This window comes from Armigeres subalbatus, chromosome 1 (assembly GCF_024139115.2).
Source record: "Armigeres subalbatus isolate Guangzhou_Male chromosome 1, GZ_Asu_2, whole genome shotgun sequence".
NCBI lineage: Eukaryota > Metazoa > Arthropoda > Insecta > Diptera > Culicidae > Armigeres > Armigeres subalbatus.
In genome coordinates this window covers 186,698,195-186,842,373 of record NC_085139.1, presented here as the reverse complement: position 1 = coordinate 186,842,373, position 144,179 = coordinate 186,698,195, and the positions used below count along the sequence as shown (strand labels likewise).

The window sequence follows — 144,179 nt, the reverse complement described above, 5'->3', positions numbered from 1 at the left end:
ATCAAAAAGGATAATTGCGAATTGCAAGGAGGATTTTGCAATTTGAAGGCTCGATATAACCGTATGAACCTTAGATTTATAATTGTGTTTGATAATAGAATCAACCTGCTTCAGATTCGTTCTGGTTGCAATGCTGTAAGTCAGGTTTTTGAAGTTATTACATGTTTTGCTCTGTCCTTTTGATATTTTAAATTTTGCTTCGAATGCAAAACAATTGATCAATGATCCGTTCATCAGAATAAGCTCTGGGTAATGCGACAAGTGGTGTATTTTGTTAATCGGGTTTGTATTCGGGAAGCAACTTCTGAATAACTGGTAAAATTGCTGAATAGCAAGCTCGAAACTGGGAATTTCATTTAAATGAAATTTGTTAGAAAATGAGAAATAATTTATTTGAAGTAGTACTCCAATTATTTTAACAAAATCGGGATTAACTGAAATGAACTTATGGAACATGTAAGGAAAAGCGCGCAACAGAAGCCAGCACTGCGAAGCTGATTGAGGAATTGAGTTAGTTCGCGAGTTGAGAATACGTAGTGAGAAGTTAGATGACGGCTTGTTCTCTACTTCACATACGCCATAATCGAATTCGTCTATCGATTGATTTATGAGCTCACATGATAGTATTTTTCTAACAGTTACCAAATTTCGCAATATAAGCTTAATAATCATCATGTTAACACCTTCACATAAATCGTGCATTGGGTCCATAGATTTATCCTTTCCATAGTTGAAATAGCCAATTTCATTTAAACAACATTCCTCAATCAGCCCACATTGTTGTTTTGTTTGGCTTAAGTCACGTATCGATTCCAAATCACTTTGAATAGATTCTGGTGTTCTATGTGGAAATACAGCTCCAAAATGTCCTCCTCTGAAATCATCACGTGAAATATAGCAAATTCGACAAAAAAGCTTGGATTGTGGACCCATAATGTTAAAAATTTCATGTAAGGCTGCGGTATCACCTACAACATTTACCAATACAGCTTGTAAATTGTAATGAAACTCTCCTATCACCATTGGAATACCTTTCTCTAGAGTTTTGAGGTCATTTAGCAGAGGCTGCAAAACTTTTGCATACCCATATTTCTTCAACACATTAGATGACACAGTGAGTGTTAAATATATACGGTCTAGAGTAGAGTTTACAATAGGATCAAAGTTTTGAACTTTTAGGCTAATGTTAGTCAGTTTCTTCTTGCCTTTCCTTGAGCCCAACGGATTAAGATATTCGACTTCATCAGAATGCAACAGTAGTCTCAAAATAGAAGGATTATTTTTGAAAATGGGTTGAGTTTTGAAAAGTGAACCATCTTTAAAACCACCTATCACCTCTGCTTGTTCCGTTTCAGCTTGTATACAAGCTCTCGCTTCCGGGTTTCGCATAACTAGTTCTAGGATCTTGTCCACCGGTATATAATGGGCTACATCCTTTATAGTCCGTGAATTACGCATCATTATTCTTCTCCCAAACTTCAAATGTGTTGAACGATGTGGAACCCGTTTAATAATCTTTCGGCTGCCTAAAACGATCTCTTGTACTGTTGGTACCGAACCATCAGACTTATAAGCCAAGTAAGACAAATTGATTCCAGGAGTTTTGACATCAACGAACGGGTCGTTGAGTTCCAATGAGTTCACAAGACTAACAAAATCTCCATTATTCTCGCAAATTCCCATCTTTGTGACAAATTGTTTAAGTTTGCCTAACACAAAAACTTGGTAGCTATTCAAAAGGTTCGTAGTTGCAGTCATCATATCCTTCAGTTTACTTTCCGGTAAGCTAACGTCGCAGCGCAATTTGGTGGCAAACTCAACTGCTTCATTTCTCAACGTTGTTAGATCTACTGCATCGCAGTAATACATGGGGTTGGTAATATCTTCGACCACGTTCTCTGAACCATCTGAATCCGGAGCGAAGTCAAACTGGACTGGACTAGATTGACGGTGGGATGGATCCGTTTCAGAGAGTCCTTCTGACATAACCTCATTCATCAATCTTGGCTCTTGGTGAACATCAAATATATGTTTTCGAAAATGCTTATAAAATCGAAATACGACCTGGCAATCCGCACAAGCAAGCGGTATGTTGTTCCGTTTGCTGCAGCGAACATCGTGATCCGATTTCAAATGTTTTTTATAAAGTTGTTCGTCACCAACGACAAACATTTGGCAGCCAGGAAGGCGGCACTTAATGCCTGAATAATGGAAATTCGATACGATTTCTTCAAAACTGGTATGAAAAATATACTTACCAACGAGTCGCTGATACACAGAGAAAAAAAAAGTTGGGATTCCAACATTTTCTAATTTCATTTCAAAAGGAGGGAAAAACTGGTATTTTCAAGTGTTAAATCTTTTTAATCAAATACAAAATTGATGTATTTGAAAGTTTTTTCTTAATATAAAACTATGATTTTCACAGTAGAAACTCTCAAATCAAAAATTGTAAAATAATTAACCAAACTTTAACATTTCACAATTTCGGCAACACTGTCAAGGATAAATAATAAAACTGGCAGCCCATGACTATCTGTCAGTGCGGCAGTTGTAAAAAATAAAGAAAATGTGAAAAATCATCTTTAATCGATGGCCACTTCGCAATTTCCGTAAATTTCTATAAAACCATCTGGAGGAATTCTGGAGGAATTGCTGCGTGAGCAAGTATAATACTCGTTGCCGAAAACGAAAACGGATCTGTTCCTGAGTTCGCGTGTTGTGAGTGTCGAGGGCCCAGTTTCCTTCGGACTTTTGAGCGCATCTACCTGAAACCGCTGTAAGGATTCATCGCCCAGCCCAACAGTGCCATGAGCCGATCCACAAGCAGTCATCAAAAGTCTACTTCCTGTGACCATTTCAGCTGCTTTGGGGTACATATCCTGCCGCTGGTATGTAATTTGTTATTTGTATTTTATTAGTGATGACAATATTTTGATTATAACTATTTTTCAGCACCAAAACAGAGGGGTACAATTCGGCCTCGAACTGCGGCGACATGGCGACATGATGTTGAGGCTGATGAAGGATTTAGTTCTGCGATTTGATCGCAACAGGATGACCTCGGAACCGGAACCCATGTGAGAACTTTAAGGTGCTATCGACGCCAAATAGTCTGATGTGATGAAATGATGCAATCATGATAGACATCGAAATAACGTCCGGTATTGAAGAAAATAACACTATTCTGTAGATGTTCGGTTGAGATTTGATGTTGAGGTAAACAGCAATGCCGTTTAAAAGGTGAGTTAATAATACTTTGTGTTTGTGATGAGCTCCTCGAATAATGGATGTTTTATTTCTATAATTAGATGCGGAATACACGAACGATTGGCCTGAAAAGAGGTATCATTGTACTGTTGAGCATATAATTCAACCAGCTGCCGGAAAATGAGTAAGATCTATCCGTTTTCGTCAGAACAAAAAAAGGTGCAGCATCGATAACAATGAATCCGGACTATGCCAACAAAACAAAACGAAAACCACAAAAACGTTCTCTTATTCTGTATGTATGATATGTATATATAATAAAAGAGCAATGCAAAATAAATAATGAAACAAAATAATAAATTTCGACCTCTTTGAAATTTTCTTTTGACAATTTTAAATGAAATTGAATATTTCAACGATTCTTATTTTGAAAGAATCACTAGTTGATTCGAATGCAAAAACACACATTTAGTTTTGAGAGGAAAATGTTGTTTTGAAAATATTTTCAATTGTTGAAGAAGTTCACATTTTGACAAGTTTTCACAAGTGACATTTTGACAATTGTAGATTTAACAAGTCTATACTTTCTACTGAAAATCACCAACTCATTTTCTTAATTTTACCAACGTTTCTTTTACTTTTGCCAACGATTTTTTTTTGTGTAACTTTCGCTATCCAAACAATTTCGTAGCTGCTCCATTTCCGCTGTATGTACTTTTAAGCTTATACGCACAAAAACCTTCACGTGCAAAATCAGAACATATGCGCCATTTTGAACTTGCGAAAATTTTCAAATTACCGTTTACTCAAATCTGGGTAGATTTTACTCGTCGAAGAAAAATTGATTTACCCAAATTTTGACAACTCCTCAGAGGTCGCAAAAATGAGAGAATTCTACCCAGTCACTGGGTAATCTCAGAATAGCGTGTATAATACTAAGGACACACCTGTGGTACTCGTACCATGGTACAAGAGGACAAGAAAATTATTCCAAGACTATCTTTAATAAAGACAATAATTGGTATGGTACTCATTTCAAGATTCTTGTACCATGCACGGAGAAACACGTTTACTCATTAATGGGTACTTTTTCTTTGCTATCTCTTTTCCTCTGCTGAAAAATTTACCCATTTTGGGAGAATAAGTGGATCTACTCATTTAAATGAGTAAATCTACTTATTCTCCCAAAATGGGTAAATTTTTCAGCAGAGAGAAAGAGATAGCTGAGAAAAAGTACCCATTCTCGCTTAACTTTTCAAAAGGTTCTAAGTAACATTTTTTTCATGAATTAATTTGAATAGCGCAATCAACAGAACAACATGAAAGCTTTTGATTGCAGTACTCAAATTAAAAAAAAAAAAAAAATCAGTTGTTGTTGTTCCGCTGAAACATCTGTTTGTCTCCTGTTTGCTTCCCCGGAATTCAGTTAATTTTCGTGTAAAACTACACACTTAACCAGCATTTCGATGTTCGGTATTTTGTTTACTGAGTTTCAACTGCAAAATTTCTTTTTTACTGAAATACTAGTTTTTTAATGGACTTCTAATGATTTTCAGTAATAAATTCCCGAGTTTCGGTAAAAAATTATGTTTATGACTCTGACGTTTGCTGATTTTTACTGAACAAATCATTAAATCCGTAAATTGCTGAACAGCACAAAAACTCGGTACAAATCAAAACAGCACCACCGGTGAAACATGAAAATTTACCGACTAGTCATTAGAAAAACACTAAACGCAATTGTAGAGCCCTTTGCTTTTGTTTATTTTGTTTTTTTACCACTTTGTAAAATATTTCGTCGGATGTAAGTCTTATTTTTCTAAAGTGCAAGACAATCGCTAACCAGTAAAAATAACTATAATTGCCATATTTTGCTTCGATTATAGTTTATGAGAGTCCTCTCGGCTGTGGTAGACAGCATCCGACGGGGATACGCAACTGGTCGCCATAAGCATCTCCATTCCATTGTTTGTCAGAGCATTATGGTACAGGGTGATTTTGAGCGCTTCCCACTCTGATTTGAAGGCGGCTTTGATATGTGGTATGGATACCGTTGATCCAGATATCTGGTGTTGCAAGGTTCCCCGTTAAACAGCGGTATTGTTCTCTCTTAGAACCTGTGTGTAGATGCTTCTCAGACCCTAGAATCTCAGACCGAAAACGTTCAAAAAGTATCACGACGCGGATGACCAATTCGATATCCAGCTGCAGCATTCGCGGCTTGAAGCGGAGTGTCAGCGGGAATGGAACCTTCGTCGTTACGAGCCCGGAAAATAACCAATTGATCCACCGATCACTATTATCGTTACCCTTGATCATGTCAGGACAGGGCGGATGTGTCTTGCCGTTTGTGTCTTGAAATAACCCGTACCCGTTTCCTCATTGTTGAAGTAATGCCGTCTCATAGCGAACGACTGCGGGGTGAGGTATTTGCCGTTCTCGCGGAGGAGCCGCGCGCGGATCATTATCTTACTGTCTTGAATCTGTGTCAATTCGACCTTTTTCTGGGCAGAGATCAATATTAAAAAATAATAGTGACAAATGATTCCGACCAGAAAAGTGATATTCAGGATCGACAGAAACAACCAACTCTGCAATGTCTGTAAAATCTAGCAGAGTTTATCACAAAATCCCTGAAATTTTCTCATAGTACTTATATATTTTATGTTGATTAGGCACATTGATAAGATAAATATACTGTCCAATCAGTAAAACATTTCCCAAAAAATAAATTCTCATTTACTGACTAACTCAGTTATGTTCACATAAACAAACTACCTTCATTACCGATTGTAATGTTTATTTGACATTTCTCGTTTATGCTGACAACTCAGTAATGCAAAATATTGCTGTTGAAATTACTGGGCGATCCGTAGTCCAAAAACTCAGTAAAATTTTACCGACTCCGGTAAAATAAAGTAGCTGTGTACGCAAAAAAATACTGTGCCGCCCGAAACGACACTTCTAATCATTTAATCGAACGTTAAAGGGCAATTGGCAATCTTTTTCAGTAGAAAACAATGCAGTGCAATAAGTGCTCTCACACCATCAGCCGCAACAGTGATCGAATCGTCATGTGTGAAGGGAAATGTGCAAAAAGGTATCACACCTCTTGTGTTGGATTATCAGAGCCGACTGTGTGCGCATTATCAACAAAAAAAGTTACATGGATGTGCGACGAATGCTTACTGGACTTCCGTACCAACCGCGATGCCTTGTACAATATTTCAACTGATAGTATCGAGCCGACTGTCATTGAATCCGTCTAGTCCGACGTTTTGGATTTAAAGTCGAAGATGGAGGAGATTTTGAAAGCACTACCGATTATGGTAACCCCAGCTCGATCCGAAATGCAGGCTAAAGTTGTACACTCGACTCCTGTTGCTGGATCGTCAACCCGAGGAAGTCTTTTGAATGGAACTAAAGTCTACCGTGCCGACAACGTGATGGATGAAGCTTCTACGAATCAAAGCAATTCAGAAGATATGTTCTCGTTGTTTATGTCGAATATTGAGCCTAATACTGCCGACAGTGAAATTGAATTATTGGTTCGAGAATGTCTTGAAATTCCTGTTTCGAGTATGATTAGTATTAGAAAACTAGTACCAAAAAGACAAATGTTTGAAAATTTAGATTATGTCTCGTTTAAAATTTCTGTTAGTAGCAATTACAAATTACAAGCTTTAAAGCCTGCAACGTGGCCGAAAGGTATAAAATTCAGAGCATTTGAAAATCAGAGTTTTGCCTGTAAACGTATTAATTAATATTATATTCCATGTACATTTAGTTGTTTTTTTTCTTGTTTGTTGTAATTATTTTTATATGTAATTATGTTGATATGTCTTGGTTCTAATTCACAATGTAAGAGAAGTTGCTGTTATTTGTTATCATTGCTTAAGTACAGTTGTATCTTGTAAATATTTAGTTCAATACCACCATCATTGGGGCTATACATAGTCTGATGATGAAGTTACCAATAAACAATAATTCATGAAAAAAATGTTACTTAGGACCTTTTGAAAAGTTAAGCGAGCATTAATGAGTAAACGATTTTTACCGGGTGGTACTTATACCACCAGTGTGTCATTAGTATAAGGTGTAAATGAGTAAATCCGCTTATTCTGCCAAAATGGGTACATTTTTCAGTACTGCCCATTCACAAATTACATAACGCTTTAGGGGGTGGGAGGATACCTATCAGAGCGTTACGGCTCATACAAATTTCAGAACCCTTTCTTACAAAAAACTATACGAGGGGGTGGGTGGGTATTGAAAATGGTCAATTTTTGCGTTATGTAATTTGTGACCTTACTTGACCATCAAGCCAAGTAAGGCTGTGAACCATTCCACCGATTCGTTTAACTTTTAGTTAAAATTTGACAGTTCGATGGTTATTTCGCCGTGGTTAAAAATAACCCTGCTCCGGAGCATGGTTAGATTTGACAGTTCGATAGTTAAACTTTGTTTGCGAGAAAATTGGCGCCAAATCCATTTCGTTCCGAATAACTATCAATCTGTCAAAACTCAAATGGGTCGGCTTCGGAGTAAAATTTTAACCACGATGGGAAAATAACCATCGAAGTGTCAAATTTTAACTAAAAGTTAAACGAATCTGTGGAATGGTTCACAGCCTAAGTAATTTTGTGACTGAACCCAGAGAGAAAGCAGTGAAAAAGTACCCATTAAAAAATGAGTAAACGATTTTTACCGGGCTTCACGCATTTCACATTCAGTTGGAGGGTTGAACAAAAATGCCAAAAATGCAAGTTGCCAACTGTTGCCAACATAGTTAACATGAGCATGATTCAAAATCAGTGTATAGCAGATAATCTTTGCGTCACTATTCAGAAACTTTGTAATTAGCTTTTTTTGCACTTAAGCTATCAGTACACTGTTTGTCATAATGACAAATATTTGTCAAGTCAGCCTGATATCCATGTCGATTTCTAATCGGTTTGATAGATGTCCGGATCAACTTGACAAATATTTGTCATTATGACAATCAGTGGACTGCGGGCTTTACACAAAAGTGAGTATTAGGGTCGTTTAGAAATTACGTCACCGGTTTTGGGGCAACGGGTCTATGATTTTGTGGCAGTGCATTTACTAGGTACAAGGGGGGGGGAGAAAGGGTCTAGAACCCGTAAAAAGTGGCAGAAGTCATAATTGAATCGTACCTTAAGTTAAAAACTAGAACGAGAGTAAACATTGTAAAAATGTCCCACCTCCAAAAAATAATGTTACTCACTTTTTGACATCTCGCTTAACTTTTCAAAAGGACCTAAGTAACATTTTTTTCATGAATTAATTTGAATAGCGCAATCAATAGCATTCATGTTGTTATGTTGATTGCGCTATTCAAATTGATTCATGAAAAAAATGTTACTTACACTGCCAAAAATATCTATATAAGATATATGTGTCGCCGTTATAAATTTTTGCAATAGCTTCACCCTAATATAATCGATATAGAACCACACATAAATTAAATAATTGCTAATTCGAGACCACACATAAAGTTTATTTGGATATATATTTTATTAGTAGTTCGCATGGAGAATGGTTATGTGTGCGCTGATATACATCATAAGTTAAATCTATGGATTTTTGCCAATAAATATGTGTCGATTTTTAGTAGTGTCCTTTTGAAAAGTTAAGCGAGACATCTTCTTCAATATGCTGAAGTGAGTCAGTTTTCACTTTTGAGTAGATTCATATGAGCGTGTATGAGCACCTCAAAGTTGTTGACCAATGTACACGGAAAAAAGATATTTTAGTTACTAGATAAAGATTGTCGCTACTGTTCCCTTTGTTCTGCTGTCCGAAACATGTGTGGTACATACCTGTCAAATCGCATGGATTTTCCTTCTTTGACATTTAGCTCCCCTATCCTCGCCAGCAAAAGATGTTCCGGACAGCGACGACAGCGACAATCTTTATCTAGTAACTAAAATATCTTTTACACGGAAGAATCAAAGTACCCAAAATTGAGTACAGTTCACCCAACTATACACGCTTACTTCAGTTCACCCAAAAATGGGTGAAGAGTACCTAAAATCACCAAAAAGTGCACATACCTAGATATGGGTGAATCCCCGTTTACCCATATTTGGGTGTTTCAGTATAGGAACAGTTTATAGGTGAATATTACCCAAATATAGGTACTTTTTTTAGCTTTTACCAGGGGGCCGTTTCCATTAAAGATTTGAAATTGCATTTTAAATATTCCGATTTCTTAATATCAAATGAAAACAATACCTTTAGAATAACGTGACAAAAATCATTTTTATTTATGTAAATTATGTAACAATGAACTACAAGGAATTAACATTTTCTGAAGCAGTATATTATTGCGCTTGTTGCTAACTACCTATACTGCTCAACTATATATGTTGCATCTTATTCCATGGCTAACCAACAGTTGATGATTTTTGACCGGTAGGACGTGGATATGTTGCCCACCGTGTTGGATATGTTGTAAAACATTTTAGTTTGAAATGAATAACATCCCTCGCTTCATTCTGGCAGTCGCTATAAATCCTCCTTCTACCGAATTTCCTGCATGATGAATTTACTCACAAGGTATACCTATAGATTTCATTACTGCCGACTGCAGTTTCCTAGTAGTCGATGTCCGGCCGGAAGCAAAATCTGAAATTACGGATGAAAATGTACGTGTAAAGTATAAATAAAATGCTTCTAGCCATTGTCATTACTTACCGAGTTGAATATTCACCAGTGAATAATAAAAACATCCTTAAATTAGTGTTTTCCAAATCATGGAATGAATTGTTAACACGACCGAGGAGCACACTGAATGTTGTCGACTGGGGAACGAAAATGTTTTATTTTTCATCCAAATATGGGTAAACTCATTTACCCATATATGGGTAAAGCATGCTTCACCAACATTATAAGTTAACTTTACTGATATTATTGGTATGTTTCACCCATAATTATGGTTTACCCAAATATGGGTGAATCAAGTACCCATAAATAGGTAGAGTGAACTAAGCGTGTAGAGTTCCGTACGGGAAGCCAAATTTGAGTATATGCTATAGAACTCAAATTTGAGTACCTGTAGCTAAAGTCTGTGGTGGGTAAATTTTACCTAATGCTACAAAACCTGTGCAAACCCAAAAATGAGTAGTTTTCAGTGCGGAAAATCAGAGAAATGTAAATAAAACCTTTAAAAATAAAAACTTCTTTTTCGTGATAATACAATAAAAAGCAATTTCGTTTAATTTTTTTTATTTCTGCTGTTTATAACAATAACGACAATAATATTATATTTCATGGTATTTTGCCATTCATTTATTCTCAGGAATATTATTTTGTATAATAATCTGTGATTCATCAATCAAATAATAAAAGTATGCAAACGATTTTGCATGGTTACCAAACTTACGTACACGAAAAGGTAAAACTTATTGCATGTATAAAACTTAACTATTAGAATTCAATATTTAAATCCGATTTACAATGATTGATTATCGATATAATCATCAGTGATACTCAATCAATCACATAAAGAAATAAAATTCGTCTGGAATCAGACGTAAATTGATGAGCGATGGATATTGTTTAGCGTGTTTCGTCTGTTCCTGCCCTTATTCCTTGAAGACGTCAATTTCCTCAAGCCTTTTTGCCAAGTTTTGGACGGTTTGGCTGCAAGCGTTCTGAACACTCTTAAAAATTCGAAAGCAAATCAAAGAGTGAACATTTCGTAGTAGAACGGGTACGGGGATTCCAAATACATCGAACATTTTAAAAAAAACGTCGACAGCTTGACAAGCCGAATCGCTACAGGGGATTACATATCCATGGCACTGAATATAATATGGACCATGTTGAAAACGTTCGGCAATGCATACAATATGTGGCAGCAAATCCCTTGTAGCATGCTTCCGCAGCGCCTCAACATCAGTATCGCCTTCATTGCACTGTGGAAAAGAAGAAACCAAATAAAACACGTGGAAAGGATTATATCATCATTGATAAAACAATTAAACAAACATAAAAAAATAAAACAAATTGTTCATTTTCTATTTGAAGGTATTAACACAGACAAACAGACGTAGTAGCTAGAGCAGTTTTCTGAAAATCCATCGCTAGCTCTACCACCATTTTGTGTGCATGCTGTATGAGAATTTCTTTAGTGTTACGTTAGTTTGTCTGTGCTATTAAGGTTTTCTTGTTTCTGTACGAAGGCTATCATCGATACCGTTTGCTATGAATATGTTTACATATGTGAGCTTATAAGCTAAAGTTACCTTAATCCATCTTATTAAGGGCAAAGCAATTTCCTCATCAGGCTGCATGAGTTGTTCTTCGGCCTTCCGTTTGATGCCCCTGTTTGTCAACGACTTGAAAATTCGAAGTAATCCTTTGACGTACGCTAAAATATAAAAAATATAGTTATGATTAAACTAAATAATGATGAAGAATGATTATGATGACATACGATCTTGCACGTTGTTCCAGTTATATTTGTCTAATATGATTCCTGTTCGTAGGAATTGCTCCAGTTCTTTGTCTTGATGGCGATTCGGCTTCAATTGATCGAATGTTTGCTGGACCTGAGAATACCAAAATTATCCGTATTAAATTATATATTAGTGTAAGCTTCAGACTCTTACCAAAAGACCATTATATGCCACTAAAAGTGGAAATGTTCTTAGTATTTCCTGCATTTTATTCTCCTTCAATGTTTCCAAAAGCCAATTATGCAGCGGAAAACATTGCCTCATGGTTTCGCAAATATGGCGAGCATTGTGTGGAGTAGGACTAACTGCTGAAATACCCAAAGCAAGGTCCTTTATTTGTTCGGGGACTTCAGTGCATTTTGTAGTCATCGTTCTACGGAATAATCTTTTTTCAGGGAGTACATCCTTTCTCATATTACCAACACGGGTCTCAATAATGCCGGTGTGACATCCAAATTGACTACCTCCATGCTTCCAGAAGAAGAATGACTGAAAATGTTAATTATGAAATGGTTAATTATTGCAGTTGCAAAACATAGGAAATACATTTTATATCTAAAAGCATAAAAGACGATAAAATGAAACAACAGATTTGTCAAGAAAGATCAGTTGTATCTTGGTCGCTCTAAAACTCTCTAAAATAAATACTTTTCTATTGTACCACGAATAGCGAAAAATTGTCTCCACTATTATACTAGGGAGCATCCATAAATTACGTAACGCTTATAGGGGAGAGAGGGGTTCCCCGAAGTGCGACAATCCATACAAAAGTTTTAGATGTTTCATACAAAAAGTGTGACTTAGAGGAAGGGGCGGTTGAAAATGGCCAATTTTGGCGTTACGTAAATTATGGATCTTCCCTAGGTGAATGTATTTGCTGTTTTCGTTAAAGAAATTGCTCTCATACCATAATATAAATACATACCTCAGCTGGAGCGTCTTCATTCATTCGCGTTGCATGCAGAAAAGGAAACTCCTGAAGTATTTTCTCTGCGAGTTGTTGCTTTTCTTGCCAGGACGGATATTTTGACTTCTTGATGATTCGGTCCTCGAAAAGTGTGTAGTGAGGATGCGATTCATATGAAGCAAGCTTTTATGATCAGGTATCAGCTCATAATCCAAGTAGCGGTGTATGATCTTTTGGAACTTGGGTTCCTTCTCAAGAATTGAACGTATTGTCTACAAAAAGAATGAACAGTTCATATTGTTAATAGACGATTTTTAATTAATTGAAATCTATTGATACTTACTAATTCCGAGTGTTCATCATTTGTTTGGTCTTCCTCTTCGTAATCATCTATCATTGCGATGTATTTTAGAATCATCTTTATAGGCCCTTTCTCAATAATTCCCATATCAGTTAAATCTTTTTCGTTCAGATCACGTAGAATTTCATCGCTGATTTTGGGATATGAGGGATATGATTTTGTTGGTTTGAAATAATATACACAAGGGTAATGGCACGTTTTTTCGACAGGGATTCAATTTCTGGCACAGGATCAATAGCAAAAGAAATTATTCAGTCAGATGTTAAACATAATCATGCTAGTAATTATCTAGGAGAAACAAAACTTAATTGTCAATTAAATGGGTTTTCGGCAGAGGAGTGTGTGGAAGCACGAAGTATCGGAAATACATGTTGTACCCTTTACATTGTGTTTTAACATTTTATTCTAAAATATTTTCATAAAAACTCCACTTCCTGGTATAAAGCTATTCGTCATTGTACTTGAGGCTTATATAATAGTGATCGTCGAATTTGTTACGAAACTGCCATAAACTGTATACTTTTCTCGTTAGCAACTTATTTATACAAATTCGTAGAATATTTTGTGTTACAACTACTTCGTATGCTAAACAATTATTATTCAACTCAATTATATTTAATTCTTGGATGACACATGAAATGTTACTATTAAAGTTCACTGTGTACAAAAGTATGCCATAGAAATATTTGGAACAGTTTTCATATTTTACAACAAAACCTGGACGGAACTCAGTGCTATTAATTTTAAATTGTGAGATCACTTTTATGTCATTGGGCATGTCAAACAACAAACCAGCAGTATCTATAGTAGACTTCTCAGTGGTTGCGGACGAAATAATGTTTATTTCATCAATATCATACTTATGATTAACGATCTTGTAAGCTTGCTTCAAGGCCACTCGTTTAGTTAAACTCAAAGTTAAATTTTGGAAATTTCCGCACGTTTTCGCTTGACCCTTTGATTCTTTGAACTTCGATTCAAATTGCATGCAGCTATAATAATAAATTGGACCATTCTCCTACAAGATTGTGGGTAGTGTGCTATGTGGTGAATTTTATTAATGGGCCTACTTTCCGGAAAGCAATGCTTGAAATAAATGTGGAATTTAGCAATTTCTTCTTCGAGTTCGTTTATCATTTCCAAAGAAATGTTGTTGGAAAAACAGATAAAACAAATTTTTAACAAAGAACCAATGATATTTGCAAAATCTACTTTTGTTGTCAAAATATCGTGGAAAATGAAGGGAAAGCTTCTCAACAACAACCAGCTTTGTGCAGCGGATTGACTTATTGTATTTCCTTTAGTCTTCAAATTTTTGATTGTGAAATTAGGCGATGGCTTATCACGAACTTCAGTTTCACCGTAATCAAATTCATCAAGCATGCGATTTACATCACTGACTGTTAGAGACTTGGAATCGTCGACAATAAACATGACAATTTTCTTAATCACCATTGGAAGAATCCCCTCTAAAATGTCATGCATAGGGTCGAAAACATGATTATTTGCCCATCGAAAATATCGTAGCTCGTGTAAAACACAATCTTGTTTTACGCCACATTGTGAGGCAGTTATCTCGTTGTTATTAACAGCTTCTAGGTCGTTTTTGACACTTTGTGCTGTTCGATGAGGAAAATTATCTCCAAAATTTCCATTTTGCAAATCAGCTCGTGTGATCATACAAGCTCTGCAGAAGTAATTGGCTGAAGGTCCCAATAGCCCATACAAGTCATGTATGGCAAGAGTGTCACCCAACACATTCACCAACGTTGCACGTAGTGTGTAAATACCTAAAATAGAAACAACTCATAAATAAACAAATCTTTTTTGTTTAACAGGGAGGTAATTATTTCATGTGCACATTAAAATATAATTATCTCCCTTGATTTTAGTGAAAATTCCAAGCAAAAACCTCAAAAGACCTCCGAGATACATTATTTTAACATTAAGAATTCGTCTCGGGTATTTAAATTTGAAAATACATATACTAACCTGAATCAAATTTAATCTGAACACCTTCTTTACTTTCCAGCTTCAACAGATCGCCAATTAATGGCTGAAACACTTTCTTGTATCCATATTTCTTCAGCACACTGGATTTTACCATTAGAACGACGTAAACACGCTCCAAAGACGAATTGAGACGAGAATCAATGTTTTGCAACTTTATGCAAACATTTGTTAATTTGTTGTTGCCTTTCCTGGATCCTAATGGATTTGCATACTCTCCTTCGTCTATATGAAATGATAGACGCAAAGCACAAGGGTGCTCATTGAGAAAAGTATTCAGCGAAAATTGACGACCATCCTGAAAAGTACGTATAGTCTCATCTTTCCGAGGAGCTTCGTTTTCAACCATGTCACGGGCCTCCGGATTACTCATTATCAAACGTATTGTATCTATCGGAGATATGTAGTGACAAACGTCTTTCTTAACCTTAACTTTTTGGCTAAATTGGTTTCGCTTGATCCTATTTTGAAATTTCTTGCCTCGGCTAGGGTGCAACAGTACGCGATGAATAATCTTTCTCTTTCCTAGAAGAATTTCTACGGGTTCCGGAATTAGGCATTTCGCTCTTGATCCGATGTATGCAATGTTGTCCTGATGAGTTTGTACATCAGCAGTAATATTAGGAATATGCAAATCATTGAGTAGTTTTATTGTATCAACATCATCCAGAGATAGTTGTTTTGTAGTGATAAATGTTTTAATCACGGACATTGAGTATCTTTGAGTCCAACTCAACAGCGAAGAAAGACTGTTTATAAACACCTAAACTTTTGTTTCTGGCAGTGCAAGGTCGCATCTTAGTTCAGTAATGAGGTCTGCCACTAATGAACTAATTGTGTGTATCGAAACTGGATCTTGAGAAAAATATGGATTACTAATTGTTGCATATCTGTCTACATCATCCATAACGACAGCTTCGTTTCCATCTTGCAAATTTATAGGTATTGCTTCAACCTCATTTTCACATGGTGTTTCAGAATGATTGTTCACAACATGTTTTTTAAAATCGGGAAAATACCAGTATAATGACCTGCACTCTGAACACTTGAAAGGAATATTAGCCTTTTGGCAGGTACTAATCTTATGCACATTCTTAAAATGAGATTTCATCTCATTTATGTCGTTGAAGTATTTATCGCATTGATAAACGTGACATTGCAGGTCTGTAAATGATAAGTTTGAATCAAAAAAGTTAACATTCTGAAATCAATAAAATACGGTAGACATCATTGAACTAATAATTACTGATGTTGGAGATATAAATAAGTAAACAATATTAGAATAACCACTTCGAATATAATATAACACACTGATTACAGGTTACCGATAGATCTGATAGGCTTGAAGGTACGAGAAAGATAATGACGTATTTTTAAAACCGGATATGGGACCCAGGTATATTTACCCGGTTTTAATTTATTAATCTACCGGTTACCTGAACTTTCACAGCTTTTTGAATAGCACCTGAGTATTCTTTGATTTTTCGTGGGTTTAACTCATGGATTCATGGGTGCTAAAGGTCTCAATCGACTAAAACAAAACCATATATAAAATATCTGAGGGACATTGAAATACTGGCCATAATTTACGAATAAAAGTGTAATTTATGAAACATTTAATAAAGCGTCATATCACTCTGCTCGCGGAATAGTTAATCCAATTTCCATTCGCATTGTGATTATCCGCAAATAATCACTGCCATCATACCTATATTTGTCCCATGTTTGCTGGGATGTCCTATGTATATGGGACAGTTATGCGTATAACGGCAGATCAAGTTTTCAAAAACTATTTTTCACTACAGTCGATTGTGCAACATTCTGATGGTAGGATAAAGACTGGTATTTCCGGCACAGGCTCAAACACCAAACGTAAGAATACTATTCTGCCACAAATCCACCGTGTGTGCTTATTAGAGCTGTTAACTGAATTAGAGCTAATTAACTGAAATTCGGTACAATTTCCGATTCGAAGAAAGTATTGAACCGTAATAACCTGCCGGAAACCCTTATGGTACCCTATGTCTGCAGGTCGATAGCGGCAGTTTTTTCTTGGTTCATCTTGTCCGCTACAATTTTGCGCTGGTAGTCAATTAGAGCATACCTAGTAATTAGTTTGATTACCTAGTAATTTTAGTAATTGAGTAATTTACGGAAACAGTCCAAGCCCAGAACCCAATAAAATGGAACGGCGACAGTAAAGGCTGGTTTACAGTTAAGAAAACGTGCCACGGAATTTGTTCCCTCATGTATTTTTTAAAAAAGGAGGGAAGCTTATTTTTCCGTTCCCAAAATCCCGTAATAAAATCCTTTAAAAATACATGGAGAACCAAATTCCGTGACACGTTTTTTCGAATTGTAAACCAGCCTTAATCCCATATTTTCTTTAAAACTCTGCCGTTACTTTCGTTGCTCTGCGCTATTGCGCTTGAGGCTTATCATTTAAGCAGTATGCGGCAACGAAACAATGTTAACTGTTGCGTTTACAAAACAACAATGTTGAGTTTACCATTAACCAGAACAATGTAGTAATTATAAGCAAAAAAATGTACTAACCGGTCAGTTTGGCGAAAATGTCGCCATCCACTTTTTTACGCAATCCCTCCATTTTTAGGCACACCAACGGTTCTAAGTTCCAACGATGGTTGATTTTTTTTCACTGGGAACAGGTAGAAAATTCTCCAGCTGTAACACAATCCTGCAGTCGTGAAAAGCGCTAATCTGAGGCCACCTGTCGGGAATGGTCGGGCAACACAGAATTGTACAGGCACGATTTCCCCCGGTGCAACCTATTCGCAACGGTTGTAAAATTTACTGTTCCAAAGCCGCCGGATTAACACGACGAGGATCCAAGTTCCAGCGACGCGAGCGACGGTTATATTTTCCGACTGATAACAGGCCGGGAAGCTCCCTGCAATTGTCGGGAATTCTCCAGCGCTAGCGCAAGTTGTGAAATCCGCCAATCTAAAACCGCCTGTCGGGAATTGTCCGGAGATTGTGAAAATTGGACACACGACTTTCTCCAGTGCAACCTTTATGCAACGATCACTGCTTCAAAGCCGCCGGATTAACACACCAAGAATCCAAGTTCTAACGACATTTGAATTTTCCAACTGGGAACAGGCCGGGAAGCTTCCAGCAATCGTCGGGAAATCTCCAGCGTCTGCGCAATCCTTCTGTCGTGAAAGCCGCTAATATAAACCCGCCTGTCGGGAATGCTCATGCAGCAGAGATAGCGAAAATAGACAGATCCGATGTCCCCCGGAGCAACTTTCTCGCAACGGATATAAAATTCACTGGGAACAGGCCGGGAAGCTTCCAGCAATCGTCGGGAAATCTCCAGCGTCTGCGCAATCCTTCTGTCGTGAAAGCCGCTAATATAAACCCGCCTGGCGGGAATGCTCATGCAGCAGAGATAGCGAAAATAGACAGATCCGATGTCCCCCGGAGCAACTTTCTCGCAACGGATATAAAATTCACTGTTCCAAAGCCGGCGAATTAACTCTCGCGATAGGAAACAAAATTTCAAATTATCACAATAGGACCGGAACAATTTCAAAACGCTTTAAAATTGCAACCTTCTATAACGCACTGCTTTTACCAAATGACAACCAATATGGCTGACAATATTTTTTCACCCAAAATTGAGTTAAAATAATTCAATTATCAGTACGCAGCCCACACGGAAGAAACAAAGTACTCAAAATTAAGTATTTTTTAACTCAAAATTAGGTAACTTTAGTCGAATTGAAGAGATGGGTAAATTTGATTCCATGGATTAGGTGAATTTCACTCAATGACCAATGTCGCGACCGAACCATTGAAGCTACGATTAGCAGTGAGCGATGTAGTACGCTACTTGCTATCGGAGCTAAGTCTGCTACCTCCGACGGCGATTCGATGGCGGAGCAAAATGCGGTGCTATCCGCTTGCTCGCCATCGAAGCCATCGGGAACCTCTGCTTCCTCCGGTGACATTTTTGACCAGCAGAGGGCGGTGCCACCCGCTTACTCACTGGCCTTATCATGTCACCGGGAATCGCTGCTACGTTGATCGAACCTACTCCTGTAGGTTCTGGTACCAGTTGGTGATGCCGGATGCCGGATGCCGATACGATGTGTCCTAACACATTCGCCAAAAATACTCGAAGTTTCTTAGTGCATTTATTCATATCTAAAGGTATATGACACATGTTCCGGTAGTGATGGATGGGTACGCTTATGTTCGATGTTTATACATTGTTGCCGTATTTCATTATCAAATTTCAAACCAAAGAATCGTAAGCGTTACGTTACGTTGCTTACTTTAAAGTTTATAGCCATGAATATCGAGCTTTTCAGGGAGTTACGCATATACACTGTATGTCACTTTTTCAAACCAGCTTGTTTTTTACCAAATTATTCATATGACTTGAATTTATATTATATGCTGTCAATTTATTCTACACACTCGGGCTAACACTCACAATCCCCTCTCCTCTACTCTCTGAATGCGTACTTAACTTCATTTAATTTTTATTTATATTCAACTGTACTGGAAGTTTGATATGCCAATTTACATATCAGCTTCCTCAGAGTTCTAGTTAGTTTGAATTTAATACTTCGAGAAACTACTCAACTACCTCATGTTCAACTTAATATGGTAACAGGAGCCATCACTTATTTTTTTTATAATTGGATAGAAATGTATATAAGTATGCAGTCTATTATTTTTAATTTTATTCTTTATTTTCATACAAATCAATTGGCAATCTGATTCCTAACCTGAACGTTCTAAATTTTAGCACATCTATACCGAATTAATTCCAATATAATTTAAATTCAACTCAAACCTCCTTATCCGATACAAATCTTAACCACGTTCAATCCTCGTTCAAACTCCAACCCCCAATACAATCAAATTATTTTATTTCATGTAAATTCTATCAAATCATCCATATATCAATCCACATCCAAAATAATTCAAACTCAATTCAAACCCAATAAATACTACTTCGTTTCAAATATTTTTCTTTTAAATTCTCCTGTCCACAGCACAGATTCAAATCATCGATCTAAATCTTTACATCAAATCTATATATAAAATCTCCAATTCAACTCCTTTTTGCGAAACTGTAAAAGCAAACTCATTCCATTATTTAATTTTTTTTTCAAATTTTCATTCCAATTGTAATCCAAATCCTCATTCATATATTCAATGTAATTTTGATAAAATGATGAAAACAAATCTACAACCCCATTTTAAATTCAAATCTACTTCAAGCATTACATCAGTTGTAGACATTTTCAGAGAATTTCTATGGCGGCCATTGTATGATTGTTCACCTTACATGGAAGCCCCAATGAATAAACTACACTCAACCATGATTGTCATGGCAGATTTCAATATAGTGTCATGTATTGATTCGTTGCTAGCTGGAGACATCTTCAATATAAATCTACGCTGATCTGTGTTTTCATAGAATTAATCTCAAATCAAATCAAATCACATTAAATCATCATTTTAAAGCTTCAAAGAAAAGTGCAATACAAATCAAATCTTCAAAATTGAATTATTTTGCCCACCATTGCATGAGTATGTATCTTGTGTCGCAAGTACAATAGATACACTATATGTCCTGGCAATCCAGAATGATTCCCATACGAAAACATCAAAGACCTGTCCGAGAACTCTCCATCTCCGGATTGGCCTTTGCTAGCAAGGCTAACTGGAGACCCGATCAAATTAAAAATTTTCTAATGTGATGTCTAGTCTAATATCAAATTCAATGTTTTTTCCAATTTTCAACACATTTGAAATTTTTAAATAAATTCAATAATGATTTAATTATAAATTAAATTCGAGTCCAATCAACACGCAGTACAAATCTGATCAAATTTTATAATACAACATTCAAACTCAAATGCTAATTTTCAATGAAATCTACAATCAGCATCATTCGTTCAAAGCTTTGTTGCAATTCTATAATATATACCCAATTCAAATCGTCAATCCAGATGTTCAATAGAAGTATAATCTTAATATTCAGATTCACATCTTCTTCTGAGACCATCATTACAAACATCTCCAAGCTTTACTTCACTAACGCAAATATTTAATCCATATTTGATGTATGTCTCTGATAATATATTGTTTTTCAAATTAAAAAAAAACAAACAAAATTGAGGAATAAAAATTATTATTACGAATAAGCGAATTTTTTTTTTTAAATTTATTTCGCTTTTCCTAATCGAACTTCATTTGAATTTTATTAAATTTAAAATTCCGTCTCAAATACCATCTGTAAAATTCCACCACTTTTAGGATCGCCACTTTGACCATATCTAATTAAAACGTAAATTGAAACTGCTTTCCAGAAACCTTGATTCAATTGCATTTCTTGCACCAAATAAAAATATAAATATTCAAAGCAAAATCAAATAAAATGAAATCCAATCTCTCACAAATACCTTTAGAAAATATCATAATCCTGCAATCTAATAAATATCAAATAAGCCAACTTTTTTTTTTTTTAACAGAAATCTCTAAGGGTCTGTCTCAATTGGAGAATTAAACTGAAATTAAACTTAAAAGTGACATTTCAATAATTATCAAATAACCCTGCTCGCAGAGCAAGATTACTTTTGACAGATATCGAATCATTTTGCATCGATGTCTTATTGGAATTGCTGGGCAGCACCAGCCATTCTTATGATTGGGTTATTCGCTAATTTTCGAACTGTCAAGGAAAAACACATGATTTACTTCTTCAAATGTATTTTTCCTTCAATAGTTGAATCTACATTTCCGATTCAATCTAATCAATTCTTGTATCAAATTCTTAACCATTACTCATCATTCCAATTGAATTATCAAATCTATATCTATCTCCGATACTTGGAACTAATTGGAATTGTACTTGGAGAAATTATAGCAACCCATAGGTTTGATTGGAATCTCCTTTCTAAACTTATATTTCAATCTCCTTTTTCATAGCTTCAATTTCCTTCTGCCTTCCAATTTTGACTGCCAAAATATCATTTATGTCTTCTGTATCTTCTAGATCCAACTCATGAAGACACTCTAAGAATAACGCTGCCGTTATTATACCTAAAATGCAAAAGGACACTTTAAAAAAATCTCATAAAAATCACCAGCTCAATAATAATACTGCCGCCTACAATTTAATAAATATTTTCATTTGCAATTCAATTCAAACCTTCTCAAATTTCTAAATACGAATCACGCGTCCGATCCGATCCGTCCTAACCAATTAGACTTGAAGTCTCCGAAAAACAAAAGCAATCCGAATGATTGGTTCATTACATGCATTATGTAACTTCTTTAAAAAAAATCGCCAAATTTTCTAACCAAATCGAAGCATCAGATCCAATGTTTCATACAAATTGCCAATTCAATCAGAAATTTTGTTTTTTTTTGTCCCCACAAACATTAATTATTCAACAAAGTGCATTTAAAATAATAGGTTATATCTAATCTGAATCAATATTCGGATTATCCACTATGCACCGAAGTCTGCATTCCAACTATTCAAAATATTTCTCTGATTTCTCCAGATTTCTGTAATATTGTACTCATTTTGAATCCAATTGTCTGATCGAACCTGCACTTGAAGTCAAACAATTTGTATATCGAATCTCTGATTCAAATTTCCAATCTGAATATCCTTTTTAAACTTATAACATTATCTTCTACAGCAAATTTTCAGTCTTAATTATCACTCTAATTATCCAATTTACCTCATTGATTTTATTATACACTTTCCATTCAATTCATATATCTACTCTGTATATTTGACTCCATTTTTTATCCAAATATCCCATACGAATCTTTGATTTGTGTACATTCTGAATATACACTTAAAATTTTGAACTTCTGTTTTCTTAAAGCTTTTGATAATTTATTTTCCAATTCAAAGTATCATTCCAGTTTGAACTCTTATTTTACTTATATAATATAAGAAAATAATTGATCTAGTTGATACTATTGATACAAAATCTACCGTTTCTAAATATTTAATATATATTTCTAGCCCATCTCATCATTCTGTAGTAAATTTCCCATCTTCAACACAAACTAATTAACACAATTTTATACACAAAATTTCTACAATAAATTTTCATTCCTTTCAATACTAATGATATTAAATATCAAAAGGAATCACCACAATCCAAAAACTAAATGATCAATTCTAAACTTCAGTGCAATTCTTCTTTCCAATATATATCTTAAATCTTTATTTCTATTCACCCCATTTTAAAACCAGATCTAAACCTAAATAAAAATTCTTAATGAAAGTCTTCATTGGTGAGGCATAAATTAAAATTGCCAACATAATGCGTTTAACAAATTTATCCGAATTTTAGTCGCATTTGTTACAAATGATCAGATCAAATCACCGCAGATAATCAATGAAATCTGCTAAGCGAATCTCCACTCTAATCAATCAAACGATATTATTACTTCAATGTCGCATCCAAATTCAAAGTTCAAAACTTCATATCGAATTTGTATTTCCAATACCCTAATTTCGACAGATTGAATTCCAATTTGCAATAAAAATTTCACATATCAACATCCTCGATTCATATTTTAAGTATGCACTCCAAACTATTTTCAAAACTTGCCACAAAATCTCTACTTCAAATATTCAATTCAAATATCTACTATCAGGTTTCCGTTACAGTTTCTGATACAAACCACTCATCCAAATTTACAATCTTCAATTCGTATTCATCGTCTTGAATATACATCTCCAGATGACTATTATGAAATTTTCCTTTTAAATCTGTTATCCCAATCTCAAATCACAATCTTCAATCCAATCCGATATTTCAAACAATTTTTTTTTTTTTATACATATTCACCTCATTAATTTTTTTTCATTTTTTTTTTTTTACTTTTTCATACACTAAGGTGTAATGATATGGTTTGACCTTCACTCCAACAAGTCTCTGATCTTATCCCGAAAATTTACTAAAAATATTCAATAAAATCTGCAATCTTCAAACAAAGTATCAATTTTAAATAATCTAATAGCAATTCACTGTTTTTTTTGTTCCAAAACGTCAATTAAACGTCACATTAGATTTCGGATTAAGTACCCAACTTCAATCGTTCATCATCCATGTTCAGTATTAAATCTCAAATATCCAATCTACATTAGAAGAATGTTCATTCAAAACCAGTCACATATTCGTTCTATATGTCTAGTTTATGCTTTTAATTCAACAAATAGCTCCATATAGATCAAATCAAATGTCAAATGTATACCTTAGAATAACATTTAGAATTAAAACAATTATTCCGATTTCTGTTCTGTTCTGAATCTGCAAATCATTACTTTTAGATGTACTCAACCAAGCTACTAAACCATATTCATATTTCGAGCTCCAAACTAAAATGAAGTGAAAATAGAACGTCTCTTAGAATCAAAATAAAAGTTCAATCTAGGTTTCTGCTCTAAATGTCCATCATTTTTTTAACAGTTCATCTTTTTTTTTATTTGATTCAGCCATTTTTTTACTTTTTTTTTTGCATTTTTTTTAGTACTTCGCCCATCTCCGTCGAAGTACGTCCAGCGCCATATATTTTTTTCACGCTGTCTTAAATTTAAGTACTTTGCCCATCTCCGTCAAAGTACCTTGCATTTTTTTTTCTTTATATGCATCTATTTTTTTTAGTACTCCGTCTATTTCCACCGGAGTATCTTTCATTATCTTTTATACTTCTACTTCGCCCATCTCCGTCGAAGTAGAATTTTTTTTTCCTTTCATTTATCTTTTTTTTTTTTTCTCTCTACATACCGTCTGCGCCATGTCGCGACCGAACCATTGAAGCTACGATTAGCAGTGAGCGATGTAGTACGCTACTTGCTATCGGAGCTAAGTCTGCTACCTCCGACGGCGATTCGATGGCGGAGCAAAATGCGGTGCTATCCGCTTGCTCGCCATCGAAGCCATCGGGAACCTCTGCTTCCTCCGGTGACATTTTTGACCAGCAGAGGGCGGTGCCACCCGCTTACTCACTGGCCTTATCATGTCACCGGGAATCGCTGCTACGTTGATCGAACCTACTCCTGTAGGTTCTGGTACCAGTTGGTGATGCCGGATGCCGGATGCCGATACGATGTGTCCTAACACATTCGCCAAAAATACTCGAAGTTTCTTAGTGCATTTATTCATATCTAAAGGTATATGACACATGTTCCGGTAGTGATGGATGGGTACGCTTATGTTCGATGTTTATACATTGTTGCCGTATTTCATTATCAAATTTCAAACCAAAGAATCGTAAGCGTTACGTTACGTTGCTTACTTTAAAGTTTATAGCCATGAATATCGAGCTTTTCAGGGAGTTACGCATATACACTGTATGTCACTTTTTCAAACCAGCTTGTTTTTTACCAAATTATTCATATGACTTGAATTTATATTATATGCTGTCAATTTATTCTACACACTCTCGGGCTAACACTACAACCAAGTACTTAATTGCCAACTTATTTTTGAGTAAAAGTGGACTTGCGTGTTTTTTAAAGTAATAAACGATCGTATATATTCTCATTTAATTTTACAATATATGACTGAATAATTCTCAAGTATAGAGTATTTCGTTCAAATGTTTTAATTTTTATCAGTCAATGATTAGGCACATGTTCTTCCACTCTCGCTTCCAATACTCAATAAACCCAAATTTACGTTTAAATCACTCAATCTGTTGCTATGGGCTGCGTACTGATAATTGAATTATTTTAACTCAATTTTGGGTGAAAAAATATTGTCAGCCATATTGGTTGTCATTTGGTAAAAGCAGTGCGTTATAGAAGGTTGCATTTTTAAAGCGTTTTGAAAATTGTTCCGGTCCTATTGTGATAATTTGAAATTTTGTTTCCTATCGCGAGAGTTAATTCGCCGGCTTTGGAACAGTGAATTTTATATCCGTTGCGAGAAAGTTGCTCCGGGGGACATCGGATCTGTCTATTTTCGCTATCTCTGCTGCATGAGCATTCCCGCCAGGCGGGTTTATATTAGCGGCTTTCACGACAGAAAGATTGCGCAGACGCTGGAGATTTCCGACGATTGCTGGAAGCTTCCTGGCCTGTTCCCAGTGAATTTTATATCCGTTGCGAGAAAGTTGCTCGGGGACATCGGATCTGTCTATTTTCGCTATCTCTGCTGCATGAGCATTCCCGACAGGCGGGTTTATATTAGCGGCTTTCACGACAGAAGGATTGCGCAGACGCTGGAGATTTCCCGACGATTGCTGGAAGCTTCCCGGCCTGTTCCCAGTTGGAAAATTCAAATGTCGTTAGAACTTGGATTCTTGGTGTGTTAATCCGGCGGCTTTGAAGCAGTGATCGTTGCATAAAGGTTGCACTGGAGAAAGTCGTGTGTCCAATTTTCACAATCTCCGGACAATTCCCGACAGGCGGTTTTAGATTGGCGGATTTCACAACTTGCGCTAGCGCTGGAGAATTCCCGACAATTGCAGGGAGCTTCCCGGCCTGTTATCAGTCGGAAAATATAACCGTCGCTCGCGTCGCTGGAACTTGGATCCTCGTCGTGTTAATCCGGCGGCTTTGGAACAGTAAATTTTACAACCGTTGCGAATAGGTTGCACCGGTGGAAATCGTGCCTGTACAATTCTGTGTTGCCCGACCATTCCCGACAGGTGGCCTCAGATTAGCGCTTTTCACGACTGCAGGATTGTGTTACAGCTGGAGAATTTTCTACCTGTTCCCAGTGAAAAAAAATCAACCATCGTTGGAACTTAGAACCGTTGGTGTGCCTAAAAATGGAGGGATTGCGTAAAAAAGTGGATGGCGACATTTTCGCCAAACTGACCGGTTAGTACATTTTTTTGCTTATAATTACTACATTGTTCTGGTTAATGGTAAACTCAACATTGTTGTTTTGTAAACGCAACAGTTAACATTGTTTCGTTGCCGCATACTGCTTAAATGATAAGCCTCAAGCGCAATAGCGCAGAGCAACGAAAGTAACGGCAGAGTTTTAAAGAAAATATGGGATTAAGGCTGGTTTACAATTCGAAAAAACGTGTCACGGAATTTGGTTCTCCATGTATTTTTAAAGGATTTTATTACGGGATTTTGGGAACGGAAAAATAAGCTTCCCTCTGTCGTATCCGCGAAAACACAAACGGAAAACAAATTTAATCCGCGTCAGTTCGCTCCAAAGATCGTTCACAGAATGACCAGGCAATTGAAGATTGTTATTCTTCAGCCCGGATCAAACTCATTCACTCACATACACACTCTCAAACGCAAGCTCTCGCTATTTTCGTTTTCCTCCTATCTCCTACTTTTAAACTCCATAATCCCCGGCAATCAACAGCTCGTTTTCTCTCCTTGACTCACTCATACCTACACGTGCAGTCTAAGTATTCTTTCTTCTTCGACACATAGATATTTCGGTGAAGCTTTTTGCAGCGCATCGTCATTGAGAACAGTTCGAATAATGCCTCATTGACAATCATTATTGGTCTGAGAAAATTGGGCGCTCATTCGAATAGATTATTCAGTAAAATAATTTCTACTTTATTTATCATATTTATTTTTGCAAACATTTACTTGCTCAGCGAATTAGTTTCTTGAATCCATTATATTCACTACATTCGTCCCCTTCTCTACAATTTGAATTAGGATAATGGAAAACTGTCCAAAAAACCATTATGATTTTTGTTTAATGGCGTGGAGAATGTGTTCAATGTAGCCTAGCGCCGAATCATGTTTTTCTTTATAAAAAACAATGTATTCCATCTCAAATCCAAAACAGAACCAATTCAAATCAAATTAACAATTTAAATCCAATAATGTAGTCAAATACAAGAAAAATCCTGCTCGAACAACATCCGAATCTGTTTTAAATTTCATTATAATAAAACACAAACATAGTTCCAACAAAATCATGATGCAATGGATGTTAGAACTAAGTCCTAATAGAATTCTAATCAAATCCAACACAAATCCAATCTCGAACCGATACAAATCCAATCAAAATTTAATCCAAATCTAATCCAAACCAAATCAAATCTTATTCAGTTTCAATCTAAATCCAATTTTACTCTAAGCTAAATTCAATCAAAACCCAATCATGCTTCTTCTTATTGGCATTTCATCCCCCACTGAAACATTGCCGATTCGCAGTTTGTGTGTTCATTAAGTAATTTCGCAGTTGTTACCTGTGATCCATTCGTATACCATGAAACTAATAAGATGTTACATCTATGATCAGGAATTTCGATCAAATTTCCTAGGCCGCACCAATAATTGAACCTTCAAATTGGTATTGTTTTGTAGAAACGCATCTTACCGCACGGCAAAGAAAGGCCCTCAAATACAATCCTAGTCCAATCCAATTCAAATACAATGCAAGTCCAATCGAAATTCCATTCAAATACAATCCTAGTCCAATCCAAATCCAGTCCAATCTTAATACAATCTGAATCCAATACAAATCATATCCAATCCAAATCCAATTTAACTCCAATCCATTTTTTCAAATGCTTTATTAAAGTGATTTTTCAAAAATAATTGAGAGTTCATCGTCGATCCAAATAAAATCCAATGCAAATTCAATAAAAATCCAAATCCAATCCTCATTCAATCAAAATTCAATCCAAATCCAATACAAATCCAATCAAATGCAAATCAAATCCAATATCAAACTTAATCTAATACAAATAAAATCCAATAAAAAACAATCCAAATTCAATCCAAGTCCAATTTAAATACATTCCAAATTGAATCCAAATCCAATATGAATCCAATCCAAATCAAATCAAAGTCCGATTCAAATTTAATCCAAATCCAAATTAAATTCAATCCACTCTAACCCAATCCTTATTTAATCTAAATCAATTTCACTTCAATTCAATAAAAATTCAATCCATATTCCCTCCAATCCAATTTAAATTCAACACAAATCCAATCCAAATGGAATCCAAATCCAATTCAAATACAATCTAAATTATATCCGAATTCATTCGAAATCCAATCCGAAGGCAATCCAAATCAATTTTAAATCCAGCCCAAGATCAATCAAAATCCAAATCTTAATCCAAACTAAATTGAACCCAATCCAATCGAGTCCAAATTTAATCAAAGTTCAATCACATACAAACAGACATAACATATTGAACATTCACTCATCAAATTCATCGTCATTTAAACACTAATGACATCTGTTGATTTCAGTTAATTGGGCAAATCACGAACCAGATGGCGGTAGTGAGCAAATGTCAAACTCAAGCAAATCCGATGCGCGCACCACTAGTGACCGATTGGCCAACTAATGATTCTTTAAATTGACCAGTAAATCAGTGAACGATGGAAATTTGACGAGTGTTATGTCTGTTTGTCTGTGGTTCAATGCAAATCCATTCCTAATCAAATCCAAAACCAATTCAAATATAATTTAACTCCAATCAATTTTTGTATGCTTTATTAAAGTGATTTTTCAAAAATAGTTGAGACTTCATCGTCGATCCAAACAGAATCACACTCAAATTTAATTAAAATCCAATTAAATTTAATTGAAATCCAATCTAAATTCAATAAAAATTCAACCCAAATCCAATATAATACAATACAAATCAAATCCAAAATCTTAATCTAATCCAAATCAAATCCAATTCAAGACCAATTCAAATTTAATCCAATCCACTTTAATCCAATCCAAATTCAATCCAAATCAAATCCAACTAAAATCCAATCAATCCAAATCCAATCCAAATTCGATCAAAATTCATTGCAAATCAAATCCAAATCGAAATAAAATCCAATCCAATCCTAATTCAATACAAATTTAATTTAAGTCCCTTTCAAATTTATTCCAATTCCACATAAATTCCAATCCACTCCAATCCAATCCAAATCAAATCCAACTAAATCCAAATTCAATCCAAATCCAATTCGAATTTAATCCAAATCCAATCTAAATCCAATCCAAATGAAATCCAAATCCAATCCAAATTCAATCCAAATCCAATCCAAATCCAGTCCAGATCCAATCCAAATCCAATCCAAATCCAATCCAAATCAAATCTAAATCCAATCCAAATCCAATCCAAATCCAATCCAAATCCAATCTAAATCCAATCCAAATCCAATCCAAATCCAATCCAAATCCAATCCAAATCCAATCCAAATCCAAATCCAATCCAAATCCAATCCAAATCCAATCCAATCCAAATCCAAATCCAATCCAAATCCAAATCCAATCCAAATCCAATCAAAATTCAATCCAAATCCAATTTAAGTTCCATTCAAATTTAATCCAAATCCAAATCAAAACCAACTAAAATCCAAGTCCATTCAAATACAATCCTAACCCAATTCGACTCCAATCCAAATTCAATCCAAATCAAATCTAAAACCAATATACCCCAACTTCGATCCAAATTCAATCTAAATCATTCCAAATCGAAATAAAATCCAATCCAATCCTAATTCAATCAAATTCAATCTAAATCCAATTCCAAATCCTATCCAAATCCAATCCAAACTAAATCCAAATCCAATTTATTTTCAATCAACCCAAAATCCAAATCTGAATTCAATCCAAATCCAATTTAATCGAATCCAATACACCTCCAAGTCCAAATCATATCCAATAAAAATTCAATCCCAATTTAGTCCAAGTCAATCCAAATCCAATACACCTCCAAGTCCAAATCATGTCCAATAAAAATTCAATCCCAATCTAGTCCGAATCAATCCAAATCCAATACAATCCAACTCCAATTTGAATCCAATTCAAGTTCAATCCAAATCAAATCCAAATCCAATTCAAGTACAATCCAAATCCATTCCAAATTGAATCTAAATCCTGTCCAAATCCAACCCGAACTCTAGTCTAATCAAAATTCGAACCAAATTCAACCAAATCAATCAAAATTTAAATTAAATCCAATCCAATACAAATCCAATCTAAACTCATTACAATCCAAATCCAATCTTAATCCAATGCGAATTCAACCCAATCCGAATCGAATTCAAATCCGTTCCAAGTCCAATCCAAATCATCTAATCATTCCAAATCGAAAGTAAATCCAATCCTAATACAATCCAATTTAACTTCAATCTACTTAAAATCCAATCCAAATCTAATCCAATCCAAATCGAATTCAATCAAATCCAAATCGAATTCAAATCCATTCCAAGTCCAATCCAAATTAAATCCAAAGTTAATCAAAATCCAATTCAAACAAATTAAATCCAGTCCAAATCAAATCTAAATCCATTCCCATCTAATTCCATATCCTAAACTCAATCTCAAACTCAATCCAAATCCATCCCAAATCTAATTCATATCAAATCCAAACCAAACTAATCTGCATAAAATTCGATACAAATCCAATATCCCATGTGATTCTTATCCTAATCCAGTCCAAGACTAAAGACTCGTCCAATTTAAATCGAAACAAATTAAACTCACTCTGAATTCATTCTATTCCATCAGGAATTTGAGTCTGCATCAGCTTATTTACTCCATACCCGAGATGTTATACAAAATTGCCAGTTTTGCATAACAATTCGAGAACTAAATTTAGTTCTTACCTTCAACTGATTTTGATTCCAATTTATTCAATCCAAATCAAATTCAAATCCGATCTAAATCTAAATCATAATTGCAGTCAAATAGGTATGCAAAAGAATTTGAAATTGCTTCTTTTAGCTAGTTTTGGATCAGTTACTCAAATTAGTATCCACATCGAATCCAAAGGCAGTTCAAGGCTGAGTTTTGTTCATCATTTAGAAACTAGTATTAATCATCTTTTGTCATGAATGACTTTCCGTACACCTACATTTTTACATGAATATTTAATTTTATTTCATAATACAGGTTAATATTGTTTATTTTATTTCATGCAACACTTTCATTTTAGTTAACTACCGCAACATTTAATTTCAACTTCTGTTACCTTTATAACCGATACTGCATTTCAATCTTATGTTTTTCGTTATATATTTTTTTAAAAGCATTCTACATTACCGTCATTGTTAGTTGTATTTTTTTTCTATCAATCGTGTACCCACTCGTCCGCACTTTTTTTCACATTACATAACTTTCATTGGAATTTTTTTATCAATCGTGCCGGTACCCACTCGTCCGCACATTTTTTCACATTTGCTTTCATTGGCATGCAGGTACCCACCCGTCCTGCATGCAATTCAAATGATTGAATTTTCATTTATGGTGTTTTTTTTACTTCAGTAACATAATTGGCTTTTTGCAATTCCTGATCATAATACCTGGTTTACAGTCCGTCATTGAGTGATAAAACGGCCTACTTTTCCATACCAACCAAATGGGTGCTTTAATGACCATTATGCAACTCAAATGGGTTGCATAAAATCCATTATAGCACTCATTTGGATGCTATAATGAAAAACCAACATCAGAACAGTAATTACATGACTACATTTTGCTGATCAAGTTTGAGTAAGTGATCAAATAGTGTATTCTCTGCGTCGCGTAATAAATGAAATATTTTGATGGCTATGACATCAGAATTTTCTAAAGGCAAGTTCATCTATCACTTCAAGGCTTGTCGACCTATGCAATGTAGCACGACAGCATGGAATATGATTGTTCTCTGCAGTAACATGATTTATTTGGTGAAAATGATCATATGGAGTAAATCAGTTTGTTTGCTACAAATTTACCATATTGAAGCCCATTTTTCGTCATTGCAAAAAATAGCGTGTGCTACTCGTTGCAAAACTCGATTTTTTCAGCACTCGTAGTATTTATCCAACTCGGCAAGCCTCGTTGGATAAACGTACAACTCGTGCTGAAAAAATCATCTTTTTGCAACTTGTTGCACAAACTACTATTTTGTTTACGTGCAGGTACCCACCCGTCCTGCACGTATAATAATATTCTTTACACTATTTTTCTTACCTGGCGTACAACGCAACAATGTTCACTACCGACCGCGTCATGTCGTATCCGCGAAAACACAAACGGAAAACAAATTTAATCCGCGTCAGTTCGCTCCAAAGATCGTTCACAGAATGACCAGGCAATTGAAGATTGTTATTCTTCAGCCCGGATCAAACTCATTCACTCACATACACACTCTCAAACGCAAGCTCTCGCTATTTTCGTTTTCCTCCTATCTCCTACTTTTAAACTCCATAATCCCCGGCAATCAACAGCTCGTTTTCTCTCCTTGACTCACTCATACCTACACGTGCAGTCTAAGTATTCTTTCTTCTTTGACACACATAGATATTTCGGTGAAGCTTTTACAGCGCATCGTCATTGAGAACAGTTCGGAATAATGCCTCATTGACAATCATTATTGGTCTGAGAAAATTGGGCGCTCATTCGAATAGATTATTCAGTAAAATAATTTCTACTTTATTTATCATATTTATTTTTGCAAACATTTACTTGCTCAGCGAATTAGTTTCATGAATCCATTATATTCACTACACCCTCCTTTTTTAAAAAATACATGAGGGAACAAATTCCGTAGCACGTTTTCTTAACTGTAAACCAGCCTTTACTGTCGCCGTTCCATTTTATTGGGTTCTGGGCTTGGACTGTTTCCGTAAATTACTCAATTACTAAAATTACTAGGTAATCAAACTAATTACTAGGTATGCTCTAATTGACTACCAGCGCAAAATTGTAGCGGACAAGATGAACCAAGAAAAAAACTGCCGCTATCGACCTGCAGACATAGGGTACCATAAGGGTTTCCGGCAGGTTATTACGGTTCAATACTTTCTTCGAATCGGAAATTGTACCGAATTTCAGTTAATTAGCTCTAATTCAGTTAACAGCTCTAATAAGCACACACGGTGGATTTGTGGCAGAATAGTATTCTTACGTTTGGTGTTTGAGCCTGTGCCGGAAATACCAGTCTTTATCCTACCATCAGAATGTTGCACAATCGACTGTAGTGAAAATAGTTTTTGAAAACTTGATCTGCCGTTATACGCATCACTGTCCCATATACATAGGACATCCCAGCAAACATGGGACAAATATAGGTATGATGGCAGTGATTATTTGCGGATAATCACAATGCGAATGGAAATTGGATTAACTATTCCGCGAGCAGAGTGATATGACGCTTTATTAAATGTTTCATAAATTACACTTTTATTCGTAAATTATGGCCAGTATTTCAATGTCCCTCAGATATTTTATATATGGTTTTGTTTTAGTCGATTGAGACCTTTAGCACCCATGAATCCATGAGTTAAACCCACGAAAAAATCAAAGAATACTCAGGTGCTATTCAAAAAGCTGTGAAAGTTCAGGTAACCGGTAGATTAATAAATTAAAACCGGGTAAATATACCTGGGTCCCATATCCGGTTTTAAAAATACGTCATTATCTTTCTCGTACCTTCAAGCCTATCAGATCTATCGGTAACCTGTAATCAGTGTGTTATATTATATTCGAAGTGGTTATTCTAATATTGTTTACTTATTTATATCTCCAACATCAGTAATTATTAGTTCAATGATGTCTACCGTATTTTATTGATTTCAGAATGTTAACTTTTTGATTCAAACTTATCATTTACAGACCTGCAATGTCACGTTTATCAATGCGATAAATACTTAACGACATAAATGAAATGAAATCTCACTTTAAAAATGTGCATAAGATCAGTACCAGTCAAAAGGCTAACATTCCTTTCAAGTGTTCAGTGTGCAGGTCATTATATTGGTATTTTCCAGATTTTAAAAAACATGTTGAAGCCAATCATGCTGAATTACCTTGTGAAAACGAGGGTGAAGCAATACCTTTCACTTTGTAAGATGGAAAGGAAGCTGTCGTTATGGATGATGTAGACAGATATGCAACAATTGATAATCCATATTTTTACGAAGATCCAGTTTCGATACACAAAATGCGTTCACTTGTTGCTGATCTCATTACTGAACTAAGATGTGACCTTGCACTACCGGAAACAAAAGTTCAGGTGTTTATAAACAGTATTTCATCGCTGTTGAGTTGGACTCAAAGATATTCAATGTCTGTGATTAAAACATTCATCACCACAAAAAATCTTTCTCTGGATGACGTTGATACAATAAAGCTGATCAATAATTTGCATGTTCCAAATATTACTGCCGATGTACAAACTCATAAGGATAACATTGTATACATCGGATCAAGAGCGAAATGCCTAATTCCGGAACCCGTAGAAATTCTTCTAGGAAAGAGAAAGATTATTCATCGCGTACTGTTGCACCCTAGCCGAGGCAAGAAATTTCAAAACAGGATCAAGCGAAACCAATTTAGCCAAAAAGTTAAGGTTAAGAAAGACGTTTGTCACTACATATCTCCGATAGATACAATACGTTTGATAATGAGTAATCCGGAGGCCCGTGACATGGTTGAAAACGAAGCTCCTCGGAAAGATGAGACTATACGTACTTTTCAGGATGGTCGTCAATTTTCGCTGAATACTTTTCTCAATGAGCACCCTTGTGCTTTGCGTCTATCATTTCATATAGACGAAGGAGAGTATGCAAATCCATTAGGATCCAGGAAAGGCAACAACAAATTAACAAATGTTTGCATAAAGTTGCAAAACATTGATTCTCGTCTCAATTCGTCTTTGGAGCGTGTTTACGTCGTTCTAATGGTAAAATCCAGTGTGCTGAAGAAATATGGATACAAGAAAGTGTTTCAGCCATTAATTGGCGATCTGTTGAAGCTGGAAAGTAAAGAAGGTGTTCAGATTAAATTTGATTCAGGTTAGTATATGTATTTTCAAATTTAAATACCCGAGACGAATTCTTAATGTTAAAAATAATGTATCTCGGAGGTCTTTTGAGGTTTTTGCTTGGAATTTTCACTAAAATCAAGGGAGATAATTATATTTTAATGTGCACATGAAATAATTACCTCCCTGTTAAACAAAAAAGATTTGTTTATTTATGAGTTGTTTCTATTTTAGGTATTTACACACTACGTGCAACGTTGGTGAATGTGTTGGGTGACACTCTTGCCATACATGACTTGTATGGGCTATTGGGACCTTCAGCCAATTACTTCTGCAGAGCTTGTATGATCACACGAGCTGATTTGCAAAATGGAAATTTTGGAGATAATTTTCCTCATCGAACAGCACAAAGTGTCAAAAACGACCTAGAAGCTGTTAATAACAACGAGATAACTGCCTCACAATGTGGCGTAAAACAAGATTGTGTTTTACACGAGCTACTATATTTTCGATGGCCAAATAACCACGTATTTGACCCTATGCATGACATTTTGGAAGGAATTCTTCCGATGGTGATAAAGAAGATTGTTATATATATTGTGTACGATTCCAAGTCTCTAACAGTCAGTGATGTAAATCGCATGCTTGATGAATTTGATTACGGTGAAACTGAAGTTCGTGATAAGCCATCGCCTAATTTCACAATCAAAAATTTGAAGACTAAAGGAAACACAATAAGCCAATCAGCAGCCCAAAGCTGGTTGCTGTTGAGAAGCTTCCCGTTTATTTTCCACGATATTTTGACAACAAAAGTAGATTTTGCAAATATCATTGGTTCTTTGTTAAAAATTTGTTTTATCTGTTTTTCCAACAACATTTCTTTGGAAATGATAAACGAACTCGAAGAAGAAATTGCTAAATTCCACATTTATTTCAAGCATTGCTTTCCGGAAAGTAGGCCCATTAATAAAATTCACCACATAGCACACTATCCACAATCTTGTAGGGAGAATGGTCCAATTTATTATTATAGCTGCATGCAATTTGAATCGAAGTTCAAAGAATCAAAGGGTCAAGCGAAAACGTGCGGAAATTTCCAAAATTTAACTTTGAGTTTAACTAAACGAGTGGCCTTGAAGCAAGCTTACAAGATCGTTAACCATAAGTATGATATTGATGAAATAAACATTATTTCGTCCGCAACCACTGAGAAGTCTACTATAGATACTGCTGGTTTGTTGTTTGACATGCCCAATGACATAAAAGTGATCTCACAATTTAAAATTAATAGCACTGAGTTCCGTCCAGGTTTTGTTGTAAAATATGAAAACTGTTCCAAATATTTCTATGGCATACTTTTGTACACAGTGAACTTTAATAGTAACATTTCATGTGTCATCCAAGAATTAAATATAATTGAGTTGAATAATAATTGTTTAGCATACGAAGTAGTTGTAACACAAAATATTCTACGAATTTGTATAAATAAGTTGCTAACGAGAAAAGTATACAGTTTATGGCAGTTTCGTAACAAATTCGACGATCACTATTATATAAGCCTCAAGTACAATGACGAATAGCTTTATACCAGGAAGTGGAGTTTTTATGAAAATATTTTAGAATAAAATGTTAAAACACAATGTAAAGGGTACAACATGTATTTCCGATACTTCGTGCTTCCACACACTCCTCTGCCGAAAACCCATTTAATTGACAATTAAGTTTTGTTTCTCCTAGATAATTACTAGCATGATTATGTTTAACATCTGACTGAATAATTTCTTTTGCTATTGATCCTGTGCCAGAAATTGAATCCCTGTCGAAAAAACGTGCCATTACCCTTGTGTATATTATTTCAAACCAACAAAATCATATCCCTATGGTGAGCCTACTTATTTTATACTTCGGTTCATCTATCTACCTACTCCTTCTCCCCTAATTCCATGGAGCTATTGCATCCTTCGTTATATTGATTATCTGATTGATATTCAAAAATCGAATCATATTCAATTATCTTAAACGCGATCCTTGTTCACCATTTTCACTTCAATTTTATTTCAGCGCATCGTGTCAGCGATGAAATTCTACGTGATCTGAACGAAAAAGATTTAACTGATATGGGAATTATTGAGAAAGGGCCTATAAAGATGATTCTAAAATACATCGCAATGATAGATGATTACGAAGAGGAAGACCAAACAAATGATGAACACTCGGAATTAGTAAGTATCAATAGATTTCAATTAATTAAAATCGTCTATTAACAATATGAACTGTTCATTCTTTTTGTAGACAATACGTTCAATTCTTGAGAAGGAACCCAAGTTCCAAAAGATCATACACCGCTACTTGGATTATGAGCTGATACCTGATCATAAAAGCTTGCTTCATATGAATCGCATCCTCACTACACACTTTTTCGAGGACCGAATCATCAAGAAGTCAAAATATCCGTCCTGGCAAGAAAAGCAACAACTCGCAGAGAAAATACTTCAGGAGTTTCCTTTTCTGCATGCAACGCGAATGAATGAAGACGCTCCAGCTGAGGTATGTATTTATATTATGGTATGAGAGCAATTTCTTTAACGAAAAACAGCAAATACATTCACCTAGGGGAAGATCCATTAATTACGTAACGCCAAAATTGGCCATTTTCAACCGCCCCTTCCTCTATGTCACACTTTTTGTATGAATCATTTAAAATTTTTGTATGGATTGTCGCACTTCGGGGAACCCCTCTCTCCCCTATAAGCGTTACGTAATTTATGGATGCTCCCTAGTATAATAGTGGAGACAATTTTTCGCTATTCGTGGTACAATAGAAAAGTATTTATTTTAGAGAGTTTTAGAGCGACCAAGATACAACTGATCTTTCTTGACAAATCTGTTGTTTCATTTTATCGTCTTTTATGCTTTTAGATATAAAATGTATTTCCTATGTTTTGCAACTGCAATAATTAACCATTTCATAATTAACATTTTCAGTCATTCTTCTTCTGGAAGCATGGAGGTAGTCAATTTGGATGTCACACCGGCATTATTGAGACCCGTGTTGGTAATATGAGAAAGGATGTACTCCCTGAAAAAAGATTATTCCGTAGAACGATGACTACAAAATGCACTGAAGTCCCTGAACAAATAAAGGACCTTGCTTTGGGTATTTCAGCAGTTAGTCCTACTCCACACAATGCTCGCCATATTTGCGAAACCATGAGGCAATGTTTTCCGCTGCATAATTGGCTTTTGGAAACATTGAAGGAGAATAAAATGCAGGAAATACTAAGAACATTTCCACTTTTAGTGGCATATAATGGTCTTTTGGTAAGAGTCTGAAGCTTACACTAATATATAATTTAATACGGATAATTTTGGTATTCTCAGGTCCAGCAAACATTCGATCAATTGAAGCCGAATCGCCATCAAGACAAAGAACTGGAGCAATTCCTACGAACAGGAATCATATTAGACAAATATAACTGGAACAACGTGCAAGATCGTATGTCATCATAATCATTCTTCATCATTATTTAGTTTAATCATAACTATATTTTTTATATTTTAGCGTACGTCAAAGGATTACTTCGAATTTTCAAGTCGTTGACAAACAGGGGCATCAAACGGAAGGCCGAAGAACAACTCATGCAGCCTGATGAGGAAATTGCTTTGCCCTTAATAAGATGGATTAAGGTAACTTTAGCTTATAAGCTCACATATGTAAACATATTCATAGCAAACGGTATCGATGATAGCCTTCGTACAGAAACAAGAAAACCTTAATAGCACAGACAAACTAACGTAACACTAAAGAAATTCTCATACAGCATGCACACAAAATGGTGATAGAGCTAGCGATGGATTTTCAGAAAACTGCTCTAGCTACTACGTCTGTTTGTCTGTGTTAATACCTTCAAATAGAAAATGAACAATTTGTTTTATTTTTTATGTTTGTTTAATTGTTTTATAAATGATGATATAATCCTTTCCACGTGTTTTATTTGGTTTCTTCTTTTCCACAGTGCAATGAAGGCGATACTGATGTTGAGGCGCTGCGGAAGCATGCTACAAGGGATTTGCTGCCACATATTGTATGCATTGCCGAACGTTTTCAACATGGTCCATATTATATTCAGTGCCATGGATATGTAATCCCCTGTAGCGATTCGGCTTGTCAAGCTGTCGACGTTTTTTTTAAAATGTTCGATGTATTTGGAATCCCCGTACCCGTTCTACTACGAAATGTTCACTCTTTGATTTGCTTTCGAATTTTTAAGAGTGTTCAGAACGCTTGCAGCCAAACCGTCCAAAACTTGGCAAAAGGCTTGAGGAAATTGACGTCTTCAAGGAATAAGGGCAGGAACAGACGAAACACGCTAAACAATATCCATCGCTCATCAATTTACGTCTGATTCCAGACGAATTTTATTTCTTTATGTGATTGATTGAGTATCACTGATGATTATATCGATAATCAATCATTGTAAATCGGATTTAAATATTGAATTCTAATAGTTAAGTTTTATACATGCAATAAGTTTTACCTTTTCGTGTACGTAAGTTTGGTAACCATGCAAAATCGTTTGCATACTTTTATTATTTGATTGATGAATCACAGATTATTATACAAAATAATATTCCTGAGAATAAATGAATGGCAAAATACCATGAAATATAATATTATTGTCGTTATTGTTATAAACAGCAGAAATAAAAAAAATTAAACGAAATTGCTTTTTATTGTATTATCACGAAAAAGTAGTTTTTATTTTTAAAGGTTTTATTTACATTTCTCTGATTTTCCGCACTGAAAACTACTCATTTTTGGGTTTGCACAGGTTTTGTAGCATTAGGTAAAATTTACCCACCACAGACTTTAGCTACAGGTACTCAAATTTGAGTTCTATAGCATATACTCAAATTTGGCTTCCCGTACGGAACTCTATAGTTGGGTGAACTGTACTCAATTTTGGGTACTTTGATTCTTCCGTGCATAGCAACAGATTGAGTGATTTAAACGTAAATTTGGGTTTATTGAGTATTGGAAGCGAGAGTGGAAGAACATGTGCCTAATCATTGACTGATAAAAATTAAAACATTTGAACGAAATACTCTATACTTGAGAATTATTCAGTCATATATTGTAAAATTAAATGAGAATATATACGATCGTTTATTACTTTAAAAAACACGCAAGTCCACTTTTACTCAAAAATAAGTTGGCAATTAAGTACTTGGTCATTGAGTGAAATTCACCTAATCCATGGAATCAAATTTACCCATCTCTTCAATTCGACTAAAGTTACCTAATTTTGAGTTAAAAAATACTTAATTTTGAGTACTTTGTTTCTTCCGTGTAAATAAATACTAAGGTATGGAAATCAATATATTGTGTGCGTGCCTTTTGTGTATGGCGGAAAATCTTTCACTAGTACATTCGAACGAGCTCCCATAAGAAGCCGTGCAAATATGTATTGTCGGCGTAGCACCAAGTTAGAATTCGGAAGTCGGGACTTCCGAATCGAACTTTCTTCCGAAGTTTTATTTGTCAAACTAATTGATGCGTTGTTTAGCGCATCTTTAGGCGAATCCAGCGCACTACTTCCGAAGTTGGGAAAGTTGCCTGTATCTGGAGAAAAATCCAACTTCGGTATAAAAAGCGGTATAAATTTAATCCGGATACACAATACGTCACCATTTGCTGTTTATATTTTTCATCATCCACTAATCACTCGCATTTGGTCTTCTTCCTCACCTTCTATTTATTCTCATTGGTTGTTGACGTTTATAAGCTGGATGGAACTCACCACTCACCCAGAAAACTTCAAAATGTTTTTCTCATTTCTGCCAAGTTTAGGCATTCGTAAAGGTTCAATCATCAGTTCGCTATTCCGTCGTCCGAAAATAGTGTCTGCCTTGTTAAATTCGTCAGTCACGCGGTCGGGATCTACTAATTTCGTATTACGCCATCGCCATAGGATGAACGTAGCCTACTTCCGCCAGCTGCCCAACGAAGAGCAATGCGCAATCTGTTTCCATCTGTCCAGCGAACGTTATCGGATCGACAAGGTGTTCAACTTCTCGCGGAACGTCACGGAGAATATCGATGCCAGCCTTGAAAGGATGCGAACCAATATCGAGAAGGAAGTGAAGAAAAAGTACAACAGAAAGAAGAAAAGTAAAACGGAAACCGGAAGCGCTCAAGAAATGCAAGATGTGCCGAATGTAAGCGTTCGATTGTTTGACGTGAAGAATGGAAAGGATGTTGGCAACATAGCAATTTCGGATCTGTTGAACAAGATCCAAGACGAGGAAAACATCTTGCTGAAAATTATGGATGATGATTTCCGGATAGACTTCAATTCGCCTGTTGTTCAGGCCATTCATCTACCTCAATCTATTTTGGCGGGATTTTACGTGTATCCTTCTAAGCTGGAACTGTTGTTTGCTGAGTTGGGTCAGTCCGAATTCCAATGGTACCGGGGAGAAATGCCCAAGTCGAACAACAATCAGCAAATTGAATGGACTCTGGTAGGAAGTGGGTTTTCATACATGGCCAAGCTGGAAGATGTGGGGTGTCACCTCAAAGCGGTTTGTACTCCGGGAAATCCTATTAAAGTTGGACCATCGGCGGAGATAATTTCCTCTTGCGTAGTCCAAGCGGGACCCGGACAATGCCCGTTCGAAATTCGTCATCTATTTACGCAAAACAAATTGGCGAACGATTATCAATTTCGAGTAGTTACTTACAATATCCTGGCGGATCTATACGCGGACAGTGATTATAGTAGAAATGAGTTGTTCGGGTACTGCCCCAATTATGCACTACATATAGACTACCGGAAGCAGCTGTTCATCAAGGAAATTCTTGGATACAACGCGGACATTATTTGTCTGCAAGAAGTCGATAGTAAAATCTATGATTTCGATCTCACAACTGTACTACGTTTGTTCAGCTTCGAAGGACACTTTAAAGCAAAAGGAAAAACTGCAGAAGGTTTAGCGACATTTTATAATGCGCAACGGTTTCAGTAAGTTTTGTATGTAAATCATCGTAATATTTCTAAAATATTAACTTTTACAATTACTTTTAGAGAATTGGATCGACAAGGCATTACATTCGGCGAAAATTTGGAATCCGCTCCTGCGTTTCAATGTCTTTGGAATCAAATAAAAAACAATGAAAAGCTAGCAGTTCGAATCAAAGATCGATCAACGGCTATCCAAGCGACCCTGCTGCGTTCCCGTTCGGTGCCCAAGAAGCATTTGCTGGTAGCTAACACCCACTTTTATTTCCATCCTGACGCAGATCACATACGGCTTCTGCAGGGTGGGTTTTCAATGCTTTACATACGAGACCTGTATGAAAAGTATGAACGAGAAATGAGTTTAGATAGAAACGATTTTGCAATCGTATTCTGCGGAGATTTCAACAGCGTGCCGGAATGTGGGATGTACCGTTTAATGACGGAACGGTTTGTCGGCGATGAACTGGCGGATTGGTTGAGTAACGAGGAAGAAGCAGTTCGCGGTGTGACTCTTTCGCAACCATTTTGGTTCAAATCAGCTTGCGGATGTCCAAAATATACCAATTACACCGTTGGATTTAAAGCGTGCATCGATTATATCTACTATCAGAGTGATGCATTGAAGGTGAACGATGTGGTGCCCCTTCCCAGTGAGGAGGAACTAATGGCGTACGATGCAATTCCATCACCGGTACTTCCATCGGATCATATTGCATTGGTGGCTAGTCTTGAATGGAGTAACAAATCGTGATGAACAAAAATAGCTTTAATTGTATTTACTACATATAGTAAATTTGTATTAAGAGCAATCATCTAATGATTTTAAATCTAATTTAAAGCGTGTTTAGTGGAAACAATAGTGTTGATAAAACCACAAGAGAAAAAAAATCCTAAATAAAAAATATGATGTAAAATAAATACCTAGGGGAAATGACGGCTTTGGCAGGTTTTGTTCTATTATTGTCAGGAGGGTGTTATAGGCTGCCGTAACAGGTCACGGTTTGGTTCACGGTCAATCGTACCTACCAGAATCTCGTCGATTACGATGAGGAACAGTAACGGTGACAGAATACATTCTTGCCTCACACCAGCTACGACCCGAATAGGGTCGGACAAGACCCCATTGTGCAGCACTCTACACGAAAAGGCCTCGTACTGTGCGTCTCAGGGCGCCCCACATATTCTCGTGATTGAGACGGTCAAAAGCTTTTTCGTATGCAATGAATACCAACTAAAGGGACTCTTGGAATTCGTTGACCTGCTCAAGAATGATACGGAGCGTGACAATATGGTCCACAATGGATCTTCCGGCACGGAATCCGGTCTGCTGACGCCGGAGAGTCGCATCGATCTTCTCCTGAATACGGGCTAGGATAACTTTGCATAGAACTTTGAGAACGGTACACAGCAACATAATGCCTCGCCAGTTATCGCATACAGTCAGGTCACTCTTTTTGGATACCTTCACTAAGATACTTTGCATCCAGTCGACCGGGAAAGTTGCGGTGTCCCAGATATTACGAAATAAACGATGCAGTAGTTGAGCGGATGTAATGGGGTCAGCTTTGAGCATCTCGGCTGATATGCGATCGACCCCTGGGGCTTTATTCGATTTCATGCTTTGGATGGCTGTTTGAATCTCTAGCAGTGATGGAGCTTCGGTATTGACGCGTGTTATACGTCGGATCCTAGGCAGATCATGCCGAGGTGGTGGTGGCCTGGCTGGCACTTGAAAAAGTTGTTCAAAGTGCTCGAACCAGCGTTTCAGCTGGTCAGTTGGGTCAGTCAATAACTGATCATTCGCGTCTTTTACAGGCATCGTTGCATTCATCTTCGCCCCGCTTAAGCGTCGTGAGACTTTGGGTCCTCTGGTTTTTGATCGCTCTATCGCAGCTTTGACTTCTTTTCGCTCCTCTATTTTCCTCAAGGTCTCATCGGTGATCCATTGTTTTCTCTGGGTGCGCAGTTCGCCCAGATTGTTCTCGCTGGTGGCGATGAAGGCATTCTTGATGGCGGTCTTCCACGCTGCCACCTTCCGGAATATCTGCATTACGCATCTCCAGTTCATCAACAAAAGACCGTTTTACCGTGGCATCTTCCAGTCGGCGTGTGTTGAACCGTCGTCCAACTCTCTCCTCCTGCCGACGAATCCGTGCAATTCGCAGGCGTATTTCGCCAATGAGGAGGTGATGATCAGACGCGATATCGGTACTACGTTTATTCCGTACATCAAGAAGGCTCCGTTTCCATTTTCGACTGATGCAGATGTGGTCGATTTAATTTTCTGTAAAGCCGTCACGGGAGACCCACGTGACCTTGTGAACCGGTCGATGAGGGAAGAACGATCCCCCGATCACCATGTCGTCATTACCACAAAATTCTGCGAACAGCTCTTCGTTTTCGCTCATTTCTCCGAGACCATGGTGTCCCATAATGCGCTCATGGTTCGAGTTGTCAGATCCGATCTTCGCTTTGAAGTCGCCCAAACAGATCTTGATATCACCCTTTGGAATTCTATCTACGAAGGCATTGAGTTGACTGTAGAAGTTCACTTTGTCTTGCAGATCGGTTGGCGCATAACATTGGATTATAGTAAGGTTTCGGACCCGTGTTCTAAATCTGGCAACGATTATACTTTCACTTATAGGTTTCCACTTCATAAGCACAGAGTGTGCCTGAGCCTTTAGTAGGAAGCCAACTCCGCGATGCCGGGGAGCGTGTTCACCTCGTAAATCAGAGTACAGTGAACCTTGTCCCAACGGCGTTCTGTGTTCTCTAAAGTTCAGACTTCACTCAGCCTCACGATCCCAAGCTTCATGCGGCGTGCCTCATTGGCAAGTTGTGCCAATTTACCCTGCTGGGCTAGGGTTAATACGTGCCATGTTCCTATTCGTGTCCGTTGTTTCGCGCTAAGAGTCGTCGCCGTAAAATCAGTCCGTATTCTTTCATTATCGGATTCTCGAACAAATTGATGTTTCGGGAACAGTAAGTTGTTGGCCCAAGGTTCCATATCCACCGGGATGGGGCTGCCATCTTAGGTATAGTTTCCGGGGAATAGAATTATCACTAACATCACTCCCGTTTTGTGGTGAGCCAGCTGCAGCTTGACTCCATTCATGCAGGTTTCTACTGCGTCGGTCGTATACGCCACCAGCTTTTCCACCTATTCCAGCGACTCACCGGTTATCGTTAGGACATCATCCGCGAATCCATAATTTTTTACGTCTCTGGGCAACTTCAGCGTTAGTACCCCATTGTACACGTTTCACAGCGTTGGGCCGAGTATGGAGCCTTGTGGAACTGATCGACTTCCATCCCGAATTATAAATATAATAAATAATATATGAATAAATAAATAATGCGTCATCCTATTAAGGATGAAAAAATAATCCTTTCCAGAAGTTTTCCCCGTGTATCTAGAAAGCATATGGCCATATACGATGCCGGATTCCCCGGCGGTTTCCCTGGTTGCGGCAGCAGCACCAGTTTTTGGATTTTCCATTTAACCGGAAAGTAACCATCTACTAAACACTTCTGCAACACCATCCTGAGCAATTCCGGAAACGTCAGTATCGCGATCGTTGAAGCGACATTTGTAATTCCAGCCGGACACTGAACTTTCTTTATCTTCAAACCTTTCTCCACTGATGACAGCTCGTCATTGGAGACTTGCATACCGGCAGCGGTTACTCGGACTTCAACTTCGTATACGGTGTAGGCGTAGAACCATACTGCGGAAAAGGCCGTCAACGATGATCTTCAGCTTGTTCGGATACATTTCTGCTGTCAGATCTTCGCTGCTGCGACCCAATAAACGTTGCCCCAAGGATCAGCGTCAGCTGCTCGGCACAACTCCGTGAAGCAGTTCTTACTACAGCTTAGTTGTATGAGAAAAACAAATTTGTTCTTGGGGAAATCTCTTTGGTCATCCAATTACATACACTATACAAATATTTAATAATAAAAAACATAATATTTTATTACACAGTAAAATAGTTGTATGTTCATTTTCACGCTTTTCCTGTATTGACATTTTTGCTTATTGTTACTTCTTTTCACCGATCCTTCTATACGCAGTTTCCTCGGATGCTGTCTACCTTCGAATAGCAACACACCCTCATTTGCTATACTGCCTCCACTCGCTTAAGAGTCCCTTGTCAGTTTTAAGTATGTTGCCGTTGAGTGTTTCAAACTCGTTTTTCATGGAGAAATACATTTTTTTTTAAATAAATTGATAAAAACTGCAATCTTTCTGAAACTCAATATGTACTTAGTACATGATATTCTTCATCTCATTTAGCTGAGTACCCTTTGGCCGAACGCCGTTTGGCCGAACGGATCGTTTCTTGTGTGAAGGTTTTCCTTCAACTCTGCCTAACTGTTAACTGTTCGGGGTTTGAATTTTGTTAGAAATGGAGTTAAAGCGCTATACTGCCGTAAATTGCATATCTGTCCCACCTTTGCTGGGTTTCCTATTCCTATATGGGACAAATATGCGATTCAAAGCAGTATAGTTACAATAACTAGCACTATAACTCCGTTATTAGTGAAATTCAAACAACGGACTGTTAGACAGAGTTTAAGGAAAACCTTCACACAAGAAGCCCACCATATAACATATTTTAAAATTCAGTATCTAGAATGTTATTGACAAACTACTAAATGATCGAACATTGAGATTCTCACGTCCGAATGTGTGAGTGGCGATAAAAGGAAAACAAACACTCCTAGATGGTGCAACTCAGCAAAGATTGGGTGAAAATGAGTATATTTCAATATATTTTTTGACTCTTTTGAAATCATTGTGATGACCCGATTATTTTTGAGGTTATGAGCAGAAGGAAAACAAACATGTTTTTACACATGACGAATTGCACATTAGTGTGCGAGCGCTAAACGTCACTCATCTCTATAGATTGCTAATGACAAGGATGTTAACGATCATTCAGTAATTTGCGTTCGATCATTTAGTAGTTTGTCAATAACACATTACAGAAGCTGAATTTCAAAATATGTTGTATGGTGGACTTCTAGTGCGAAGGTTTTTCTACAACTCTGTCTTATGGTTCGTTCAACTAATAACGGAGTTAGAGCGCTAGTTGCAGTAACTCAAACTAAATGATTTGAATTTTGTTATCATTTAGTCTAAGTTACTGAAACTATAGCTATAACTCCGTTACTAGTGGAATTCAAACAACGAACCATTAAAGTTAGTCGATCGGTATCGGATACGGCTAGGATAGCGCGTGGTTTGAATTGAAGAAGTACTAGGTACTGTGTATTAGCGTTGTCTATTATCCGATACGGCATACCAGCATGGTCCAAGGTACTTGAGGCTAGGTACAATGTCAATAAATTTTGCGATAGACACCACAGTCAAATGTCGTTGGACCCACAGACAATTCCAGATGTATCGTTGGGTCAATCAACTTTCACCTTACACAGGTGTTGCCTGAACATGGCTGTTTCAAGAAGTTTTTCAATAGGTTCGGGTTCATGGAATCTGAGCGGGCTTGGTAGTCATATGGCTACTGCTTCTGCCTCATACGCAGGAGGTCGTGGGTTCAATCCCAGGTCCGTTCCATTCTCCTACTTTGTATCTTTCTCTATATTTCTCATGTTCTAGCAATCGCTAGAACTGGAAATGGACTTCCATACCGTTTCCATTACTATTCCTATACCTTCAACTTGAGTATTCTAACAGTAATCTGCTAGAATTGGAAATGAACTACAGAGCTCGTTTCCTACATCCAATTAGAAACTCCATCAGTTGCCTTCTCCTATCTATCACAGTGGCAGCTCGTTAACCAAGACGGACCTCTGCTTCTCGAACCTGAACCCAAAAATTCCAATAAATTCCGCATGAACTCGTGACAAGTGCAGAGGTATATTCGGCTAGCAGTGGGCGAGTGATTGGATCATTTTGGATTTGATTTGGATCATTTCCTCCCCTTCCCTAAATTGACTTGCATTCTGATGTGGCAGGCGCCAGTATGACAGACCTTACAAATGAGATCAACAGTACTTGTAATTGAAGATGTGTGCTAGTCCCAAGCAAACATCTGTTGGTTCCCTGTGCAAGAACAGCTGATCTGGTCATAATGGAGTAGCAACTACGAGCGGTCAATCAAGCTCAAGCTCAAGCTCTCAAGGTTCGGGTTCATGGAATCTGCGGAATGCCATGAATGCGTAGACGAGGTGGATTCGGCGGAACATGTGATGTTTACCAACCAAACAAACTTGTCACGTGTGGGTTACGGGGACCATGCGCGATTGTGGTACCGAATCCGGTCCAATAGACATATGCGCATAATGTAAACCCAATTTTCTTGAATACGAGATGCCCTACACGTTCTCAAATTCAACCCAAAGTGTCTACCGGATCAACCAAGGCTTTTTGTAATGTCCTCAGCATCAATATGTACCCAACCAAGCTCAATAAGCATATCATCTTCTACTAGGCATCACATCCCCCACTGGGACATTGCCGCCTCGTGTTTATTAAGCACTTCCACAGTTATTAACTGCGATGTTTCTGAGCCAAATTAGCATTTTTGCATTAGTATATCATGAGGCTAACACAATGATACTTTTATGCCCAGGGAAGTCGAGACAATTTTCAACCCGAAAATCTCCTAGACCGGACCGGGAATCGAACCCAGCCAATTTCAGCATGGTCTTGCTTTGTAGCCGCGCATCTTAGCGCACGGCTAACGAAGGCCCCAGAAAACAAAAATATAAATAGAATAAGCATATACGCAAAATGAAAACTCAATTTTGTTGAATCCGAGATGTTCAAGGTACTCAAAAACATTCTCGAGTTCAGCTCTAGGTATCGACCAGATCAATCAAGGCTCTTGCAATGTTCTTATTTTCGGCATATACCCAATCTGGTCCAATAGGAATATGCGCATAATGTAAACCCAATTTTCTGGAATACGAGTTGTTCATTATACTCCAAAACGTTCTCAAGTTCAGTTCAAAGTATCTACTAGGTCAATCATGACTTTTGTAATGTCCTCATCGTCAGTATGTACCAAATCCAGTTCAAAAGCATAGGAACCTAATTTCCATGAACATAACATGACCAAGGGGTCTCCAGTAGGCGTAGTATTGCCAATCCGGAGATGGCGATTCTCGGTCCGGTCTAGGATGCTTTCAGGTGGGAAACATTCTCGACTCCCTGGGCATAGTGTATCCATTGTACTCGCCCCATAAGAAGTAGAACCATTGAAGAAGATTGAAGTTACATAAGCTGAATTGACTCACTAGGATACCATATTTAACGACTAGCATCTGAGGTCAAATCATTACCAAATTTTCAAAACGACTTATCTGCTTTTGTTAACAAAGATTCGAACGATTTGACGAATCTGATAGCACTCCCACGTACATCATCACCATCAATACGTTAGTGAAGGCTATCTATTGATGATGTTGGTTTGCGTGGAAGTATTATCAGATGCGTCAAATCGTCGTTTGAATCTTTGGTATTGAAATGCACCCCTATTCTTGTTTACGGACGAATGAAATTTTCGAAAGAATTCGTTCGAATCGTTTCCCCATTCAGTTTTGCTGGCGTAAACGAGAATGCGCATCAGCTTTCGTTCGAAAGCGCGTGCCGCTCAAAGCGCACAAACTCAAGTCCTGGTGTTAGGTGGAACGCTAAACAGCCCTGACACGACGGCCCTCCGACGAGACAGGAGGTTTGCACAGGCCCAATAAGCCGCCTGGAAAACCAATAATTACGAGCAATATAAGAAATAATGCCACTCGATATTATCGGAAAAGACCTAGGCGACGAATAAAGGATCACGATTGGAAGCTTGGAACATGGAACTGCAAGTCGCTAGGCTTCGCAGGTTGCGACAGGATAATCTACGATGAATTACATCCCCGCAACTTCGACGTCGTGGCGCTGCAGGAGATTTGCTGGACATGACAGAAAGTGTGGAAAAGCGGGCATCGAGCAACTACCTTCTACCAAAGCTGTGGCACCACCAACGAGCTGGGAACCGGCTTCATAGTGCTGGGTAAGATGCGCCATCGTGTGATTGGGTGGCAGCCAATCAACGCAAGGATGTGCAAGCTGAGGATTAAAAGCCGTTTCTTCAACTATAGCATCATCAACGTGCACTGCCTAACGAAGGGAGACCCGACGACGAGAAAGAAGCGTTCTACGCACAGCTGGAGCAGACATACGATGGATGCCCACTGCGGGACGTCAAAATCGTCATCGGTGACATGAACGCACAGGTAGGAAGGGAGGAAATGTATAGACCGGTCATCGGACCGGATAGTCTGCACACCGTATCGAATGACAACAGCCAACGTAGCATAAACTTCGCAGCCTCCCGCGGAATGGTAGTCCGAAGCACCTTCTTTTCCCGCAAAAATATCCACCACATGGAGATCACCTAACCAGGTAACGGAAAACCAAATCGACCACGTACTAATCGACGGTAAATTCTTCTCCGACATCACGAACGTCCGCACTTACCGCAGTGCGAATATTGAATCCGACCACTACCTCGTTGCAGTATGCCTGCGCTCAAAACTCTTGACGGTGTACAACACGCGTCGAAGTCGAACGCCGTGGCTTAACATTGGGCGGCTACAAGACGGTAGACTAGCCCAAGAATACGCGCAGCAGCTGAAAGTGGCACTCTCAACGGAAGAGCAGCTAGGCGCAGCGTCTCTTGAAGATGGCTGGAAAGATATTCGATCCGCCATTGGTAGCTCCGCAACCGCTACACTTGGCACGGTGCCCCCGGATCAGAGAAACGACTGGTATGACGGCGAATGTGAGCAGTTAGTAGAAGAGAAGAATGCAGCATGGGCGAGATTGCTGCAACACCGCACGAGGGCGAACGAGGCACGATATAAACAGGCGCAGAACAGACAAAACTCGATTTTCCGGAGGAAAAAGCGTCAGCAGGAAGATCGAGACCGTGAAGAGACGGAGCAACTGTACCGCGCTAATAACACACGAAAGTTCTATGAGAAGTTGAACCGTTCACGTAAGGGCCACGTGCCACAGCCTGATATGTGTAAGGACATAAACGGGAACCTTCTTATGAACGAGCGTGAGGTGATCCAAAGGTGGCGGCAGCACTACGAAGAGCACCTGAATGGCGATGTGGCAGACGAAGATGACGGTATGGTGATGGACCTGGGGGAACGAGCGCAGGACATAATTCTACCGGCTCCGGATCTCCAGGAAATCCAGGAGGAGATTGGCCGGCTGAAGAACAACAAAGCCCCTGGGGTTGACCAGTACCAGGAGAGCTATTTAAACACGGTGGTGAGGCACTGGCTAGAGAGCTGCACTGGGTCATTACCAAGACTTGGGAGGAGGAAGTTTTGCCGCAGGAGTGGATGGAAGGTGTCGTGTGTCCCATCTACAAAAAGGGCGATAAGCTGGATTGTAGCAACTACCGCGCAATCACATTGCTGAACGCCGCCTACAGGGTACTCTCCCAAATTTTATGCCGACGACTAGCACCAATTGCAAGGGAGTTCGTGAGGCAGTACCATGCGGGTTTCATGGGCGAACGCTCCACCACGGACCAGGTGTTCGCCATTCGCCAAGTACTGCAGAAATGCCGCGAATACAACGTGCCCACACATCATCTATTCATCGACTTCAAAGCCGCATATGATACAATCGATCGGGACCAGCTATGGCAGCTAATGCGCGAACACTGTTTTCCGGATAAACTGGCACGTACTGATACCCGTACTTCGATACCCGCAGAGGGTTACGGCAAGGTGATGGTCTTTCGTGTCTGCTATTCAACATCGCTTTGGAAGGGGTAATACGAAGAGCAGGGATTAACACGAGTGGTACAATTTTCAATAAGTCCGTCCAGCTATTTGGCTTCGCCGACGACATTGATATTATGGCACGTAACTTCGAAAAGATGGAAGAAGCCTACATCAGACTGAAGAGCAAAGCTAAGCGGATCGGGTTAGTCACCAACACGTCGAAGACGAAGTACATCATAGGAAGAGGTTCAAGAGAAGACAATGGCAATGTGAGCCGCCCACCGCGAGTTTGCATCGGTGGTGAAATCGAGGTGGTAGAAGAATTTGTGTACTTGGGCTCACTGGTGACTGTCGAATATGATACCAGCAGAGAAATTCGGAGACGCATGGTGGCTGGATATCGTACGTACTTTGGACTCCGCAAGACGCTCCGGTCGAATATAGTTCGCCGCCGTACCAAACTGACAATCTACAAAACGCTTATTAGACCGGTAGTCCTCTACGGACACGAGACATGGACGATGCTCGTGGAGGATCAACGCGAGCTTGGAGTTTTCGAAAGGAAAGTGCTGCGTACCACCTATGGTGGGGTGCAGATGGCGGACGGTACGTAGAGGAGGCGAATGAACCACGAGTTGCATGAGCTGCTGGGAGATGTAATGCAGCCAATATCAAGATGTGGAACAGAAGTTCTTGGAAAATTCTTGGAAAAGGTATCATTTGTTTCCACGATTCGATATCGAGTTTTAGAACATCGACTCATGTAGGGTCCACTGTAGCTTGTAAAAGAATTTAGTGAAATCCTACCAGCTCAATGGAACTGCTGGGATGTTTAGAGATGCACGGATACATCATTCAGGACTTGGTTGATTGGGTAGATCGCATGTTCGGAACTCCAGGACGTTTTGGAAAACAGCTTGTAAAAGTAAGAATCATATCGGCGCTATGTACCTATTGAAATGTTTAAAGATGCACGAGTACATTGTTTAGGAATTTGTTGATCGAGTAGATCACATGTTCTGAACTCAAGGACGTTTTGGAGAACCGAAAAGGCCTGTAGCTTGTAAAAGAAATGAATTAAATCATATCGGCTCAATGGACTTGCTGGGATGTTCAACGATGCACGGATACATCGTTCAGGACTTGGTTGATCGAATATATCTGAGATCTGAGCTTCATAAGGTTTTGGAGAACCGAAGAGGTTTGTACTAGCTTGGAGAAGCTATGAGTGAAATCCTATGTGCTCAATGGACCTGCTGGGGTATTCAACGATACAAGATACGCCGGTCAGGGCTTGGTTGATCGGATATATCACACGTTCTGAACTCCAGGACGTTTTGGAGACCCTGATATAGTTTACGATTATTCAAAATTCGGTCAATTTATCTTATGATAACATAGATATTTTTTGACATATATCTCAGCTCAGGACATTTTGTTTGTAGACATATTTTCTGATACATTCGAGGATATGTACTCCAGAACAGTTTGGAAATATATCAACACTTTTCAGTTATATTTATACCAGATTTGGTACGATCCAGACCCAAATTTATACGTTTATCGTCCGTAAAAAAAAGTCGTCCTGAAAGGGTTAACCTCCTCAGGTGTCTGTTTGCAGATTTCCGTTTACCCTTGCTAAAAAACACACACTTCTTACCAATAACTTCACACTACTCATTTCTCACTTCTTACTCGGTCAAATGACCCTAAACCCTGTATACATCGCTATGGAACTATTAAATTAATCATCTTTATGTTAATTTTATGTATAAAAGAGTATCAAAATATGGAATGTGACTGTTATGCGAATAAATACCAAAATAGTGGGTTTTGATTTTCAAATTTCTAGAACGAAGTCCATTATTTTATCAGTTTTTCTTGAATAGGAGGCCACTTTAAGCTCATTTCTGAAAGAAAATCAAAATCGTCAAAAATCGACATGGGACTTTTATGCGAATCTGGGCAGTATAACGTACTTTAAAATTGTCTGTAGCGGTTTTGCTTACTCAAACTTACCTGTACCACGCTTTCCAACTTGTGCAACATCTTTCGAAGGGCACTGTCTTCAAAACCCAACAACCGCTCAGTTGTTACCACCTGCTCAATAATTGTTGGTACGACGCACTGAATGATTTCAGGATTTCTCTCTGCCAGCTTGCACATAAACTCGAAGTAGTTGATCGATTCCAATGCAGCGTGATTTTTGGTGTACGCCTTGAAACTGTGTTCAAGCTCCATCTTAACTATATTTGAGAAACCCTTCTCGGCGTATTCCAGCATTGTAAGGACAATTTCGTTGGCCACCGTTTTGCTAGGATGAGTTTTATAGGCAACCGAGGCATGTCTCATGATAGCCGAAGCAGTTAGTCGTATGAAAAACGCAACTTTTTCGCTGTCCTTTATCTTCACCAAGGCATCCAGAGTGTAGAGAAGCATTTTTAGTCCTGCTTCCGCGTTGTCTTTGGGCACACCATTGTTCAGCTCCACATATACGTGGAGATATCGTCCAATAACGAAAGTGATGAATTGCTCATTTTTTGACGATATGAACAATACATATGGCCTGACCGTATCATTCCTTTCTTTGAATTTCAAAAACTGCGGAGCCCACTTTATCATCATATTCGATGCATAGTCGCTGATGCATGGATCACGCGCATAGTCCATTCGGCCTAAAGCATCAATTATCCGGAACCACGTTTTTCCCATCGCCGATATTAGATCAGGGGACACTTGCCTATTGGTGCGCACGGGCAATGGTAGACAATAACTATTGAAAGCTACGTGAAATAGACAGGCGGAATTTGAATGGATATAAAATACAGGAGCACATTCCTTAAACGCCAGCGCTAGAACCGCAATGATCTTTTTCAGATCTAATCTATTGGGTTGCGGCATCCACTTATCGAAATGTTGGAATATTCCATGCATTTTCGTTCTCATATCAAGTTGCGCGTTACTGTTTTTTCCTTCATACTCCTGATATTTTTTCCCAACATACTTGAAGAATAATCCTATCGGACCATCGCCCTCTATTTCAAGATCATATGTAGGAATTTCACATATTGATTGGAACTCTTTCATGCCAAAAATGTACTCAGAGAATTCCCTCATTTCTTCCGATGTACAAACGATGCACAATTTCGCCCAGCATCGAATAATTAATCTAGCCTCAATTTCGTCCACTCTGTCACTGTTGACGATTAGCTGGGTATACCTCAATCGCAAAACAGGGTTCGCTTTGGCATTATCGGCGAAATACGAAAACAATGATATGAAAGGTCCAGCAAATTGTTGTCCAGTGCAGAGCAAGGTGAAATTTGCTGCCAGCTCGACGACGATCGGACATGGCTTCTCGATTTCGACAAATATTTCCTTGACAAAAGGCAGAACAATTTGATAGAGAGGTTCCAGGAAAGTATCGTAGTCCATCCGAAATAGTTCCTTTGTGTAGAAACAACTCAAAAGGCGATTGAAGGCTGAAATACAAAAAAGATAAGAAAATTATTTTGAGCTTTTTAGTGGAATGTCTTCACTTGTCATAAGACGAGTTAATACAATCCCATTGAATTCCACCACTTAGGGTCTGTCTCATTTGGAGAATTAAACTTAAAAGTGACAGTTCGAAAATTAAAAAATCACCCCGTTATAAGAATGGCTGGTGCTACCCAGCAATTCCAATAGGACATCGATGGAAAATGATTCGATATCTGTCAAAAGTAATCTTGCTCTGCAAGCAGGGTTATTTGATAATTATTGAAATGTCACTTTTAAGTTTAATTTCAGTTTAATTATCCAATTGAGACAGAGCCTTAATTGTATCTTGACAGATACGTATTTCGACCTCAACAGTAAGGCCGTCTTCAGTGTCTCGTACTTGACTCGACTTCAGAGACAGTCGAGTCAAGTACGAGACACTGAAGACGGCCTTACATTTGAGGTCGAAATACGTATCTGTCAAGATACAATTAAGTGGTGGAATTCAATGGGATTGTATTAACTCGTCTTATGACAAGACAAAAAAGATATTCATAAAACTTAGGTAATGTAAATAAATTATTGTGTATTAAATTAGAATATCTTTGATTAACACGTACGTCCCCAACCCCCATTTTACGACAAAACTCAAAATTCAAAACTATGCAGCTCAGCCAATTTCTAACGGATTTTCAAGCAATCTTCTGGAATCGATCACAAAATTCCTATAGTTTTATGAACCGAGGTCAATTTTCGTCCAATGGCCATTCATTTCATTCATTTATTTAGTCTACATCTATACAGATAACACTGAATCAACAATTTGACGCCACAATACACGGTTCGAGGCCGCATCTCTCCATCCTCGAATACGCCCCACGCTCGCCAAGTCGTTCTGCACCTGGTCTGCCCATCTCGCTCGCTGCGCTCCACGTCGTCTCGTACCTGCCGGATCGGAAGCGAACACCATCTTTGCAGGGTTGCTGTCCGGCATTCTTGCAACATGCCCTGCCCATCGTACCCTTCATTCTTCGCCGCCACACACCGTCTTCTTGCACACCGCCAAAGATGGTCCTAAGCACCCGTCTCTCGAATACTCCGAGTGCTTGCAAGTCCTCCTCGAGCATTGTCCATGTTTCATGTCCGTAGAGGACTACCGGTCTTATTAACGTCTTGTACATGACACATTTGGTGCGGTGGCGAATCTTTTTCGACCTCAGTTTCTTCTGGAGCCCGTAGTAGGCCCGACTTCCACAGATGATGCGCCTTCGTATTTCACGACTAACGTTGTTGTCAGCCGTTAGCAAGGATCCGAGGTAGACGAATTCCTCGACCACCTCGAAGGTATCCCCTGTCTATCGTAACACTGCTTCCCAGGCGGACCCTGTCGCGCTCGGTTCCACCCACAAGCATGTACTTTGTCTTTGACGCATTCACCACCAGTCCAACTTTTGTTGCTTCACGTTTCAGGCGGGTGTACAGTTCTGCCACCTTTGCAAAATGTTCGGCCGACAATGTCCATGTCATCCGCGAAGCAAATAAATTGACTGGATCTGTTGAAAATCGTTCCCCGGCTGTTACACCCGGCTCTCCGCATGACACCTTCTAGCGCAATGTTGAACAACAGGCACGAAAGTCCATCACCTTGTCTTAGTCCCCGGCGCGATTCGAACGAACTGGAGTGTTCGCCCGAGATCTTCACACAGTTTTGCACACCATCCACCGTTGCTTTGATCAGTCTGGTAAGCTTTCCAGGGAAGCTGTTCTCGTCCATAATTTTCCATAGCTCTACGCGGTCTATACTGTCGTATGCCGCCTTGAAATCAACGAACAGATGGTGCGTTGGGACCTAGTATTCACGGCATTTTTGAAGGATTTGCCGTACAGTAAAGATCTGGTCCGTTGTCGAGCGGCCGTCAACGAAGCCGGCTTGATAACTTCCCACGAACTCGTTCACTAATGGTGACAGACGACGGAAGATGATCTGGGATATCACTTTGTAGGCGGCATTAAGGATGGTGATCGCTCGAAAGTTCTCACACTCCAGTTTGTCACCTTTCTTGTAGATGGGGCATATAACCCCTTCCTTCCACTCCTCCGGTAGCTGTTCGTTTTCCCAGATTCTGACTATCAGTTTGTGCAGGCAAGTGGCCAGCTTTTCCGGGCCTATCTTGATGAGCTCAGCTCCGATACCATCCTTACCAGCTGCTTTATTGGTCTTTAGCTGTTGAATGGCATCCTTAACTTCCCTCAAGGTGGGGGCTGGTTGGCTTCCATCGTCCGCTGAACTGACGTAGTCATCTCCTCCGCTGCCTTGACTTTCATTGCCTGTACTCTCAGCGCCATTCAGATGTTCCTCGTAGTGCTGCTTCCACCTTTCGATCACCACACGTTCGTCCGTCAAGATGCTCCCATCCTTATCCCGGCACATTTCGGCTCGCGGCACGAAGCCTTTGCGGGATGCGTTGAGCTTCTGATAGAACTTGCGTGTATCTTGAGAACGGCACAGCTGTTCCATCTCCTCGCACTCCGCTTCTTCCAGGCGGCGTTTCTTCTCCTGAAAAGGCGGGTCTGCTGTCTCCGCTTCCGTCTATAACGTTCCACGTTCTGCCGGGTACCTTGCTGCAGCGCGACCGCCCGCGCTGCGTCCTTCTCCTCCAGAATCTGTCTGCACTCTTCGTCGAACCAATCGTTCCGTCGACTTCGACCCATATACCCGACGTTGTTCTCCGCTGCGTCGTTAATGACTGCTTTGACTGTATTCCAGCAGTCCTCAAGAGGGGCCCCATCGAGCTCACCCTCTTCCGGCAACGCTGCCTCGAGATGCTGCGCGTATGCAGTGGCGACATCAGGTTGCTTCAGTCGCTCTAGGTCGTACCGCGGCGGTCGTCGGTACCGAATATTGTTGATGACGGATAGTTTTGGGCGCAGTTTAACCATCACCAGATAGTGGTCAGAGTCGATGTTAGCGCCACGATAAGTCCTGACGTCGATAATGTCGGAGAAGTGCCGTCCATCAATCAGAACGTGGTCGATTTGTGATTCTGTCTGCAGTGGCGATCTCCAGGTGTACCGATACGGGAGGCTGTGTTGGAAGTAGGTGCTGCGAATGGCCATATTCTTGGAGGCGGCGAAATCAATTAGTCGTAGGCCGTTTTCGTTCGTCAGCCGGTGAGCGCTGAACTTTCCAATAGTCGGTCTAAACTCCTCCTCTTGACCAACCTGAGCGTTCAAATCTCCTATGATGATTTTGACGTCGTGGCTTGGGCAGCTGTCGTACTCACGTTTCACGTTCCAGCTGCGCGTAGAATGCGTCCTTATCATCATCAGTGCTTCCGGAGTGTGGGCTATGGACGTTGATTATGCTGAAGTTGAAGAACCGGCCTTTGATCCTCAACCTGCACATTCTCTCGTTGATCGGCCACCACCCGATCACGCGCCTTTGCATGTCGCCCATCACTATGAAAGCTGTTCCCAGCTCGTGTGTGCTGCCGCAGCTCTGGTAGATGGTATGATTACCTCTAAACGTTCGCACCATTGATCCCTTCCAACAAACCTCCTGCAGCGCTACGATGCCGAATCCACGGTCCTTGAGCACATCGGCGAGTATGCGTGTGCTCCCGATGAAGTTGAGAGATTTGCAGTTCCACGAACCGAGTTTCCAATCGCTAGTCCCTTTTCGTCGCAGTGGTCTTCGCCGATGGTTCCGGTCCGTACTCTCTTGTTGATTGTTCGTTGCTTATGATTTTTAAAGGCTGGCTTGCAGGGCCTGACACCAAACCCCTAAATTTCCGGAGGACCATTCCTCCTTATTTCCGGTGGACCATGGTGCACAGTTTCACTTTAGAGTCCCTCGCTGGCACTCGGACGATGATCAGCCGCCCCTAACATGGAGAACAGACGCTGTTGTGAGCCGATCCTGACATGGAGAACAGACGCTCAATAAGATTTGCACCTCCGGAGAGGAGCAAACCCCCCTTCCCTGTTAGCATACGACCATAGTTCCCACCGGGGTTGGTTACCCGATCTTCCCTAAGGTTGCTCGTATCCCGGCCAGCACCGCGGGGAGGTAGGGATAGGAGTTGCTGGGTAAGAGGCTAAGGACCGCGAGATGGGGTCTATTTTATTCCTTCAGGTACGCGAAGTACCAATGGTACGCTTTACCCAGCATTTGCCGTCCAATGGCCATGGTTCCGGATATATTCCGGGGAGTACTGGGGTTACCTCCCTCCCGGAAAAAATGGTCACTGGCAGATCGGCTTCGAAATCCATCGTGCGACATGTCAAACTTCATGATTTTGCAAAACAAGTACACTGGAGTACATTTCGGCGATTTTCGATCGAATTGGCCACCCTCCGGGTACTTCCAAGGCCTGGTTCCCTTGGGTAAGTGGCCAATTTTCATTCGCTTTTGGAACCCATCTTGCGACATATCAAACTTCATGATTTTGCAAAACAAGTACACTGGAGTACATTTCGGCGATTTTCGATCGATTTGGCCACCCTCCGGGACTTCCAAGGCCTGGTTCCTTGGGTAAGTGGCCAATTTTCATTCGCTTTTGGAATCCATCTTGCGACATATCAAACTTCATGATTTTGCAAAACAAGTACACTGGAGTACATTTCGGCGATTTTCGATCGAATTGGCCACCCTCTGGGAACTTCCAGGGCCTGGTTCCCTTGGGGAAGTGGCCAATTTTCGTTTACTCTTGAAATCCACCTTGCGGCATGTCAAACTTCATGATTTTGCAAAACAAGTACACTGGAGTCCATTTCGGTGATTTTCGATCGAATTGGCCACCTTCCGGGTACTTCCAGGTAGACCTGTGCGTGAAATTGGACCGGCAGTGGCGTGATAGATCATTTTCAGCCAGCGGCGTCACGCCGTTGGTGATTGGCGGTGGCGTGGATCGGCGTGAACCAGTTTCAAGCGCCAAAATTTATTCAGAAGTTCCTCCCGGAATTCTTCCAGAAGTTTCTCCACGAGTTTTTTCAAAAGATTGTCAAGAAATTCCTTTGGACATTCCTCCAGATATTTCTCTATAAGTGCCTCTGGGAAATTCTTCCAGATACTCCGCCTGGATATCGTCTGGAAGTTCCTCCAGGAATTCCTCCGGAAGTCCCTCCATGAACTCTTCCGGAAGTTCCTCCAGGAATTCCTCCGGAAGTTCCTCCAGGAATTCCTCCGGAAGTTCCTCCAGGAATGCTTCCGGAAGTTCCTCCAGGAATTCCTCTGGAAATTCCTCCAGGAATTCTTCCGGAAGTTCCTCCGGAAGTTCCTCCAGGAATTCCTCCGGAAGTTCCTCCAGGAATTCCTCCGGAAGTTCCTCCAGGAATTCCTCCGGAAGTTCCTCCAGGAATTCCTCCGGAAGTTCCTACAGGAATTCCTCCGGAAGTTCCTCCAGGAATTCCTCCGGAAGTTCCTCCAGGAATTCCTCCGGAAGTTCCTCCAGGAATTCCTCCGGAAGTTCCTCCAGGAATTCCTCCTAGAGTTCCTCCAGGAATTCCTCCGGAAGTTCCTCCAGGAATTCCTCCGGAAGTTCCTCCAGGAATTCCTCCGGAAGTTCCTCCAGGAATTCCTCCGGAAGTTCCTCCAGGAATTCCTCCGGAAGTTCCTCCAGGAATTCCTCCGGAAGTTCCTCCAGGAATTCCTCCGGAAGATCCATCGGGAATTCCTCCGAAAGTTCCTCCAGAAATTCCTCCGGAAGTTCCTCCAGGAATTCCTCCGGAAGTTCCTCCAGGAATTCCTCCGGAAGTTCCTCCAGGAATTCCTCCGGAAGTTCTTCCAGGAATTCCTCTGGAAGTTCCTCCAGGAATTCCTCCGGAAGTTCCTCCAGGAATTCCTCCGGAAGTTCCTCCGAGAATTCCTCCGGAAGTTCCTCCAGGAATTCCTCCGGAAGTTCCTCCAGGAATTCCTCCGGAAGTTCCTCCAGGAATTCCTCCGGAAGTTCCTCCAGGAATTCCTCCGGAAGTTCCTCCAGGAATTCCTCCGGAAGTTCCTCTAGGAAGTCCTCTAGAAATTCCTGGAAATCCAGGTGGCCAATTTCAGTTTTTTGGGGGAATTCCTGGAGGAACTTCCGGAGAAATTCCTAGAGGAACTTCCGGAGAAATTCCTGGAGGAACTTCCGGAAGAGTTCATGGATAAACTTCCGGAGGAATTTCTGGAGAAACTTCCGGAGGAATTCCCGGAGGAACCTTCGGAGGAATTCCTAGAGGAACTTCCAGGTGAATTCCTGGAGGAGCTTCCGGAGGAATTCCTGAAGGAACTCCCAGGCGAAATCCGGGAGGAGTTTCTGGAGGAACTTCCCAGAGGCACTTACGGAGGAATGTCCAAAGGAATTTCTTGACGATCTTTTGAAAAAACTAGTGGAGGAGCTTCTGGAAGAATTCCTTGACGAACTTCTGAAGAAATTTTGGCGCTTGAAACTGGTTCACGCCGATCCACGTCACCGCTGATCACCAACGGCGTGACGCCGCCGCCGCTGCCTGAAAATGATTTATCTCCCTGGAAGTACCCGGAAGGTGGCCAATTCGATCGAAAATCACTGAAATGGATTCCAGTGTACTTGTTTTGCAAAATTATGAAGTTTGATATGCCGCAAGGTGGAATCCAAGATTGAATAAAAATTGGCCACTTCCCCAAGGGAACCAGGCCCTGCAAGTATCCGGAAGGTGGCCATCGATCGAGAATCATCGAACTTGTGTGTACTTGTTTTGCAAAATCATGAAGTTTGACATGTCGCAAGATGGGTTCCAAGATTGAATGAAAATTGGCCACCTCCCCAAGGGAACCAGGCCCTGGAAGTACCCGAAGGGTGGCCAATTCGATCGAAAATCGCCGAAATGTACTCCAGTGTACTTGTTTTGCAAAATCATGAAGTTTGATATGTCGCAAGATGGATTCCAAAAGCGAATGAAAATTGGCCACTTCCCCAAGCGAACCAGGCCCTGGAAGTACCCGGAGGGTGGCCAATTCGATCGAAAATCGCCGAAATGTACTCCAGTGTACTTGTTTTGCAAAATCATGAAGTTTGATATGTCGCAAGATGGGTTCCAAAAGCGAATGAAAATTGGCCACTTCCCCAAGGGAACCAGGCCCTGGAAGTACCCGGAGGGTGGCCAATTCGATCGAAAATCGCCGAAATGTACTCCAGTGTACTTGTTTTGCAAAATCATGAAGTTTGATATGTCGCAAGATGGATTCCAAAAGCGAATGAAAATTGGCCACTTCCCCAAGGGAACCTGGCCCTGGAAGTACCCGGAGGGTGGCCAATTCGATCGAAAATCACCGAAATGTACTCCAGTGTACTTGTTTTGCAAAATCATGAAGTTTGATATGTCGCAAGATGGGTTCCAAGAGCGAATGAAAATTGGCCACTTCCCCAAGGGAACCAGGCCCTGGAAGTACCCGGAGGGTGGCCAATTCGATCGAAAATCGCCGAAATGTACTCCACTGTACTTGTTTTGCAAAATCATGAAGTTTGATATGTCGCAAGATGGGTTCCAAAAGCGAATGAAAATTGGCCACTTCCCCAGAGGAACCAGGCCCTGGAAGTACCCGGAGGGTGGCCAATTCGATCGAAAATCGCCGAAATGTACTCCAGTGTACTTGTTTTGCAAAATCATGAAGTTTGATATGTCGCAAGATGGGTTCCAAAAGCGAATGAAAATTGGCCACTTCCCCAAAGGAACCAGGCCCTGGAAGTACCCGGAGGGTGGCCAATTCGATCGAAAATCGCCGAAATGTACTCCAGTGTACTTGTTTTGCAAAATCATGAAGTTTGATATGTCGCAAGATGGGTTCCAAAAGCGAATGAAAATTGGCCACTTCCCCAAAGGAACCAGGCCCTGGAAGTACCCGGAGGGTGGCCAATTCGATCGAAAATCGCCGAAATGTACTCCACTGTACTTGTTTTGCAAAATCATGAAGTTTGACATGTCGCACGATGGATTTCGAAGCCGATCTGCCAGTGACCATTTTTTCCGGGAGGGAGGTAACCCCAGTACTCCCCGGAATATATCCGGAACCATGGCCATTGGACAAAAATTGACCTCGGTTCATAAAACTATAGGAATTTTGTGATCGATTCCAGAAGATTGCTTGAAAATCCGTTAGAAATTGGCTGAGCTGCATGGTTTTGAATTTTGAGTTTTGTCGTAAAATGGGGGTTGGGGACGTACGTGTTAAGGTATTGAGAGTAACCGATCTTGTCCCATTCTACCCTATACAAAATATCAAGTAGGTATCGGTTGAAATAACTGTTGAAATGCGGCTCGGAAATGGTTACGATCAATAAGATCTTCTCATTTTACATTTTACCGTAGTTGTCTCTCGAGACACAACAAAGCAAGTTCGTTTCGTTTTAAATATTTTTGGGCATAAGCTAAATGTTAATCTAAATAAATGTTACAATTTTATTTTATAAAATTACTTACTATTGAAAAGCTGATCTCTATCTTCTTCCGAACATCCTCTCAAGAACTTCACCAGCCAAGCTCCGAAGAACTTCTCGTCTCCTTCGGCCAGTTTTCCTGACGAGATCGCCGTATCGAACAAAGCACACATCCCTTTGGCTAGTGCACTCAAGGCCGGTTGCAACCGATCGCCGTACTTCAACCAGGCTTTATCGAATTCAGCTATAAAGTACTTCAGGTGGGGGCCTTTGTCGAATGATTGTTGGCTCAATCGAACCAAGAGCGCGATGTTTGCAGTGCATATAGCGGTGATACGCTGAATAGTTTCGTCTATATTAGCTGTAACCGGTAGAACCAGCTTGATCTGCTGGAATACTTTCGAAAGTCGGTGGAAGTCTTCTTTGTAGTGAGTTGACCCCAGGAGAGTAAACACCAGCAAAGAGAAGTTATAGATGCCTTGGCCGGTTAGTGTGTCAAACTTTGAAAATGGGAAACTCAAAGCAGTTCGGTTGAAAAGTATTTGTACTTTGTTTTTCTTATTATCAGCCGTATAATGACGGACCATGTATGCAATCATTGATAAAAACATTTTGAAGCTGGATGTTTGGGGATCCAACGCTGTAAATGTTTGCTGACTGGCCTGAGTACGACCTTGTTCGATTAGGCTGGCAGGCATAGGAATTTCTAGCCTATGGAACGTCTCCGCTGGTAGCTGAAACGGCGAATTAAATCGCTTTCCAAAGAACTGCCAAAGGGAAAACAGAAAATCGTGTTTTATTGTCCACCATCTACAGTAGATCGGCTTCACCAGTAATAGAAAAGTTCTCAACTGTTCTTCTGACTTTTTTCCCTCGGCTATGTCCTTGGTTATGCTCTCAATCATAGTATAATTGGCATCAATTTTTACCACCGGTAACTCCTCGAATGTTTCCTTATTCAGTAAAGAATACTCGGATAACGAAGCGATTCCACTAATCAACCAGGTAACAAATAAGAAATCATTCGCCGACGAGAGTCCGCATCTTCTTGTTTCCTCCTTTTCGTTCTGGATGACTTTCAATGCTTTGTACAGATTTTCCCAAAAATCCAGGGGCTGACTTCCGCTCGCAGACAAGGATATTATTCCCATCCAAAGATTCCGCACGCAATCGCAGTAGAATTGATCGGTAATGTGCAACTCATTCTGTTTAACCAACGAGAATTTCAATAACGCCAAGCGGATCAGGCTGCAGAGTATACTCTGAAATGTCATTTCATGCTTTTCCGTAGCCATCCCACGTTGTTGTAGTTCAAATGAGATATATAGTTCGTACCATCGGATTTCTAGCATCCAGTGCAGAAAGTCGTAGGTTTCCTCATCAAGGTCTTTAAACCTTAGGTTCGCGGATTGCGTGATCACGTTGACGAAATCAGGGACAACAGCATACAGCTTGGATAGCGAATTCAGTAACTCGGTTTCTTCCAAATTATCCATTTCACCCACGATCAATTGTAGGAATGAGATAATCTCTGTCATCTGCTCGGTACGCTCGATTCTTAGCAGATATTTACAGATTTCTTTCGTTGCCAGCTTCTGGAACTTATCTCGCGCTAAAATCGCCAACGCCTCTACAATGTGTTTGTCAACAGCAAACAGATTATCTGGGAAAGGTATAAGTTGTAATGAATAAAGGTTCATTAAATGTTACATTTTTATAGAAAAGGCTAACCAATTATGACCACAGGTCAGCGCGTTAGTTATAAGGGACTCTAACAAAAGGCGGAAACACGGAAGGCAGAATCACAAAAGGCAGAATCACGCAAGGCAGACGTTCTTATACTTGTAACAAAAGGCGGAATATATCATAAGGCGTAATTACAAAAGGCGGAAATACAAAAGGCGGAATTTAAAAAGGCAGAATTCAGTAATTTCTTAGTTTTGCATGGGCGCCTGATTGAGATAAAGGAGAACATATTTTATTCTTTGAAGGCTCGCATCTGCCCGGTCTAAATTGAAAGAGGATATGATTTCTTCTTTAAAAGCACGCCCCTCCGTATATTTGTCTACTTTCTATCGCCGTACGCCGTTTGGCATACAATAATTTGGCATAATAGTTGTTTGGCATAAGAGCCGTTTTGCATAATTGATTATAAAAATATAACATCAGATAAATTACAATTCTTTCAGAATAGTTATTATTGAAATTTATTTGAATTATAATTACAATATGGAAAGATCCATTAATTACGTTACGCTTAAAACGATTATTTTCAACCCTCCTCCCCCTTTGTCATTTTCAACAAACATTATGCCAAATGACCATTATGCCAAACGGCTTAATATCAAATGACTTTATAAAACGGGGTAGCCCTTTCTATTAAAATCTCATCTCACAACTGAAACACTAACAGTCTCTTAGCTTAGTATCTATTAAGCATATCCAGAGTTATAAAGTGTAAAATTTCCATGCTTCGGGAAGGCGAGAAAATTTGCAACCCAAAAACAGACCGTATAGAGATTCGATTTCAGTCACCTTCAGCATGGTATGCTTCGCACAAAGCCATATGACTTATCGCTGAGCTACGGAAGGTCTCCACACTAAACAACAAGAAAACATGCATCTGACCGATCAACGACCAAAGTAAATCTTTTTTATAGCAAAAGGAGAATCACGTCATTTTATCTGCTGGTTCAAAATGTCCGCATAAGTTAAAACAGCTTAATCTAATGAAATTCTGCCTTTCGTGATTCCGCCTTTCGTGTTTCTGCCTTTTGTATCGTTCCGCCTTTTGTTCCTTCTGCCTTTCGTATTCCGCCTAATGTGCTTTCCGCCTTTCGTGTTTCCGCCTTTCGTAGGACACCCAAGTTGTAATGAATAAAGGTTCATTAAATGTTACATTTTTATAGAAAAGGCTAACCAATTATGACCACAGGTCAGCGCGTTAGTTATAATGATACAGTATCCCATATTTGAGTTGGAAGGGACATATAAGATATCAAATAAGAAGAAATGAGAGAGGAATGAAGAAGGAGCTTCTACAATATTCAGCTCAAGAGTTGCAATTTTCAACCTATTGTAGTATTAAGACAAATGGCATTCGGCCAAATGCCCTAACACAAAGTAGAACAAAATACAATCCGGCACACCGACCCTACTGGGAAACCGTTTGCAGCATACACATCGATTTTTATCTATGAATCGATCTGTTAAAGATAAATTTTATCTGCCAAATTATCTACTTATGTGCGTTTGGTGCCGCAAAAATACATTTGAATTGCATAATTTGCTTTTCAATACCAAGCAAAGCCGGATACATAAAGCTAGACTAATATGAGAAGAAAAAGTGCATAGTATGGAACCCTTGACCACCTAATTATAAAGCAGAAATAGTTGCATAATTATGGCCTTAAGCCACCAAGCTCCCTTAAAAAAAGAAGAGATGACACCCAAGTTTTAGACAGACTGAATTCACCACAGTATTTGAATTTTGCCGCCGATTATATCAAACTAAACCCCCACTACCACAACAGGAAATATACCTATATATAATTTTCTAATTTTAATGGAAGCCGATCATGTTTGAAAATCAAAATCTTGATTATAAGCTATTAGATTGATTACATATTTGGCCTGAATACGGTTGTTTATTGTGGAGAGAGCCGCGCATATGATACGTGTAATACCTAATTGCTCCTACAATCAATTCCGCATTCTCGTCTGATCAAATGTTAATAGGAGATTGGAGAATCCTTAAAAAATGTTTGATTAGCCTCCAAAATCTAAAATCATAAAAAAATCCTATTTTTAAAACAAATGCGTGGTCCTATGTCAAACAAGGGTCCTAGGATCCTAGCCTAGGATGTGGTTCTATAGTTTATCTAGTCTGCAACAAACAAATTTGGCTATATAAAGTAACCGGTACTTACAATGAAACAAATACGGGGGTTGTTCGTCAACACACTCCAGCGATATCGAATGAGATTCTTTAAACTTTTCCACATCCACCATCGTGTGGACTACCTCATCCACGAAACGTGATTTTTGCGCCAGTTGTATTTGGCATTTGAACATTTTGAACAGAATAATTTACAAAACTTAACAGCAATAAATTGAAGCGAATTTTGGACTTATATAGACATAATTTAAAAAAAAACTGGCTAAAATTTAAACACCTTAAACACTCCACTTCATATACTATAACGAACTTGTCCTGAGCCGAACAATCAAACTGCACTGATGTTTGTAAACAACAACTCCGCGGAGCGCGCAAAAAAATTTAGCATTGGGAACATTTGGAACTAACGAAAGGCCCTTTCCATTGCAACACGGAAATACAACTTAATTCTGATTCTACTCTTTTGACGTAGGACTTACGTCTTTCTTTACTATACTGGGTGTCATTTATGCTACGTTTTGACAGGGCAAGTGAGTTGAACAACTCAATTGAATTCAATTGACTTGCCAAAAGTTGAACATGTTCAACTTTCTTTTCGTTCAATTGAATTGAATTAAGGTGTTTACACGTTCAGTTCGCGGTCAATTCAAGCGACTTGCTCAATTCACTTGCCTTGTCTAAACGTAGCATTAGATTTTTGGAAACCGAGAGCGTTACGTTGGAAGGGAAGATTTTGAACGTTACTAGCGCCTTTATCTTTCGATGGATTTTTAAGATTTATATATCAATCTAATCGGACACTCTCCACCATTCTCCCTATTTCATTAAAACTTAAGATTATTAACGATAAGCTATTGAAAATTTCAATTCTTGTCAAGGCCAGTAAAAATTTCATATGTAACCAATCCCGTGCATTCCTAACACGGACATCAGAATGCGGTATGTCACGGGCCATCGGGTCTATCGGAAGATTTTCTTCGTGTATAAAAGAAGCAGTGCCTGCCGTGTACGAGTCATTACAATTTGTGACAGCAGCGCGTACTGACGTGCTTTTTGCTCGCGCACGTTTTGTTTCGTTTGTTCGCTGTTCACCTACACGACAGCATGCAGTCACCAGCGGTAGAACTGCCGGTGGGTCTGCGAATATGCATGAAAGAAGTGGTCGCATTTTTTATGTCATTCTGTGCTTGATGATGGTCGGATGCAGTAGTGTTGGTTGCGATGGTTGCAATCGCCCATCACATCGCTCGGAGTTCACGGCTAGAGGCCGATGATGGCTGAGGCAGCGAGGGCAGCGGTGGTGGATGAAGAAGAATAAAATTAGAGAGACTTGGTCTGCTCATCCAGGTGATTGGTTTCATAATCCACATGATCCCGGGATGGGTACGAGTCATGTCATATGACTGACCTTATATTAAGTTGTTCTTGGTACTAAACGACACGTACATTAAAACATGGTTATACTATGACAGTTCTGATTCGCCAGCAAATCAATCAACTACACTGATGAAAATAGAAATTTGATTAAAATAATTACTTTCATTATTTTGCAGAAGGCATTAGCAATTAAAGATGCACAATCAGCGATATCCAGCTTTCCACGCTCGGTAATGGCGGCTTGCTGCTGTGTAAAAATCAATCGGTCACTGTACTGTTTGACACTAGCTGGAGGAAAGCTCACTGGCGTTCCTGGGTGAGGGGAAGGGAAAAAAGGCCTCCAGCTAGTGTCAAAAAGTACAGTGACTGATTGATTTTTACACACCGACAAGCCGCCATTACCGAGCGTGGAAAGCTGGATAGTGTTAATATTCATTTTAGATTAGAAAATTTCGCTGTATTACATGTAAATGTTTTAAAAAAGTCCACAAAAAATTAATTATTAGTTTTATTTCCAGATGTTTTGAATAAACAAATTGCTACACACAAAAAACAAACGTGGTTTCACAGAAAGTTTTACACTTAACTTTTAAAAAGTGCTTCGTTTTCTTAAAATTGAAAGTGAAATACGTCTCATTCAAAATTACTTTTTGTTTTAAAAGTTTTTTTTCTTCTGTTCTCAACGACAAATTAAAAGTTCTCTCATTCCACCTAAAAATTATTTATCTGTCAACACAACAATACATCTATCTGTTTATTTTCCTCGCAGTGCATGACAGCGACAAATGAAAACAAAACATTGGCAAGGAAACCAGCATACCAGCAATTTTGATAAAATTTTGAACTTTGTTGTGTTGTTCGCGCCGTTTTTATAACTTTTTATTCTGTGCAGTGACAAGAATAAATGAAATCCCTGAGCTGGTATTCCGAAACGAAGAGGTAAGTCAAATATTTAATTAAAAGAAACGATGTGCACTAATTCTGATTCTTAAAAAACGCCACCAAATTCTGGTGCTTCGCTAGCGTAAATGAATTTGTATGCTGATTTATTTTGTTAACATTTAGATGACGATCCTCATGCGAGACTTATGTTTTTGATTTTTTTCACAGATTTACTTTGATATTTTTGTCAGGAAGAAGAACTATGGCATGTTTAAAAAAAGCACCCAGTGGTTTCAGTCGAGCTGCGATGACTGGTTCTCGGGCTGGTTTAGGTGCTAGGTGGACACCGATGCCAAGGACTTCTTGTTGCATGCATGTTTTTAAACCAACCCAGTTGAATAAATATTGATAAAATAAGATAAAATCGATTGGTTCATTTGAATTTGAAAAGAAAACTTGAATGGAGGAGGGATGAAAAAACCTTTCTGGTAAAATTAAAACTTCATTTCAAATTGAAAATATTCAACTTTTATTCTACTATTTTGATTTGACAATTACGTTTTCATTTTGAAAGTTTTGTACTTTTATTTTCAGTGTCGCATACCATTTTTGAAGCATGGGTGTAACAAAAGTTTTCGTACTTTTATTTTAAACACACGGGACTCTCTACGAAAAAGAACCAACGCAACTTTTTATTTTAACCAACGGTTTTTTTAATTTGATAAATGATTTTTCTTTCTGTGTAATAATTTTACACAGCATGGAAGTTGTTGATTCCAATATCAATACTATAATCAAACTCCATAGAACCAAAAGTTAGAAGTTAAATGTAAATACACTCAACTAAACTATCTTAGGCTGTGAACCATTCAACCGATTCGTTTAACTTTTAGTTAAAATTTGACAGTTCGATGGTTATTTCGCCGTGGTTAAAAATAACCCTGCTCCGGAGCATGGTTAGATTTGACAGTTCGATAGTTAAACTTTGTTCGCGAGAAAATTGGCGCCAAATCCATTTCGTTCCGAATAACTATCAATCTGTCAAAACTCAAATGGGTCGGCTTCGGAGTAAAATTTTAACCACGATGGGAAAATAACCATCGAAGTGTCAAATTTTAACTAAAAGTTAAACGAATCGGTGGAATGGTTCACAGTCTTAGAAACATCATAAGCCTCATCTTATGAAGTGTGAAAAAATAATCGAATTTCATTTTCATCGAGCCTCTTACGATAATTATTGACCTGTTATAAAATTCAATTTTATATCTTATGAAGTTCATAGAAATTATTTATTTACAGAAAAAGAAACATAAGAATTGTCTTATGATTTTTATCACTACTCTTGATGTGAAAAACTCATAAGACCAATCTTATGAAATAAGAAGCCAACATGGCGTAGTATATGCTGGACGCATCAGTTCTCATCGCTGATTTATTTTACACGATACGCTAACGAAGTGCGCAGTGCTGATATAGCTCATCGATAAGATAGTTAAGTTTAGAATATAGTTTAATTAAGTGTACGATACACCAGCGTAATGCGAATACATATTTTGACCGGCGCGCTGGACATGAACTACTTTTAATATCGTCTGTGTCTGTCCAGATCGATAATTTATAACAGTCGTTTGTGTACTGGAGGATCAGAAATGTAAATAAATATTTCCTCTTGTTAAGGTTCTCTATCATGTTGTTTTCTTCTAAAATCATAATTTATAATTTGCAGAACGACAGCTCATCGATAACTGCCCAAGTAACCACCAAGCATTAATTAATGCATGTATTCAATCACAGATCAGCATATTGAATGCTAATTGCATTATATCAGTTTTAACGATGTAAAGATGCATTTATTCATCAACTGTCAAGCAACGATACACTAGATTAGCGTTACGAATGCAGCGATGCATTACTTATGTTTTATTTCAACATGTCAAAGTAATGAAGCATTATTTCGGTCGTAAAAGGGCCTTTTTCCACTTTAAGTCAACTTTAATGGCTGTATTATTTGCAATCATATATAGCTCCATGGTTACTTGGGTGATGTATTCAACATCTACTACCAACAGAGGAAAATATCAACGATGAAACGACTGCGACTCTCAAGTCTCCTACACTGCCAAAAATATCTATATAAGATATATGTGTCGCCGTTATAAATTTTTGCAATAGCTCCATCCTAATATAATCGATATAAAACCACACATAAATTAAATAATTGCTAATTCGCGACCACACATAAACTTTATTTGGATATAAATTTTATTAGTAGCTCGCGTGGAGAATGGTTATGTGTGCGCTGATATACATCATAAGTTAAATCTATGGATTTTTGCCAATAAATATGTGTGGATTTTTAGTAGTGTATACTGGTGCGATGTTACCACCGACGAACCGACGTGTCACCCCATAGAAAATAATTCAAATTTGCTGCCCACGACGCCATGATGAAAAATCATCGAACACTACCGCCACTCCTATAATGGCTCGCGAAGTTTTCGTAGCTCAGCCACCAACCTACGTGTATTAACATTGCAGCGGAGTTGTGTCTTAGCTCATTTGACAGAAGCGATCGCCCGCTAAAGCGAATGACCGTTAAAAAGCGTGGGACAATCAGAGAGCGCCAGTGACACGTCGGTTCGTCGGTGATGTTACCATGTATATAATTTGAGCGAATCCGGCATATGAAACATTAATCAGAGAAAATGTGAATATTCATAATATGTAGCAAAAAATAAAATAATATGTTGTATAAAATTTTGCGATGTTTTTTTTTTGTTTTTTCTATTCTTGTGATCTTGCGAGAGTCGTATATATATATGAGAATCGTGTTGAAAATATTCTGATTATTATATGCAATAATTATCAATGTTCATAAGATTATTTTATGATTTCCTCTATGGGCTCTTAAAAAACTTAATAGTTTCATAAGACAGACCTATGAAAATCATTCTCGATATAAGAACACACAGTTCATAAGAAAATCGGATAAAGTGTATAAGTAATTCTTATAGCAAAAAACATAATATATTCGCATGATTATCACAAGTTTTCTTAGTTGAGTGTACGTTACGTTCATACAAGTTCTACGTCTACTCGCGGTTAGGTTGAAAACATTACCCATTGATCGTTTTTTGAATTTAAAAAATTCGGAATCGGTCTTTTCCGTCAAAAAAATGAACGCTTTTTTGATTCAAATTTCTTTTTAATAACTAAAATAAAAAACTAAATAATTAATAAATTTAAAAATAAAAAAAAAATGGGTTTTATACAAGACGCGACCGCTCGACGTAAACTACGCTAAACCAAATATTGTCTATGCGAGTCATCGCTGGAACGTCGCTGGACCGTTGCGTCGCTCAACCAGCGAGCGCTTTCCAGTTTGGTGCTGCAGCGACGCATTGAATTTGCCTGCGTCGCTGGAGCACTAACTGGAAAGGGTCGCCAGCTACCAGCGATGTTTCAGTCGAGCGACGTAGTTGAGACAAGTTCATACATGTTCTTGATTTTATCTGCATCGACAATAAAGTACACTGAACCAATCATTCCGCTATATCCAGCAATTTACGAGCGCTAATGGCCGCCACAATCCAACTCAGTTTTTGGTAGGGTTTTTGGTAGTTTGAAGTTTGGATCAGCTGATTTTAAGGCTCCCCCAGACCTAAGCGATTTCAGCGCCGCGACGGCGACAACCAGTCGCCGCGATTCTATCGTTGGGTCGCTGCAGGCAATGTTTGATTTACGCTTCCATACCAACGGCGACAGAATCGCTGTCGCCAAGCGATAGAATCGCGTCGTGACTGTCCCGTCGCGTGTGTTTGGGGGAACCTTTAAACGTCTCGTGAAAAGGCCCATTCTCATCAGTAAGTATTTTTGAACTCAAGTTTTGGGTTGATTTATCTGTCCGTGTACATGTTCAAAAACGATATTTTTTCCCGCGGCTCCGGGACAACCGATTTCGTCGACTGGCACTCAACTTCAGCACATTCTGTCATAAGATTGCTCTGGTTCGGTAGGAGTTTTTGTGTCAGAAGATTGTTTAGTGCGTTCGGAACAGTTCTTCAGGTGGTTATTCTATAAGCTGCAGTGAAACATATGAATTGGTGGTGTTATCAATCAATGGCTACAAAGCTTTTTTACGCATGCTCATGTTCGTGCTCAAGAAGATAGATGGAATTTTTCTGTGAGCAGTGATACCAGACCCGCTACATTTGAGTGGCCGAAAATTGAAACGATCAGCTCGGTTCGGTGAGTTCCCAAAGCAAGATGAGTGGGTAAATAATCTGAGAGGAGAGCTACCGTATAGTCACTTTATTTACTATAGTCTGGCGCAAGTCTTGTATCCGTCTTACGTATTTTTGAAGAAAAATTTTATGCGTGATCAAATCGATTTTGTTTTATTAATAGAGGTAATATAGGGTAACTAACTTGATTTGGACTACTACAGATTTAGGACCCTCCTGGTGACATTTTTTTGATTTCTGACCCAAAATCAATGCCGCTGTTTTCGGAGACGAGCCAGCCTCGATCTGAAAGTCTCCTAAATAAAGACAAAAAAAAATGCTGCTGCTAATTATATCACTGCTTTCTAGAGAATAACGTTGTTCTGAATTTATTATTTATTAAATGAATGTTTAATTAAATCAGTATGGGCAAGACGAAAAGCGTTACAATGCGTTACGCTTCGAAGCATACCTCGCTGAAAATCGCACAAATTTAGAATTTAGAATGCAGAATCATCTTATTTATGTATGCCAGTCGAAAGATAAGGCTTTGCTTGGGCTCAATTGATCAGAGCAAATTGATAAGAGACTTAATTGAGGGTTTCCAAAATGTGTACATTTGAGGGTCCAAAATATGTTGCACTGTCCAAAACAAAAAATATTTTCATTTAAGAAAATTGCTACTTGCCGGTTTATCAATAACTGAAGCCCATTTTGAATTTCTATTTCAAAATTAAGACTTTCATTTTTGAAATGGTGTGATTTCCGCCCGTATCAAACCTGTATTTCAATAGATATAACCATAGATTGGAAGGCATTTCCTCTAGGGGGTCAAAATGTGACTTTTTACCCTACCATATCACACAACGCAAAGTTGTCTACCCATCGTTACGAGGGTTTAAATCTGATTAAAGTACGATACGAAAAAGTTTTAAAACTATATGATACAAACATTTTTTGAAAAAATATAAAAAACCTGATTAATCCACCTAGCGGTGTTGGTGCCTTTCTCGTGCAAAAAGAACATTAAAAATATGAATGAGGGTTTTTATCGTGTTCAGCAAAAGATATTTGAGTTACCAGATAAAGATTGTCGCTGTCCGGAACATTTTTTGCTGGCGAGGATAGGGGATCTAAATGTCAATGAAGGAAAAATACATACGATTTGACAGTTAGGTACCACACATGTTTCGGACAGCAGAACAAAGCGAACCGAAGCGACAATCTTTGTCTGGAGACTAAAATATCTTTTTGTTTAGCGCATAGTTTTTTAGTAGTGTTTTGGTCATATCTTCTGATCCCATAGTCCGATCTAGCAATAGCAATCAACGGGATAGGATTCCCCGTCGAATGGAACTTGTTGCGAGTAATTCGATGGAATTATCATTTTAAAGTCTTATTGATTTGCCCTATAGTAGACCCCCTGATGTCTTCCCTATAATCGATGCTTAATTTGATTTTCATATTCCTTTTCGGGATGTTCTTCTTTGCTATTATGGACCCCCTAAAGTATTCCTGCAATAGACACTCTCGTGTTTATTTTTTTACAAAATTGAAAAAATCATCTATATTTACTTTCCATTGCATGTTCTCAAATCATTAGTCTAATGTGATACAGTGATCGTTCGCTAATTGGGGCACGACCTCACCCCAACTAGCGAATAGCGTTCGATAATTGGGGCGTTTTGACAAGTGTCAATGTTGTTTACTTTATGCATTGTACAAAGAAAAAATTTACGCGCCAGAAAATATCGATCCCGCTAAATACGAAAACAAAACGTCAACGCGTTTTTGACATCATATTCTGACGTTTAGCTGCTTTTTAATTGTGTTTCGCCTCAATTAACGAACTCCCAACTAAAAAGCGCCCCAACTAGAAAAAAAAAACAATTAGCGAACGTTCACAGTAGCCTATTTAGATTGCTGCTTTTCATGTGAAACTGATCAAAGAATTTACGATACTTTCATTTGGTCACCTGAGATAGAAAAGCAAGATAGAAGCAAGGTTTTCTAATTAATACAATATAAAGTGAACGGCCACGATGGGAAAATAACCATCGAACTGTCAAATTTTAACTAAAAGTTAAACGAATCGATGGATTGGTTCACAGCCTTAGATTTATATGTTAACGTATTGTATCCACAGCTAGGATAGGATGTGACAATTCAATTGAGACTGCCTTGTTGTTTTTTAGTCGGTTGCTCTGACGAGGTGGTCGCCAGTGCAGCCAAATTAATTTGGTACAAAATCTTTCAAATACCATGTATCAAAAGTCGATGTTTTTCTCTTCGTTTCATCCATTATTTATGTAAGAGAAGCGGAAGACTAACAGAGAGAAGTTTTCGTCAATGAAAATATGACTTTGATATCGAAAATGACAGAAAAGTGAATGATAATGCTTAAAATCGACAGTTTTAAACCTTTACAACCCTTGAGCATAATTTATATGGCGTTTGCAGTTCAATACGCATTCATTTTGGGTCAAAAAACTCGAACTCAAACATTCACGTATATTGCTTAATATCAACTTCACAAACCAGCAACACGGACAAACTAACAACATGCTGCCCTACGAAAAACGCGCCGCCGCCAATCGAAGTAATCGATTGTCATTTTCAACCAATCAGCAACCGGTACGATTGTGACAGAAAATCGGTACGATTTTTAATGACTACTTGACACATCCTATGCTCGATCCACAGTATGCATATGATATGTGCAACCATCAAAAAACAATATCTAGAGTGCTTTGAAAATAGGTCGTATGTGCAAAAGAGAGTCTCTCTTTGGATCTATTCTCTTTCGATTATTACAAAACTATACAAAAGTTTACTTCGATTTTTTTGGCAGATAACCAAAGATAATAGCTTTGTCTATCATGCTGAAGTGGAAATGTAGCAAAACATGCAAAACTAGCCGATCTATTAGCGAAAGAGAGCGTGTTCAAAGAGAATCTCTCTTTTGCACATACGACCTATTCTCAAAGCAATCTAGATATATTCTGTTGGGTACTGTACATTATATGGTAAATCAATTGTTTATACTATTGATCCGTTGGTACATTTTTATCCGGGTTCGTATTTAGGCGCATCAAGCTTTTATTTACATTTTTCAGCGCATTGGCTATTTTATGCATTTTTCAATGCATTAGATTATATATCACATTTTGGCACAATTTTTTAAAAGTCCTATTTTAGACTTCTTAGGGGTCATCCACAAAGTACGTCACGCTCCTAGGGGGGAGGGGGGTTCCGAGCAGCGTGACGACTCATACAAAAATTTTAGAATGTTAATACAAATAGTGTGACGAAGGGGGCAGGGGGGGTTGAAAATCGCCAATTTTTGCGTGACGTACTTTATGGATCTTCCCTTATGCGTAATTGTCTTTAATATCGCACGAGAAAGGCGCTAACATAGATAAGGTTGAATAATCAGGATTTTTAACGATATGTACTCGAGAAAACAAAAAAACATGTGTGCCAAATCGATCGATTTTATTTTCTCCAGGGCGCCAGACTACAGTAAATTATCAAGTTTCTCTCGTACTGCACTCGCTCTCTTGCATAATATTGTCTATCCGGAACAAAGTAAGAATGCTTTTTATACCGAAGATGGATTGAATCTCCAGATACAGGCAACTTTCCCAACTTCGGAAGTAGTGTGCTGGATTCGCCTAAAGATGCGCTAAACAACGCATCAATTAGTTTGACAGATAAAACTTCGGAAGAAAGTTCGGTTCGGAAGTCCCGACTTCCGAATTCTAAGTTGGTGCTACGCCGACAATAACAATATTTATCCATCAGTTTTCCTTGCTCGTTAACAGTCGAGTGCAAGAGTCGTGAAATTTATAACTTTTTTTTGTATCAACGTATTGTAAACATTGCCCTCATAAGAATTTACTCGTATTTCAAAACGAGTAAAAAAGTGTAAACATTGCCTTCATATCATGTCACAATGCATACTTTCTGACGCTAGTCTACTCACTGACAAAGGGCATTGTTTCATAAGGACGACAGTCGTAAACGGGAACATTGACTTTTTTGCTGACTTCAGGAAGATTTGGGCTTGCTCGCGTTTCTTTCTACTTTCATTCTGTAGAAGATGTGGATCTTTACGAATTCCCGGTGGTAGTTAACTGAGAGCAGTCTTGATTAATGAGAATTTTACAAAGAAGTCAATTTTTTCGTTTGCGACGATCGCCCTTATAAAACAACAATATCAATTTCTTCCCTTCCAATAATTGGAATTATTGACCTTTCCCGTCAACATTTTTTTGTTTTGGGTTTTTGTTTTTGATTTTAAAAATAGTTAGGGGCCTCCAAAAATATGGGTTCTTTGGAAAAGTTGACCTTAAATAAGCCAAAGAATCGACTGAGACCAAGACTGAGACAATAAAACGAGATACTATTTTTGACGGGAAAGGTCAATAATTCTCCATGAACGGTATTTTGTCAACCGCCAGAATTCTTTAAAAGTACGGCGAATGACTGATCTAAACCACATTTGCAAGTCGCCATTGCCGAACTTGGGAAGCTTGATGTAGAAATTGTTCGTAAAATTTTATTTATCTCCGTTTGAAAACAAAAATAATTAATAAAAAAATAATTATAATAAAAATAATTATTTACGTTTTAGGGTGACACACGCTTATTTTATTTTACTCACCAGTGAGTAAAAAGAAATGAGCGTGTAAAAGAGAGGAAAATCGACGAAGAGCTCATGTGACTTTTGCCCTTATTCGAAGAAAAACTTGAATTGCGTGCTCTCGGTGTTGTATCGTTTTCCCGTCAAAAATGACAGTGTTCTGTATATGTGTTTGTGTGTGTTTGGGAGCAAAAATGTTGAAGTGCTCGTAATTGCGGAGGGAATCGTCATCGAATCGAGCGAGTGAGTGTAGCAAAAATCAACCAAGGGAAGGAAGAGGAAAAACCGTAGCCATCTTGTAATACGTTCTCGTCGGCCTGGTTAGCACCGATTTCGGAAGGGTACCTTTTCGATCTAAATGCGAAAAAGTGTTTGCGTTCGCGGAACTGTTATCCGTCAGTTCGACTTTTCGAGGCTCGTAGCTTAAAGTGCTTATCGAAAGGAACGCGGAATCAAGCGGAAGTTGTCTTTTTTTAGAAGAAAATAGGGAAGCAGGAGAACCGAATCCGCATACACGGACAAATTCGTTTTCTCGTTTCAGTTTTCTTCAGTTTCGGTTCTTTTTCACTGCTCTCCCCCTTTGTGTGAAATTCGCGCGCGTGTGTATGCGTGAGTATCGCAACAAGAGCCAATAGGGGAAGAAGAAGCCATAGCGTAAAGAAGAGTTGAAGCAGACGGACTTTTTTTTCCTATTGACGAACGAGTGAGAAATATATCAAGTAGCTGCAAGTAAGCAGGCCCAGAGAATTCCAAATTTGCTGCAAGGAGGCAGGAATTGCCCGTTAATATCCTAGAAAAGCACTCCCCAACAGCGCGGAGGCTACTCCACACAACCCGTTCGCAGCAGTACAGATGGCGTTGAAGAGAATTAACAAGGTAAGTAGTTTTTCGCAACACCATTCTTCGTCATCGACCATCGTGCGAATGGGGTTAAGGTTGGGTTTCTCGTTTCGTTGCTCTGCACCACGGGTTCCGGCTCCGAACGAGGCAGAGCTAAATCCTTCAAACACGCCTGACATGTCGATTTGGTTAGATGGGTGTAAAATCTATTCGTGTTTTCGCAAAAAAAGATTATTCTGGATAAAAATTTCAGCTTGATTGTCTACAAATTTGAAGATTGTGCAATATTTGACTCTTTTCTGGTGTGTCGGTGGTGAGGCCGTGGAGCAGTGGTTAGCAAGTTTTTCTATAAGACGGAGCATATTATCGTCAGCTTTTTTTAATTTGGGAGTGTCAGTATTCGTTGGGTGATAAATTGTGGTCTCTGCAATAGCAGAATTGTTCTGAAGCCTGCGTGGAATGCGTGATTCATAAAATGTAATGAAATGTCATTAAACATACAATACCCTTTCCACGAGCCCCAGCAATGTATTCACGCTTCCATTGAAACTTTCGATTGAGCCACATCACATTACATTGATGCATTGCTTCATTTTATTCTTCTAAAATATTGTTACCGTAAAAATCGCATTCAAGATTGTTCAGTTACTATCGTTCAGTCATGATATTATATTGGTCACTTTTGGCATCGCTTCCGCTGGAGAAATTATTATAAGCAGAGTAGGAGGGCAGGCCAAGCTTCGAAAGAAAAATATGTGTGATGAACATATGCCATAGTTTCTCATATTCTTGATTAATATTGTATAACGAAGAAAAAGAACATAATTACGTGGACTTTTTACATTTAATGCTTAAGTGAGGTCAAGGAAGCGACCATGTTGAACTGTGACAATCTTGAACTAAAGTATTACAGAATATACAGATACAGAAATACATTCTAATTGTAAAGATTTTTAAATCGTATTTAAGGTTGGTTTAGCTGCGTTTCAACAGGCAGATGCCATGTATCAATACACTTTGTTTCATTTCAGGGGGGCGGGGTTCGTTGAAGGCGCCTGCATTGCATTTGGCCTTGTTGCAAATGTTTCATGATGTAAACTGCCAAAGGTTTTGGTAGTACCATTTGTAAATAAAGCAGCAAATTCGGTGATGGTAGTTTTCTAGTAGATCTCAATTGAAAACACCATTTCTTACGGCTTCAGTAATATTTCTGGATCGCAACTGGTGCACGAAACGGATTACTGATTTGAAGCATCGGTTAAGTCGAGTTTTCAATGCTGCGCTCAATCTAGAGACATATTTTACATCGCCGTATGTGAAGAACGGGGCCACCACGGCTTGCATTCTGGCGAGTCGCAAGTGAAGGAATTGAGGAAAATCTCCGGGGCGTTCGCGGTTTCCCTTAAACTCTAGCGATCACATCGTTCACCTGGTAACTACATGTCATATATTTATAAGGCCAAGCTTGTTAAAGCTTTCTGCTGGTACGGTTACTTCATTACAGCAAATGATATTGGACTGAGTGTTGCCTAAGCCTCTACGAGTGAAGATGATCGCTTGTGTCTACTTGGGATTTGGAGTTAGATTGTTAATAGTTTCGCAGCCAGTTCGATTACTATACTGGTGTGAATCGCAAGTCAGTCCCATCTGTATATGAAATCCATATACAGATGGGACTGATTTGCGATTCACGGCAGTATAGATCGGTGTTGATTTTAGCAATCAGATTCGAAAGGACCTATGACATAGATCTGTAGATCATTGACATATAGGCAGGGAATCAATATTCGAACAACGCCTAACAATACATATACCCTTTGTCATCAACAGAGTTTGTTAGTGACAAACGCACCTTGCAACAAGCCTTTGACAGAACCTAAACACAATATGACAAGAATCATTTGCCTTGCATGCTCTGATATTTCCGAGAATACGAGGCTATTTTTGTAATCAGTGTTAGATTCTCGAATATTTCCTCGAAAGTAGAAACTACGATAGCATAAAAACCGAAATTTGCTCTTGAGAGAATGCAAAATAACGGAATGGAAAGTAAGCAACAAAATTGTGTTCTTTTTTGCCGTGGACAACATTTTTCGGATCTTTGTCATTATTATCTCCGACAAAAACAAAGCTTTGTCGTTGGTTCTCTTTTGTCGTTTGTTTCGTATGCGCATCGACGAAAAATTGATTCTCTGCATATAGGTGATACAGTGTTGACCCCATTTTATCATTCCCCGATTTTGTGTACCCTCGATTTTATTACGTTTCCTACCCGGTTTTATTACGCTTTCTAAAAACTAAAGAAAAAATGAAAATTTCAATTTTTTTTCTTAAATAATACAGCAATTAATAACAATTTTCATAAAATATATTTCACCGCCAGTGGTTTATTATGAATCATTTCTGAGTACCTGTCAGTACCATTAGTACCATTTTGTAAGCTTTTCTGACAAGAAATAACGGAAGCTATTCACGCATTTTGTCTTTCCAATCCAAGTAATAAACTAATTCAAGACAAAATTTTCAAAACGACTTATCTGCTTTTGTAAACAAAGATTCAAACGACGATTTCAAGACAAAATTTTCAAAACGACTTATCTGCTTTTGTAAACAAAGATTCAAACGACGATTTGACGAATATGATAGCTCTCCCACGCAAACCAACACCATCAACGGGTAGCGGAAACCTTCATCTACCTATTAGTGGTGTTGGTTTTCGTGGGAATGCAATCAGATTCGTCAAATCGTCGTTTGAATCTTTGTTTACAAAAGCAGATAAGTCGTTTTGAAAATTTTGTCTTGATTTGACGAATCTGATAGCTCTCCCACGCAAACCAACACCATCAACAGGTAATGGAATCCTTCACCTACCGATTGATGGTGTTGGTTTGCGTGGGAGAGCTATCAGATTCGTCAATTCGTCGTTTGAATCTTTGTTTACAAAAGCAGATAAGTCGTTTTGAAAATTTTGTCTTGAATTCATAATTTTTCATAAGGACGTAGGGTTACTGCTCCTGGACTTCATCTCATAGCTCCGATATTGGTCTCACGAAAAACAAAGCAATGGAAAGGTATTTTGTTTGTTTATTATTTTTGTGATTTTTTTCAGCAGTGAGCATGCATGTTAGCAAAAAGAAGCGACGAAATTGGTGCGAAATTTCTTTGTTTCGCGATGAGATGAATATATGTACAGTGAGATGGAAAAAGGAACAGTTCCCCTATGTAACAAAAGTAAACAAAACGAGATTTTTAATACAACATAACAATCACACGCGACTTTATATAATACGCATCGATTTTACTGATTTTAGATTTTAAAATTCTTTAATACAATCTTTTTACAAATCGACGTATGTAGAATTTTCTATTTTTGAAGTCTCACTGTTACATACGTCACTTTAATATATGGGAACCAGTGGCGTAGCCAGAAAATTGGTCTGGGGGGGGGGGGTTTTCCGAACATTTTTTTTCGAAAAAAAAATTCCTCTGAAAATTTTGTCTCTGGGGGGGTTTTATGTCCAAAACCACCCCCGTGGCTACGCCACTGATGGGAACTAAGAGCGACATATGTACCAAAAAAGCAAAACAAAACTGCAGTTGCGTCAAACGTGCACTATGGAAAACCGACCCATGTACAGCACACCGGTGTATGTATAATTTTATCGTTTTTCACAGGGAGTTTGAATTAACTGAGCATAAGTCATAAGCACGCTTATTACGTGCCATGTATTGATGCATGCCAGAAGGAAAAATAATGAAAAAAGATTTAGTTTTTAAACAGTTTCAGAAAAAGTTTTGCCAACTTTCTGCAAAGGATTTCTCGAATCCTTATAATTGTTACATATGTCGTTATGAAAAATTATGCTTGAATTCAGATTTATGAAATGAATTAAAAAATCGAACATAAATTTATTTCCAATTTTGTCATATTAGGGGTCGTTCAAAAATGACGTTCGCAGTTTGAGGGGGAATGGGGTCAAGATTTTGTGACAGTGCGTACACTCGGTATACAAAAAAGCGTGACAACGGGGGGAGGGATGTCTAAAAATCTCAAAAAGTAGTGGACGTCATACTTGAATCACCTTATGAGAAATAGTAGTTGCTCGTTTTGGGAAGTTTTCTAAGAATTAGAAAACATCGTTTTCAAAAAAAATTGTATGAATTCTATTAATTATACTGGACGACAAAATTAAGAAAAAGTTTGTGCTCATGTGTTCCATTTGTAGTTCCCGACCTATAAAACTGACTCGTTACTGGTGTTTGTTGTTTGATTGGGAAAATTTTGAGATTATTTGGTCACAAAGTAGTAAAGAGATCATCGCTTTAACGGCGTTCAAGTCACTTGCATGTCACATGATTGCATGTTCAGATAAGTTAAAATACTAATTCATTACGTATCTGAATTTCCCCATTCAGGCAAAAATAGGCCTCCCCGGGTAAACGATAGGTAGGAAATTTAAAAACTTCAGGAGTATATAAGCATCAGAGAATCATTTTTTTTATGAATGCGCATGCAAAACAAGCGACAAAAGAGAACCAACGACAAACAACGAGCTTTGTTTTTGTCGGAGATAATAATGACAAAGATCCGAAAATTCAAGACAACTTTTTATCCCGTTATTTTGCATTATCTCTACAGCAAATTTCGGTTCTATTCTATCATATGTCGAATTCGTTTTTAAAAAGTTCCAACCTAAGTGCAGTCAAAGTGTTTTTTTATTCGCTCGGGTTGGAACAAGGTTCGCACTAGTTCCAACCCCACAGCTGTCGGGTTCGCACTGTGTTGTTTCACGGTTTCGCACCGGGTTCACCAATACAACTGTACTTTAACTGTCAAAACCATGTGAGTGGGTGGGACTGGGCGGAATAAACGAGCAGAAGGGAAAAACGAAACTGTCTGTTATTCAAATAAAATGCGCGTTGAAATTTTTTTCCGGTAATTTTGTTATATTTGTTATTGTAGTTTTAAATGAAATCAATCCGGTACTGTTGTCTAGCTCAGTTTTAAAAATAATTGTTAGGGAAATTATTCATATGTTCATTCAGGGTTTGTCTCACAGATTGTGTCCTAAATTAGGTCGGTGGATGAAATTAATTTGGGAATTCCCCTTGAAACTTGTTCACAAAATCCGCTAAGAATTGTCAGAAAAATATATTTGAGGAATACCGAATAGAATTCTTGAGGAATACCGGAATAAATTCCTTAAATAATATGCAGAATTTCTTTTGAAATTCTTCCAAAAACTCTTTCGCGCGTTTCAGAATTCAATTCCAATAATTCTTTCTTGAATTCTTGTATGCATTCATTTGCGATATCTTTCAGGTATTCCTCCATATTTTTTCCCAATAGATCCCTTCGAGATGAATTCCTTTGGAAATCTTCTAGGAATATCTTTGAATACTGTTCCAGGATTTCCTCTGAAAGTTGCTCCAGGAATTAATTTGGAGGAATTTCTCAGAAAGTTCTTTGAGGAATTCCTCCGGAAGTTCCTTGAAGAATTCCTCCGGAAGTTCCTTGAGGAATTCCTGCGGAAGATTCTTTAGGAACTCCTCTGGGAGTTTATTGAGAAATTCCTCCAGAAGGTCTTTAAGAAATTGCTCCGGAATCTTTCTTGAGGAAATCCTCCGGAAGTTCCTTGAGAAATCCCTCCGGAAGATCATTTAGGAACTCCTCTGGAAGATTATTGAGGAATTCCTTCGGAAGGTCATTAAGGAATTCCTCCGGAAATTCCTTGAAGAATTCCTCCGGAAGTTCCTTGAGGAATTCCTCTGGAAGTTCCTTGAAGAATTATTCCGTAAGTTCGTTGAGGAATTCCTCAGGAAATGGAGGAGCTCTTCCGGAAGTTCTTGGAGGAGTTCTACCGGAAGTTCTTCCAAGAAATCCTCCAGGAATTCCCCCGGAAGTCCTTCACTAGTTTCACCGGATTCTAAAATATAAATTATTACGGAAGCTCCTCCAGGAAGCAGGAAGTTTTTCGAAGAAATTCCTGGATGAATTAATGGAGGAATTCCTTAATGAACTATCGGAGGAATTCCTGAAGGAACTTCCAGAGGAGTTCCTGGTGGAGCTTCCGGAGGAAGTTAATGAGGAATTCCTGAAGGAACTTCCGGAAGAAATCCCGAAGGAACTTCCGGAGGAAATCCTGCAGGAACTTTCGGATGAATCCTTCAAGGAACTTTCTGAGGAATGCTTCATGGAAAAAATCCTCAAGGAACATGTAGAGATGAAACCTGCGGGGGAATTCCTGATGGAACTTCCGGAGCAAAACGTTGTTATGTTTTCCATGTTGGACTATTGAAAAATAAGGAATTTCAGAAGAGGAATTTCAGAACTCCTAGCATTAAGCTGGCTTCACACCTCGGGAATTTGGTTCGCGGATTTTCCCTCTGTATTTTTACATATGTTTTCAGGATTTCGGAAAATCAAAATCCCATTGAAAATGCACGGGGCCCAAAATCCGGCGAAAAATATTCCCGAGGTGTGAGGCTGCCTTTAACAGGAGGGGTGGCGAGGAAAAAAAATAGTGTATCCTGGAGAATTTTTATTACATGCTTCTGAGTGTTTAAAAAAAAAAGCTTGCAGAAATAGTGATTGGAATTTCAATATGATTTATTAGATGAATTCTTGTAGAATAGAAAATCTGCCTTTACATGAATTCTATACCGAATTCTTGGTATAAAAATGTGCACAGGATTATAGAATATAATTAAATACAAATTCCATTATCCGCAAAAGTCTGTTCACGTATTAAAACATTTTTAATAGAGATGAGTGACGTTTGGCGCACGCACACTGATGTGTTATTCGGCATGTGTAAATACATGTTTGTTTTCCTTCTGCTCATAACCTAAAAATTGATCGAGTCATCACAATGATTACAAAAGAGTAAAAAAATATATGGAAATATACTCATTTTAACTATAGATAGTAGAATCTATAGATGAGCGAAAGCATGGCTGAGTCGATTTTTTTGCCCGTGCACACGCGCATATGACGTCACAGCCCTTAGCGTTTCCATTGAAATCGTGACGTCATGCTCGTTTGGAGACACGTTTGACAGTTCGTTTGGAGATAGAGTATTTCAAGAATAATTTTTCATAACGACGTATGTAACAAAAGTGAACAAAACGGGGTTTTTAATTCAACGTGACAATCACATGTGGCTTTATATAATACGCATCGATTTTACTGATCTCAGATCTTAAAATTCTTTAATTCAATCTTTTTGCGAATCGATGTATGTAAAAATTTCTATTTTTGAAGTCTCACTGTTACATACGTCGCTTTAACATATGGGAACTAAGAGCGACCTATGTAACAAAAATCAAAACAAAACAAAACTGCAGTTGCGTCAATCGTGCACTATGGAAAACCGACCAATGTACACCGACGTACGTGTAGCATACCGGTGTATGTATAATTTTATCGTTTTTCACAATGAATTTGAATGAACTGAGCTTTACTGTGAAGCACGCTTATTACGTGTCTTGTAATGATGCATGCCAGCGGAAAAAAGTATTGAAAAGATTTAGTTTTAAAACAGTTTTAGAAAAAGTTTTGCCAACTTTCAGCAAAGGATTTCTCGAATCCTCATATTTGTTACATACGTCGTTATGAAAAATTATGCTTGATTTATCTTCGCTCATCTATATATTCCACTATCTATAATTTTAACCCAAGCTTCGCTGAGTAGCACCATTTAGGAGTGTTTGTTTTCCTTTTATTGCCACTCACACATTCGGACGTGAGAATCTCAATTCAAGCATAATTTTTCATAACGACGTATGTAACAAAAGTAAACAAAACGGGGTTTTTAATACAACGTGACAATCACACGCGGCTTTATATAATACGCATCGATTTTACTGATTTCAGATCTTAAAATTATTTAATTCGATCTTTTTGCGAATCGACGTATGTAAAAATTTCTATTTTTGAAGTCTCACTGTTACATACGTCGCTTTAACATATGGGAACTGAGAGCGACTTATGTAACAAAAAAAGCAAAACAAAACAAAACTGCAGTTGCGTCAATCGTGCACTATGGAAAACCGACCAATGTACACCGATGTATTGTGCATCCAGTTGAAAACCGAAGTGAGCTCTCGCGACGATTGAGTTTTTCCTTATTTCCTGATGTCGCAACTGCATTGCGACTAGTGCGCATCTATGCCACCGCCGTGCGCCATGATGCGCACTAGTCGCGACGTAGTTGCGACAAAAGGAAACGGGAGAAAAATCGATTGTCGCGAGAGCTCACTTCGGTTTTCAACTGGAAGTACAATACGTGTAGCATACCGGTGTATGTATAATTTTATAGTTTTTCACAGTGAATTTGAATGAACTGAGCTTTGCTGTGAAGCACGCTTATTACGTGTCATGTAATGATGCATGCCAGCGGAAAAAAGTATTGAAAAAATATTTAGTTTTAAAACAGTTTTAGAAAAAGTTTTGCCAACTTTCTGCAAAGGATTTCTCGAATCCTCATATTTGTTACATACATTCATTTCATTCATTTCATTTATTTAGTCTACATCTATACAGATAACACTGAATCAACAATTTGACGCCACAATACACGGTTCGAGGCCGCATCTCTCCATCCTCGAATACGCCCCACGCTCGCCAAGTCGTTCTGCACCTGGTCTGCCCATCTCGCTCGCTGCGCTCCACGTCGTCTCGTACCTGCCGGATCGGAAGCGAACACCATCTTTGCAGGGTTGCTGTCCGGCATTCTTGCAACATGCCCTGCCCATCGTACCCTTCCGGCTTTAGCTACCTTCTGGATACTGGGTTCGCCGTAGAGCTGGGCGAGCTCATGGTTCATTCTTCGCCGCCACACACCGTCTTCTTGTACACCGCCAAAGATGGTCCTAAGCACCCGTCTCTCGAATACTCCGAGTGCTTGCAAGTCCTCCTCGAGCATTGTCCATGTTTCATGTCCGTAGAGGACTACCGGTCTTATTAACGTCTTGTACATGACACATTTGGTGCGGTGGCGAATCTTTTCGACCGCAGTTTCTTCTGGAGCCCGTAGTAGGCCCGACTTCCACAGATGATGCGCCTTCGTATTTCACGACTAACGTTGTTGTCAGCCGTTAGCAAGGATCCGAGGTAGACGAATTCCTCGACCACTTCGAAGGTATCCCCGTCTATCGTAACACTGCTTCCCAGGCGGGCCCTGTCGCGCTCGGTTCCGCCCACAAGCATGTACTTTGTCTTTGACGCATTCACCACCAGTCCAACTTTTGTTGCTTCACGTTTCAGGCGGGTGTACAGTTCTGCCACCTTTGCAAATGTTCGGCCGACAATGTCCATGTCATCCGCGAAGCAAATAAATTGGCTGGATCTGTTGAAAATCGTACCCCGGCTGTTACACCCGGCTCTCCGCATGACACCTTCAAGCGCAATGTTGAACAACAGGCACGAAAGTCCGTCACCTTGTCTTAGTCCCCGGCGCGATTCGAACGAACTGGAGTGTTCGCCCGAAATCTTCACACAGTTTTGCACACCATCCACCGTTGCTTTGATCAGTCTGGTAAGCTTCCCAGGAAGCTGTTCTCGTCCATAATTTTCCATAGCTCTACGCGGTCTATACTGTCGTATGCCGCCTTGAAATCAACGAACAGATGGTGCGTTGGGACCTGGTATTCACGGCATTTTTGAAGGATTTGCCGTACAGTAAAGATCTGGTCCGTTGTCGAGCGGCCGTCAACGAAGCCGGCTTGATAACTTCCCACGAACTCGTTCACTAATGGTGACAGACGACGGAAGATGATCTGGGATATCACTTTGTAGGCGGCATTAAGGATGGTGATCGCTCGAAAGTTCTCACACTCCAGTTTGTCGCCTTTCTTGTAGATGGGGCATATAACCCCTTCCTTCCACTCCTCCGGTAGCTGTTCGTTTTCCCAGATTCTGACTATCAGTTTGTGCAGGCAAGTGGCCAGCTTTTCCGGGCCCATCTTGATGAGCTCAGCTCCGATACCATCCTTACCAGCTGCTTTATTGGTCTTTAGCTGTTGAATGGCATCCTTAACTTCCCTCAAGGTGGGGGCTGGTTGGCTTCCATCGTCCGCTGAACTGACGTAGTCATCTCCTCCGCTGCCTTGACTTTCATTGCCTGTACTCTCAGCGCCATTCAGATGTTCCTCGTAGTGCTGCTTCCACCTTTCGATCACCACACGTTCGTCCGTCAAGATGCTCCCATCCTTATCCCGGCACATTTCGGCTCGCGGCACGAAGCCTTTGCGGGATGCGTTGAGCTTCTGATAGAACTTGCGTGTTTCTTGAGAACGGCACAGCTGTTCCATCTCCTCGCACTCCGCTTCTTCCAGGCGGCGTTTCTTCTCCTGAAAAAGGCGGGTCTGCTGTCTCCGCTTCCGTCTATAACGTTCCACGTTCTGCCGGGTACCTTGCTGCAGCGCGACCGCCCGCGCTGCGTCCTTCTCCTCCAGAATCTGTCTACACTCTTCGTCGAACCAATCGTTCCGTCGACTTCGACCCATATACCCGACGTTGTTCTCCGCTGCGTCGTTAATGGCTGCTTTGACTGTATTCCAGCAGTCCTCAAGAGGGGCCCCATCGAGCTCACCCTCTTCCGGTAACGCTGCCTCGAGATGCTGCGCAAGGTATGCAGTGGCGACATCAGGTTGCTTCAGTCGCTCTAGGTCGTACCGCGGCGGTCGTCGGTACCGAACATTGTTGATGACGGATAGTTTTGGGCGCAGTTTAACCATCACCAGATAGTGGTCAGAGTCGATGTTAGCGCCACGATATGTCCTGACGTCGATAATGTCGGAGAAGTGCCGTCCATCAATCAGAACGTGGTCGATTTGTGATTCTGTCTGCAGTGGCGATCTCCAGGTGTACCGATACGGGAGGCTGTGTTGGAAGTAGGTGCTGCGAATGGCCATATTCTTGGAGGCGGCGAAATCAATTAGTCGTAGGCCGTTTTCGTTCGTCAGCCGGTGAGCGCTGAACTTTCCAATAGTCGGTCTAAACTCCTCCTCTTGGCCAACCTGAGCGTTCAAATCTCCTATGATGATTTTGACGTCGTGGCTTGGGCAGCTGTCGTACTCACGTTCCAGCTGCGCGTAGAATGCGTCCTTATCATCATCAGTGCTTCCGGAGTGTGGGCTATGGACGTTGATTATGCTGAAGTTGAAGAACCGGCCTTTGATCCTCAACCTGCACATTCTCTCGTTGATCGGCCACCACCCGATCACGCGCCTTTGCATGTCGCCCATCACTATGAAAGCTGTTCCCAGCTCGTGTGTTGCCGCAGCTCTGGTAGATGGTATGATTACCTCTAAACGTTCGCACCATTGATCCCTTCCAACAAACCTCCTGCAGCGCTACGATGCCGAATCCACGGTCCTTGAGCACATCGGCGAGTATGCGTGTGCTCCCGATGAAGTTGAGAGATTTGCAGTTCCACGAACCGAGTTTCCAATCGCTAGTCCCTTTTCGTCGCAGTGGTCTTCGCCGATGGTTCCGGTCCGTACTCTCTTGTTGATTGTTCGTTGCTTATGATTTTTAAAGGCTGGCTTGCAGGGCCTGACACCAAACCCCTAAATTTCCGGAGGACCATTCCTCCTTATTTCCGGTGGACCATGGTGCACAGTTTCATTTTAGAGTCCCTCGCTGGCACTCGGACGATGATCAGCCGCCCCTAACATGGAGAACAGACGCTGTTGTGAGCCGATCCTGACATGGAGAACAGACGCTCAATAAGATTTGCACCTCCGGAAGGAGCAAACCCCCTTCCCTGTCAGCATACGACCATAGTTCCCACTGGGGTTGGTTACCCGATCTTCCCTAAGGTTGCTCGTATCCCGGCCAGCACCGCGGGGAGGTAGGGATAGGAGTTGCTGGGTAAGAGGCTAAGGACCGCGAGATGGGGTCTATTTTATTCCTTCAGGTACGCGAAGTACCAATGGTACGCTTTACCCAGCATTTGCCGTGCCATTTGTTACATACGTCGTTATGAAAAATTATGCTTGAATTATCATCATCTGATTAGCCAAGGCCAACCCACTGCCAGTGCACTGGATGTCCTGGATCATATGTTTCAAATCAAAACAAACACGATGCTACGCACACCAACATATCCAATGACAGGTGGAACTGAAAATGTTTTTTATTCAGGGTTCGGGTTGGCACTGACCCAGGTTTAAAAACGAATTCGACAATAGTTTCTGTTTTTATGGAAATATTCGAGAACTGTTCGACCGAATGACAAAGACCGAATAACTTTATGCTAGATAGTCTTTTACCAAACCAAACAACTATCAGCTTTGTGGTCTTCGGCCAAATGGCTTTCTGCCGAACGATCTTTTTCCGTACAAAAATTCAACGATAAATTCTTTGGATTTCAACGGGAAATCCTTCACAAATACCGCACGAGTTTTTTCTTAGTTTTTACGGAGAGTTTTTCAAAATTTCAACAAGAAATTGTACGGAATTTTCAAGAAAATCTAGTCCCAACTCAATATCTGTGGTAACGGATGAAAGTGATGTTACTCTCATACAATAGTTTTGGCTTGTACCAGCGGGCTTGGTAGTCATATGGCTACTGCTTCTGCCTCATACGCAGGAGGTTGTGGGTTCAATCCCAGGTCCGTTCCATTCTCCTACTTTGTATCTTTCTCTTTATTTCTCATGTTCTAGCAATCGCTAGAACTGGAAATGGACTTCCATACCGTTTCCATTGCTATTCCTATACCTTCAACTTGAGTATTCTAACAGTAATCTGCTAGAATTGGAAATGAACTATAGAGCTCGTTTCCTACATCCAACTAGAAATTCCATCAGTTACCTTCTCCTATCTATCACATTGGCAGCTCGTTAACCAAGACGGACCTCTGCCTCCCCAACCTAACCCAGAAACTCCAACAAATTCCGCATGAACTCGTGGCAAGTGCAGAGGTATATTCGGCTTGCAGTGGGCGAGTGATTGCATCATCATTTCCTCCCCCTTCCCAACATTGACTTGCATTCTGACGTGGCAGGCGCCAGTATGACCTTACAAATGAGATCACCAGTACTTGTACATTGAAGATGTGTGCTAGTCCCAAGCAAACATCTGTTGGTTCCCTGTGCAAGAACAGCTGATCTGGTCATAATGGAGTAGCAACTACGAGCAGTCAATCAAGCTCAAGCTCAAGCTCTACAATAGTTTTGGCTTGTACCACCTACAAATTTGTGCGAATTGCTCAATGCTAATGCTAATTAGTTATAGAAAACCCCCCTGACAATAATAGAACAAAACCTGCCAAAGCCGTCATTTCCCCTATATGTTATACAAAGAGTTGTCCTTAGTCTTCAAACTTAGACTAATAAATATTAGCATATGGTCCGTGGTTCGCCGTGCGACGCAGCTTAGTCTTGCTGGTATGACATGACCATTGTACGGATCTGCAATATCGATTTTCGGAATGCTTCTTCTGAACCTGCTTATGAGTTGCTTCGTGTCTTTGGCCTTACAATTACCTTCTTATACAATAGAACTCAGTAGACCAAAATATGCTATGTCAGTTTTCGAAACATTTTCACGTTTAAAATGTTCTACCGTGTACTTTTCCCATAACCTTCGTTCGCTTGAAAAATTTACAATGCGCGCCGCAGTACTGGGGTCGTACACTAATTACGTAAGCACTTATGGGGGAAGAGGGGGTCTGCCATTTTCTTACGCTCCATATAAATAAAAAAATATTGACAAAGGAAAAATCTTACATAAGGGCAGAGGGGGATGAAAATCTCACAAAAATTGCTTACGACCTTACGTAATTAGTGTACGGACCACTTCCTGTTTCGACGGCACGTTGTAAGCAATGTTGGGGTGAAAGTTAGAGCATTAGTGATTAATCATAGATTTAATCATGATTAATGAATAATGGGTTATTTAATCATTATTCATTAATCATAATCATACAAAAAATATAATCCAATCATTAATCACTAATCGTTAATCATAGAATTTTACATTTAGTCATAATTCACTAATCATATTCATAATTGTTTTGAGTTTATTCATAATTCATCAATTTTAATCATTGCATACATCGCTTTTATTCGCTAATCTTTAATCATAATCATATATTTTTTATTAAACGGTATAATCCAATTTAGTAAACATGTTACTTGTTTATTGATCAACATGATAATCACTCAATTTAATTATTCATAACCATTAATCATTAATCATATCGATCGTTAATCATTCATCACACCCATATTGGGTCAACATTTAATCACAATCGGCAATCGTTAATCATACTCCAAACGTTTTATTCATGAATCATAATCGTTAATCATTGTCAAAAATTAATTTAATCGTTATTAATAATCATTAACCATTGTCAAAAATGATTAAATCATTAATCATATTCTTTAATCATAGAGTTGAATGATTTAATCATAACAATCTTAATCATTCATTGAAAGCTTTATTCATTAACGCTCTGGGTGAAAGTATGTATGCAACAATACAGAACAATACTAAGGAATCATTCTAAGGATTCATTCACATGATGTTGCCAATTTTTTAGTTGCCAACCGTTATAATAACTTGCAATGCATGATGGTTCTTTAATTTGATCAAAAAAGAAATAATTATAAATAACGGGCTTGGCAGTCATATGACTACTGCTTCTGCCTCATACGCAAGAGGTCATGGGTTCAATCCCTGGTCCGTTCCATTATCCTTTGTATCCTTCATTATATTTCTAATGTTCTTGCAATCGCTAGAACTGGAAATGGACTTCCATACCGTTTCCATTTCTTTCTCTATATCTTCAACTATTGTAGCAGTAACTGCTAGAATTGGAAATGAACTAATCGTTTCTTACATCCAATTAGAAATTCCAACAGTTGCTTTTTCCTATCTATCACATTGGCAGCTCGTTAACCAAGACGAACCTCTGCCTCTCGAACCTAACTCAAAATTCCAATGAATTCCGTATAAACTCGACAAGTGTAGAGGTATATTCGGCTTGCAGTGGGCGAGTGATTGCATCCAAGATTTTTTTTATGTACAGGTTATCCGACTTCGTCAGTAGATGGGAATAACCAGCGCGGGGGGGGGGAAACATACATTTTCAGTGCAAAACGTAAACAAACGAGCATAAATTCCATACAAAAATCCAAGATGGCTGAGTTGGGGATATTGACAAGTCGGACAACCTAGCATAGCATAGCATATGTGATTGTACAAATCGTGGGTGGCTATACAATGCTCAATTGAGCAATCTACTGTATATTGTCGCAAATTGGTACTTGGGATTAGTACCTTTTCCTATACAGTAGCAGTTGTATACCTGGCCACGTCCTTACAATCACGGAAGGAAGGGAAGGAATGTTAGTTCAACATCTACTAGTGAAGATGCAGGGAACCCATACTACCTTCATAGATGTCTCGGGAAGGAAAATTTGTGTTAGTGGGAAAGGTGAATAATAGGGAGCTCTATTCGACAATATAGAGCGTTTGTCAATAACAGTATATGCTGTAAAAATAATAAAATATATTCATCAATTTACTTACGAACCGTCCTAAGGAAAAACAAAACCCTCTGCCGTCAGATATTGACAAGTCGGATAACCTGTACATAAAAAAATCTTGATTGCATCATCATTTCCTCCCCTTTCTTACATTGACTTGCATTATGACGTAGGCGCCAGTATAACCTAATAAATGAGATCACCAGTACTTGTACATTGAACATGAGTGCTAGTCCCAAGTAAACATCTGTTGTTTTCTTGTGCAAGAACAGCTGATATGGTCATAATGCAGTATCAACTACGGGCAGTCAATCAAGCTCAAGTTCAAGCAAAAAAAAATTATAAACCTGTTTTGTTGTACAGATAATTTGCAGAAACCATGTATAGCGAATCAAACAATTATGTATGGTTCGGTACACCATTTTCTTCATAACTTACTTTGTAACGCAACGATCGATCGTGTTTATTTTGAATAGTGTTCAAATAGGGTTTGTTCCCGTCGAATGCAACTCGTTGCCAGAAAATCGATTAAGAATTACTTTAATACGGGCGGTGGACTCAAGACCGGGCCAGATAGTTATATTCATTGGTTGTAGCGTAATTTTTGCGCATTTTTTAAAGAATTGAGACAGACACACAAATAATTTTACCCACATCTTGTGTTTGGGTGACATTGTGTTGTAGCCACATGATAGACGAATGCCAACAAAGAAGTAGAAGACCATTTGCCAAACAGCATTATGCAAAACGTGATACAATATTACAATCTCTGCACTTACAATTGATTATTTTATTTTCTCATTTTATCCGTAGGAACTACAAGACCTGGGGAGAGATCCACCCGCACAATGCAGTGCAGGACCAGTGGGAGATGATCGTAAGTATATCCAATGCAATTTGTATTTTTTGACATGCTGTCTATTAGGTAGTTTATAGTACATATTTTTTTGCTGGAAGCCATGAAATGGCGTTAGGTACAACAGATAGATATAAAATGTACCAAAGAACCGCCTAGCGTTCATTATCGGGAAAAATCGGGCACATACATAGGAAAAAACACTTCCACCACTCTTTCGTTCTAGAAATTGGTTCGGTATGCCCAGTTGAGCCCAGAATGGCAACAATCTAGTTGAGGTAAAGACCAATTTAACAGAACATTATACCTTGGGTTGCATTCCTTGGAATTCATTGATTGCTATGAAAAACATACGCATGCAAAAATCAATTTTCGGAATTAACGCGTTACGTTTCCCCACGTAAAAACCGGCTCTAACAAATTTGATGTTGATATTTTATTTTGGGTTTTTCATGGATAACATTACAATATCAGAAACAGATTTGACCCGATTTTATCACGTATTTATGAAATGAATTAAAAAATTTGAAAATATTATTTTCCGATTTTATCACATTTTCTGTTTTATCACCCGAAAATTCACCAAGAGATGATAAAATCGGGATATTACTATTATGTTTTTGGTTTATTATTCACCTTTACCACCTTTCCTCTTAGCTTAGATAATCGACATCTTGACCTTATGTGGGAAGTCAATAATTGCATTACCTATGCTAAACGTTGCTAACTTCGGAGTCGGCCCACGTATAGTTTAATTCGCTTCCATCAACTGTCTTTTTCATCCACTCAGTGGATATATGGAAACCTGGTTGGCTACAGCGTCGATACACCTATGCTTGGTATATTGTATAGCTACGTATGCGCCATTTTACAACATACATGTTTTCCATTTTTCTGTTAAAGAGTACGATGAATACTACTCGATAACACCATTTTTGGAAAATGGCGTATACGTCACTTTGCCAAATTACGGCAGCATAATCGTCGGTCTTGGGCGATATTCCGCCAGTTTCCCCGATCGTTCAGGGTTCCCAGTGGTCCGATTCCACCCCGTGGCCTTTCCGGTTCTATGCTGTATGTTTTTTTTGCTGTTATTTCTTCCGAGATTTGCACTAAGTGACCAGCCCCACTGAAGTCTGCCGTATTTTATACAGTTTACAATATTTTCTTTGTATATTTTATACAGCTCGAGATTCATGCGTCGGCACCACACCATTTTCTAGTTTTCCTCCGAGTATTGTACACAGCACTTTTCACTCGGATACCCCGAAAGGTCTTCGGTCTACCTCTTTTAACGTCCGTAAAGGGCCACTGGCAGAATCAGAGATTTATACAGAGAAAATTTTGTTTCTGCATGTTGCGGGATCTAAGCGGGTTACGTAATCCGTAGTAGGCCCTATTCGCAGCAGCAATACGTCTTTTCACTACATGTGAAACGTCATTGTCACAGCCGTCCCAAGGTAAAAAAATTCTTCGACAACTTCTTCAACACATCCCCTTCAGCCCCAACACCACTATGGCTATCTGTCTCTGGGTCATTCAAAACGGCTATATTTTGAATGGCCCAACGTTTCGGCAGGATGTATTCTGCCTTTTTCAAGGGATTTTTTTTCTAGAAAAAATAGTGGTGATACCGGTCTTTCTATCTATTTTGTTGAGCCTGCTACTCTATGTTTTGAAATTTTTACCAAGAGCTCATAGAAGATTCTTCTTCTTGTTCTTATTGGAATTACATCCCCCACTGGAACATTGCCGCCTTGCTGCTTAGTGTTCATTAAGTACTTCCACAGTTATTAACCGCGAGGTTTCTAAGCCAAGTTACTATTTTTGCATTCGTATATCATGAGGCTAACACGATGATACTTTTATGCCCAGGGAAGTCGAAACAATTTCCAAACCGAAAATTGTCTAGACAGGCACCGGGAATCGAACCCAGCCCCCCTTTAGCATGGTCTTGCTTTATAGTCGCGCTTCTTGCCGCACGGCTAAGGAGGGCCCCGATAACTTGTATGGGAAAATCAAGAATTTTGCAAATTTATTGAAAATGAGAGTGTTTTAGAAGAAAGTAGTAGTAAGGAATTAACTATGAGGTGAACAGATTACCTCCAGCACTTAGTTTGCACTGATTAGTAGTTTTATAGTGATGCAACTTTGACTTTACTAACACTGAATCAACGCCACCTCTTGCATTGAACGTTTTGACTGGTACCTTATTATCGTATTGTTTTACCTTTATATATTTTTCACGTTTCAAAACTGATAAAAACAATAATTTCTTCTTTTTTCCCTTTCAGTATTTCATTGGCAGGCAACAATTATGGGACCGGTAAGTAAGCTTTGGTTTTGAATACATATTTCACTTAGTTAGGGTATACACTGCTAAAAAAGTTTACACACAAAAGACTTTAAATTATGCTCTCTTGACTATAAAGTAATCAATTATGACTTCAAAGTACGCTCTTTCGTGGGAGAATGGGACTACACATAAAAAGGAATAAATATTATGCACAATTATGACTTTCTTTTATTCACAAATGATTCACTTTTATGCATAAAAACAGGAAAAATGTGTAAAACTTATGCTTTTTATGCATCAAATTTTACTCCTTTTGTGGGTAGTCCCATTCTCCCGCAAAAGAGCATACTTCTCCTGAAAAGAGCATACTTTCAGTTTTGCGTGTATGGCTCAAACTTTAGCCCATTAAGCTGCGGTTGAGCATACTGATTTGATTGTTGTACATTAGCATATATTGGAGCTCTAACCAATATTATTCCATCAGCCGACTTGCCTACTTTAAGTTATTACGCCAAATAGTTATAAACAACGATAATAGCCAACAATTTCTTATCTAAGCCACCAAAATTGTTGAAATTTCTCAATATGAGCTCTATAGCCGGATGCTTTTTTCAGCCCACAGCCCACAAGTGGCTGTTGATTTCAAACATACGAAAGATAAAGATGGATTGCTGTTTGGTTGGTTGCAATTTTACTTACGTTGGACAACGGCAGCATGCAAACAAAAGCAGAAAATCAAAACACCTGCTCTCGTGGGGCGATACTCCCGGGAGATTTTTTTTCTCCAAAATGTAAACAATGCGTTAGGTGGGAATGCCGCAAAAATGCACCAACGGAGAAATTTGATTGTAAACCTTATTCTAGGCAATAACTTACTTATTATTTTGCATAAACAGCTAGAACTCTGCCTATAATATGTTCTTGCTTTTCTCGTGAACTTAAAAAATCTTCACGTTGTCCCTACTTGAACTCTCTGTTATCGCATATCATATTTTATTTTATTTAATTGGTCGTCAATCATTTCATAGACCATTACATAAATATATTGAGCTATACAATAATACAACAGTTTTTATTACATATCGTTAGTTGTCCCGTTGGCAGTCTATTATGAAAAAAAACCCAGATTAATCCATCTAGCAGTGTTGATGCCTTTCTCGTGCATTATAAAATATATTGAAAAAAAAACCCCAGATCAATCCACCTATCGTTGGTGGTGCCTTTCTCGCGCATTAAAAGAATAAGAAAAACACAGGAGGTAGAAATAGAACTTTAGGGGGATAGATTTCATCTTTTCCATCAATTTATATCCATTTGCGGTTATTTAAATGACATTGCTGCAATAGGGGTGATCGGGGCAATATGGGCCACCTAAGGAAAAGCGCTGAAAAGCTCAAAAAAGCATCGTTCAAATGTAGTTGACTTATACTAGAAAATGTTACCTTTCATGTTTCGTCGATGAATGACGAAAAATGCGTTTGGAAATTGTTGGAATGCACTTTTGAAAATGTATTGATTTCAATGTGTGTTCCCGACTATACGGGGCAATATGAGCCACCATTTGGGGCAGTATGGGCCACCCTTCCAAAACCTTTATTTAGGCGAAAAAAGTATCGTAATATAGAAGAATATGATATTCCTACAACAGTTGTGAGTATTCCATATCAAATAAAATGAAAAAAATTGCACAACAGCGGACTGAACTGATTTGCCACTCTTCACCGTTTGAACAGCCACATTTCAATTGGTCAATGGTCATTTTTTCTGTTTCTATCGCAGTAATGCACTGTTGTAATTTTTTCGTAATGACTCTTACATATATGATAATATGTATTCTTGTATTCGAATACTGAAAATTAAACTTATTCGCATTTTAAGGCCAGATATCTTGTTCTATGCAGGTATGCCCATATTGCCCCATAGAGACTGGTTTTGGGAAAAAAAAAGTTTTATGATAAATTCAGATTTGTATCAATATAAACATGTGTGCACAATATTCAATTTTAATATATCTTTTGATTGTGGTGTATTTTTGACCTGTATTTTAATCAGTTTTGTGTCAAAACCTTATTTATAAACTTGAAATCTTATAATAATTTTGCCTATGCAGTGAAAATTTACATTTTCAAGTATATTTTCATGTTTGAATTGAATTTTAATGCGGTTTTCACGTTGATGCATATGTGGAGCATCCTCTTAAAGATCATATAACTTTTACATGATAAAACTTGTCAATAAGCTCAAAATGAGGGTGGCTCATATTGCCCCGTATGTTCATTTGCTGCTACTGCCCCTATTTGAAAAAAAAATTTCGTTTTTCAATTTTTTTTACTATTCGACGGCAATCGACGGCAACTTGTTGCGAACAAATCGGATAATGCTTAGTACCAAAAAGTGTGTCTCACATTCTTGTACACATATACAGACACACATACAGACATCATCTCAATTCGTCGAGCTGAGTCGATTGGTATATAACACTATGAGTCTCCGAGGCTTCTATAAAAAGTTCGGTTTTGGAGTGATGCTATACTGCCGTGAATCGCATATTTGTCCCATATGAATAGGAAACCCTGCAAAGATGGGACAAATATGCGATACACGGTTAGTATAGCCTTTACGTATAATTTGTATACGAGAAAGGCAAAAAACACATTAGAAATGTCCAAAAAGCTCTTTAGGGGAATAGATCACATTTTTTCGATCATTTTGCATGTTTTTGCATTGCCACTATTTTTGAGAAAAAAATCGGTTTTGATTTTTTTTAAAGGGTGGAGAGGGACCCTTGAGAAAAAACAATGATTTTATAAAAATAACTCCGAGATGCAATCCGATCGAGCCAATTTTTAATAGCAAACAATGGGACCGCAATCGTAACTATGATATGCTATCCTATGCATATAACTAAGAATTCTAGCAAAGATAAGTCTGATATGCGATTATAGGTATTAAGAAATTAGTAAGAGAGGAAGATTTTCGTTTTATCCACAGAAAGCTGTTACGTACAGAGACAAAAGCAGTAATTCAAATTGTTCGGGGCTGTCATTTTGAATATGAATCTGAAACATAGTTTTTCCCAGTGGTTGTTTTAAATTCATTTTTTTATAACAGTTCATTTTTTCATCTTTATTTAAGTGATTTTTTAATTTTAAAATTAAGTTCATCACTACTTATAACAGTTGAGTTTTGAAAGCCTAAAATTGTTATACCGCACAGTTCTGTTTTCTGCATATTTGAACCACGAATAATTCACGAGATTCAAATATTTGTTGGTGTATGAATGCATCATTTTATCTACGGTTCAGGCTTTGGTCCGATTCGTGAATTAAAATCAAATTAAACTTAAAAATGACAGTTCAATAATTTTCAAAAAACTCTGCTCGCAGAGCAAGATTACTTTTGACAGATGTTGAATCATTTTTGATAGACATTTTGTTGGTCTTGTTGGGTGAAAATTTGCTGTCACGGTTTTTGTTCGTTTCCGCAAGAAAAAGATTCGGCTGATGTGTATTTTTGCATATGTACTAGAAGAAAAAAGTTTAAGTTATCTGAAGTTTGAGATTTACGAGTTTGGTGACTTTTTCTCAAGTATATTATTATTTGAGTGCGCGAAATCGTTTGTGTAGTTTGAATACGGGGATGATTTTGGTGAAAACATGTATGAATTTGTGAAAATACCAGGAAAATATGGATCAATAAAGAATTGCTCGGAAGTCGGAAAAGCGCTGGAAGAGTAGTGGTTTATTCGTGGACACTCGTAATCTGCTCTTCCTCAGTTCATTTGTACGGAATTGGATCAATTTGGTGAGATTGTTTCAATATGTTTTTATGGAATCAAAACTAAATACACGCTGGATTTAAAAATCCGGAAGTTTGTTTATGGATCCATTATCCAATTGATAATGGTAGCATAAACAGGCGGGGCTTATTGCAAGTGAAAGTGACCTCGGACTGGACGTGAGTTACCAGGCAGTCTGAAATGGGTCACTGGAGCTGCAGTAGAGCTAACACCTTCTAACTCCCGGGCTAAAGCTGACTTTATTAAAGACAGCTTTCTTCCATAATACCACTGCCGGACAGTGGGGGTTAGATTGAAGATACACACACACACACATTTTGTTGGTCTTGTTGGGTAGCACCAGTCATTTTTATGAGCGGGGGATTTCATAATTTCCGAACTGTCACTTTTAAGTTTAATTTGATTTTTATTCGCGAATCAGATCGAAGCCTCAATCCAAATCCGTAGTTGCAACGGCACCTTTCTTTGGATCAACATAATGATTTAAATGATTGTATGTCATACCCCAGAAACCCATTGCCCAGAAAGTGATTCCCCAGAAATTAATTCCCCTGAATGCACTATTCCCCAGAAAACCATTCCCCAGAATACCACAATCCCCAGAAAGACATTCCCCAGAATGCCCCCATCCCCGAAAGACATTTCCCAGAATGCCCCCATCCCCCGAAAGACATTCCCCAGCATACCATACCCCAGAATGCACCATTTTCTAGATTTGACTAAATACCACTAAAAAAAGTTCGTATTAATACTAAATATATACTAAATACTCGTTTGACATAATGCCGTTTGGCATAAGTCCGTTTGGTATAAGTGCGTTTGGCATAATGACATTCGGCATAAAGACCATTTGACATAACGATCGTTTGACAAGAAAAATAGTCATAATGATTTTAGGGACATTTAGCATAACGACCATTTGGTATAATGACAATTTGGCATACAAATTGAAAAATTCATAAAAACTCTAGGATTTCTTCCAACCAAATGCGTGCATGCTTCCTCGTTATAAGGAGAAATCGTGAGCTTTAAAAGATGGAATCATCAGGTCATTTATCTTATTCGGTTCGTATGCGTTGAAAAGAAATCATATACATTTCGACTTTTGCGATCTTTTAAAAAATGGATCATCTAGTCTTCTGCCTTCTTTCGGAAAAAGGCGTACTTTTGAAGCGGTCATTTACTCTTTTGCCCTTTTCAGGGCAAATGCATGCTTTTAAAGAAGTCATCTACTCTTTTGCCTTTTTTAGGGAAAACGCATACTTTTAAAGAAGGAGTAATCTACTCTTTTGCTTCATCCCGGGCAAATGCGTACTTTTAAAAAAATGAGTCATTTACTCTTTTGCCTTTTTCCGGGCAAATGCATACTTTTGAAGAAGTAATTATCTACTCGTTTGCCTTTTTTCCGGGCAAACGCATACTTTTAAAGAAGGAGTCATCTACTTCTAAGAATGGAAATCATATATTCTTATGACCCATTGCATTTGATACTTTTTTCAACGATTATGCCAAATGTTCATTATGCCAAATAACCTCGAGGTACCCAACAAATTATGTCAAACGGCCTTTAGACATTTAAGTCGTTATGCCAAACGGTTTTATGCCATATGGTCTTCCCCCAATATGAACAATGAACATAATGAATTATCTGCTCCTTCGTATTATATGTGAACCTTAACAAACAAATCAAATGGGCTCCATTTCGGGCAAATGCGTGCTTCAAAAGAAGACAGCATATGTCGTTTTGCCTTATTCCGAGCAAATGCGTGCTTCAATATAAGTATTTTTGAATAGAAATATAGTATCTGGTATTTATAATTTATAGAAATGACAGCGAAAGACATAGTTTTTTAGACTGATACTTTTTTCTGGGGAACTTCTGGGTTTTTGGTTTCTGGGGAATGGGTCATTCTGGGGATTTCTTTTCGGGGAAATAGTACATTCTGGGGAATATCATTCTAGAGAATTGGTCGTTCTGGTAAATGGAATTCTGGGAAATACCATTCTGGGGAACTGATTCTGGGGATTGGTATTCTGGGCATTGACCTACAACCGATTTAATTTACAATGTTATGAAAACTCATATGTGAATATGTACGTTATGTGGAAGATATTGATTTGGAAAATGTATTGGAGGTAACCACTTTCCCTTCGATGGGACTCGAACCCATGACCCTACAGTACGCTAGACTGGTGCTTTAACCAACTAAGCTACGAAGGACCTCCGTCGGCCTTCGCAACCTAGCGGCTACTGAACGAGCTCGAGATTCCCAAATTGGACGCATAGTCAAATCACTCGCAATCCATTTATCAAGCCAAGGAGGTCCTTCGTAGCTTAGTTGGTTAAAGCACCAGTCTAGCGTACTGTAGGGTCATGGGTTCGAGTCCCATCGAAGGGAAAGTGGTTACCTCCAATACATTTTCCAAATCAATATCTTCCACATAACGTACATATTCACATATGAGTTTTCATAACATTGTAAATTAACGTCCAAGTCGGGTGGTTTAATCCCCGGAAATAGGCAATTACCTTTGATTGAACTGAACCGATTTAAATTTATTGAAAAAAATTCAAACATCTTCAAAAGTTTGCAATAAAATTGAATCAATCTCTTAGTGCATTTACTTACTCAGGGGTTTAATGCACCCCGGGTGGTACAAAGCACTACAGAGCCTGGACTTGAAAGATTTCCATCCTGGGTGATTCCCAGCTATCGTCAAAATCTGTCTCCAGGTTACTGTTTTATTTCTTTATGGAGACTACGCTGACATGCGTCTGTTGGCCTGTCTCTACTGCGACGCCCTGCTGGGATCCAATCTAACGTTTGTTTACAAACCACTTTTCCGCCCGATGTGGCCGACATAGTCCCTCTTTCAATCCCGAATTAAGTTGCTATTGGCCTCTGCTAACATAGTGTACGAGGAAGTCATAAACAACTAAAACAAAGGAGGCAGGCCAAAAAATGCCTAATCACTTCATGCATCGTACTCGAGTTTATCTTCTAATCATAATGCGAGCCCATGCGAAAACCACATCAATTTTTGATGTTTGTGTCCTCTTTTCTTTATCTCGTTTAAAGCGGGACTGGTACGTTATGTTATCTTAACAGCAAAATATTTAATTATATATAAGTTAAGTCTCTATCAATTGTTACGGTTTTTTCGAACCTAAGTAGTGTTGGAAAACTCTGCCTGAATTGAATTTCCGATTTGGCAACCACCCAGACGACTGAGTGCGTAGGGTGACATTGCGCCGGTGACAACGACCTACTCTTCTCATACGTCACTGTATACCTCTCTGGTGAATAGAACAACGTAACTGTTGTTTATACTTCTTGTTCCGGCGTAACTATTAATAGTGCATTGCTTCAATATGCTTCAATCAAGTCAAGGTTTCTTATTGCTTGTGGCTGTTATGTTCAGATATGCAATCAGTTCGATTTAATTTATAATGTTTTTAGGTGTGTACGTATGTGTGTTTGCATAAGCATTGCAATGATGCATATAATAAGAATGAGAACAAATACATCGTCTTTTCAAGTCGAGAATATTATGTACATATCCTTGCACTTAAAAACATTTGCCTCATTATTCGGTATTATTGTAACACGTGGTGCTAGTTACGAGACAGAAATTGTGAGACTATTACACCTGTGCGTGGTCTAGCTTTGGATATGTAAATGGCATCAGCTGGGAAGGTAGTACACATTTTACACGGGAAATTATTTTTAGACATTGATATAGCGTAGCGAGCACCTCTGGGACAAACTGTTCTATATGTATGGAAGGATGAGGAGGTGTATTTCACCTCATACAGAGAAAATGTATTTTTTAAATTAAAGATTATTAATTATTACAAATTATACAGTTTATTGCTTTTTAGTATGTAATCCTCGCTACTGTAACAAAAAAAGCAAAACTACAGTTTCGTCAATAATACACTGTGGAAAAGCGACCAATCTCCAGTGACGCATGTCATGTATATGCATAATTTTATCATTTTTCACAGGGAATTTGAGAGACTTGAGCTGTGTTGTGATGCAAGCTTATTAAAACCGTTTTAAAAAAAGCTTTGCCAACTTTCTCCAAAGGTTTTCTCGAATCTTAATAATTGTTACATAAGTCATTATGAAAAACTAGTTTATTTGTGGACGCAGTAGCGCCCGTGGCAATTTTTTTTTTCAATATAAGTGGTTCATTAATTCATGCATTAAAAAAAATCAATTTTCAACGTCTGTTGTCTATGATTTTTTTTCATCAAATGCTGCAACATGTCTGGTTGTTTAAGGTTGTCACAGGTTTTGTTTTCTGCATCTGATAGTCAAAAAGAATTGAAGTGTCAAATATTTTATTTTTTGTGAGAATATCCCCGCGTGCTGTGTCTGGTTGGCTAGTCACCGGACAGACAAACAGGGCTATTATATATAGTATATTATGTTTGAATTAACCTGTTTATATACTTTTTGACAGAACATATTCAACCAATGAGAAAATTGGCTCACCATTGTGTTTAATATATAATCCATGTGGATGATTAATAATTACGAAGTGCGATTTATAATGCTTATAATGCAACTTTCATTATAATGATTACCACTTTGTTCCAGGTCTTTAATATTTTTGTGGCAAATACCTTATTACCGACTACACGGGTAAAAATCCGTTCCCAGAAATGAGAAAATAATTCATGATTCCATGAATCTGACGTGTTTTCATGCTATGAAAATACACCATGAATATAAATCATGATTTCATGATTTATTTTCGCGTAACGCAACCAATGCGTTACAATTTGGTTGTTAAGATCGACAGAATAAAAAAAAGCTCAACAGGGGATTTGAACTCGAGTACACTGAGCGATAGTCCGGCGTGCTACCTCTCAGCCGTTCTTACTTCTTGGATATGGAGTGTTCGAAGTATAACCGGTTATGCATACTGTTGACTGATGAGGATTGCCTAGTACCATGAATAATGTTCCTGAAATCATGAATTATAATCATGGTTTCATGAACTGACCTGATTCATGATTTCATGATTTTTTATTCATGCCTGTGGGTATGCATTTGTTTCCGTGTACAGTCTAAGATTTCAGGACTTTGTGATTATGTCGTAACTGATATGATGTTGTCATTAAGCCACTGTTGTGGTGTGGCTAAATGTGATCATTATCTTATGGAAATATCTATCTTATTGATATATTCCACTCGGGATAAGAATACAACACATTTCTGAGGATGTTATACACCAATTCAATAATAAATTCCATCATACGTATATGTACGTGTTGACGCCTTATCTACCTAATTGTTAAATATCTACGATAAGCTGATTACCATTAGCATTATTCGATTAGCACAAAATCGTAGGTGGTATAAGTCAAGACGTATGTATTGTATGAGAGTAGCATCACTTCCATCCGTAACCACAGTTCATGTTTTGGGACTAATCACTATTTCTTAGCTAAAAGCAAAGCACTGTTGAGATCTGGCTTGACCAGGGCTGTCAATAGTTATTCTCGTCGTATGAAGAAAGCGATAAAAGCAGTCTCTGTCATACCATTGGATAATGCAACACCAATTCGGTTTCTTCGTGCTGCGTGCCTACCGCGAAGATAGTCGTGCAACCAAAAGTCATGACGATTTTCGTATTCACTTCTTCAAATATTTGTGCAATCAATATAGACGGACTGGTTAAAACCAGAATTGCGTCTCAAATAAACAAATAATAGAAACTCTGGTGACATAAATAAATCGAAAACATTTATAATGCCTTTATACGTTAATTAACGTCCATTGTTTCAAAGGTTTAATAAAAAAAACTTCGAGTGACAGCTGCCGCTTGAAGAATATTAGTATGAAGTCTTCGTGCTTTGGTGTCGTCATGACGATTCACGACGAAAGTATATGTCGTGTGCGTCAACAACGATGCGAAGGGTTAGCAGTGAAGACAAAACAACTCGTCGCTACTGTGGCATTTTGGGCTGCGTTGATCACGTTTGTCAGCCCTAGTCCTGACCACGTCCTTCTATATCGAGAAAGATGAAGGAGTGTTGGACCGACAATTGGGTTTTTTTTATTTTGAAAATCATGTTGATTTTTTATATGCATTCGATAGAACACCTTTTCCTGAGCCACAACATATTTTTTTCATACTCAAAGACCCTAAATTTGATGTTGAAAGTTTTTGAAAATATGACTGCTTGGCAGTTAGCTCACAGGTTGACAGCTCGGCCCATAGTAAAATCAAGTTAGGGGTGTTCAATACGCGAAATTATTAGGTTTTTCGAAATTGATTTAAAATAGTTCCCGTGCACCAAAATTCATGAAATTTTGGATTTAGGCTCAGTTTTTATAATAGATTCAAGATATGTAATAATATCAATACCCCTAAAAAATCCAATTGGACAAGTTGCATCCGACGGAGAATCCGGTTCCATTGCTTTTTAACGTAATACTTTGCGATTGTGAAAATGCTTTTTTTCAGTATTTTATTTGTATGATTTTTTATTAAAACAGAAAGTTCATCACTAAATATTTCAGTCGTTTATCGTTGGATTTTGATTTTTTTTGACCATTCGATCAAGGAAGAGTCAAGGCTCCTATAATTATATAGTATTTAAAAAAAATTCTATTGATTTTCATTTACTAAGTTCTGAAAACTCAGATGTAAACATGTACATTAGGGGGAAGATTTTGATTTAAAAAATGTTTTGGAGGTAACCACTTTCCTTCGATGGGACTCGAACCCACGTCCCTCAGTACGCTAGACTGGTGCTGGCTACTTTGCGGCTCACCAACACAATCTTAATTTTTGGCTGTTACGCTTTTTTCAAATGTTGGTCTAGAACAGCGATTCTCAACCTTTTTTATGAGAGGTACCCCTTTGAATTTTTGCATTAATTGAGGTACCCCCTCTTTTTTGCTGATGAAAATAATTGTAACTCATAAGATATACGGAAAAATGTACCTGGAAGCTTACGAGATATAAGGCTTTTCATAAAATGGGCTAAAATTACCATTATTCAAATTACGTTTATACATCAAGCTTCCTGCAGAACTTTTTAACTATTGGAGGCTTCTGGGCTATTAGAAAGAATTAGGCTTCCTGGCCTCTTGAAAGGAGGCTTCCTGGCTTCTTGAAAGGAGCCTCTTGAAATGGGGCTTTCGGGCCTCTTGAAAGGAGGCTTTCGAACCTTGAAAAGAAGCTTCCAGGCCTCTTAAAACGAGGATTCCGGGCCTCTTAAAAGGAGGACTCCGGGCCTCTTGAAAGGAATATTCCGGGCCTCTTGAAAGAGGGCCTCAAGGCCTCTTGAAAGGAATATTCCGGGTCTCTTGAAGGCTTCCGGGCCTCTTGAAAGAGGGCCTCTAGGCATTTTGAAAGTAAAGTATATCCAAAATGGGGTTTCTTAAATCCTGATAATTAAAAACACGTCTACTCAAGTTGGCGTTCAAGGTATAAGAGAACGACTTCAGTGAGCATTTATTGAAGGAAACCGAACATCGTAATTTATCGTTTTTACTCTCTCGCTTCTCAAATATCGTTTCATCTCTGAAAGGGTTTAACCCATTTAATCGATTATAACAATCCTTTTTCCTTTAGAACTGACATAAATTCATTATCAATTTTAATAACATTAAAAATACTCATTTTCGAATTCACTACTTAACATACTTCAGAATGAATTTGTTATAGACTTAGAACGTCAATTGTCTGACAAAATTTACATTTCCTTATTGAGTTTGAAATTATTTAATCCTTAAACTTATACAAAATCGTAATTGTTGATAATCTTAAATTTTACTTTTTCTTATATAATTTAATGCGTATCCCAGGACTCAATGTCAAATTACGACTGTACACATTGCTACTGGGTCTTTCAAACGTTTCAATTTTCTTCATCGACTTTTCTTCTTTTCGATCGCGAAATGCTTCGCGTTCTGATGGGGCTAGTTCTTGTATGCTCTTGTTTCCCTTGCTTGGCATAGTCCTTCCTAGCAGCGATCTCTTCATTCTGGAACCCGAAAAACTCTTCCTCAGTGTCAATTGATGCTCGTCGTCGTTTCTGTCTTTGTATTGGCAACCGGATCGTCGACCTGGATTGTCGTGGAACCATGACCTTTAGTTGATTTCGATGTGCATTGCAATTGTGCCTGCCAAAAGAAATTTCAAACACATTAGTTGATATTCTTTTGACATATTTCGCCTCCACCCATCTCTCAATTGCATGCTTGTCATTATTTTTGTACCAAATTTTATCCCCCAGCGCTAAATTGAGAAATGGATCTTGAGCCGCGTAGCTATAAAATTTATTCTTTTCATTATTAGGTAAAATTTCTGCTCTGTTAGGTGTATCCACAGCGGATGAATCTTTCAAAACTAAACTTTCTTTATAACTACGTCTGGGGTGTAAAAGGTCAACTAAAGTTTTTGGTCTATAGCTCAACAACTTTTCTGATGGAAATCTTTCATCAGATGTAGAACAAGTGTTTCTATAATTTGCTAAAAATATGTTAATCTATCATCATCATCAAGTGATTTCGTCATAGGATCTAAAAGAAATTTTTCAATACATCTTTTACTAGTCGAACCATTCGCTCCGCTTGTCCGTTGCTACTCGGATTGTACGGAGGACTCTTCATAACCCTTATTCCTTGACGTTCCATAAATGTAACAAAATGACTAGAATTGAATGGTGGCCTCCATCTGTCACTAGAACGTCTGGTAGTCCAAATCTAGAGAAAATAACAGTGAACTTCTTAATAACCTTATTCGCATCCGTTCCGTATTTCATTATCTCCACTTCAAGCCATTTTGTGTGGCTATCTACAACTAACAAATAAACTTTTGATTGAGAAAAAAGAAATCAGCGTGAATGCGACTAAATGGACGATTTGTAGGAATCCACGAAGTACTACAAACCGGTTTTGGAACAACTGACATTTTTATGCATGGTTCGCAATGTTTTATAAACTGCTCTATATCCTTGTTTAAATCAAACCAAAAGAGGGATCGTCGAGCTATCTGTTTCATTTTAATAATACCGTTGTGGTTAGAGTGAAGCAATTTCAAAATATCCTTTCTAAGAGAATTAGGTACAAATACTCGATCCTGGTACATTACACAACCTTCTACTACCTCTAAATCACAACGCAATGAAAATATTTGGCGCCACTCCTTTTCTACTTTTCTAGGCCAGCCATTCTCAATATGATCTGCCACTTTTGAAAGAAATGTATCTGTCTTGGTTTGCCTCGCGATTAATGAGTAGTCCAGAGGAATTCGCCGAAATAATTTATACTTTTGATACATCCGCTATCCAGCTTTTAGGAACATTTTGAGCCAATGGGAATCTTGAGCAGAAATCCGCGTTTCCCATTTTGGAAGAAGGCCTGTAGCATATATCAAACTCGTATATTGACATTTCCATTACATATCTTTGTAATCTTGTTACACATAGCGAATGTTTGCCATCTTTTCCAAAAATGCCTAAAAGCGGCTTATGGTCCGTATAAATCGTAAATTTTTGCCCGAAAAGAAATTTGTGGAATTTTTTTACAGTGCATACTAGCGCCAATGCCTCCAAATGCAAAATAGGGTATGTTTTTTGTGCGGAGTTTAACGAAAAGGATGTGAAACTTATTGGTTTTTCCTTACCATCAATCATGTGAGCTATGACTCCTCCCAAACCATAGCTACATGCATCAGATACCACAATGATTGGTTTTGCAGGGTCATAATATTCAAGAAAATTTGCAGTCAATAAAGCGGTTTGCTTTCTTCGAAAGTTTGCTGACATTTTCGCTCCATACAAATTTTGCGTTCTTTTGTAACAAGGCATATAAACAACTCAAATTAACAAACAACTTAGCGCCAAAATTACCATAAAAATAGATCAACCCTAAAAATGCCTTGAGCTCAGTAGTGTCTGTGGGAACTTTTGCTTTTCAATAGTTGATAACTTTTCTGGTGAAGGAAGAAGTCCTTTTTCAGTAACCAAATGCCCGAGATAAACAAGAGAGTTTACGAAAAATTTACATTTTTTTAAATTCACTTTCAAATTAGCTTTTTGCAACCGTTCAAGAACCATATACAAATTTGATAAACATTCTTCTATAGTCTCTCCTGCTATCAGCACATCATCTAAATAGCAACGTACATGTTTTAACCCAATTAAAATTTGATCCATCACTTTCTGAAAATGGCGGCACTAGACGATGCACCCTGCGGCAAACGGTTATAAGTATAAAGTCCCTTGATTGTATTTATTACAACAAATTGCTTTGATCTTTCTGAAAGTTTGAGCTGAGTGTACGCTCCTGCTAAATCAAGGCAACAAAACCACTTGCAACCGGCTAAAGACGCAAATATGTCCTGCGCTAGCGGCAGCGGGTAAGTGTTGGGAATAATTTGTTTATTAATTGAGACTTTACAGTCAATTACCATTCTTATCTCATTATCTTTCTTAGGAACAATAACAACAGGAGACGCCCATTCACTAACCTGTATCGGTGTAATAACATTCTGCTTTTCTAGTGAATCCAAATGGTCAACAACTTTTTCCCTTAATTTGAACGGCACATCGTAGGCTTTCCTAAATATAGGTCTATCCTCTCTCAGGACAAGGTCAGCTTCAAATCCTGTGATTGGATATGAAAAATCACCGTCAAAAACTTTTGGAAATCGTGATTGTATGTCTGATTCAATATTACCCACATCGATTTTCGAAATATTTTCTGCATCTTTACTCGTTGCGTTGATTTGTGTAAAATTTCCAAAAGTTTTTCCAGCTAGGATAAAAACATCTATCCAATTTCTGCCGAATAGCGGGACAAAACGCCTTGTACAATCAAGTATGATTAAGTTTACTTGATGCTGAGTGTGATTAACCATTACTTTAACTGATATTTCACCGAAAATGGATAACTGCTGCCCATCTACCACCATCAAACGACTGTTGCATTTAGAAACTTTAATGTGAGAAAATACGTTCTATATACTGCTAAACTAATAACTGTAACTGCGGCACCACAATCTATTTCCATATTAAGTTCAACTCCTTCTACAGACACCTTTACAATACATGGCTCGCTAAAACGACTGCTTGCAATCATCATGCAAGGATAATCATCTTCATCGTCTGAATCTCTTATCTGTAATCGCTTGAAATCGTAGCTGTTGATTTCTACCGGTGCTTCTTTTACAAAATTCACGTTTTTACGATTTTTCAATTTGTAACAGTTGCGCTTTATATGACCTCTTAATTTACAAAATTGCAAATCACGTTATGATGAGGGTTTTCGCCTTGATATCCACTTCGACCTGAATAGCTAGTTCCGGCTGATATTCATCGCGTTGCCGTTTGTAATAATCATAACGGTTATGATTATATCGCATACGTTCACCTTCTCTACTCGAGCTTCTACTTCTACTACGAAAACGCCTTTTGTAATTGTTTACATTTTGTCTACCATCTCTTTTCATATCGTTGATATTTGACTGATATCCTAAACGATATTTTACGGAGTTCACCTCCTTCGGATACTCGTCCCGTTCAATTAATTCTTTTGCGCGGCACTTAGCTAACTCCAGTCCGAATAACCATCTGCTCAACTTCTTCTAATGTCATATCATCTTTCATCAACAGCTTATGTTTCAGGTCCTGATCTCTCAATCCAAAAACTATTTTATCCTTGATTGCCTCATCTCTGTGTGCGCCAAAACCACAATGACTAGCTAGTAATTTCAAAGCTAACACATAGTTTTCGGCAGGCTCATCAATGCCCTGTACACGAGCATGAAATTTATGCCTATGCATCATGTTGGGTTGCACTTTGTCTAGTCTTTCTTTTAGTTTACCAATCATATCAGCATAATCAATTTCTGCTATTTCAACCCCCGGGTAAATAAGTTCTATTTCATCAAATATAACCGACCCACTCAACGCTAAAAAAAGATTCTTTTTGCTATTGTCTGCAACATTATTCAACTGGTATAGAATATTTATTCGTTTCATATAGTTAGCAAAGCTTGAACCACGCACATAATGGTCAATGCTTCCGATTAACGCAGACATGCTGATGAAAAATATCCGATTGTAAACACCTGATTGAAATAGAATGGCTCAAAATGACTTACTTGATCTCAGTTTCTTACTATCTCGTGTATCTTGCAATCGAATCGGTTGAAGATTACCTCACGATGTTCGTCTCACCAGTGCTTGTCTCACCAGTGCTCGTCTCACCAGTGTTCGTCTCACTGATGCTCGCTTTACTTTCGTTCACTCAACTCTCTTCGACTCTCGTCTCATCGACGCTCACCCTTTCCAGTGTCGGCCTCGCCGGCGGTTGTCACACGTCGACTGTACTCTCTCTTTTCACCGACTCTCCTTCTTCCACTTTTTATTTTCTTTCTATGTTCTCGCTCTTTGTTAAACTTAATCACCGTTCGCTTGTTTCTGTTACTAACACCACTGAGTTATTTTCGCTATATTCTTCGCTAATCGCTACACTTATTGTTTTATACAACTCACCGTTGCTTCCAACCACTCACTCTCACTGCTTCTTCCAAAATACTTATTCAAAATCTCTTCGACCCCACTTCTACACCTTCAAAATGGCGGACCAAGTGGGATAATGCAACTTCAATGGCCACGTTTCTTCCCACAAACCATGTGGTACAGTTTCTATATAACTTAGTTTCCCGTTTTACTTTTTTTTTTTCACTAATTTTTTTTACTTTCACCTGGGACAGCTAGTTGTTTAAACTACAATTTCATCCGTTTACAGATTTTTTTCATTCCACTTGTTGGAACACTGAATGTTAAAATTTTTCGCTACACGGCCCTCCTATGCACGCTTCCAGTTTTCACTAGCCGCTACGAAATAGATTAGTTTCTCTTGTTCACAATTGGATCCAACAATTCCACAAATAATTTAATCGGTTTTCACTCGTCGTCCACTTAAAGTATATCCAAAATGGGGTTTCTTAAATCCTGATAATTAAAAACACGTCTACTCAAGTTGGCGTTCAAGGTATAAGAGAACGACTTCAGTGAGCATTTATTGAAGGAAACCGAACATCGTAATTTATCGTTTTTACTCTCTCGCTTCTCAAATATCGTTTCATCTCTGAAAGGGTTTAACCCATTTAATCGATTATAACAGAAAGGAGGCTTCTGGGCCTCTAAAAAGGAGGCTTCCGGGCCTCTTGAAAGGAGGTTTCTGGGCATCTTTAAAGTAAACCTCCGGTCCTTTTGGAAGGGAGCTGCTGGGCTTCTTCAAAAAAAGGCTTCCGGGCGTCTTGAAAAGACCCGACTAGAAGGTCATATCAAAATTATATCATCCTATGTTATTATGTTATACTAAATTCTTATAACAAAATTTGTTAGAAACATGGTGCAGGATGTTGTTAAAATATCTAAATTTCTATCAAAAACTACACTACTGGTTTTGTTTCCAAAATCAAAACCATTTCTATCAAATTTTCTTACAATGTTATCATAAAAATAACATATTTTGTTAGAAATTTATAACAGAATCAGATACAAAATATATTGTTTCTGTGCAGTTGGAAATTTTACAGGTCGTGATGGGTCTCTGTGATCAACATTCAACAATATTTTTCGAGAACATGAAATTAACAACATTACAAATAAGGCAACCTTCTCAAAGTATATCAGCGTTGGGATATCTATGGCTGGGAGACTTTACTACATCTATTTTAATTGCCTACTGTTGGGCAATTCGGTGTTAAGCATTTTTCAAATCATATTATGATATAATCCTGTTGCAACATTTGAAAGATAATGGCTACTGAGAACAAAATTGTATCAAAATAAGTTATAAATATCACAATATGTTAAAATTGCGTTCAATTTTTGTTATGTTCTTCTACACGGGGATGCTTCCGGGCCTCTTGAAAGAAGGCTTCCTTGCCTTTCAATCCTCTTGCAACGAAGCAACTTAGATTTTCAAAACCCTCCATGCCTCTAAAATGTAGGCTTTCAAATCTTAAGATCTTAAATTTCTTAACATATTATTCAACATTTTGTTTCGATCATCCATCTGCAGCAAAAGCAAATCTGTTAATTTTCGGACACATTTTGTTAGTTTATGCCGTAGTCAAGTTTCTCACGACTGCTAATCTTGAGATGATGATTTTTATGGTACATAACTACAAAGAGATTGGAGTACCACCGCAAGTCACCTTAACTTTGATTGAATTGATTTGCAATTATTTTGTTATCGATACATGATTGTTAAATAGTGATATTTTTTTAAAGAGTGAAAAACAATATTAATAAAGGCACACAAACTATGACTACTAATACCAGCCATTACGTACAGCTGATTGAGCTGCACTATAGATAGTGGAATATATAGATGAGCGAAGATAAATCCTCTGTCTCCAAACGAACTGTCAAACGTGTCTCCAAACGAGCATGACGTCACGATTTCAATGGAAACCTTAAGGGCTGTGACGTCACATGCGCGTATGCACGGGCAAAAAACCGACTCAGCCATGCTTTCGCTCATCTATAGATTCTACTATTTATAGGCTGCACCTTTGAGATTTTTTTAAATAAAAAATGGGTGGAATTAATGGAATCTTAGGATCTATTTTTACCTCTTTTATGGACTTTTCTTATTACATTTAACAATCCACGAGAAAGGCATCATCATCGTTAGGTGGATTATTAAGGGGTTTTGATAATAAGGTTTTGGTACTAGTAGTATGGTATAAGAGTAGTAAAATAGTAGGAAACCTCCTCTTAAAACTCTACCGCCCAAGACCGCCTTTAGACGGGGTTTTTGATGTCGATCAGTAATATTAACTTCAATGAATTTCACACATTTATTAACAAATATTAAAAATTGAGTAATTTTGTGTTTCTCAACATTGAATGAGAATTTCTAAACTCTAAATATGTTTTAAAATCAATAAAGATGCATAAATTGAAGAAATTATTTTAAATTAAATTAAATTATTTTATATAATTGCCAAAAACGTGTTTAGATCGATTTTAAGAAGAATCAAAATAGTGATTCTGCGCAAAATCAAAAATTTTGGTTGTAGAGGGTTGATTTTGATGTGTAACAACAATGTAATAAAATTTTATTGTAGCTAACTAACTGTCAGTTTTGGCTGCCCTGCTTAATAAATATACAGTTACATCTCCTATTTAAAAAAAACACCAAGAAAGCCCTTCTGATCGAAAATCAGAAATGTCACCTGGAGTTGCTTTTTTGAAGGTGTTAAGGATTCCTACTCCAAGTGGGAAAATGCATGTAGCTGAAATCCATGTGCAATGTTGTTATATCTGAACAGTGGAGTGTGGAAACGGGTTAATGCAATAAGCAGCGGATTACAGGCCTGGTAGCGGGTCACTTTTTAGTGACTTGGTCACTTTTTTTCGGTAAGTCACTAAAAAGTCTCTTTTTTCGAGCTCAAGCCACTTTTTCTCGTAAAAAGTTACTATTTTCAACTATTTTTATCAAAATTAAAGTTAGGATTCTAAGTTCAAGATTGATCAAAATTCAAGTTTCTTAAAGTACATCATCCGAGCATGGGAAAATAAATTTCAAATAATGTAACGCTTTGTATACTCGTCGATAAAGTTGCTTTATAGTAAACTGATGGATGTATAGAATATGAACTCCTAAGGCTTGTTAGCTGGAAAGTCGCTCTTAACTTCTTTTTGTCTTCCTTCTAAAACCTGACCAGCCTTTTAACTCGTTTATTAGTTTTTTAATTATAATTTAATGGATAAATTATGTGCCACTATTCATAAATGTTTATACTGTGAGGTAAGCAGAATGCGATCGAGATCCAAACATATTCCAAAAACTTGTTATCCCCATAATCAATTGAACTTTTCATATTTTAATCTTTTTAATCCTTCATGAACTGTTGTTTAAAGAAACCAGAAGTGAGCGAGGAACAGCTCAAATGATCAAACGATCAGTTCTTGAAGATTTCACAAAATATATCCTGATGATTGCATAAACTTTGAAAGTTTAAATAAAATAACTGTGAAATTTAAAATATTTTGACATTTTGAATTCGAACTACCGTTTGGAGCTTCTTTTTAACGAATTTTAGAAGCCTGAACAAAATATTTTGGTTTACAATTGATTCCTTGGCCTCCGGCAAGAATCTGTGCTATGGTTACCATATTTAAGTCACTCATTTAGAACTTATTATTTACCAACATTCCTGAATTAAGATTAAAAAAAACCCTGATTTTATTTTAGAGGAGATTCGAAAGTTTTCCTCTGCATCTTACTTCAAACTTTAATGCGAAATGTTGTTTTTAAACAACAAACCGAAAATACGTTTTATTTACGTTTGCGCCTTTAAGGGTCAAATCTCGAAAAATATATTCAAATTTGTTACTACCCAGGCTGCGTATTTGTCCATTAATATTCAATATATTTTATGATTTCGCAATGCTTTTTCTGTAAACAGTATATTTTTTTGAATGGCAAAATTTTTTGATTTAAAAAGTTTTTCAATCCAACAGAGGGACCTATTTTTGATTTATAAGCTTTGTGAGTCAAAATAATTTGATATCTATTAAAAGTCATTTTCACATACAGAGGTCGTCGGAAGAAGTTCGATGTATAAAAAATGGCACTTAAAATGACGATAGCAAAAAATGACGATAGTGTAGAACTTGCTGTTTGAATTAAAAACATAATTCTGTGTAAAAATTTGTAAATCACTGCCTGCTTGTTAACTCCATATAAAAGTTTATTTTGATTATTTTTCCACAATAACAAGTGTTACTATAGTAAAATCATTCCAAATCATATTCATCAAGTTCTCACGTGCGAGTAAACTTGTTTTCAATTTAAAAGGAGCTTGAGTTTTCATGCAAAATCGCTTCGTTTCGCTCATTTACCAAAAAATCAATCGAGGCGAAAACATAAAAAAAATTAAGGGAAGTCATCTGGATGATTCGAATCATGCAAAATTTTGTCCTGATTCAAATCGTACATTAGTTCTGAGGTCATGAGTGTACCTTGACCCTGACTGAAAGTCACTATTTGGTCATTTTTTCTGCAAACGAAAGTCACTATTTGTTCACTAAAGTCACTATTTTGAGCAGCATTGATCGCTACCAGCCCTGAAAAACATCCGTGGAACCTATGACAAATCGTAGAGTTCTCTGCATCTTTCTTATGTAGGTGTTCACTGTTCAGCTAATCCAATGATCGTAATTTTCACTCATTCTCACGAGAAGAGAATGCTCATTCACGCAGATTTTCGCCGAGAAATAATTTTCAGGAAAGAAAAACAGGTGTGTCCTTATCACGGAATCCAAATTTCGAAGTACTGTCATTCCTATAATTTTACGCATGCTGCGACGCAGCCAATCTGAAATTATAAAAATGACAGTTGTGCGTTGCTTCCGTATCGAGTGGTGAGTACTTTGAAATTTTGATTCCGTGAGGAGTGTCCTTAAGAGTGATAATATATATTTCGCTCACTTCCACTGATTTGCTTGAAGACTACTGATATTTTGAGTTGTCTTGCTTTTTACTGATATTGATTAAATTTTCCGTGGGGTTAAAAGAGAGGGCAATAATTTTGCTTAGTCACTAAGTAGATAAAAGTTAGCAAGTACGATTTTCGTTTCTCTTCTGAGTTCGTTCTAAGAGAAAAGATTGGTGAGTGAAAGGTGTTTTCCGCCACAAATTACGAAAAAATATTCACCTTCGACCCAAAAAGGCTTGATTTCGTCTCATCGAACTCGCAATTGAAATTGGAAGTCACTATTTGGTCACTTTCTGCGCCTGAAAGTCACTATTTGGTCCCTTTTTTCGTCAGCTTTGGTCACTTAAGTCACTATTTTGAGTGGCTTCGGTCGCTACCAGCCCTGGGATTAGGGGCGGTTCCAATTCAGCTTGATCAAGCCAACCAAACGATCGTCGACCCAGCACAGGCTGTGCCTACAGACTCGATGAATACTTCTCCGAATTGTCTTCACCCGTGGCTCAACACATAGCACATTATTCCCCCGGACGAGTAGAGAAAGAGCTTTGTGGTTTTCATCCCAAAAAGCAGTGCTGCGGTCCGGGAGCATTTTAGCATTAGCATTAGCATTGTTACGTTGTAATTCGTAGATTGGACACTAGTGATACTCATGTTTTACTTTTGAGATCCTTATCTAGAATGCTATCAGAAATCAAGAAGGGGAGTGGTCCTTGATTCCAGTCTTAAACAAAAATAACAAAAGCATGAGGATTACTACTCCTGGCCACGCCGATCTTCACCGTAACTAGGGAGAGGAAGGAAGTGTTGATGTAGTACTTACTTAACGAGAGGCCACCGACTTAGCGACACCCTCATAAGTACCACGGAGTTGGATAATGAGGAAGGTATTCGTTGGGTCAGGATTTGCCTGTAGCTGGCAATGTAACCGTGGTAGATCTTACCCCATAACACACCACGTAAAGGTGTCTACCCAGCATTACGGGTAACAGCCATCCCAAAAAGCAGTGTCGCGGTCCGGGATACCACAAAGTATGGGTCGATGTCTCTAACCTCTTGTGCGTCGAAGACTGTCGAGAGAATGGTCAACCACCGCCTTAGGACCAATTGCTTCACCTCCGCTTAACTCTTAAGCGGTGCTTACTCATACGCTTAAACATGGTTTCAGGCCTAAGCGGAGGGGAAGAAATCGACCCTTAGAGAGAAGCTGAAAGCCGATGGAAAGCTCGGTTACCAACAGCACACCTTTTGCCCAGGATGTGGCATCAGACCAGCACTTACTTTGCCAATCTGGGCAAGGTGCTCTAGAACGCGTAACGAGATGGCAAGCATGTTACTCTCGTCTCCCTGGCCAAAGCGTTTTGTAGGACCAGGGGTGGTATTGCGCACCTCGACTCGAAACGAGCAAAGCATGCAAACTGTTACACGAAAGAGCTGTCGAAAGAAAATGCGCAATGAGGCCCCAGGACTCCACTGGTCCTTTGTAAGCTCCAGGGAAGGGTATTACTCGCAACATTCTTTTTCATCAAAAACTTCCTCACCGGATATACCTTCCAGGTGTACTTCCGGCCAATGTATTCTTGTTTGTTTTTTTGCCGACGAGATTGTCCTTGTCGTCGTCGGAAAGGCATTTGTACAAATCAGGATAAAAACGCAAGCTGCGTTAAGTGCTATCCGCCAGTAGTGGGCCTCTTATGAACCCCGGTAAATGTGTCCGAGGGTACACCTGTAGCAGCCGCCACCAACTGTCAGGGACATCAACAAAAATCACCCTTGAAGTTATTCAAAACCGGCAAATCGTCCGGGTCCTCGGGAGCTCAGTTTCATGCCTCACTTCTAGGACACGCATAAACCTGATGAAAACCCTTGCGGCATGGTACCAACAGAGCCACCAGCCTAAGGGTAGGCCAAGCCACTATTGATAGCCGCCTGGTCTACGGCCTCGGGCTAACCTGCCCCGCTTACCGAAGTCTCGTCAAAGTCATTTCGTCCGTTTTCAATAGTTACGTCAGTTTAGCATCTGGTCTGCTCTCGTTCACCCCCGCAGAAACAGTCTGTGTGGATGCCGGCATTATTCCTGTTCGACATCGGATCCTCGCGACCAGCGACTATGGGGCCCAAAGCTAGGGCCTCATAGCGCATCTCCGTTAGACAGCTCTTTCGAATGACAGTTTTCATGGTTTGCTCGTATCGAGTCGAGATGCGCAATACCACCCTTGCCTTCCTGCTGTCCCATCCACAGGATTCCTCTCCTCGTCGAAGCTAACCGGATTCTGCGAAATATGGCCGGTATCAGTCTCCCAGTGGCGCGGGTCCACTGACACAGAACGAAAAGCTGGCCGATGATTCCCGCCAGTATCGACAAAACCATAGCCACCAGAAGAGACGATAATACGAACGAATTAGGAAGTTCGGTCCTAAAGCTTAATGCAACTCGCTTCCGGAATCATAAACAAACCGGCTGGCTCTCCCATACTAAAATCCAAGATGGCTGAATCGTGAATTTGGCAGATTGGAACACCTAGTGGTGTATTCATCTTGGTCTGGACACTACCCCGGACAACTTAGTCCGGAGGATGTGTAAAGATGAAGTTGGCTCTGTGGTCAGGCCACCTGGAAAGCCGACGATACCATGGTGTTCTTCTAAAAAAGCGAGTCCCCGGGTAGAAACCGTGATATTGATAACAAAATATGATATTAACTTGTTTGAAATACGAGTAAAAATAACTAGCGAAAATAACAAAAAATTGCACCGAAATGTCATAAAAATATCGGGTTTTGCTATTAAGAAGAACAAACTAATAGCACAAGATATTGATAAGTTCTTGTTAATGGCAAAACCTGATATTTTTATGATATTTCGGTGCAATTTTTTGCTATTTTCGCTTGTTATTTTTACTCTTATTTCAAACAAGTTAATATCATGTTTTGTTATCAATTTCACGTTTTTCTTGTAATGAGCCATTTTCGTCTACCCGGGTCACGATGTTCGGTGCTGCAAGGACACGCAGCTAACATCGAGGGTGCGTTGTGCACTAGCCCCCCTTTGAAGCATTACTTTCTAGTTTTACCGAGGAAACGATGGGCATGGCAGCAATGGCAACGGTTTAGCGGGTCGGGGATGTAGTCCTACCTTCCTCGTTTGCTGATGGAGGTGGTCCCTAACCTCGTACTTCCTGGACGTCCAACCCAGGATGTCTGTTGAGCAGATTCCCCCTCCATTGCTCAGGAAGAAAAAAAAAAGGCAGATAAAGATATCGCAATTAACTACAATTTGAACCTAATTTGGGGTTTTCCTTGGCCGTGCGGTGAGATACGCGGCTACAAAGCAAGACCATGCTGAAGGTAGCTGGGTTCGATTCCCGGTTCGGTCTAGAACAATTTCGGGTTGGAAATATTCTCGAATTGCCTTCATTATGCTAGCCTAGCCTCAAAATATACGAATGCAAAACGGTTATTTGGTTTAGAAACCTCCCAAGAAATAACTGTGGAAGTGCTGAAAGAACACAAAGATGCGAGGCAACAGTGTCCCAGTGCCAATTATAATAATAAGAAGAAGAACGTAATTTATTCTATACCTCCTTCGTCGTTATTGCATCACTCATGCCACTATCTAATTCTAAACAGGTTGCTATTATTGAGATTATTAAAAGTTTCTGTCCAACATTGCTGATTTAAATATTGAAGTTATGGTTTGGAGGGATATGGTTTTCCTTATGCCATTCGTGTTGGTAAAATCATTCACAAATCTCAATCATTGAGCCCTCCCGCGCGAGCTAACTCGTTTGCGAGTTTAAAGAAATGCATCATGCCTGAGGCCAAATCGCATCGTTTCATTCATTTGCCAAAAAAAATCAATTTAGCCAAAAAAGCGTTTAAAATCCTTTTGGGATCAATTCTAAGAAGTTTTTTTTTTCAAATAGGCGTAACTGTATTTGACCTTCAAATTTGAAACGACTCATACTCTCTCTATTTCGCATATTCCGTTGAACTGACATTACTACCAGATAGATCGCCATCTATTCTTTCTGTTGGTGCATCAGTTGACCAAAATCGTTCGAATTAAGAGCATCATTCTAAAAATCAAGGTCAGAATCAATTAGGCCCATTTTTTCAAATGTTGGTCTAGGTAAAAACCTACGATGATTCAGCTATGAGTTTTTAAGTGCTGAGTGGGTGAGTTTCAACTCACGATTGATTTGAATTGTACACGAGTTTTGAGATTTTAGTTTTTCTCAACACTGGCGTTTGGTTCAATGATTAGGGAGAGAAGAAATAAATCTCATGCAAAAACGACCACGATAGGTCATCAACAACATGGCTTTTACCATATGGTTTGACAAAAAAGTATATTTATCTACCCGGCACTTCGAATCGTAGACTTCTTAATCTGCAGGTCCTGACACTCCTTTATAGCCTATTCTATATCCATACCAGTATTAATCGGAAATCATTGAAAAAATATGACAACAATGATGATGTATTGGTAATTTGTGGACATTTAGGTAGACCGAGAAAACGAGAAATCGCGTAAAAACCGACCCTAGTGTAATACGTTACTGCTATGGAAATATGCACCTATATACCTAGTTTCTTTTCTTGCATATCCTGAAGTGCAATTCTTCAATTTTAATGTCTAGTCGGTAGATATATTTTAATTTGTTCGTCAACATTCGTTCGCTACTACTACTGAGCGCGATTCTATTTTTGCGTCAAACGTTTCACCATTTACGCTAGCATTCTTCTTATCTGTTCCTGGTTCTGCTGCTACGCTTTCTGGTGCGTTCTCGCGCTAATCTAGCCCGAAATATATGTGGTTACGGTTAGCACGGTACGATCTTTTGGTGAAACGTTTTGCTCATTTTGTCCCATACATTTGCACCTATCTTTCAAATGTAGAAAACGAACACTAGTTATACACATTATGACTAGATTCATAGCGGAAAATGTTTTCCGGTGAGCTGAAAATTAAGAAGCAAATCTCAATTAACAGCAATACGTGAACCTATGGTATGGGGGACGGTACAGAGCTATATTCTAAATGATTAATTCAAAATCGCACTATCTTTAAATCGAATCATTTCGAATCTGCAATACCGATGATGAATGTGTTGGGCATATAATTTTAGGCAACGGAATTAGAAATACTAAAATGAAGGCTTCCTTCCTCATCTGCACCATGCGGGAATAACCTTGCGGTTGACGCCAATTGGGTGACGATCGACACCGCGTGATGATTAGGAAACAAAAAGACACAAATACTGCAACGAACAGGGGGAAAATCGATACAATGACAAAACTACTTAAAGGGTATAGTCGTACCTTCTATCCTTTCTATCAATCCGGTACACATCAGCAGCAAAACCTGACGGTAACATGGAAAACCAAAGTATACCGATATTAGTGATACCAATTATGAGTGGTATATTTTATTATTCATTACCTGTACTGCATGATGTTAATACGCGCTCGATATATGGGGGAGTTGTTTCATTTTTCGGCTCACGTCTATATATTCGTCTCCTTTGGGGAAAAAAATGTCGATTGTTTTTGCAAATTCCTTGTATTATTGATTATAAAAGGTTTGGTTATAAAAGAATTTATTTATTTAAAATTTCTCGACTCCCCTGAGGATAGGGTATTTGTGCTATCCACACGATGCAATAAATGGAAACATAGTAATCATGAAGTTGATAATCTTACTTTCAAAAAATAAATAACCTCATTATATCGTAATATATTTAATCACATATATTTTTCTTTTTTTTCTTTCCATGTACCTGGTGTTTTTGCTACTTCATCGAAATGCTCATCATAAATGACGGAAATCTCCTGCAGCCAGACAGCCCGTACCAAGGAGGTGTATTCTTCTTAACCATACATTTCCCTACAGATTATCCATTCAAACCACCCAAAGTGGCTTTTACAACACGCATATATCACCCTAACATAAACAGCAACGGTTCGATTTGCCTCGACATCTTACGATCTCAATGGTCACCTGCATTGACTATTTCGAAAGGTAAGTTAATTTTTGCTTTTGGTTATTTACGTGCATGGATGCTTAGGTTGTATGACAATAAAAAAAACAAAATTCATTCCCTGGTATTCCACCACTATTGCGGAACGACCCGATTCGTGGAAGTCTTTTGGTTGAACTTTACTTAGACGTGCGAAAAGATGCACGGCTACAAAGCAAGACCACGCTGAGGGTGGCTGGTTTCGATTCTCGGTGCCGGTCTAGGCAATTTTCGGATTGGAAATTTGCTCGACTTCCCTGGGCATAAAAGTATCATCGTGTTAGCCTCATGATATACAAATGCAAAAATGATAACTTGGCTTAGAAACCTCGCAGTTAATAACTGTGGAAGTGTTTAATGAATACTAAGCTGCGAGGCGGCTCTGTCCCAGTGTGGGGATGTAATGCACAACCTACAATTCTAGACAAAATTTTCAAAACGACTTATCTGCTTTTGTAAACAATGATTCAAACGACGATTTGACGAATCTGATAGCTCTCCCACGCAAACCAACGCCATCAACAGGTAGCGGACACCTTCACCTACCTATTGGTGGTGTTGGTTTGCGTGGGAGTGCTATCAGATTCGTCAAATCGTCGTTTCAATCTTTGTTTACAAAAGCAGATAAGTCGTTTTGAAAATTTTGTCTTGAATTATCATTTAGGTACTCTGAATCTGTTAAGTAACGTAGATTAGCAAATTTCCTGAAATTTTTAAATTGATTTCTGTTATTCAATTTGACTTCGACGGTATCAATGAAAAACAATAACTTATCGATTCCAACAACAGTTTTATTGTTTTAATTTGGTCAATGCGCATGAAAAGCTATTGTTTGTGCTTATTTTGATATTGATGATATTGATTCTCTGATACATTTCAGTTGGAAAAAATGATTTTTAGATGAGGGCACCCATCCTGCCCCGTAGTATATTTGAACCAGTCAAAAACAGAGTTAAGTCACATTTATCGGGTCCGATTCTATAACATTCCCCAGAAAACCATACCCCAGAAAACCATTCCCCAGAAAACCGTTCCCCAGAAAACCACTCCCCAGAATGCACCATTCCCCAGAAAACCATTTCCCAGAATGAAACATTCCCCCGAAAACCATTCCCCAGAATGCACCATATCCCAGAATTTTTTTCATACCTTTAAAAAGACTCCTGCAATGAAACAAAAAGATTTTCTAACAGGTGGCAAATAAAAAACCGGAATTAAAGAATGGCTCGGAGAAAAAACACTCATTTGCCTTTTCCGAGCAAATGCGTATTTTAAAAGAAGGAATCATCCATTCTTCTTCTTCTTCTTCTTATTGGCATTATATCCCCCATCATGATACTTTTATGCCCAGGGAAGTCGAGACAATTTCCAATCCGAAAATTGCTTAGCCGGCACCGGGAATGAACCCAGCCACCCTCAGCATGGTCTTGCTTTGTAGCCGCGCGTCTTACCGCACGGCTAAGAGGGCCCCTATTCGTTAACCTTATTTCGGGCAAAGTCGTGCTTTTCAAGAAGGAATTATTTACTCATTTTTCTATTCGTGTGCCTTATTTTGGACAAACCGCCCTATTCAGGGAAAATGCGCGCTTTAAAAGAAGGAATCATCGACTTAATTGCCTTATTCCGGGCAAATGCGTGGATCCCTATTGGTTTCCCTATTGGTATCAAAAGGCGTGTTTTTTGTTTGTGTTGAAGCCAGAATAGACGTGACCACGCACCTTATGGTCATTATGCCAAAAGGCACATTGTATTTGAAACTAATAGCTTCCAACAATTACCACAGTGGTCCTTACACATCCAACTCATCACAATAAATAATTTTTGTATGGTCTTGCGATGATGTTTGTAAGCAAACAAGAAAATTAAATCATTTTCATCTATGTATTCTGTTTTCTGGGGAACGGTACATTCTGGGGAATGGTTTTCTGGGGAACGGTACATTCTGGGAATTGGTTTTCTGGGGAATGGTACATTCTGGCGGTTGGTTTTCTGGGGAATGGTACATTCTGGGGAATGGAATTCTGGGGTATGGTTTTCTGGGGAACGGTTTTCTGGGGAATAGTATAGAACCATCGGGTCCACGATCCATATACATTTTTGAAAATTTATATGAGCAAATATCCACGTTGGGGGAAAGGGGTATCAACAACTGACCAAAACCTGTCCACGTGGTATATGGACAACCCCTCTAAATTATGTATATGTTTATTGTTTATGTTTATTGTATAGATTTATCTGACACTTAAAGTGGTCTTAATGGATATAGTAATTTTTTAAACAAGTACCGTGACATGCCCTATTACCGTGGGGTTAAGGACGTGTTCACAATAAATTCGCTATATAAAATTTAATATGTAACAATCACCCTTGAAAATTATGTCGCTTCAATCAATATTAAATACATTTGAAGGGAAAAATATGTTTTGTACTTCAACTCATAAAAAATGAAGGAAATAGTGTTCGACATTTGACTTATGAATATGCCTAATACCGTGTACATTCCGAAGAAGATTCCAAATACCGCGCACAAAATTGCCTAATACCGTGCCCTATCAAACAAGCTCAAATGATGAACTTAAGAGCACATTTACAATAAAATATGTAAATAATTAAATCATATACAAATTTCAATTGAATTATTAGGTCATACTAAAAAAAACGTCATAAAAAATTACTATTTTACACAAAAAGAATCATTTCCTTGGGAAGTTAGCAACTTCTCAATATTGACGGTTTACAAGCTTTTATTGGTTTTTCAAATAATTTACTTCACATTTATTTAGATTGTAGCTAGATGATATTCAATCCAGTGTCTAAGTAGATTAAAAGACAATTGGAGGATTTGTATCCAGATGAAAAATACTCTTCTTACATTTCTAAAAGAAACTGTCCAGGATAAATATTTGCGTGAATAGTCTGTGGTAAATATCGCATATGCATATTATATTTATATAAATTTATATCATATTCGTATGTGCTGAACAACACAATAAAGACGATTTGCATGTTCATTAGATGTATAACATCTTCAAGTCTTCCAACATAAGTTTCTCTTTGGGGAAGTACTGGAATAATACATATCGCAAAATGTATTACATCTGGATGATGCTCCCCTTGTTATCCTACGCATAAAATGTCGTAGATATCTAACATGAATGTTTCAATACCTATACGATATTTTACAGTGGTCTATGTATCCAATGTGATGGTTACGTTTTATTTTTCTGAGTATCATCTTCACGGTATAGCCGAGTCACGGTATTAGGCACTACTGGCGAAGAAGATGCCCTAATACCGCGACAATTGTTTTGATCAATAAAAATGCAAAAACAAGAATATTAAATATCGTTTCAGTACCCAGCTCGTAATTTATAGCTGTAAAAATGGGCTCAATGAGATATTGGAAGTAAATATCATTAAAACATTAAGTTACAAGACTTGAAATTATAACTTTAATTTTAAGCGTTTTGCTAAGCGAATGAAAATTTTGGCTGGTCGAGCCATACATTTTCACATTTATTTTTTAGCGCCTAATTTACGTCACAAATACCCACAATAATAATTTGCTAACATTTTCTGCTATATATTTGTGCATTTCACCAAATAATGTGATGTGTATGACAGACAGTACCTCTATATTTATCAATTTGGATAAAATCCACGGTATTAGGCAATGCGCGGAATTAGGGCAGGTCACGGTATACATTAAACGAGTTCAATACACTGGATTTTGTTTTTACGCGATTTACATTTTCTCAATTTTCCACTCATCCAAAATGTTTAACGTATATTAATTATCATGTGATTTTTCTTTGATTTATTCTGGATTTTTTGAAACATGTTGCGAAGAGTTTGGTGGCAAATTGAAGTCACACGATCAAAAATACGAGCGAAAAAAATCGTGTAAAAACAAAATCCTGTGTATTCTTAAAAAGGTGATCAATGGTGATTCAAAATCAAATAGCCTATAAAAGCTGTTAAAAGCAGCCGCAGCAGTACGGAAAGATTTATTCATGCCATAGGGGAAAGTGGGGCAAGATGGCCACGCTAAGCGGTAACCGTTGTAAAATAGTGACACTCCTTCAAATTCTGCTGATTTGTCCATGAAACACCTTTATGATGACCCGTCTTTGACATAAGTATCAATAAACACTGATTAATAACGTTTCAGTATCTTACAAACTGGTTTTAAAAAAGCTGCTTTTATTATGCCTATATTTACCATATGGGGCAATATGACCACCCCCTCGGGGCAAGACGAGCATGGACCAAAAACTATATCAAAAATGTGCTAAATTTATTTAGAATAGGGGACACATTTCTTGCACTTCTGTGGATTATGTTCAAATGATGCTTCGTTTAAAAATGTCGTTTTTCATGTTGATTTCTTGACAACTGGCACTACGACAATACCAGACTTTGCCTAAAACTAATTTCTACTGTTAAAACCATATCCTTTGTTTTAAATCATCTCTGATTCACACAGAAACTATTTTGATCATTTTTTAAATGCATTTAAGGGTAAGGCGACTCTTAATCCTGGAGATGACCTTGTTCCTATACAGTTGGCAATACCGCCCCAAGCCGACGTATATCCAAAGATTTATATCCTATCGAACCTAATTACTGTTAATCTCCTCAAATTATTATTGTATATAGGCTATAGTTATATAAAAGCTCCGGTAAATATCAATTTGTCCTGAAAAATGAGTAATTTAGGCTTCAATTGTTAAATTATGTAACTAGAAAATTATAAGAACATTCAAATTTCAACTAAACCATCTTCAAATCGATATTACAAGAACAAGTGAGGTTGTCAAAGTGCATTTTTCAGTTGTATAGCCCTTTTACATTATTGTGAACCATCCCTTGTAATAATAATGTGAATATAATGCTCACTTAAGGCATAATTAACGTTGGCTGTCTTGCCCCATATGGCCATCTTACCCCACTTTCCCCTACATTCGATTACGTGGAGAAAGTGGTAGGTGCCTCCATGGTAGGTGCCGAAGTGCATAACGCACGAATCTACGCTGCACGGTTTCTAGCCTTGAGATTTAGACGCTATCATAAGGGCTCCAAACTAAAGCACAAAATTCGAGGATAGAACGAACTAAATAGCAGTACTACAGAGATTAAAGGCAATGAGGGTCCCGGAAGTCTTCAGATAGTTAGAATGAATCCTAGTTGCCGATTAGCTTTTGCGATGATGTCATTATAGTGCGGCTTGAATGTCATCCCAGGTAACCAATAAGCATTAAAGTAAGCACTATAGTAGCATTATACTGGCACTGCATATGCTTCATGCTGTATATAAGCATTTCGAAAACCTGGCTGTTCTAAATAAGCATTCTCAAAGCAATCATGAGAGGCATAGTCTTAAAATAGCATTTTGAATGCACAATGTTGTTTTTCGTTAAGTGCAATGGAACAGCTACATTAGTGCCACTTTAAGGCCTGTAGTGCTCATACGTCAAACGTTTTCCAATATGGAACCTTATAACGGGGACTATTTGTCCAATGAACTTACATTTAAAAATAGAAATCGGTACGTGCAGAATGTTTTTTCCATTCCGACCATTGACAGGAGTACTTGTCGTTAACCTAACCCTATCACTAATTACATAGTTTAGCTACATTTTTTTTATTCCATTGCACTATTTTTGATGGATGCATTAAAGCAGCACTACTGTAGCTGTTTCATTGCAACTGGGTATGACGTTTGTGACGGTTGCATTCTGAGATGAGTTAGATTAAGTTTCAATGTTCCTGAAAGGGGATTTTGTTTATGTTTGGCAAAATTATTTCCACTACCATCTCTCTCTTATGGGTCAGCTGGTAAGGGCGATGACAACTACAGCGTCGAATGGCAAGAGCCGCGAGTTCGAATCCCGCTCGAAGAAAGTGAAAAAATTATGTTCCATTTCAAATATGAAAATAATAAAAATAACGATATAATATGAAAAAAAACTATGAAAAAAAAGAATTAGAAAAAAAATACCATTAAGAAAACTTTTTTTCTTGTTTTAAAAATTAAGCATTTATTCAGCATTTCGGATGCTGAATAAATGCTACTCAGCGAAATTTCTACTTTATCGATAAAGTAGGATTGAGCATTTAAGCAGCCATATATTGGGCCAAAACCTGCATTAAAATAGCATTAAAGGCGACTATAGGGCTTATTGGCATTTAATGTTTTGCAGTAAAGGCGCATATAATGCCACTTAAATGCTTTATATAATGCTTACTGGTTACATGGGATGTCTTGATCAAGTGTGACTCCTAAATCCTTAATCCTATTCACTCTTTCAAGGGTAGTACCAGAGATGCAATAGTCTAAAACTATCGGCTTGTGTATTCGATAAGAGGAAATTGCATTACATTTTTGAATAGTGAGCGTCAGGAGATTAGCAGAGCACCAGTTAGCCATTCTATTAACAGACGATTCTTCACAATCCTCAGTGCTGTTGATAATCATCAACATTTTAACATCATCCGCATAAAACAAACGACAACCAGGAGGTAGAAGTCGGGAGAGTTCGTTAATAAACAGCGTGAACAAAAGACGCCCCAGATTACTTCCTTGTGGTACACCAGAAGTATTGGAGAAGTATTCAGACTGCGAAGATCCGATTTTCACAGAGAGCAAACGGTTTGACAGATATGATGTGAACTAGCACACTAGATGGCGAGAAAGTTGTTCTAACTTTGCAAGCAATATTCCATGGTCGACGCGGTCGAACGCTGCTTTCAAATCCGTATAAACTGCATCAACATGACCACCGGAGTCCATGGTGTACGAACCAGGGGTGCGAATTCTCAATCTCAGTGACTGAAATTTGTTGGATATTGATACTATAGATAGTAGAATCTATAGATGAGCGAAAGCTTGGCTGAGTCGATTTTTTTGCCCGTGCACACGCGCATATGACGTCACAGCCCTTAACGTTTCCATTGAAATCGTGACGTCATGCTCGTTTGGAGACACGTTTGACAGTTCGTTTGGAGACAGAGGATTTATCTTCGCTCATCTATATATTCCACTATCTATAATTGATACCATTTCCTCTTCACACTCACTTCCTAGCAGTGAAAACTGAAAATGGTTAGCAGCAACAATCAAAGATAAAGTAAACAAAAGACCTCTCTTTTCATTGCACACGCAGCCCGCACTGACATTCTATTCAATTCACTCACTGCTGTGTGAATACGACGGCCCTATATAATTGCATGGGTGAATACTATCATTTGAAAGACAATGACAGGAAATTTGTGCCGAATGATCATCAGCTTCAGCCCGCTGTTGGCAAACCGAGTTTGTTAAGCTACTCTGGCTTTGTCGTTCTGACTGAAAGACACCATCATAGGCAAAGAGGAGCAGAGAAAAATACAAAACAAAAGAATCACGCTCAGCAGGCATTGTTGATAAATTGCACCACTGGTACGAACACACGGCGAAACAAACTCTATTAAATTCGTTTCTACAGATCACTTTGGATAGAAGCCGTACAGTAGAGATGTACGCTTTACTGGCACTGAATAAACCGTCATTCATGATTATCTCGATTACCTTGGAGCAAGGACATAGGGATGTCATGCCTTGTTAATTTTGTACATTTCTTTTGTCGCCTTTTTTGTAAACGGGAAACATGTGCGACATCTTCCATTCATCAGGAAACTTTCCCTCCTGGAGCGACAGTGTGAAAATCCTGGCTAAGTGGGTAGCCAGCAGGGCCGGACTTATGGGGCCGTGGCCCCGGGCCCCCACAGATCTTATGTACCAAAACCAACATTTTTTGTACATTTTGGGGCCCCCACATACCGTCGGCCCCGGGGCCCCCTTCCGGCTAAATCCGGCCCTGGTAGCCAGCGTGTTCGAACAATTCTTGAGCATAGAAGACGGAATACCATCCGGGCCGGCAGTGTACGAGCTTTTCAATTTTATGATGGCTGACAGAACGGTCTGCTCATCGATTAGAAACGTATGTAAATCTAAAACGTTTCTAGGCGTGAACTGATTTGTAACAGCTATTTGATAGGCGGTGGTCCTGATGGCATTGAAGGTAGGGTATCCAATCATGGTTTGAACTAGTGAAAAGCGTATCATGGTTTGAACCATTTTGAAATCAGTAGAAATTACCATCTCATTGGCAGGAAATGAACAGTATGAATGTCATATTTAGGTATACTGGAAGTGATAGAGTTTATTAAAACATTCGTACGTATTGTTTAAGTAATAAAATAAAGCGATTTAAAAACGTCCTGAATTTGGGCCAAATCCCCCCCACCAGTGGCATAATTTCAAAAGCTCGTAAAGGACGCATTTTTTGACACATGAGTGAGATCAATACATCAAAAGAACGCTGTTTTCATCTGTAATCGATTGACGTCATCATACAATTGAAAAATAGTTAAAATAGTAACATTTATACAAGGTAAAAACTGATCATGGTTTGAACTAAATTCGTACCATGCTTTGAACTTGTAAATGCAGTCATGTTCTGCTGCTGTCCGCTAGGAGCGCTGCATGCGCCTAGCTGGAGCGTTTTATTTACATTTCCAATATGAAAAAATCGCGATTTTCATATCGATAATTTAGACGATTTTCACACGTTTTGAGTTACTAATCGAATGCGAGAAGATGAATAGTAAAACAAATTTGCTTTTCTACAGTTTTCTTCAGCGTTTCACGCATGTGATTAGTATTATATTCAGGAACTGCTGGCAGCTGCAGTAGTTCAAACCATGGTACGAATCAAAGTTGTGTAATTATTAGGTTTCTTCAATGAAACTAAGCATAAATATGTGCAAAGCGGGCTTGGTAGTCATATGGCTACTGCTTCTGCCTCATACGCAGGAGGTCGTGGGTTCAATCCCAGGTCCGTTCCATTCTCCTACTTTGTATCTTTCTCTTTATTTCTCATGTTCTAGCAATCGCTAGAACTGGAAATGGACTTCCATACCGTTTCCATTACTATTCCTATACCTTCAACTTGAGTATTCTAGCAGTAATCTGCTAGAATTGGAAATGATCTATAGAGCTCGTTTCCTACATCCAACTAGAAATTCCATCAGTTACCTTCTCCTATCTATCACATTGGCAGCTCGTTAACCAAGACGGACCTCTGCCTCTCCAACCTAACCCAGAAACTCCAACAAATTCCGCATGAACTCGTGGCAAGTGCAGAGGTATATTCGGCTTGCAGTGGGCGAGTGATTGCATCATCATTTCCTCCCCCTTCCCAACATTGACTTGCATTCTGACGTGGCAGGCGCCAGTATGACCTAACAAATGAGATCACCAGTACTTGTACATTGAAGATGTGTGCTAGTCCCAAGCAAACATCTGTTGGTTCCCTGTGCAAGAACAGCTGATCTGGTCATAATGGAGTAGCAACTACGAGCAGTCAATCAAGCTCAAGCTCAAGCTCAAACTAAGCATAAATATGTGCAACCAGGATGTTTTTAGAAAGATAATGAACTAAGCTTCAATACAAACTAGAAATCGCAGTTCTAACATATCCCTTTAATGAAATAAATCAACTTTATTTTGACGGTTCATCTGAAACCCGCCATTTGGTTCAAACCATGATTGGATACCCTACTTAGGAAATGTCGAACGATTTCTGGCGATTTCTTCTCCAAGATGCAAGCACGAAGGCAGACCTACTTCTTTTCGTTTGGAGTTAACAAACGAATTGATTGATTTTCATTGGCTTTTATCGGTGAGATCGAACTACCTAAGCTCAAAGTGGAAGGGAGCATGTTTGTAAAGCACGATGAAGCACAGAATTGAAAGTTATCGCAAGCGAGCGACAAGTATGAAATTGAATAGAAGTTGAAACGTAAGCAGAGGGCCATTGAAGAACAACACGAAATTGAAATCGCTGTTATTTTACCTAACGTCCACCCAGGAACGGCTTGGCTGATAGTGTGTGAACTATCTTACCAAGACAGGCAAAATAACAGCGATTTCAACCTGCTGATATGTTGTTCGGCGTTCGGAGACAGTTCTAGCGATCAGTGTGTAGTAGTTCGATCTCACCGATAAAAGCCAATGAAAATCAATCAATAAGTTTCTCGCGGTGATGAAATCTCATAAACCAGTTAACAAACGACCAAAAACATTTGGGGTTTCAACGGAGGAATGATTGCGTTCGTAGCACGTAACGACGATAAAGGAATCGATTGCATACACGATATGCACTACTGGAACGGTTGAACTCCTGCTTCGTAACTAGCGTGCGATTCTTGCAGTACTGTCGCAATGCTTTTGCCCTATTTCGCTTTAGCCGACACAAGGGCACATGCTCCGCAATTATACGACGAATTTGGCGAGTGAAATAATTAACAGCATCATCTACACAGACGTCAATCTCGATAGGTGACCAGTCAATCAATACATGAGATAGCACCATAATCAGCTCGGCGGTAATCGTACATTTGATAAACGTCAGCAGCATCGTCGAACGTAAACAGGCCCGGAAGGTTGATGACTATGTCCAGAGCGGAATGGTCAGCATCCAGGGAGATGAGGGGCTCGATGGCTTCGGAAACGGTGCAAGTAGTAAATCTACTGCATCGTTAGCGAGGACAAGATCCAAAAACCGACCAATGCGGAGCTACTGGTGGACAAAACAGGTTGAGGGGGTTCACATGCATAAACCCGTCTTCCGATGTAACCCATTCCAAGTTCGGTTGATTATAGTCTCCTAGTTGCAAGACGAAGTCATTGAAGTCCAGGTTGGAACTTACAGAGCTAAAAGAGTTCATATGATCCCAAATGCAATTTATATCGCTACGCCGGTCTGGAGGTAGGTATACTGCCTGTAATCGCATAACTGTCCCATATGACTTTTTATCATTTTTTAGTTTTGATAACCAATGGTTATATTTTAGTTTATATTTGTATGCTTTTAAATAAAACTGTGTAATTTGTTCTAAAAAATTTGAAAAAAATACCAAGTCGATTTGTCCCATCTTGAAAGTAACCGCATTTGAGTCCCATTGTGAAAGTAACCGTATAATATGTCCCATAAACATGAATTTTAACTGACTCTGGTTCAGGAAGATTTTCTTTTATTGTTTTTATTATGGTAAATATTCTTAGAACTGTTATTTCGGCCAACGGATGTTGTTAAAGGCCCGGTCATACCAAATTGAAATTGAATGGAGTAGAAACCCATTGGATATTATTTCCCAAAAGTTTACTAAAGACTTGATCTACCAGAATTCTATGCAAACACGGAAATGTCACATTACCTTTTGTGGATATACTAATTTAGCATTAAAATGTATCTGTTTTTACTTATCAGTAATCTGAAATTCTTATTTTTCACTCGGTTGCGTGACCATCATCGGGTGTAACTTCAGTTTGCCACCAACACATTTAGAACATGTTTTGAAAAAATCATAAATAAAGAAAAATTACACGGTTTTTGAAATACGGTAAACATTTAGGATGAATAAGAAATTATCATTTGAATGTCCAGAGGATGTTTGGTTTGCTCTGTCGAATCACATGTTTCACAACTTTCGTGTTCTCATTTCACGATAAAAATGAACATTTTTATAATTTGGCTATAAAACTAGTCTAAAACTCTTAGTACAGGATAGTATGATAGCAATTACAACCGTTTCGGTGCATGTACACGACGGTAATGCGAAATGCACGATTTGTAATTCTTGATGTAACTTCCTACAGAATTCAACGTAGTGGGACAGCTTATGCGATTACTTTCCCTTCCAACAGGCAAAGTAACCGCATATCCTGTCCCATGGATTATTTTCGTAAAAATAAGCAAAAATTATGTTATTAATGCAAGGCATAGTAAAAAATACATGTTTTTACACCACACTGGCGTGAAAAATGTTTGAAAAGCATTTCAATCAAGCAACGCTAAAGAAAATATTGATTATATTTTAAATGATCGTTTTCTCGATTTGCTATTTTTTCATATGGGACTGATATGCGGTTATAGGCAGTATAATACTCCTATGCTAACCAATCGATCTGTCGTAGAAATTCTAATCCATAACTGTTCCAATGCTATGCTTGTCAATTTAGAGTCAACGTAGCTATTCCAGCGTGTTGAAACTGCTATCTAAACTCCTCCTCCGCGAGACTTAGTACTGTTAGCTGAATTACGATCTGTACGGTAAACAGCAAACTTAGGACCGAATAGCTGTAAGCCGAGGATTTGTACGTCTAGAAAAGCTTTCGTCAAAACAATTACATTGTAGTCACATTCACTAGCAGCCAGAAAAAAGAGTCCACCTTAGTACGGAGCACGCGCACATTCTGGTAGTAGATGCGCAAGGCATGAGCAGGTAATTAACTAGTCGAAATGGATCCTCTGACCAGCAGGCAATCGTTAGAAACGTTGAATGATATGGCAGGCTGCTCGGGGTTGGAATCAGCGTCTATTGGCTGGATACTGGAAATAACAGACGTTACCGGAAGAAAATTGTTCGGGACGATATTGTACTTGCCTGCAATAACAGTTTGAAAGTCCTCCGTGCCAGACTCAATTACCGGGCCGGGATGACTGCGCAGCGCTGGCAGGAGTGGCTCGCTTGCAATGAGCGGATTGGGGGCTTTCATTGAGCTAGCAGGCGTGCATCTCGGTGAACCGTTGATTATTGGCATCCTAGACGTGTGATTAATCGGCAGTTCCGACGGGAGAGTGGAATCTTCCATAGTTTCACTAAAAACCGGAGAACTTTCAGACAGAGAAGCGTTCATTGTTAATTGATACTATCCGGAGACAGGAGTGCGGAAGACTCCGTCTCCAATCCCATACACAGGACCAGGACCAAAACGACTGTGTTGAGTGGATTATTAGGGGCTTCATCTGTGCTTGTGGCACTTATGCGTCCTGGTGACAAGCTGGAGGTAATGGCGAAGAAAATTTCCTCAGTACGGCTAGCATACATCTGTTTCAAAACCCGGCGAGTAGACGTATGCAGACGTAGGCAGACTGAAAGCGATGAATGAATCAGGAGACGGAGTGCTTGGAAGATTACGATACTTGCCTGTAACGGGGACTCGGAAGATCCCGTCTTCCAACTCAAACGTAGGGCCGGGATGACTGAAGATCGCTGGGGAAGGCAGGGAAGGCTCGACTACGATGAGAGAGATAGGGACTTCCTTACGGCTTGTGGCAGATATGCATCCCGGGAAGTGATGCCGGTACTGAAGACAATTTACTTCATCAGCAAAACGTCTTCCGACGAAATATCCAGCGTGTCGTCGAATTCCGCAGCAGGCCTCGGACGCCAAAAATTTTCCTCTAGGCCATGTAGATGAGGACAGGTATTTCGCTTTCAGTTTGAAATCCATTCCGATTTTGAAGGAATCAAACGATAGTGTACTGATGTCTTTTCCTTTAGGAACTAGTCGAGTAACTTCCACATCTTCAGTCCTAAAACGATTTTTTGCTAAAACGCCTACTTATTCGACCGACACTTCCCTTGCGATTCGTGACAGGTACAACCTAAACTTAGGCTTCCGGTTCCTAGAACTAGAGGATGCTTACGTTTGGCATTTTCATCACCGATCATGGTGAAAAGTCTTCGACTTGCCAAAGAATTCACGGACATTTACTGTCTAAAGTCGTTGTACTGTTGCCTGACTCGTTCCGTTCTGGAGTACTGCTCGGTCGTCTGGTCTCCACACTATAATAACGGCGGCGAAAGAATTGAATCCGTCTTCCAAGCTATGAAAGCCGTTGCCATTTGATTGATCTGGAACCCCTTTCCGTCCGCCGAAGCATAACGAGGGCATTACTGATAGCAGATCTACTACAAGGACGACTCGACTGCCCTTCTCTTCTGGAACAAATTAACTACCACGTGCAACCCCGATCCCTTAGGAATAGTTCGATGTTCAGGATTCCTATGTACCGAACGAACTACGGTATGTTCGGTGCTATCGGCGATCTTTAAAGACTATTCAAAGACAATTATTTTTTTAGGAATAGTTGATAATGATACTTGACCATATAATGTAATTTCGCATTTTGTAATTAATTATAAGAAAGCATCATTATTGGGGCTAATACAGCCTGTTGATGTTTCAAATAAACAAATAAACAAATAGACTTCAGATGAATCCCGGATTGATATCGGCTTGCTTGGAGGACTTAGGGACTTAGGCACACGCGTGAGTTTGTCATCGGCCTTAGGAGTAAACGAGTTGGAGTTGATCAGCCTGGTAAAATTTGTCCATTATTTCCAGCTTAAGGTTTTGCAAGATGTCACTGTGAGAATTTAGAGCGTGTACTTTCCCAATTTCATAGCAAGGGTTTTTAGTGCACAAGTTTAGTGCACGAGTTGCACATCCAAAATAGTTGTTTATTTTTAACAAATATTTACGGATATTTATTCCGCTTAATATCTAATAACAAATTCTGCATCTCCTCTCCACGATACATATATAAAACTAACGTCCATTATGCCAAACGTACTTATGCCTAACGGGGTATACCCCTGGCACTTGGACGACCAGAACCATCGCAATTGCACAAGGAACCAATGGATGGAAGCATGGGATTTGCTCTCCAACCTCAATGTGCACAGTCCGAGAGCTCTACTATTTTCAGTGATCGATAACGGCGCTGGCTACGTCCTTACGGTGGATGGGATTGGGAAGGAATTGCTGATGCATTACTTGCCCACTGCAAACTGCAAGCCGAGAACACCTCTGCACTCGCTACAAGTTCATGCGAAATTTTATTGGTATTTTGGGGTTAGGTTCCATGGCAGAGGTTCGTCTTGGTTAACGGGTCGCCAATGTGATAGTAATGAAAGGGTGGTGTTTATTCTAATTGGATGCCGAAGCAAGCTTTTTTTCGTCCATTTCGAATTCTAACAGTTGCCTGGTAGAACTAGTCAAGTTTGTAGGTCAGGATAGAAGATGGAAATGGTATGAAAGCCCATTTCCAGTTCTAGCGATTGCTAGAACATGAAAAATATATGGAGAGATACAAAGTAGAAGAGAAATGGAACGGGTCGGAGATTGAACCCACGACCTTCTGCGTATGAGGCAGAAGTGGTAGCCATATGACCCACAAGCCCGTTATTAAAATTATCGACATTACACTTCACAAACTGGTGGAGCAGTCACTATGGTTGAATAATGCGGGATAACGTGATGCCGGGATGCCACTAGCGGCATTGTCTTGTTTCGTAGTCTTGCTACTAAGCAAGGTGCCACGCCACAGTCATACAATAACTTCATCACATGCACACACCCTAATGATTTGCTTTTTGAAAATAGTTTTCAAATGAAATAGTCTAATTTGTTTTTTCCTTTTCTTTTCTAGTGTTGTTATCAATTTGCTCTCTGCTATGTGATCCAAATCCAGATGATCCCCTCGTACCGGAGATCGCTAGAATATACAAAACCGATCGAGAAAAATACAATGAACTCGCGCGGGAGTGGACACGAAAGTATGCTATGTGATGCGTTCCAGAAATAAACCTAGAAATCAACAAAAACAACCACAACCAGAGAACCAACAATAACCACATCAAAAACAACAACAGAAAACAACAGCAACCCATTGTATCTGAATTGCTACTCGTACTACTTCTTCTACTGTTGCTCCAACCTAAGCCGCTCATCACTCGTAAGATGATTACTGATGATGATGTCGATAATGCCGGGAAAGGAGGTGGCCAAGACGAAACATTTGGTTGCAGCGACAGCAGCAGTATGACTCCCATACAACTTTCTTCTACCAACAACACCTTGCAGCAGAGTTTTCGCCACCGAATCCTTTTCTCCGTTCGTCGTCCTTGTCGTATTCGTCTTCGTCATAATTGTCGTCAGCAGTGGCTATCCCGTGGACGTTCGCATCGAAGAGATGAGTTACAGCAATTACAACTTGCAAACAATACGTTTAACATTATTTATTAATGCATACCAACAGAAAAAAAATACACAATGTCAAGATAATCAGCTGGAAGCTATAGAAATCGAGATCAAGTTCGTAAATCACTACTGCTGGAGGAAGCTGAAAACAACAACTCGAGAACAGTAAATAAATCTATTGATTACTCTTAAAAACATTATCCCTAATGGAGAAAAACGTTGCAACGGTGATAACGAGCGCGTGTTAGTGTTCTGAACAATTCCTCTGAACACGCTTTTTTCTAATTCTATGTTAAACTATTCGAAAGCATATTTCAGTTTAGCTGAAACTCCTTTTTTTGTTTCTCTCCTTCATTTTGAATTAGTGTTGTCTATTTCGTTTTTAGTTTTTTACGAAAAATATGAAATATTTAGTAAAATTGAATTGCTATGTACTAGTTTTTTTTTTACTTAAAAAAAAAGTTTGAAAGAATCGAATGGTAGAAATTTTTAAAGATATTTTTCTAGAAGTTTGATTTTAGGATGATTTATAAAAAGGATATTTACCTTAATTCGTATGAATTACACATTTTGAGTTCAGATGATCGCAGTCTTTTCTCTTAAAATATAAAATGAGGAATCCTGCTAAAGAATTGGGAAATCATGATATCATGATTACCATAAATCTGCATAGTGAATGAATTATAAATCTACCGATAATGATGAATAATTTATTATTTTATGTTTGCTTAGTAAACTACGTGTCGTAGCAATAGTGGAACAGAAAAATAAACTGTAAATGATGGAAAAGGACATTTTGCATACGTTGAATTTTGGAGGGAGATTGAGATGCCGAAATGAGCGCGAGATTCGTGAGTAAAAAAATAAAAGAGTAACTCAAATACTGTAAGCACTGCGTACATGCTAAAGTGAAAATCAAATCGTTCGAATTTTCGACGAGAAACAGCAGCAGGATGAAAGAAAAATATTATTTTATTAGACTTTTTAATTAGAATAATTATTACTATTACTGCTACCTTAACTAAACATATGGAACATAATACTGGAAGTAATGCGAAAGAAAAGTAAAATCTGATACAAAACCCATTTCATCCCTGTGTTTATATATACGTATCTATATTTTTACTATTTCTTCTGCTTTTTTGTAACTACATTGAGCGAAATATGTCGATATTCATGCAAAATTATCGTAAGTTGTCTATGTAAGAGAACTCAACGTTTGGGTTTGTCATAATATGGCTAAGTCGTATCTTGTCACGTCTTGTTTGAATTGTTTCTGTATTATTCACGAATCTGTATGTGCTCGTTGACTGCCTCATCTCCTCAGTCATTTTTTTTTGTTTAGCGACATAAACACTTATTGGCGGTTTCTTTTCATACTGGTATAACTTAAACATATTTTTTATCTAATAGCTAAATATGATACACAGAAAGTATTTTCTCACAAAGCTCGAAATTTGCTGAAATCCAGGAGACCACCGGTAAAATTGCAACGTTTGAATTGCAAAATATACTGGCCCCGTTAACCTTCCGGGACTTGCATGGTCCTGGTTCTCCACGTAGTCTTGCTAGTACTGAGTGCTTTTTTCAAAGGTGTTGTATTTTTACAACGGTGCGAGTTCCAGATGGTTAATGTTAATATGGTTCATATGGACAGTATTGGTAGAATCATACTCAAATCTGAATCATCGAGGCTTCATCCACGAGCTAACTCGCTTGCGATTCTGTAGGGGGAGCATCGCGCTTGAGTTTCTCGGACAGAATCGCATAGCTTCGCTCACTCACCGAAAAATGATTTCGCTCTTAAAAGCGTCAAAACGCAATCGAGGCGTATGTTTTGTTTATATATGCATTTATTAGCCATTGTTTTAAGCGAAAAAGTTAATTGAAATGTTAATGTTAATGAATCACACGTAAAAATCATGCCATGAATCATGAACGATTTTCTGAGCAATGATTCTGATGGGATTTGACTCACGCACAAGGAATGTAATTGTCGCTGAAAAATGCAAAAAACAAGCGACAAAAGAGAATAGCGATAACTCTTTGTCCCCATCTGCAGAGGATAAAGACATTGTTGCGTTCCATTTTATTTGCAACAAACATG

General features: G+C 38.7%; 7 protein-coding genes, 1 long non-coding RNA gene and 1 pseudogene across 16 annotated transcripts; 5 read left to right on the top strand and 4 right to left on the bottom strand.

Moving 5' to 3' along the window:
- The first annotated feature begins 2,561 nt into the window (after positions 1 to 2,561).
- On the top strand, positions 2,562 to 3,521 carry LOC134209136 (uncharacterized). Its single transcript, XR_009978723.1, has 3 exons — positions 2,562 to 2,891; positions 2,956 to 3,243; positions 3,312 to 3,521. It is a non-coding gene; the product is annotated as an uncharacterized LOC134209136 (long non-coding RNA).
- Positions 3,522 to 5,090: 1,569 nt separating this feature from the next.
- On the bottom strand, positions 5,091 to 6,466 carry LOC134206826 (ER membrane protein complex subunit 3-like; annotated as a pseudogene).
- Positions 6,467 to 10,452: 3,986 nt separating this feature from the next.
- Positions 10,453 to 13,077, bottom strand: LOC134209153 (uncharacterized). The gene is made up of 6 exons (XM_062685137.1): positions 12,947 to 13,077; positions 12,622 to 12,875; positions 11,850 to 12,185; positions 11,675 to 11,789; positions 11,484 to 11,608; positions 10,453 to 11,153 (listed from the first exon to the last, which is right to left on the bottom strand). The coding sequence occupies exons 2-6, from the start codon at positions 12,643 to 12,645 to the stop codon at positions 10,821 to 10,823; spliced, it is 933 nt and encodes a 310-aa protein (XP_062541121.1). The 5' UTR covers positions 12,646 to 12,875; positions 12,947 to 13,077; the 3' UTR covers positions 10,453 to 10,820.
- A 1,335-nt stretch (positions 13,078 to 14,412) lies between these two features.
- On the bottom strand, positions 14,413 to 15,385 carry LOC134206825 (uncharacterized). The gene is made up of 3 exons (XM_062682557.1): positions 14,957 to 15,385; positions 14,519 to 14,754; positions 14,413 to 14,433 (listed from the first exon to the last, which is right to left on the bottom strand). The coding sequence occupies exons 1-3, from the start codon at positions 15,345 to 15,347 to the stop codon at positions 14,413 to 14,415; spliced, it is 648 nt and encodes a 215-aa protein (XP_062538541.1). The 5' UTR covers positions 15,348 to 15,385.
- A 10,743-nt stretch (positions 15,386 to 26,128) lies between these two features.
- LOC134206824 (uncharacterized) lies at positions 26,129 to 40,104 on the top strand. Its single transcript, XM_062682555.1, has 7 exons — positions 26,129 to 26,822; positions 37,760 to 37,920; positions 37,991 to 38,245; positions 38,684 to 39,019; positions 39,080 to 39,194; positions 39,261 to 39,385; positions 39,715 to 40,104. Exons 1-7 carry the CDS (start codon positions 26,771 to 26,773, stop codon positions 40,102 to 40,104), a joined length of 1,434 nt encoding a protein of 477 aa, XP_062538539.1. The 5' UTR covers positions 26,129 to 26,770.
- LOC134218467 (uncharacterized) lies at positions 34,858 to 36,731 on the top strand. Its single transcript, XM_062697483.1, has 3 exons — positions 34,858 to 35,729; positions 35,933 to 36,510; positions 36,705 to 36,731. Exons 1-3 carry the CDS (start codon positions 34,877 to 34,879, stop codon positions 36,729 to 36,731), a joined length of 1,458 nt encoding a protein of 485 aa, XP_062553467.1. The 5' UTR covers positions 34,858 to 34,876.
- Positions 40,105 to 41,486: 1,382 nt separating the features above from the next.
- LOC134209128 (2',5'-phosphodiesterase 12) lies at positions 41,487 to 43,552 on the top strand. Its single transcript, XM_062685114.1, has 2 exons — positions 41,487 to 42,723; positions 42,787 to 43,552. Exons 1-2 carry the CDS (start codon positions 41,489 to 41,491, stop codon positions 43,469 to 43,471), a joined length of 1,920 nt encoding a protein of 639 aa, XP_062541098.1. The 5' UTR covers positions 41,487 to 41,488; the 3' UTR covers positions 43,472 to 43,552.
- A 3,153-nt stretch (positions 43,553 to 46,705) lies between these two features.
- LOC134205607 (protein MMS22-like) lies at positions 46,706 to 68,608 on the bottom strand. Of its 7 annotated transcripts, XM_062681010.1 has the most exons (5): positions 68,291 to 68,608; positions 65,192 to 66,024; positions 64,405 to 65,128; positions 54,508 to 55,970; positions 46,712 to 46,968 (listed from the first exon to the last, which is right to left on the bottom strand). In XM_062681010.1, exons 1-5 carry the CDS (start codon positions 68,433 to 68,435, stop codon positions 46,921 to 46,923), a joined length of 3,213 nt encoding a protein of 1,070 aa, XP_062536994.1. In that variant the 5' UTR covers positions 68,436 to 68,608; the 3' UTR covers positions 46,712 to 46,920. The 7 variants fall into 7 exon arrangements, with proteins under 7 accessions (XP_062536992.1, XP_062536994.1, XP_062536991.1 ...); XM_062681008.1 differs by having other exon boundaries at positions 46,706 to 46,817; positions 64,405 to 66,024; XM_062681007.1 differs by having other exon boundaries at positions 46,712 to 46,978; positions 64,405 to 66,024.
- A 5,837-nt stretch (positions 68,609 to 74,445) lies between these two features.
- Positions 74,446 to 143,158, top strand: LOC134205606 (ubiquitin-conjugating enzyme E2-17 kDa). Of its 3 annotated transcripts, none has more exons than XM_062681001.1 (6): positions 74,446 to 74,583; positions 79,928 to 80,262; positions 96,542 to 96,605; positions 98,879 to 98,910; positions 126,014 to 126,197; positions 141,522 to 143,158. In XM_062681001.1, exons 2-6 carry the CDS (start codon positions 80,239 to 80,241, stop codon positions 141,659 to 141,661), a joined length of 444 nt encoding a protein of 147 aa, XP_062536985.1. In that variant the 5' UTR covers positions 74,446 to 74,583; positions 79,928 to 80,238; the 3' UTR covers positions 141,662 to 143,158. The 3 variants fall into 3 exon arrangements, with proteins under 3 accessions (XP_062536985.1, XP_062536987.1, XP_062536986.1); XM_062681003.1 differs by lacking the exon at positions 74,446 to 74,583 and adding an exon at positions 74,653 to 74,766; XM_062681002.1 differs by lacking the exon at positions 74,446 to 74,583 and adding an exon at positions 79,585 to 79,727.
- Positions 143,159 to 144,179: the final 1,021 nt, after the last annotated feature.

What these genes read in the sequence shown, in the direction of transcription:
- LOC134209153 (XM_062685137.1), bottom strand. Translation starts at nt 12,645, where the DNA reads ATGAATGAAGACGCTCCAGCTGAG. An exon ending in ATGAAGACGCTCCAGCTGAG is followed by an intron (nt 12,186 to 12,621) that starts GTATGTATTTAT and finishes TAACATTTTCAG; the next exon opens with TCATTCTTCTTCTGGAAGCA. An exon ending in CCTTAATAAGATGGATTAAG is followed by an intron (nt 11,154 to 11,483) that starts GTAACTTTAGCT and finishes TCTTTTCCACAG; the next exon opens with TGCAATGAAGGCGATACTGA.
- LOC134206825 (XM_062682557.1), bottom strand. Translation starts at nt 15,347, where the DNA reads ATGAGTAATCCGGAGGCCCGTGACATGGTTGAAAACGAAGCTCCTCGG. An exon ending in TCAGATTAAATTTGATTCAG is followed by an intron (nt 14,755 to 14,956) that starts GTTAGTATATGT and finishes TTTCTATTTTAG; the next exon opens with GTATTTACACACTACGTGCA. An exon ending in TAACTGCCTCACAATGTGGC is followed by an intron (nt 14,434 to 14,518) that starts GTAAAACAAGAT and finishes ATGACATTTTAG; the next exon opens with AGGGGATTCTTCCAATGGTG.
- LOC134206824 (XM_062682555.1), top strand. Translation starts at nt 26,771, where the DNA reads ATGGAGGGATTGCGTAAAAAAGTGGATGGCGACATTTTCGCCAAACTG. An exon ending in TGGCATATAATGGTCTTTTG is followed by an intron (nt 39,020 to 39,079) that starts GTAAGAGTCTGA and finishes TGGTATTCTCAG; the next exon opens with GTCCAGCAAACATTCGATCA. An exon ending in CCTTAATAAGATGGATTAAG is followed by an intron (nt 39,386 to 39,714) that starts GTAACTTTAGCT and finishes TCTTTTCCACAG; the next exon opens with TGCAATGAAGGCGATACTGA.
- LOC134218467 (XM_062697483.1), top strand. Translation starts at nt 34,877, where the DNA reads ATGCGTTCACTTGTTGCTGATCTCATTACTGAACTAAGATGTGACCTT. An exon ending in TCAGATTAAATTTGATTCAG is followed by an intron (nt 35,730 to 35,932) that starts GTTAGTATATGT and finishes TTTCTATTTTAG; the next exon opens with GTATTTACACACTACGTGCA. An exon ending in ACGATATTTTGACAACAAAA is followed by an intron (nt 36,511 to 36,704) that starts GTAGATTTTGCA and finishes ACAATCTTGTAG; the next exon opens with GGAGAATGGTCCAATTTATT.
- LOC134209128 (XM_062685114.1), top strand. Translation starts at nt 41,489, where the DNA reads ATGGAACTCACCACTCACCCAGAAAACTTCAAAATGTTTTTCTCATTT. An exon ending in TATAATGCGCAACGGTTTCA is followed by an intron (nt 42,724 to 42,786) that starts GTAAGTTTTGTA and finishes AATTACTTTTAG; the next exon opens with AGAATTGGATCGACAAGGCA.
- LOC134205607 (XM_062681004.1), bottom strand. Translation starts at nt 68,435, where the DNA reads ATGTTCAAATGCCAAATACAACTGGCGCAAAAATCACGTTTCGTGGAT. An exon ending in ACCCCCGTATTTGTTTCATT is followed by an intron (nt 66,025 to 68,290) that starts GTAAGTACCGGT and finishes TACCTTTCCCAG; the next exon opens with ATAATCTGTTTGCTGTTGAC. An exon ending in TAGAGATCAGCTTTTCAATA is followed by an intron (nt 55,971 to 64,404) that starts GTAAGTAATTTT and finishes TTTGTATTTCAG; the next exon opens with CCTTCAATCGCCTTTTGAGT.
- LOC134205606 (XM_062681001.1), top strand. Translation starts at nt 80,239, where the DNA reads ATGGCGTTGAAGAGAATTAACAAG. An exon ending in AGGACCAGTGGGAGATGATC is followed by an intron (nt 96,606 to 98,878) that starts GTAAGTATATCC and finishes TTTCCCTTTCAG; the next exon opens with TATTTCATTGGCAGGCAACA. An exon ending in AGGCAACAATTATGGGACCG is followed by an intron (nt 98,911 to 126,013) that starts GTAAGTAAGCTT and finishes AATCTCCTGCAG; the next exon opens with CCAGACAGCCCGTACCAAGG.